Source organism: Porites lutea, chromosome 4, assembly GCF_958299795.1.
Source record: "Porites lutea chromosome 4, jaPorLute2.1, whole genome shotgun sequence".
Lineage (NCBI taxonomy): Eukaryota > Metazoa > Cnidaria > Anthozoa > Scleractinia > Poritidae > Porites > Porites lutea.
Genome location: NC_133204.1, coordinates 23,107,526 through 23,251,307, shown reverse-complemented (window position 1 = coordinate 23,251,307; position 143,782 = coordinate 23,107,526). Strand labels below are relative to the sequence as shown.

Below are 143,782 nucleotides of genomic sequence, written 5' to 3'. Positions count from 1 at the left end.
ATACTTCAGTGCTCGACTTTCAGAAAAAAATCTTGGGGCCAACTGGCCCCCAAGTTTTCATTTTTGGTCGCCAGAACAAGTATTCTAGTCGCCAAAAATTATATTTAAGAACTAATGGGATAAAATAAACTTAACATCTTTAACTTAGCCTTAACAGAAAATGAATGGTTTAGACTTCCTTTGAACTTTCTTTCGAATGGTTTTTGCTGACGCTCGATTACCAGCCGGTGTTCTGTAAAATGAATCCGCACTCAAGCGTAAATCTCCTCAAACAGGTATTCAAGCTTAAGGTTCAGGAAATGGAATACACATTAAAAAAACAAAATTCAGGAATCACAAAAAAACTTATTTGGGTTATGAAAGAACAAAATCTGCAAAATTTGTTTTGCGTCCCATGTATTTGCATGTTCAGAACTGAACATCGGTGAAACTTCATCTATTGCGCGGTTGCCTAACACGTGATCGAAAGTCTCCAGAAAGACCAGAAAGAGGAAACGTTGCTAATGTTTTCGGGCAAAGAAGTTGATTTCGCAAGAAGTCTGTTAGACAAACAGCATGACTTCAACTTTACTTAATTAGAAGTCAATAAAATACGGCAGAGCTTTTATTTGCGTCGTCACGCTCAACAGAAATTTGCGTAAAGTTGTTTACAAGAATTGCGAAGCTCGAGAAGTAAGCGCTGTTCGTTCTCGATTAGCTTCGATTAGCTTGACCTTTTATCAGATTAATCTGTTATCGAGTCCGCAATCGAGATACATGTTCGACTTAAAGAAATTGTTTTAAATATCGCTGCGCTTAAAGTCATTCCCGGAGAAACACGGGACGATCTGTTGAGAATTGCGATCGATTTGTCCGAAAGTCGATTAAAGTCTTCCGTCGAATTCATTCATTTCACAATCCTCTTTCAAGTAAACGTAGATTAGAGTGTTGGAAGAAATCGTTAAAGCCTTTAGACAAATCGTTAAAACGTTTAGACAAACCATTAGAGCGTTTGGGCAAAACGTTAGAGCGTTAGAAAAACCGTTAGCTATCCGTTAGTTGTGTAAAGGATAACAAATTATCATTAGTGTACGTTTACCCAAAGAAGAAAGTCACCTATCTTGGGGGCCAGGTTGGCGACCAGGCGTGAAAATTTAGTCGCCACTGAGTAAAAGCTGGTCGCATTGGCGACCCCACGGGTCGCAACGTCGGGCCCTGATTAAATAACTTCTTGTCCTCTTTAGAGCGACGGTCCCTTAAAAGTAACGAAAGCCAAAATATTGAGAAAATACCGTCCACTGCGCTTTTCCTGCCGCTCCTAGTCACTGTTGCTCTGAGTAAATTCGCACACCGCAAAGCGCTTCTGGACGCCATCTTGAATCTTTTGACTTTTCATGGTTGACACCGCTGGTCAACTCCCTATCCCAGTCCTTTGCTCGGTTCAAACTAGTTCGCGGGGCCTTGCGTGGAGCCTCGGTGGGGATGGCGCAAATAGCGCACAACAAATAGCGAAGACGTTCCCTCCTCTTTCTCTCTCCTTCACTTTCTCCTTATTTGTTTCCGCTTTCTGGCCTGCGAGCAGGGCTCACTTATGCGAGTTCCGGGAAAGTTTTGGCGGCGGAGCCTCCAACGCGAAAAAAATTCTCGCAGGCTACCCGCTCTCTGACATCGCGCCTCACTACAACCTCGTCCCCAGGGGCTTTTCCCTGGCTCCAAAGCCAAGGAAAAGTATGGTGGCCGATATAGACATAAGACGAATAATAGATGGCAAAACGTATACAAACTTAACAAAAAACACCCCAACTTAATTAACATCATGTCAACTTAATGATACCCAGGCAAACTTAATAAAACGCATGCAAACTTAGTAAAGAGCAAGCAAACTTAATGATACGCGTGCAAACTTAGTAAAGAGCATTCAAAGTTAATAATACGCATGCAAACTTAATAAAACGCACGCAAACTTAGTAAAGAGCATTCAAAGTTAATAATACGCATGCAAACTTAATAAAACGCATGCAAACTTAGTAAAGAGCATTCAAAGTTAATAATACGCATGCAAACTTAGTAAAGAGCATGCAAACTTAATAATACGCATGTAAACTTAGTAAAGAGCAACCAAACTTAATGATACGCAAGCAAACGTAATAATATGCATGCAAACTTAGTAAAGAGCATTCAAACTTAATAATACGCATGCAAACTTAATAAAGCGCGTGTAAACTTAATAATACGCTTTCATACTTAACGGAACATGCGCCACCTTAACAAAGAGCATACAAACTTAATTTTGTGCAAACGTACTAAAACGTGCGCTAATTTAACAAATCACATGCGAACTTAATAATGTGAGTGCAAATTTAGTATGTTGTTCACTTACAAACTTAATAAAATGCTTGCAAACTTGAGAACTTACTAATATACTTGAGCTTACGTAATGAAACGCGCGCAAACTTAGCTATATGGCTACAAACTTTAAACATCACAAACCGTACAAGCTTATTACAAACCGCATGCAAATTTCACCAAATAAACGGATACCGAGGCAGCTTGTCCGCAAAAGGTAAGGTTTTTTGTCATTTTCTATTTTATTTCTTGGTCAAAATGAAGGACAGTTTCAGGTTGTAAGGCTTATGTTCCATTTCTTTTGGATAATTATATGAAGAAAATCGCGAGTTATAGCTGTCGGTCGAGGGAGGGCGTTTCAAAAGGGAGTAAACTATAATGATGCATGGCTTTACAGCTGTAAATGTTTGATTCTTTTTTCACAAGATCAGACGATTGGCCGTCGTGATGTAGACCAGCAAAAGATACATGCCGTGTGAAACTCTATTTCTTTTTTTCCCCACAGGATATCTGCCCAAGTTTTGGTAAAAGACCTAAGTGACTATGGTTACTATCAGTCGGTTAACCTTGTGTATCATGTTTGGAATACTGGCAAATAAGGCGATGTCGTTGCCAAGAAGCCCAATGTTAACCAATTTTCACTCACTACAAGAATGTATTCTGGGATACTTCAATGCTGGATATACTTACAAAAAAATAGTATTTTTCTTGGGATCAGCTTACGGGGTGTTTATGACAGTCAGGTCACTACGTTATTTGCTAAACAAAGTGTATGGTGTGCGCAGACGGGGAAATGGTTCTCCCGAGTGGCTAGTTCGCCATGCAATTATACGTGAAATCAATGGGCCAGGAAAGTTAGCAGGATATCGTTTTATGACGCAAGTACTACGACAAGATAAGATTACAACATTATATTACTTTATAGTGCTACGCTGACAGACTAGAAGAGAGAGTGTATTAGAACAAAAGATCCAAAAGAATAGCAAGGCTTTAATATTGCTATGAGCATCAATTGAACCACAGCACTATGGGAGGAAAAGACATTGGCATTATCTGAAATGATATCAGACGTGCAAATTTAACCTGTACTTGTTGATCACGTGTTTTCACATTTTTCCCAGTCAGTTTCCTCTCTTCTTTTTTCTTTTTGTCTGCCTTGAGCAGAGCAGATTTGAAAATGCCTTGACATGCCTCTCTCTGAGTCATAAACTCTTCAAAACTTAAACTGCTGGAAGCAGAACTAGGACATGGGCTGGATGCTGGATTTGCAGCATTGTATCGTACACCACATGACCCACAGAATAAAGCACTTGTCACAATATTTCTTGCACCACAAACTGAACAAAACATCCTGAAAAAAAAGATCTAAAATTATAAGAAATCAACATTGGTTACTTTTCACCCTGCTGTCACTGTTTCAATTTAACCTTCATGAGATACTGAATTTTATTATATATATATATGTGTATTATTCTTATTATAATGTGACCATAGTCAGGCTGTGCAGACTCCACAGGACCTCATAAGGAATGTACATTTTTGATTGGGGGGCAGGGGGCTAGGTACGTGCTTTAACAAGTGGACTATTAATGAAAATATACTTCTGCCTTGTTACTCAATGGCAACATATATCTATATCACCATTTAGTACCACCACCCAATTCTACATTACAAACAGACAGAGAACTACTATAAAATTCAAATAGTGGCAGCAGTAAATGTACTGGTAATATTCCTAGACCAGCTGATTCCCTTGGATTCTCCAAATTGGCATCATCACTACTTGGTTGGCTTGCATATTCGATGCCTGAGTCAGGATGGCACTTTGAATTTGTTGAGAAATTGCAGTTTTGTTCTGGCTCACCTAGCAGACAATTCTGAGAGTTCTGACACCCCCTGGAATGAAACAATATCCCACGAATGTGAGCTTTCACTCATGCCCAGCCAGCCCTTGGGCATCCTCCTTTTTGTTAAAAACTGAAAAATTCTTGGAGCTGGGACAAGTCAATGTCAAAAATGGGTTCATCCTGAGAACAACAATGTTGAAGATTTATAGTTAAAATATTCAGTGCGTTCCGCTAACTATTTAGGAATGATTTCCATTAACTTGGAGCGGATTTACATTATTGAAATCAATATTTACGTTTTCAATTTACGATCAGAATCTTCCAACATTAGCCTGTGCGTGAGATTACCGATCATTTGTTTCGGTCTGGAAAGATTAAACACGTCATTTTCAGGAATTTAGGCAGGGAACTTCAATACTAACAAAAGGGACTGTTCTTCACTTCCCAGAAAGGCGACATAAATATCAAAATACCACCGAAAAGAACCTTACCTTTCAAGCTCCTTCACTTTCAGCTGGCGGTGTTCTGATTACTTGGCAGCCTGGCTTTTTTTCCATGTTTTTGGCGCGTTCGGACCGTTCGTATACTCTTTACTAAGTTTGCATGCTCTTTACTAAGTTTGCACGCGTATCATTAAGTTTGCTTGCTCTTTACTAAGTTTGCATGCGTTTTATTACGTTTGCTTGCGTATCATTAAGTTTGCTTGCTCTTTACTAAGTTTGCATGCGTATTATTAAGTTTACATGCTCTTTACTAAGTTTGCATGCTCTTTACTACGTTTGCATGCGTTTTATTAAGTTTGCATACTCTTTACTAAGTTTTCATGCTTATTATTACGTTTGCTTGCGTATCATTATGTTTGCTTGCTCTTTACTAAGTTTGCATGCGTATTATTACGTTTGCTTGCGTATTATTAAGTTTGCATACTCTTTACTAAGTTTGTATGCTCTTTACTAAGTTTGCATGCGTTTTATTAAGTTTGCATACTCTTTACTAAGTTTGCATGCTCTTTACTAAGTTTGCATGCGTTTTATGAAGTTTGCATACTCTTTACTAAGTTTGCATGCTCTTTACTAAGTTTGCATGCGTTTTGTTAAGTTTGCATACTCTTTACTAAGTTTGCATGCTCTTTACTACGTTTGCATGCGTTTTATTAAGTTTGCATACTCTTTATTTAGTTTGCATGCTCTTTACTACGTTTGCATGCGTTTTATTAAGTTTGCATGCTCTTTACTAAGTTTGCATGCGTTTTATTAAGTTTGCATACTCTTTACTAAGTTTGCATGCGTTTTATTAAGTTTGCATGTTTTTTTCTAAGTTTGTGTACGTTTTGCCATCTATTATTTGTGTGTAGTGCCTATATCGGCCACCATAGAAAAGCGCCCTGGCGACGAGGTTCGCAGTCTTACACTCCACTCAAACGGGAGCCGCTCGCGCGGCAGCTTCCCTCGCAAACGTTCATTCGCCATTTCCACATCTCGATCTCCCTTAAGCCTTGTTCGACCCCCAAAATTCATCAGCATTAACGACAATTTCTCTTGAGACGGTAGCTACTACAGGAGTTAAAAAGATAATAATAATAAAAATAATAGGTTTTGCATAATTTTGGGGGACAAACAAGTTGTATTATGGGAGATGTGCAAGTTGCCAATAGGGCCTCGTAGGCTTTTGTAAGTTATGCAAACATTTTTTCGAGCATGTTAGTAAGGCAGAAGCAACAAGCATTATTCGAGCATTTTAGAGCCGTTTTCCCAATGTTTTTTTTTCCAGATATATAAAACTTGTGGAATTATCCAAGGGGAATTATCCGGGGTGGAGAAACAAAACATTAATTTACAAAAGCCTAGCATTCTGCTTCCTCACAGGCTAATAGTACCGTAAATCAGGCGTTCCTTCTATACGAACAGTGACAAAACGCAAAGAACGTCTGCGTGGGAGGCTAATCTACTGGCGGCTGGATTCAGAACTCGCAGGATCACCTGCAGCGTAGCCTTTGGGACCAGGCTCCTCAGTGGGTAAAAAGGACGAATAACGGGACGAGCATTAAGCCGCATCTTACGATAAATGAGTTCGCTATCAATACAAAGCCTGTGATCTGCTATTCAAAAACCCTAGGGGTGACGCTCTTCGGTCTTTCTGTGCTTCCGTGAACGCCCACCAGTTGATAGACAGACCTGCTAGGGTTACTATGACGTCACGTTACCTTTTGGATGTCCTCATGGTATCTAACAAGGACATAGTCAAGACCAGTGGTGTTCTGGACCTCACCATTAGCGACCACTACCTAAGCCTCCACCCACCTACATCAACCCGGAGTTTCAAAAACTATACCGCTGACCAGTTTCCCAGTGACATCGCACACGTGCCATGGGAAACTGTGGAATTAATGGACTCAGTGGATGACAAAGTGAACGCTTGTAACGACCTTTTTCTAACTTACCTCGATAATCATGACCCAATAAAAACTCTGAAGGTAAAGCCCAAGTCAAATCCATCCATCACAGCTGAGATCAAGAAACGGATAAAGAAAAGGAATAAGTTTCATAAGAGGGCGCGTAAGAGCGGAAGCCACGAGGACTGGAAAGTGTTTGCGGACTTGAGCCGGGAGATTAAACAGTCTATCCGACAAGCAAAAGAGAATACTTCACACAACAAGTTATTACAAACAAAGGTAATACTGGCTCCCTGTGGAAAACCATACGTCGGGCTCTCCCTAATAAACCTAGCCAGCGTCCGCAACATACAAGGGATACCGACGTCCTGGCGAATGAGTTCAATCGATTTTTCATCTCTGTCGGACAAGAAGCAGCCAAGAAGTCTATAGCGCTGGCTAACCATTACGGCCTACAGTACCACAACTCCACGCCGCAGGTCACGCCGACTTCGCAACAGGCCCAAAGGGGCGAGGAAGGATGCTTCGTCTTCCAGTCAGTCACGCCCGACGAGGTGCGAAAAGTGATCTTAGACATGCCTGCTAATAAGGCTCCGGGCTTCGATAAAGTTCCCATTTCGGTGGTTAAGGACTGCCTTGAGCACATTCTCCCAACGCTGACTGACCTAATAAATCACTCTTTCTCAAGTTCCGTTTTTCCGCGAGCGTGGAAAAAGGGTGAAGTAGTCCCACACCCAAAAGAGGGCGACCATGAGGTGGCGAATAATAACCGTCCAGTCTCGCTACTACCAGTCCTCTCTAAAGTAGTGGAGAGGATTGCTATGCGTCAGTTCAATGACTACCTGACATTGCATAACCGATTGACGAGACATCAAAGCGGAAACCGATCTCTACACTCCACGGAAACGTTGAGCTTATTAGTAACGGACGACATCTTTAGAACGATGGATAGCAGGCAAATAACGGCAATGGTTCTAATAGACTTGAGTAAAGCTTTTGACAGTGTCTGTCATTCTACCGTACCCAGCAAACTCCAACTGCTTGGCACCTCAGAGAAGGCACTCATCTGGTTCAAGAGCTACCTGTCAGACAGACAGCAGTGTACTCGAATTGGAACATCATTGTCGGATCTGCTGACGATAATTCACGGCGTACCTCAGGGGTCTATCTTAGGCCCGATGCTGTTTACACTCTACATGAATGACCTGCCTACGGTAACTAAGTATAGTAACATCGAATCCTATGTAGACGACTCTAAGATTTACCTTTCGTGTGCGCCTAAAGAAATCCACTCTTGTATGCAACAAGTCTCCGAGGATCTTGAAAGTATTGCTGGTTGGTGTTGCGCAAATCACCCGCTTATAAACCCTGATAAAACTAAACTTGTGCTCTTTGGAACACGGCAACTTGTATCAAAGCTACCTGATGTCACTGTATCCTTCCTTGGACAACAACTATGCCCTGTCTCGTCCGCCAAAGATCTGGGTCTTACCCTGGACTCTGGCTTAACATTCAATAATCACATCTCATCATTATCGTCATCCTTGCTATCTAGTTTGTGTCAAATAAGTAGGGTCCGCCACCTTTTGTTCAAAGAAGTTTTGTATATAATGATCAACTCTATTGTGTTTAGTAAATTATTTTACTGTTACTTATAAACAGAACATCAATAAACTACAACTCATGCAGAACTTTGCTGCCCGTATACTAACTGACACAGGGAAATACGATCATATTACCCCGGCCCTGAAAGCTCTTGGCTGGCTGACTATAGAGGAGCAACTTTGGTTGCGGGACGTGACAATGATGTACAAATGTGTTAACAGTTTAGTGCCAGCATATATTATCGGCTGTAAAATAGGGAAGCGATCCAATGCACACGCTTACAATCTCCGCAACAGTGAAGATCTAAACCTGCCAGGATGCAGGACAGCGGCTGCCCAGAGTGGCTTCTTTTATAGGGCAGCAAAAGCGTGGAATAGTCTCAGTAACAGCACTAGAACTGCCTGATCATTAAGATCATTTAAAAAGCCAGCTGAAAAGCATGCAAAGGCAGAATTAATGAAGAAATAGGATACCGGTATACATACCATAGTATACTATTACATTGTTAGTTATTATTAGAGGTAGTAATTTTAAGCTATTATTTATATATCAAGAACATGTATATCATTAGTCTTAGTTGTATTATTTATACATATTGTAAATTACTTAACAGTAGTAGAATAACTACGGCGCTACACTTGATGAAGTAGTCACAGTGACTGAAACATGCAACAGTCTGATGAGATAATGTCATATTTCCTCGCCATATTGAAATCTGTATTGTCTATAGTAACCTTGTTTAATCTCCAATATTTTGCAAAGCCATTGTTTCCAGTTTCTTCGGGGCATTACAGGTTTTCCAAGGGAAACTGAAAACAAGGGCTTAGGCACAAAATTTGTTCCGTAGACAAGGTTATTATTTGAGCAATGAGAATATGGTGGATTAAAAGAAAAGCAGTAAACGACAAATTCTTAAATGATAATGATGGTATTGGTAAATGTCTCTGAAACCAGATCACAGTTCTAAACAAACCCAACGGTGGTACCTGGCCTTGTTAAATCCCAGCCTGATATTAGGAAAAGAAGGAAAACTAACCACTCAAGAAGTAGTGAGAAACACTCGACTAGGCCTCATGTTTGTTCTCGTATTTGTCAGACACCAAGTAGGTCTGTTGGATCTTGGAAAGCGTGGAAAGATTAAATTTCAGATCAAGGAATAGTTTATCAATATGTATTTTCCGTTATGAATGTTTTCAGTAGCCTCGTTTGTGTTAGACCTGTTTAAAGTAAAAATAACATTACAAAACAGTTGCGGTTGAGTTTAAGGCAAAGAAAGTGGACCCCCTTTTATTTAAACTAGATTTAAACTAGATTGCTGCTAGGATTGTTCGTTTAATATATATATATATATATATATATATATATATATTTAAGGAATTTTCTTTTTTCTCTTGTAGACAAGCTTTGTAAGCTATATTTCATTTGAAATAAACTTGTTGTTGTTGTTGCTGTTGTTTGTTTGTACTACGAAGTGACCAAGGCTCTGAATTTAAGGAGCTGTGAAAGGACTTTTTCATAAATTGCGAGTAAAATCACTTGGTACACAACCGCCCATACCATCCCCAGTCTCAAGGAAAAATGGAAGTCATTGCGCTCTTTGCTCGTGCTCTACATTCCAAGATAGAGTATGATTCATTATGGGGAAGAAAAGTCTTTAACTGTGCGAAAGCTCTGGCTAGATACGTTATACCAGAGGATTTTAAACGAGGAACTGAAAAGAAGTTCTCAAGGTACAAATCTCCATTTGAAGTTTATTTTGCATACACAAGCCTAGTTACCATACTAAGCAAGCTTTTATACACTTTGGACCTTTTATACATTTAGGGTTGAAATTTATTAGGTTAGGACCTTTATTACATTTAGGGCTGAAATTTAATACACTTAGGACCTTTATTACATTTAGGGTCAAAAGTTATTACACTAATGACCTTTATAACATTTAGGGACAATTATTAAATTTGAGGCCTCAACAGTTTGCGCGTGAACCAGCGTCATTTCTGCGGGAAAATGTGATAATCGTCGTCACTCTACTACGAGTGTAAGTGAGAATGTCGTAGTTGCGGAAACGAGTTATCAAATATCAGAAGTTTTATCATTTTGCGATCGGGAGTGGACTTAACCTCCCCATCGGCTCCTGACCTCCCTCAATAAATTAAGACAACATTGCAAACTTTTCTAGTGAAAAATAGTAATACGAAGCTTTCCGGGAAGGCAAGAATCTACTGAGAGACGACTGGAGGAACGAGTCAGACGCTACAGTAATCAAGATGAAGTCGGGCTAAAGATTTGTAAACAATACCAACAACCGTAAAATTCCCGAAAATATTCCCCTACTTGTATAAGCCCCTCCAAATATAAGCCCCCCGAACTCGCAACGCAAAAAACCCTCTGTTACATCGTCCCTCCAAATATAAGCCCACTAGGGGGCTTGTACTGGGAAATTGCCCTTAAATACAAAGTAAAACAAAGCAAAAACGGTAAATTTCCTATCAGCTATAAGCTAGCCCAATCGATTTTGAAACGCAAAATAAGCTCCTCAAAAAGGGCCTTTGAAAAGTATAAGCCCCGGTGCCAGTACCTTACGCATACAGACAACCATATCACCCCGGCCGGTAGTGGCAAACATAGCTAAACATGGGCAACAGCGGGGTCGATTATCGCAAGTGAGACCTCTCGCTAGGGGCCATGCCATGCTGATGAGTTCCGGTATTTTGTTATACGTGTACATGCGTTGGAACAAAGAGAAAATAACATAACGGCAAACTTACATTGCATAGTACTGGACAAAAATGATTTGATAGTTTTTCTACACTGCAGGAAGGAGATGCACAAAAAAAGACAGTACCGTAAAGGTTAACACATTTCAAGAGGTCGTCTTCATTCAAGCATTTAAATCAACTCCATTTTCCTTATCGATACTAACATCTGTATATCTATAAGCATGCTGAATGACTGACCCATCCCCTAAATCAACATTTTGCCCTAAGTAAGAAGTAAGTGTTAATGTTGGTTTAGGGAAGGGGTAGGTGGTCAGTTACCCAGATACGTATAATGATCCAATATTTCAACATGTTCAAGCGAAGAGTAGCCTCCCACGCAACGAGCTCCCCTAAAAACGCCTGCGTGCCGGGCTAAGCGAAGAGTTGATCCTACTACACCTTCAGCTTGTCTTCTTTTAAGTGTGGTTTTGTTTCAACTCCTGACTGTGATTTAGGTAAAACATTTTTACCTGACCAGCGGGGATCCAAATTCCGGTCCTGAACCGGGCTAATATCTAATACCTGCTCGATAAAGTGCCTTATGGTACTTTTTCACTGAAAGTGTCTTTACCCCGCTTAGCACTATTAGAACCTGCTAGATGTGGATTTTTGTTCAAAGTTTTGATAGTCGCAATATGCATTAGTATTTTTGGACTTTTAGAAATGATTTAATGATAGCACATAAAGTGGGTCTAAACTGTTTGGGCGTGCTATGTGTATGCTTCAAGAGTCCGGTACAAGGGTCATAAGTGATTTTCGCTGTTAAAAGAGGCTACTGAATTGGCACGTGGAATGGAAACCCAAAACGCCATGACTCTACTTACGAGGTAAAAAATAATAATAAGCAAAAATATAAAAAAAGTAGATTGCAATCAGAGAAAGAAGTGTAACGACCGAGAGCGACTTGCATAATAAAGGCCCTCTTTGCACTATAAGGCGCACTCGCAGAAATATTGAGTACCCGTGCATCCAACAAGACATAACAAATTATCAACAGCTTCGGCTCCTGATAGCTTACATTATTCTTACATTTTTCGTTTCTTATGTTATACAACCAAAAGATCCCAGGAGAGGGTGTTATAATTTTCCCGTTACAATCTTATACTCCACGAAATTACACTTCCGCGAAAGCTGATGACACCTGCAAGAGAGAATTGGGTCGACCCTTTTGTTTTCCCATTTCAGACCACGTGATGGTACCCCAGAGAATTGATTGTTTCCTATGCACGTGCATCCACGTGCATATGTATGCGTAATTTATGAAACGGCCAAAGGCAAATTCGCTGGAGAACATAGGACAATTGCATGATGACGTCATTCTACTACATACACCTACCAGAATCCTTTAGGTCTTTCAGTTGTTGTTTTCTTGTGCAAATTAGGGCTATTGTGTTTTAAAATTTAGCGGGATTCAATAAGAAAGCAAAAAAGAAATGAATTCTGGTACTTGTAGTCAAATTTTGTTTACTCACCGTCAAAAATGACCTATTGGGAAAACAAAACATAAAAAGGTGTATCCCCCGGGATCACATGAGTTCACACAACACAATAAACAAAAAATAGACAAGTGCGTAATTGTAACACGACTCCTGACAAACAAGAAAGCGGGTTTCCGCTTGCACTTTAGATCGATAGGTCCTGCCTTGTCTAGTATAAATCTTTGTTGGAAGGGTTGTGATTTTGTCCACAGAATTCACCAAAATCTGTGAACCATTTCCATTTTGTTGAATCGAAGATGAAGTGGGCTTTTCTCCTTGTTCTTATTGTAGTCAATTCTTCCAACGGTGGATTCATCCCCTTCAAACGAATCCGGCCCAGCGAAAGCCCTGATGTCGGAAGGAATGTGGTAAGTGATCTCTCACTCTGTTGGTTTTTACATTGCATTGGACTAGAGTTTCGTTTGCGGAATTAATGGTGTATGTGGGACAATTCCTTCGAGATTAAACTGTACATGTTGCTAACACTGGGTGCATTGAAATGTACTCTTTACGTCGATGGACCAACAATTTTTTTCACGCCGTTCCTGGAAGACACACGCAATCTTTCCTTATAAATCTTTCAGCTTTTCTCTAATAAAATGAACGCAGCGGCGTTCCATTGTATCTTTCGGCAAAACACTGATAGACACTGAATGAGTATATAATGAAATATCTGCTAGAATTCAACATACTAGTGTGTAAGAATCACATGATTTGTTGACACCGATGCATACTGTGATGAGTGTGTGTGGCGCAACATATCATACCGAAGATGACGCAGCATTAAACATTACGTATTGCAATTCTTTTAATACTCCATAGGCCGCACAGAATCAGTTAAAAGAAGTCGATTTACAAGACAAGGATTTTTGTTGTTTTTATTCCCACCTTTTCGGTTACGTAACTATATTAAAGAGGGAGTTGAAGTGGTTATCCTGCTGAATGGCTGCGTGACTAAGAGAACTGAGGCGCGCGTACCTGAACCTCCCTCATCCCCGCCCCCTTCAATCCTTTTGATCTTGAATACGTCCGTACTCCGTACCCGCCACATAGATCCGAAAACAAAAGACTTGTCAGGCAGTAGCTCAAGGCGAGAATGCTGATAAGACATTTTATTCTGATTTTTATATCGCTGAGCTTCTTTGGTGAAGGGCTTCTCTCTTGCTCTTCAAATTGCCATGGCTAAAAACTGTATTATAATGCGTGCATGAACTAAATAGCTTGTGAATTAGTTCAAGCTCTTGTTTTTACAATTCCTTCATACCCGCGGCAAAGTAAACAAATAGAAGGTAAGGTCGGATTTGCAACTTGAACTGAGGTCGGAAATAACATCCAAGATTAGTCACATCCGTGGCGTCTACTCATAGAATTGGCTACTTGCCCTTGTGTCTGTGTTGTTTTTTTTTTTTTGTCAGAGAATTATTCCTTGATCATCTCCATTCTCTTCACCCTGCGAACAGAGCCTCCTTCCGTCTTCCTTTTGATCGCGGACCAGAAAAGGTCTTTTGTTGAAAAGATGCCATTTCAGCCCCATTTATTCAAAACTCAGATCATATTTTCCTTTTCTTAGCTGCGTGAAAAATATCTCTCACTTTGATGATGTCTTAGGTAACAACAAAACCCTACTGAGTCACCGTGTCACTTATATTCTTGTTTACAGTTGGACTACGCGCAATCGAACGACTGGTCAAGAAATTTTTCATTCTTTTTCAATAGAGTTGTATCTTTTTTAAGACTGCAAGAAGTCTTTTATTTCTCTTTTCAGAGTCACTGGACTAAAACTTGGCGTACTAAACTCTCGAAAATTTTGAATGCAACCAAAGGTTAATAGCAAGGTCACTTTTACATTCTAATTTAGGACTACGTTTTGAGAGTCCATCATTCACGCTGGTACAAAGCAAACGGAATCAGATCTCTACCTTTCCCTAGGCCTTATTAGATTCCAACCTTGACGTAAATGGTATTGTAAAAAAAATAGTAAGCACCTCAAAAACTAGCCTGAGAAGACAGACGACATTTCGAGATGCCACCACTGGTTTCGCCGCAAAATGACGTCGGTGAAACGAGTACAGAAATTCCATACTGATGACGTGTGGGTACTGATAATGTTTCTGATTGGTTGAAAATACGTATCATCTAGTCAAAAGCACATCTTGGCTCCAGAGGTCCGTTCTAAACCGTGCTTTCAGTACGGTTGATGAAGCTCCCGAGGCGAACGTCTTGTCACACAAGCAAGCAACCTCATTTCCATGCGAGAAATCAGTTCAGATTTCTGAACTGGGTCGCCGATTGGTTGCTCCCACGTCCGAAGGGAGTGTACGATATAACAGTGAACTTGATTACCGTTATCGAAGAACTTCACCGCATGAGATTGAAAAGCGGTTTCGATGTTTATAACAAACGGAGAACGGTCAGGAATAAGATTACAAAAAAACGCCTCTTGAACCCTGTCCAGTTATTATCCCAGCCAGCGAGATTGCAAATAACGACGCATGGAGCGATTTCGCTGAGAAAAACAAGAGGCTCGCGGTCTACCGGCAGATCTGGGTAGCTGGGTAGCCACATGAGATCAGTATGGAATTTCTGCTCTCGTTCCTCAGACATTTCGAATTCTTTGCCTCATCTGAAGCACAACACCTTTTTCCCGACGCGTCAGATTCCGGCTCTCATATTGAGTTTGTCTTTTTCACTAGACTCAGATAATCGCTAGCAGAGGATATGATTGTGAAGAACACCAGGTAACAACATCAGACGGCTTCATTCTTGCCATGCAGCGGATTCCACGCGGACGAGGAGAAAAGAAGAGTTCTGTGGCAAAAGAAGTCGTCTTTCTACAGCATGGAATTCTTGCAGACTCTACAAACTGGGTGATGGACTCGCCAACAGAGAGCCTTGCATACATACTTGCAGATAAAGGTTTTGATGTATGGCTTGGAAACATCCGGGGAAATGACTATTCAAGACGTCACGTGAAATATAAACCCAGCCAATCAGTTTTCTGGAATTGGAGGTGAGCTTGTTTTGTTCAGCTAGGTTAGAGCGCCTATCCAGGGACAAATTAGGCTCGAACCACACGTCGAGAACTCAGACACAGTTAGAAAAGATCCTCACGGATAACTAAGAGAAAGCGCGATTAATTTCAAAGTGCTTATGAGTACATGTATTATTCATTAGTAAAATTATGGTCTATTATCAATGCTGCGTTCTGATTGGTTGAACTACTACTGGGCTATATGTTATAGCCCACTAGTAGCGAAAAGCGCCGGCTTGGAAAACCAAAATCGCGTTTTGCTAGCTAAGGTTGTTTTGTCTCGATATTTTTGACCAACTAGTTGGATTTTACTAAAACAATTATTCCTCGAGCCCTCATGGCCTCTGAGTCAATAGCCCATTCGGGCTCGAGGAATAATTGTTAATTATTTGAGTGACGCAATAGGTTTGAACCCCGCAGCGAGAACTCAGACACAGTTATAAAAGACCCCCAAATGCAAAGATAAAGAGAGAGCGAGATTCATTTCAAAGTACGTATGACCGGCTATAGCAACGGTAGAAATTGTGGTGGTACTTGTATTCAAGTCCAGCTGAAAAGTGACCCTTTAAGGTAATTCCCTAGCTTTACACTGTGTATCACCTAGTGTGTATACCATTGCAACTTCAGAGGGAGCGGTGATTTCACCGGTCGCCTAAAAAGAGGCAATTATGGCCCCTTTCGTAGTCCAAATGCTTTTAATAGCGATTTTGATAATTCTACCCAGCTAAAAAGATGTTTTTCTTGAAACTCTTCCCAGTTCCCTCTCACAAAATGATCATTTGAAGTTTGCAATGAAACGAGTACGGTGAACCCCCCCTTCTTTATTTGTGTTTTGTATTCGTTATGGCTACACAAAAAATATATGTTAAGGAGAAAAAATCTGGATAGTAGGAGTTGTATTTTTTTAGACATTCATATCTAAAAAAATATAACTTCTACTATCCAGATTAAGAGCCAGTATTAAGAGCCATAGAGAAGAGGGAGATAATGTCAAAACAGTACATATCTCTACATTTTTTCAAGATCAGGTAATTTGAGGTTACTTAACTGGAAAAAATAAAGCCCAGACAAACAAGCCTGCTTAAGGTTTTAGTTTTTTTCCATAAAATAACAAATTTTGACGATTGTTTCAGTTTCATTTCGCTCTTAACTAGGAAAAAGCACTCAGAATTACGGGCACACAGGGCGAAAACAAACACGGTGACCCCATCTTTTTATTGCAGTTTTTGAATGTACTATATATGGCTGGCATTTGTGCCAAGTTACAAACATCTGGTAGATCATCATTTTCAAGGGAATTCCCCTAAACAATGTCAAAAACTGAATCGTTTGAACTTTTTAAAATCGGAAGTTTTAACTTGACAAGTGATGCATTTTTTGACATAACGTTTGCCTAGCGGTACCGTTTCTTCCCTTAGTTCACGTTTGGTAATATCAAATTTCTACAATAGCTATGCTATGCAAATGTCTAAAATGGCTATGCTAACTTTTTACCTTTTTAGATTGCTTCTCTACTTGCACTTATAATGTTTACATATTTTTATGCCCTTTTTTATCTTCAGCTGGCAAGAAATGGCTGATTACGATCTACCAGCCATGATAAACTACGTCCTGAACGTCACTGGACAAGAGCAGTTGTTTTACGTGGGCCATTCACAAGGAACACTGATCGCGTTTACTGGATTTTCTGACAACCCCGCTCTAGGAAACAAAATCAAGGCCTTCATCGCTTTAGCTCCTGTGTACACTTTAAATAATGCTACAGAGATCGCAAAGGAAGGAGCTGACATTTTGTATCCACTTGTCAAGGTAAACTATGGCTAAATAGCACAAACTCGTTTTCAGCCCGGCCGAGTGTTCAACACTGAAGGCTCTCATTCAGGAATTTCTTTGTTAGGACCAGTAGCTGAATTTTTTTTATCGGTAGTCCCGAGTACAGCTTCCCGTTCGACGGACATCAGCTAGAAATTGTGTTCTATTTTTAAACAATTTCCAGTCTAATCTAACCTCTACAACGTTTCTTCATTAATAAGTAGTATCTTTATAGCTGGCAAGTCTATCGGCGGCTCAGTCTTTCTGAATGTCTGTATCCGTCCTGCAAAAAGTCTGTCTTGGTATAAATGCAAAGCATTAGCCGTACGTACCACCACAGCCATCATCCCTGTAATGTGCTCTTTATTAAATGTTGAACCACTACACAACGACAACGGCCACTTAACTGCCCGCTTACTCCCAAAATAACCTCCACAGCGGGTTTTTAGAAGCGAGCGACAAAAAAAAAACTGATGAACTACTCACTGTATGTTACTCGCTTTTGTCCCCAGGGTGGCTTTTGTGGAGAGATGTTGTTGGGGACATACGATAAAACGTTCTTTTTTCACTTCTGTTTTTCAGAAACTTTTCCCTGGTCTTACCTTTGACTTACTCCCTGGTGATTTTTTGAGATCACTTATCAAGCTAGGCTTCTGTGCAAACCCCATCTCAGAGAGAGTTTGTTACGACTTCATGGAGTTAGTGATCGGCATGGACAGCAAGAATATTGATGAGGTTTGTTGCGAGACGATAGTTCCACCTCCCTACAAAAAGAAGCTATAAAATATGGATGTATTGGGGATAAGTCATTCCCTTAGTGCGAATTTCATGTGACTTCCTTTTTGTGTGTATAAAAATGCATGATGATCTGAGTGAGCTTGAATAATAGCTGAACTGCAACGGATACACTGTTAAAACGATTGTCCCGCTTCGTCAAAATCTCATTAGAAAAAAAACAGAAATGGATATTCCAGTGGTTCATTGTCCCCTGTTTCCTTCTCGGATACGATCTTTTCAGGTGCATTTTCTCCAGTCAACTCTTATTTCGATTTACTTGTTATTATTTTTTTAAAACATGGTCTTATTATCGGCTCCTGTGATAGCTGATTATTATTTGAACTTAATTCTAGTCAAGAGTGCCTGTCTACTTAGCGCATTTTGCGGAAGGAACATCTTTTAAAGATGTGGTGCATTTTGGTCAGGTATGTTTATTATTAACCAAGGAGGACAACTGACAGTTGAACTCGTAATGTGAGTTTACTGTGTTAATTGCTGGAACCCCTTATGCATAATATGAAAAGTTTGAATTCACGATGCTATAAATGGAAAATACTGCTGAGCATCTTTTAGTTTGTTTAATTATGTCCATAAGTAGAAATCAATTGTCAGTTTTGCAAGTTACCAGCACGCTTTCGTTAGCTCACTGGCAAATGTCTTGATAACCTGTGCTCAGCCGCCCCCTCCACCCATAGGCTACTGTCGTGATTACTTGTTATTGTTTTTGTTGTTGTTGTTTTGACATTTTCGTTTCTATAAACAGGTAATAGTCAACAAGAAGTGTCAAAAATTTGATTATGGGACAGCAGGAAATAAACAGCATTACCATCAGGTCAGTAAATATGTGTTGCTCGAATCACTCTCCAGTGTCACTGTTTCTTTTTTCAACCAGTACAAGTTAACTATCAACTCAAACAGACCAGACCGTCCATTCCATCTACAGCGCGTTGACGGAAAAAATTTTACGTTAGGATAGGTAGTTACGCATGGTTCGACTGTATTTTGACTTCTCCACGAAATTGTAAACACTTCATTAAAGACATACAGACATAATTTATTCAAGATGCATTAAAATATATACAAGGTTTAAAGGTTAAGAAAGGACATCTTGAAAGGACGTTATGATGTTATCCCTATGTTAAAAGTCCCCAAAATAATAAGTAAATAAGTAAAAAGATAATATCATAAAAACAACGACAATAAGACAATTCTTAGTTAAACATTCACGTAGGGGCCAAACCACGCCCTCCCCCCCCCCCCCGCCCTCGCCCCCTAAATGTTTCTTCTGAAACTGGTTTTTTTGTGAGATTTTTAATAACTTTGTTGATCTTGATCGTCTGCTTGCGAAGCTTAGTAGATTAATATAAGACAACATGCCAATCATTTTGAAAGACTTGTTTGTAGAACTTGCACTATATGACGTCATAACTGATGACGTCACTTTTTTCTTAAAATTAAAGTTTGGAATCGTTTTAATTTAAAATAGAGCGCGTCAAGAGAAGCTGAAAACCGAAAACAGTATTTACATACGAAAAATACTGGATGGGATGTGACATTTTGAAGATGAAAAAATTTAGAGTCAATAAATGGGACCCCCCTTCAGTAATAAACCTAAATTAGATTGTCTTTTTGTCTTAATAGTAATGCAATTGACATTGCACATTGGTTGTCTTGAATGCAGAAAGTAGAAGGAAAAGGAAATTATAAAAAAAACAAAAAATTTTCTCTTATTCCTGGAACCATAAAAGAAGATTTGTGACGAAATAAAAGGTCACGTGACCAATAATTCCTTTGCCTTATTATCGTCCTGGAGGTGTCCTGGGGCCTGTTTCTCAAAAGTCCCGATAATTAACGGGCCCCTAAAGCTGTTGTTGTTTACATGAAAGATAGACATTTCAATAGTTTTGCATCTTACATGATAAAACTATCAGTTAATGAAAGGAAATGGACTATTTTGCTAGCCAGGACCCGCGCTCTTATTCTTTTTATTTCGATTTGAATATTTGATTTCGGACCCGAAAAGTTATCGGGACTTTGGAGAAACGGGCCCCTGGAAGCAAAAATGGAAAAATTTAAAACCATACGATTTTTACGGAAAGTAAGAAGCCCGTTTTTACCAAAATACCAGCTCAGCTGGAAAAAACTGGAAAAAAATACCAAGGACATTACTTTTGCTTTACATTATCTTGTAACATTCGACTGAGGATAAATAAGTTCTGTACACATTCAAGTAAATGGATGTCCTTCGCCAGACAAGGGCTCCAGACTGGTGCTGCGTATTCTAAGATTGGCAGTACGGACGATTTGTACAGCATAGAAATATATTTCATCCGAAGCCGTAGCTGCCTCAATTAAGACAATCTTGATGAAATTCTTTGCTCTTGTTGTCGATTTAAAGTCAAAAAGTCTTAAAGGTCAGTACATAGCGCCTAACACAAATAAGCCTACATAAACCGTGATCAACTCTCTTCACTCCCACAGGCCACCGCTCCATTGTGTCACGTGAAAGACATGCCCACTCCCACCCTTTTGTTCGTGGGAGCCCGCGATGGTCTTGGTGACTCGGGTGACAATGAGGCTTTGAAGCCGCAAATCAAGAATCTGGTGCATTACGAAGTCATTCCAGAGTGGAACCATTTGGATTTCTTGTATGGAGTAGACGCGCACAAATTGCTTTACCCCAGGCTTGTAAACATCATGAAGCAGTTTAGTAAGCGATGATTAATACCACCCGATGAGACGCTGTTCTTCTATACTTTCCTCTTGTATTCTTATGCAGTTGAAAACCAAACCAGTTATTAACCCTTTCAAAATCATTGCACGCGCTGCTTATACTATTGCTTGAGAAATTCTAAACATTCTTTTGCACATTTGTCCTGAGAAACACTTCGAAAAAATATAAATGTAGCATAATTCGCTTTTTAGAGTCCACTGGGTAAGCTGGTGCTGCGTTGTTTTGTCCCTGAGAGTCCCAGCTGGTATCTGCGTTCTCTGCGATTGACTTCTATTCGCCCGGAACTACACTCATTTTTTACAAGAATGCTGTTTTTCCGGCCCAGGCTGAATAATTTTTCTGCCGATTTTAGGTTGAAAATATGCTTACATTATTCTTAAATAATGTTTAAGAAGGAATGAATACATCATGATCCTTTTTGCGGTTTAGTTCATTTCTTTTGTGCTGTATACTGTACATATATATTACATGTACTGTTCATCGAACCGTCCTTAGCATTGAACATTTAGCATTGGCTAGTGCAGGTTGTCTCGTTTGTTGGCTTGTTTTTTGCCGTTAAGAGAAAGGAATGATTTTTTACGGTTAAAAACATATATAATTGTATTGTACTTATATAGATTTTTAACGCACAAAATTATATCCTATTCAAAATTCCAGCCTCGAGTTTATTCTTAAAATAGTCTAAAAATTTCGCAAATTTCAGCCTCGATATTCTTATAAAATGTATTCTTATAAAAAAGAGGAGTGTAGTCAAGTTATTGATAGATACTACAGATGTCTGTTCTAGTGGAGTCAGGCCTGTAACCAAGAACGCTTAGTTTATTCATCTGACATAAAAGTACGGTATCTATGGTGTTTGTGTATAGCTAGTTCAAGGTATAGACCAAAACAGTACTGTTTCGCAGTCTTATTAAGACTAGAGTGATCATGAACACCTCATTAAAATAAACTATTTAAGGAGGATTGTATAATGCGGCGTATAGCTTAACCTTGAAGGATAACTTGTCATTGGCATTAAACAGTAATTAAAGCTTTGCTTTCTCAGTGTTTTTTGTGTGGTTTCCTGCTGTTGGTGGAGCAAGTCGGGTTTGTGCTGCTATAACCAAGGCCGGGCCGGTGTAAGAGTTTTGATTGAAGGGCGCTTAGCAGACAACCGACTGGTTGTTTTCTCTGATAACAACGGAATAATAAATCTAAAAATGGTTTCCAAAACTATTGTTAAAGACGGTATAGATCATGGACTTCAGTGGCTTAGCTGCCTTTAAGCCATTAAGCCCGGACTTAACAGGAGTTTGAGTAAAATTATGTGTACGGCTATCACGTGCTGTTAAAATAGTTTCCTCAATAGAATATCATCCTTAGCCCTCTTAAACGCATATTAACAACTGCGTTGGTAAGTGGAGGTTGGGTGCCTGTGATACCCAGGAGCTTCCACTATTGGCAGCCAGCTCCTAAGATGGAGACCGCTGTCATGGCTCGGAAATCCTGGCAACCCAGTCATGAGCCCCATGCCAAGCCAGAGGACCTCCGGGCCTAACTTAAAATGCCCGGATAACAAGGGGCTCATAGCGGGGGGAAAGCCTGAGCCCCAACCCGACGGCACCCAAACGAGTTACACAAAGGGCTAGATAAGCGCCATACCTGCTACGCGAGTCGTCTGGCTACTGAGAGAATCGTGTCTACTGGAGTCTGCACATACAGCAAATAAGCTTCGCTTGACCAGCGACCTATAGTTTTAATAAAATGGTCAGGAATTCCTCGGCTGGTAGCAATAGTAGCGGCTCCAATTCTAAAGCTATGACCGGAGAAATTTCCAGGAACACCTGCTGACTGTAGATAGGGGGTAGAGGGTAGTTTTTAAGAACGCAGAGAGCTCGGATCTAGAAAGAGGAGTACCATCCTGGTAAAGAAATAGAGGTCCAGGGCCCGGTCTACGAAGGTGAAGGTAATTACCAAGGAAACCCCAGGACTTAGAGGAGCGGAGCCGCAACCAAGAAAGACGAAGCAGCCCTTTCGGAAAGGGTCTGTCTCTCAGTACTTGATAAACACGCGAACACTTTGAGGGTTCAAAGGGGCGTCAACCTGTATGTCAGCATGAGTCAAATGCAGAGAAGCATCAAAAGGGCTGTTGACTGTAAATTCGCCACCTCTGAGGAGGCCAAAGAAGCCAACACAGCTATAACACCCATATAGTCTGAACGAAACTCAACACGTTTTGATCATTCGTGGCAGAAAAGTCCGACCTGGGGGAATTACTTTACATGCATGTTAGAGATGGCCAAGATTCTAGTTCCTTCCTCGTGCCGTGCTGGTTGGAAGACCAGGTGTCCAAAAGAGCAGCAATACGATCAAACTTCTCCCGTGGGAGGCGAGTCCGAAGGGCCAGCGAGTCCCACTCGATGCCTAGATATCCAAATAGCAGAAATAGCTAGTGGTCCGCTCGTTGCACTGCCAGCACCACACGAAGATGGTGCCCCCACAATAGAAGGGTTGTATAAAGACGAATTACCTAAAGTAAAACATGTAGAAATAAAAGAGGGTACACTGAGGATGTTACCTGATGAATGGCTTGCAGTAGACGACGATCGAGACGAGCGTCGAAACGGTATTAGAAGACGTTGACAACTGTGCAACATTTCCCGCTAACGGAGATGTCGCCGATGCTGATGCGGTCGTTGTAGAACGGTTCTGCATCGCCACGAGAATTCAAGGTAAAGACTCCCTAACGCTTGAGAAAAGGCAGCGGCCAGATCCTGCTGGGACATGATAAAGGAAGGCGAGGACGTCGCTGTAGTAGAAAGAGGCGAAGAACTTGTGTTGGAAGGCGATGAAACCGAAGAATCCCCATGTGATTCCAACAAGGCGACTTAGAACTTAGCACTTAGAATAAATACTCCCAAAAAAGATAGAGATTCCTCTAATGCTGGGAGGGTACCGGTCAGCGGTTACAGCCTGTGCAGATGTGAAGGCACCTTGAGTGATCTAATGGCAGGCAAAGCAGACTGCCTAAAACAGCTTAATGTAGAAGATGACGTAACCCCATAAGGGAGCAGATTCCAGACTCTAATAACCCTTGGGAAAAATGAATAATTGAAAACTGAGACATTTGCCTATAGTTTGCAAAAGGTAAGTTGGTGAGATCTACGCTGTTGTTCGTGGAGCGGGTCGTTCGCCATTTGCTCCATGGAACTCAAACCGCTTATAAACTGAGTCCTCACGTTTGGGATACACCCATTCTGAAAAAAGCGCACTGAAGTTGCCAAACACACCAAAATCGCTGAACGGTAAATGCACTAGACTATGCTAAGATGCACACAGGTTCCAGAGCATGATGGATCTTGGTACACGCGCCTCTTGCACACACCGCTGACCAGTGAGGAGAAACAAGCGCTCCTTGTTATTAACCCCGTTAAATTGCATTTAACTGCATTAAAGAGATGCCCATTGACTGATGGAAAAGAGTCATTAGAGATTTTTGTACAAAAAAGCCAAGTAGACTTGCATTTTATTGGCGGGTAGTAGATAATTAACACTGACGCTCAAGCATTTTTTGCAAGTACTGATTATGGCATTTTTTTCCTTCTTTGTGCCAATGTTCTAAAAAGATTGCACTTTTACAGGGTCCACGACAGATTTTACAAGTTACTAGCTACGTTGGACATTAGCAAAAAAATTGATATCTGGAAAAAAAGTCTTGAATACAGTTTTAACATTAAACCTTGGAATTGCGAATCTATTTCGAGCTTTCTTTCTCGCTCTGTTTTTTACCTTTGCCTTTCCTCTTGTTGCCCACTTTATCGTCTTTCTTTGCATGGAATTGTGGCTCGCTAACTTTTTAGGAAAGGAACAAATTTAATATTTAAAGAGCAGTAGGAAAACAGCAAAATAAGCAGTGGATTTTTCCTCAAAATGTTACTGTTTTTGTGATATTTGTAACTCTGTTAGGATTGGTCAGAATCTCCAAAACGAGGTATTGGATGTAAAGATCTATCTTTGCTGACGTTGTTGCTTACCAACTTATTAGCTCTATAACTGAAAGCTAAATGGGTCCCGAGAAGGAAAATATGCATCGTTCCATATGGAACGAAAACGACCAATGTAGTCGTCAAAGGGTTGCAAGCACTAAAAACAAACCTATTTAAAGAAGCCTTTTATCGGGGCTTCTAATATTTTTTCTATTCTTAATTATTATTTAAAATTCTTTATAAGTGCGCATGCTGTGCTGTTAGTTTTAATGTGTTAAATTTGTGCCATATAATAGGCCTTTTGCATTAGTTGATCACGTAATCAACTTTTGGTAAACACAAAAACAGTTCGCTTTTGAAACATTTTGTTAACACGAGCTGAAAGAGCATATTAAAATTAGGTAACCTGTCAATTTTCAGCCATACATCTTAAAAGTAGCGATTGCAATGGCCCCCGAAAATTAGAAGACTTAAAAGGATTTGTGTATATATACAAAAACTGCTATATATAATATACATATATACTACTACTTTTATCATTTACACACTGTACACTTGATTGAAGGCAATAAATGAGCGCACATGTTCCTTTCGTTACATGCCTTGGTATTACTGGTCGTCTTTGTCCTGAGATTGTAGTCATGAGTGTGACCTCTGCTACTAGGTAGTAAAACTGAGTGATTTGGTAATATTGTGAAACGTTTGTATGTATTTCATGCATAACTGACTCCTCGTCATTGCGAGGCTTGTAGTTTGGGCCGAACTAAGGGCGTCCGCATAGCTGAGGGATGGATATATAATAGACAGGGCTCTTCTCTAAACTGATTCAAGCTTATCGGAAAGGCAGGCAGGAATGTCCTTCCACACCTGAGCACCATATTCTGAAATAGGTCTACTTATGGTGGTTAAGTAGACTTTAAGGTGGCTTGTCTGGATTTTTTGGGGGGATACCTCCCAAGTTTGAGCATTAACTACGTCGCCATGAATAAAGATATGGGAAAAAGATTACCACAACTGTATTATATAAAGATGAAAATTTCTTATGATCTGGGTTTTATTGCAATCGAAGTCGCCATGGAAACGTAACAACGCCATTACGTTTTTTAGTTATCTTTGTGTCCCTCTGTACCGAGAGTTTTTTTAAGAAATCGCTTAAGGGAGTTTGTACCTGCCATAATTGCCTCAATTATGGCAAAGTTTGAACAAATTCTATGAGAGCGTTTTCGAGATATTTTGAAACGAGCTTTTAAGCATCATAAAAACGGTGAAAAAGCATGCTATCCACACAACTAGCTTAATTTTTAAGAAAATGATAAGCTTTGGAAACGCGGCTTCATTTCATAGTGGTTTGATTCCATTGAAAACTGCGTACAAGAAAAGAGGAGAATTGCTCCCGGCGATCTCGAGTAAGAAGAATTTTAGTAACTTGCATTCAGCTGCTTTTGTTACAGTTTTTGCACATAATTTGGTCCATTCTTACAAATTTCGCGTTTTTCAAAAAACCGCTCGATAAATTGTTTTATAAATTTTGCAATCCCGAGATCAATCGTCTATAAATATACCCTGCAAGGTTTAAGAACATTGAAAACAGAGAAGGCTTTTAAATAGGGCCTCATAGATCCTCATAGATCCTCTTCATGGCCGCATTAAGGTGAAAAAAAAGGTTTTTGAATTTCTAGTTTTTGTTGTCATTTTCTTTGTAAAAAATTTCAATTTTCATTTTCTCGGAAAAAAACACAATACACGAATAATGTTCGATGCTAATGCGTCACTCACATGCTCGAACAATACTAGCATAGTATGCAAAAAACCCTATTGCACTGATACACAGGACACCACCACAAAATGTACAGAGTACCATGAACCGATCCCCCACCTCAACCCGCCCTCCAGTTCCAGAGTGCATTTTATAACAAAAGTCACTATTTGGTGCATTCTTTATTTTCTTGGTTTTCGTTTATTCTCAAGTGCCCAAATGTCTCCATGCAGCTTTGTTTGCCAACGCGTGGAAAGTTGATGTTAGCAAATTTCAGATTAAAAATTAGGCTATTTTGAGACTCTGACCTCAAAAACCGATATTCCAATTTTTCTGGCAGATAAAAGGCCTTTGGCGGAAACAATTTACATCACGTTTCTTACCTACTTAAAAGTTATCTATGGACAAAAAATGAAAGAAAGCGATTTTCAACTCTTGCCAGAAAGATCAATGCTCGATATTTGCTGACCGTAACTAATAACCCCGCTATCCTCGTTAAGCTCTGCCAGCCGTATTAATTGTGAATTTATCGATTACTTTACCTAAGTCAATTGGAATGCCTTTATGTTTGAGAGGGAAATCTTTCCCTGATTCAATTGAAAATAAATGCTTCGTGATTTTTGTACCGTTTTGTTTTCCTGCCAAACAAAATCGAACAAATCACGAGTTCGATTAATCGAACTCACCGAAAAGTTCCAGTTTGATTATGTTTGATTACCGAACCAATCGAGCAACAATTGACCGATTGGGTTCGATTAGGTTTTGATTTGGTTTCGTTCGATTGGCTTCGCCGGAATAGTGGCTAGAACTCTGACACATCTGCGGAAAGTTTCGATCTTGTTGATCACCACATATTTCTAGAGGAGCTTGTCTTATATGGCCTCGAGTCAACAGCGGTAGCCTGGTTTCACCCCTATCCCAATGACAAGTATTTTAGTGATCATCATCAAATATTTTACACATCATCATCATGTTCGATCTGGAGTGCCACGGGGATCTATATTAGGTCCCCTTCCTTTCTATTTACAAATGAACGATCATGCGCTTCACCAAAGTTAGACAGAAACGCTGAAAACGACAGCTTGAAGTTTAATTCAAATGTGAATGCGCAAGAGTAACGTGTTGGGATTCTGAGCCGTAATCAAAGGCATAGAGCGTTATGATCTAGTAAAAACAGTGTTCAGATTCCGCTTTCGACTCCGTCGCTTACAATTTAGTGAAAACCATGTTTTCGGAGTCGAAATCAGAAAAGTGAACCAAAAGTGGTAGAAACACTTAATATGACAAAATGAAAATCTAAGTTATAAGCGGCCATAAGCTGGACGAAATTCGAAGCAGAAACGGAAACAGAAACTAATCACATTGATCGTTTCCATGCACGCTTTGTGTTTTGTTTAGTTTTCTAGTTTCCTTTCTCCCGTCTTTCCCCCAATCCCCGTCGCCAGGCCCGCGTCCATTTCTCCCTTTGACGCCCGCCACGAAGCAGCAACGACTAATCACAGCACGCGTAGCATTCATTACATTGTTTAAATTGTGTTAAATTTCCATGTGATGTCCTCTTAGAACCATCTACTTACTCCGCTATTACATGAACGAGTTTTGAAAGTTAAAATATGGTGAATGGTGTACAAGCGTTACTGAATTAAGTTACTACAGGCGTCTAAACTGGGTATTACTTGCTGTATAATGCAGAAGTTGTTGGTTAATTCAAACGAATCTTGTCTGTCTTGAATCGACCTCTTGACTTCTATCAAAATTGGAATTTTAATTCTATTTGATTCTCTAATTTAACATATTAATCAATTCACAAAAAACTTCTATTGGCCATTTGCAGATTGTTATCGGCGCAAAATAGACCTCAAAGCCACCAAACTATTCAGTCAACGAAATCGTTTTTCAACACTTAGCTAGGGTTGGATGCCATTTCCTGCGAACAATCAAAGCAGTGCCCGAAGACTCTTCAGCAAAGCTGATTTCTGCTCATTTGCAGACATTGCAACCAGGACCCGGTGACTGCAAGTCACGGCTCAGTGTATCATGCCAAAATCTTCCACCTTTTTGTCGTTTGCTGCAGGTTCTTTTCTTGTCCTCCTTGTTGTCTGTGCAGTAACTTTTTGGACGAAAGGTAAAATATGTGTTTTAGTCGAACATTATGATTAGGTCAATAAATCGGGGTGCAAAACTAAATGCCTTAAGATGTAAGGTCTCTTGGGTAGGGAGCACAGTAGAGCTAAACTGATCGAATTTTCTTCATATCTTGTTTTAAAAACAGTTATAAGAAGTGGTTTTGATTTATCGTTTTGTAACTAAGAGAAACCGTTAAGGAAATCGGACCTTTTTAACAAATGAATTTGAGAGTAATATGTTTCCATTTAATGGTCACACTGGACTATGGTGCATCGAGAAAGCCGCCGAAAAATACGTTGAAGAAATTCGTTTGCAGTGGTTTCTTTACATGACTTTATGTCATTCTTAACTTTGAAATATCTCCTTATTTTTTTTATTTTAATGATGATGTTTTTATGAAATTCTGATATCTTACAACTATTAGGGAAACTGGGACAATTCCGTTATTGATTGGATGGAGTGTGATCGAGTATGATCCACCATGCGAACAACTCGCTTGGCGCGCGCGACTACACATGAAAAGTCAAATCTCAGTCAGTATTAAGCGAACCTCTATAAAATGGTCACTTAACAAAGTCCCGAAAATCATTTCCCTTAATGTCCTTAATTACAGCAAAACTGACCTTAATAAGCGGCGGTCGCGGTCACCTTTTGCGAGGTCCCAACGAATTATTTTCTATTGTCTTCACCTCCATTAAACGGTCACTTTGACAAGATGTACCAAACAAGTGCAGCAGATACACTGTAAATAGCGTTTAGAGTACAGCGATCTTTATTTTCCGTTCTTTTTGGCACAATAAGAGGTAGAGACACTTTGAGGTAAAAGTGTCTTGGGATAAATATTTCGCTCTTTCACCATGTTCATTTTCTTGATTTATAACTCTTCGTTTTTTTTCAAACCTGTAAGTGATCAGCAATCCATTTCCCAAGCGAGGGTGACCTCTAAATACAGGTTTGATCGTATCTTTTGTTTCAATCGATCCTTTTCCCTTATGTGGAAGAATTGTATTATAATTTATTTCTTCTGTTTTTGATGCATGTTACAGACTCTCACCAAAGGTAAATTATATTACAGCCAAGGACTGTTGACAAAACGTCAGCATAATCTAAATACACGCTCAGGACATTTAAACAACCCTTTACTGAAGCCAAGACTTTCAAGACTCTGCCTATCTTATCGGCGGCACTGTGTCTCAGCAGACAACATAAGATATCGCTCAATTCCCAGACACAAACTTTGCTTTTTTCACTAAAAATGGGCCAACATTTTTAACATTTTTTTTTTTACCTACTGAAAACGCATAAGTAGTTCTAATTTTTGATAAATGCCGGGGTCACATAATGCTTTTAAAACTACGTCTATGTTGACCATTCAACTATATATTAATGAATGAGGTGTTTCAACTTCTTAGGCTAATCCTGAGCTAACAGGTGAGAATTCCCATCTTATAATGAGTGTTGAACTATCAGCATGCCGCACAGTCAGTTTGCAAAAAGACCTATGTATATGCTCTAGTTGGTCCTTCAAGACGGGACAACACAGTAAATCGCATGTTCAGCGAACAGTTTCGGCAATTTTTTTTTTTTAGTTGCAAAATTGAAAACCGCTCTTTGCTACGACCTGTTTTCACCCATTTTTATAATATACTAAACTCCTGTAACACATACTAAATGTATCGACAGTTTGTTTTGCTAGCCATTCCCATCTGATAGGGACTGGATAATGTTCACAAAAATCACCGACGATGTTCCGGCATATTTGAAACTAGTGATTGGTGAAACAGATTTACAAAATCAATACATCGAAGCTGGAAAATGACATAAGAAAGTCAACATAATAATTCCAGTTATTTTATTAAGATGAGCAAATAATTTGTCCTGTTCTTCACTGCTTTTAAAAAACATGTGATCGTAGATTTTCGCCCGTCGCATTTCCAATTAACGGGTGCTAATATATTTAACAATTATTCCACGAGTGCGCGTTGGATATGAGATGGCTATAATCATCTCATATCCAGCAAGCGCGGGTGGAATAATTGTTTTATTAAAAACGCCCACAAAATATCCAGAATTCTTTCCGACTTTTTTTGTGAAAACAACCGATTTTCAGCTTGTTTTTAATTTTGAGCAGACGAGTACAGTTACCATATTTGGAGTTCTAGCATGGTATAATGCTCGTATACCATGATGGCTAAGCCAGTCAGAGCTCTAGAATTGCATTATCAAATGATTCAGTTTTTAACAATTTAATTTATCATAGAGTTTACTTCAGAAGATAACAGGTCAGGACATTGCAGTCAACTAAGCGAACCTCAATAAAGCGGTTACTTACAAAAGTTCCGGCAGGGAATAATTTTCTTACGGATTACGGACCATTACGGTAAAACCGACCGGTATGAAGAAGACCTGCTCTTTCAATGTACATATCTTCAAGTGGTGCTCAACCCCCGCAAAAGTTGTTCCTCTTAATTATGTCCTGCCGCGAAGCTGTGCGCGACCTGCGGCCTGCAGGAACCTCCAATTTTTTAAAAGTCAATTCATGGAATTTACCACCTAAAAGAGACTGAAAAGCTAAAGTTTCGAGCGCCAGCCCTTCGTCGGAACGAATTCTAAACCCAGACACCGACGAGATTCACTCTGACGAAGGGCTACGGCGCTCTAGCTCTCGATTTTACAGGGGCACCCAACGAGAATATAGTCAGGAGCCCATCAAATTTGATGGGCTCCTGATATAGTTCAAAACTACTTAACATAGCATTCTTGAACGTATTTTAGTATTTAAACGGTAGATATAGGCATATTTTTATCCCCTAAAAACTTTTCATCTGTTCGGATTTCCTAGCTGAAAATCTAGTGATCCGAAAATCATAGGGATAAAAACTTACCTTCTCGAAAATTTCAGCCAGGAAAAGGCTCCCGAAAATTCTAGGTGGCCTTTTTTAGGGTCAAAATCCGTTAAAAATGGGTAAATATACCATTTTGTAGATGTTCGAAAATCCTAGGAGAGGCAAGCAAGCAAGAAATTTTACAACAAATGTTCCGAAAATTTTAGATCTCAAATCGTCTTCCGAACAGATATTTTCCGAAAATTGCCGTTGGGTGCCCCTGATTTTAGTTTCACCATTTCACTTTCACAAGCGGCTACTTGGATTCGACCGCCAAGGCATGACCTTTCTCGCCTCAAACGAGCCTCAAACATATTTTTAAAAGAAATTGAGCAGGACATCATTGAAGCCATTGACGGAAGGCGTGCTCGATAATTGTTCTAGAAGTTAGTAACCTCTGTTTACCTACATACACTCTCCTATCGATGACATCGATGGCTTAAGAGTTTGGTCTGCTGTCACAGCGAGCTCTGATGTGTGCCGGGGTTAATAATATATCATCAAACAATTAACAGTGTTTCATTAAATGTGAAAAGCGCACACTGGGAGATTGGAAAACGAAGAGATACATCTATGATGCCATGTAAGGTAATCGGAGATGGGTTTGAGCAGCTTGATAAAAAGGACGAGTCAGTTCAACTATAGCTTGCTGCCTTTTAGTACAGTCTAGTAGCTATGATAGCTATACACGGCGAATCCCACTCGCTCAGGATATAAGAGACCGTATTTACAAAGCGCGTGTAATGTCGCCGTATGTTTTTCATGTCTATTGCGGTAAGCCTGGTCCCGTTTCATTGATAACCATTTTTTCCAAGACTGGTCAGAACGATTACAGAAACTTATGCCTTCGATCAGAGCGAAACGTCATACAAATCCCAGCACGTCTGATAACAATGATTGCATTTATCGTAGTAAATAAAGCAATTGACGATACACTGCATCTGCCAAGCTGCTCGTTATCTAAGCAAGCTCAGTGGTATAGGAAGGTGCAATCATTGAACAGTCCTTAGATGAAAAAGATGAACTTTTGGTCTTATTTTCAATACATGTCCTCTTCAGTAGAAAGTTATCTTATCAATTTTTTCGTTCATGCAGTAATTTAGGGTCATTCAACATCCTCAAAATTACAGATTTGTCTTCTAAAGTTATCACTGTCTTTGCCTTTACCCCGGATGTTCTTAAATGAAGCAATACAAACGCGTGTCAAGCTGTGTCAAATAGAAGTACCGGTTGATATTTTTCGTTTCGTTTTTATTGTTTATGATGACGAGTTTCCCCAAGAACAATTTAAAATAACCACTCCATCACTGAACGATCAGAGTCCTTGTGAAACTTTTTACCTGAAGCAGGTAAAACTAAACCTACTTTTGAAATGACTCCTGGGTTCAAACCTTTCACAAACTTTTAGCCTGTTTTGAAATCGGAATCATTGATGGCCATGGTTAGCAACTGGTACCAGGCTCCATATCTTTCTTTTGAGTAAGAAATGAAAACATTCTCAAGAGACTTCTAACCACTACCAACCGCACATACTCTTGTATTCAGATGATCAGAATATGACAAAGACGTGGCGTACACTTACGCGGTGCGGCATTCTCGATTACAGCTCACGTGGTTTGGTAGTATACTATCACGGGTAGCATGGGGTGGATTCATTTACAACGTACGCTTATTAACTTCGAGTTTGCCGGTTGGAATTTTTCATTGTTTTCTAGCTAGCATGTATAAGCAATAATAAATACCTCAGCCCAAGTTTGGTGGCTACATGTGCTATAAGCAAATGAATCCACCCTTGGTAAAGCCGAGTCCGACGAACCTCCCCGAATGACATACGTGACCGCCGGTATTCTGATAATTCGAGAGGCAAAGGTGCCTACTTCTCGGAGGTTCCGGGTCGTGCACCTCTACAAATTTTGTAAATTTAGAAAAATACTTTTTCCTTTAATAATTAAAACTTTGGTCGATTATATCCGTTAAACAAGAGGCGTCCTCTTTGCTGACGGTCCTTCAGGGGTCTACCACGGGAGAGGGCCATTTCCTCTATCCAACGGACAAATTTGCTACGAGGGCGCCCTTTCTCTTTTTTGTGGTCCTAAATTATTTGTGTTGATCTTCACAAGATCAGTTGACCGTTTATGATTTTTATTGCTTTTGTCTCTTCCTGAAGCAGGAAACAGCAAGATACAGTGGTCTTAACCACCAACGTAAACAACATGATTTTTCCAGAGTTGGTCATCTTCTCCAATCACGTATTCTTTCCTTGCAGGAAGCTAACTATATATGCTCCTCTAGTAACCATGGCTGACACAACAACAGACTCTCAAACGCCTTTGGGGACAATAATGAATTAATGAAAATATCTTTTGAAAAAGACCTATGTTTGAAATAAATTACAAATGCTATTATAAGAAAAATTTTTCACTTTTGCCAAAACTGAGGGAAACAAGGAGGCCGTGTTCATCACCCTTCCAAACACAATCTATCGAGGGCGTACTCACTTTTTCAAGAAGCCTCGTCGTAAGCTTATTTTTAGAATCTATTGAAACAAAGCAATTAGACCTGCAATAATATTTATGAATTTACTAATTACATGTAGTCTCATGTCAAAAGTATCATTTGGCTGATCAATCAAGAAAAACTAAACATAAACTTCGAGTCACATTTTAGAGCCCTAGGATGAGTAAAAAAAGTTGTCGTTATTACAACTAAAATTCGCAAGCAGCATGCAAATACTGACCTCTCCAGACAAGACTTGATACTGGGTGGTTTAAAACAGGTTAACACCCACTCAAAAAAAAGAGATCATTCCTGGATCACTCAATTATTTTGAGGGAAGTTCTAGGCCGGAATAAAGAAGTTATCATTCTTTTTTCCTTGGAATAGTGTAGAATGAAAAAGTGAGAATCTTAACAAATTCCGTGATTTCGGGTCAACTTATTTAATAGCTCTTAAATATCTGTAGGTTATCGAGCCATGACATCACGCCATAGACAACAGATAATAAATAAGATGATTCATTAGAAGTGAACTTTAAAACAAACTTGTCCTTGAAACGTGAACGATCGATGACGTTCGGCTGAGTATTTAAGCTGGTGAAGAGGACTGAGCGTGCTTGTCATCGCGTGCTAGTTTTGTTAGCAAGTTTGTTTTGGTCTGTTATCATGAAGAGAAGTTTGTTTCCGCTGATTTCTATGGGTGCTATATTTTTGGTTCTGGTAGGGGCCTGTCTTGTGATTTTACTCCAAAAAGGCAAGTGTTTAACATTTTTTTCTAGTCGGTAAACAAGTATCGGAAAACAAAGGCGAGTGAATTGGCACGCTATTCTGCCATGCACTTCTACTAACTTCCTGTCGGAGTTTATAACAGTTTTACTAGGTTAGAGGTTATTTTTTCAGGTTACTTTTGCAAAAGGAAGTTGTCAGTTTAAGTAAGATTTGTCTCCATCCCATTTGTATAGGAAAAGGCTCATTTCCATCCGTTAAGATCTTTAAGTGACGTGTATGAGACTATAGGGACCTTTAATATGTGAATATCAATGTGAAGGGCAACCCTACTCGGTCTTCAGTAAATCAGCATGGTCCGCGGTGCCACACATTAAATGACTGAGCCACTGTTACTGGCAAGGAAAATAGATTTCTGTCCATCGGTAAATAGATCCTTTTTCTAGGGAAAGTCAGTCGGATTTATCAGTATACAAATGTGGTCTCTGACTCTCGGAGCTCTATATAGTCCATCATACTCAATGGCCTGTGAGATTTGTGTCCATTATCACTTACCCTGTTCTCAGGCGATCGATTGTGAAAAAGAAACATTTAAAATTTATAGACCTAAGTCACTTGTAGAGTCTTTACATTCTTTGTAACATTTTTACAGAAGTATATAAAAAAATGGTCATGGTTTTGGAAAGGTTCTAAGGTTTTCGTTATATGCTGAAATTATCATCTTTGATGAAGTTATTTCGGTTTACGTCACCCAGAGTCATTCGCCACCCTGCCTATCGCTCGAAATATTAGCGTTGATTCCTAGTTTTTCGCTGGCACCATGATATACCTTATCGCCATTTCTGATAAAAACAATTTTTCTTTCACCTCCAACTATTGTTGGTAAAAGTCTGACCCGTTCAGAGATCTAACAAAACTGATGCCGAACCTCTGAACAAGCATTTCAGTGGGGACCGTCTGCTACCGATGAAACAGTCCTGAAACAAACTGAGAGGGAAAGACGAACTTTTTTATCAACTCATGACTTTTCCATTCTGTAACAAAAAGACTTATGTGCATCTCAGTGATGCACTTTACATTTACATACCAAGATGATTATACTATTCATTTATCAGAAACTATTTTATCTCCAAAAAAAATCATGATTAAGTTTAATAGCATTGTAACAAGTGTTTACTTACTTACTTACTTAACTCAAAGCCAACAAACGTAACGATTAGCGAGATCAAGTGGGATTATAAACAAGAAACTTTATTTTTAGATTGCTTTTGTGCCCGCCGGGTACCGCTATACACCTTCAGGCGTTACTGACGGCTCAACTGCTATATACCTCCCACATCACTTAGCCGAGCACGCAACAGACGGATGTTAATGGACCAGGGCTCCGGCGCTCAAATACATACGTTCCTATGATAAAAAGGATTACTTCTGCAGACATTCGTTTAATTATACTCCGTCAGGTAATTGACTTAAGACGGACCTCAATTCAAAATTTTCACCCGCAGCATTGTCTGAACATGTAGAGTTACCAACAGTTTTCCAGTTTGCTTTAATTTCACGGTTTCAAGAGGAAAGGCATCTTGTGTTTTAGGCGGAAATTCATTGGGAAAGAAGTGTTTTGTTGATCACTGATGATTTCCCAGTTGTCGGCTAAGCTCAGACTTACTTGAAATGGAGGTTCAATGTGCCTCATCTTTTAAAATATCCTTGATATTCTTTTCGGCTCGATAGAGTATAATCTATTTCAGCTCCTTTCGAAACTATTTTTCTCTTCAATGCCCCCGGAATCCTATTATACATTTTGCCTTTTATTGCGGCTGTTTTAGTAGATATAAATTATTCTATTCAGTTAAAAAAATATATGGAAAGGTTCAATAGGATCAGGAACGCGAGAGCTATGTTTAAACAAGCACATAATTTACCTGTTAACCCGACCTCATCTGGTACGATATCATTTCATTACTAACAAATCTGAACAGTTATTTTGATATCGATTTTTTGACGACGACTAGTCCGTTTGACATCAGTCACAGTTATTAAGGCGGCCGACTCAGTCAGTTTAAGATAATTTCTGTTATTGTTTGGAAGTGTGCCGCTTGTTTTGAGAAGTGGATAATTGGTCATTCTTGATAATTACAAACCACTTTTCATAACAATCGATCAGTGATTCAGTGGTTCGATGTGATTCACTAATTTTAATAATTTATACCAGAGTTTTTGATGCATGAAATAAGGTTCGAAAGTAGAAACACCACGACACGCATTAATGAAATGTTACAGATTTGCAATGAAAATCGCCATGACCAATTAAAATGAAGACATCACTGCTTAGTAACCCCGGATGCAAAATTAACGCATATGTTATTTCCTTCCCAGGTATGTCTCTTTGCCTGGGTAGAATTTTGGGAATTATGGTTGGGATAAGGGCTAGATGGTTTAACCCTGTCGACTTTGTGTCGTATAGTGTTTTTTCCACCTTGTAGATATATTTGTTTTGCATACTAAATCTGCAAATAAAAAATAAATATGTAATAAGACGCTGGATTCACCGCACAAAAAGCTTGGTATGCTAGGATTGACGGATTGACTCGTGAGTTCGACTTGTGGCAAGTCTTTGTGTTGGGTGGAGGGCTAAAGTTGGGCTGCATATCAGTCTTTTACCGCTTCCACAGGTTTTTCTTTATCTTCACCCTTAAACAAACATGAGCCACAAGGAAAGTTTATTTGCTATAATAATGGAATGATAAAACACAAAAAAGCATCAACAAACAAGGCTCAGAGAACAGGTTGTCTCAAATAAGCAGATTAAAGATTAACGGAGAGGATTAAGAATCTCAGATCGTTAATCATTGCGTCGTTATCATCTCAGTGATAATGGCGTTATCAGATGGAAAGAAATTTTAGGATTTTTTTTTATTAAAGTTGGCACTACGACTTTTTTAATACAGATAGATCCAGCAAAGACACAACTTCTGAAAACACGGTCATACACTATAGACGACCAGTCAAATATGAACAACATGAAGAACAAGATTTTCCTGTCGACGTGAGCTCATTGAACAGACCTGAAGCTACTAGGAACTCCACACATAAAGAACATTATCGACGTTTTTGTCGCACTTGCTGTCAGACCCCACCGTAAGTTATGTTGGGTTAACACTGGATTAGACTTTAAGAGGCTTTTTCACACAATGTGCTACCTTCTTAAAAAGCGTGTCTCCGCTTCACTTGAATTCCAAAAGTAATGGATCAGACTACATGAAGGCATTGAAACTGTTTCCTGTCTTCTGTTACTATGGATGACTAGGGTCGATATTGCTATGCCCAGGCGCGGATCTAGGATAAATACTGACCGGCTCCTTGCCAGGGTGCGAACGAGGTTGATCTGGATATGGAAATAACTGTGGGAATGTTGATTATAAAAGGGTTTTCCATGTATATACTGAACACGACTAATACAACCTCATTCCCAGGTTCTTTCTCCTGCCCGCCTCTCTCGGCCTTCTCGCTTCGTAGGGACGGGTAGGAGAGAACCCTGGGAATGAGGTTGCGACCATTAAATGTTGCTGGTTTGTTAACAGGTGTTGGTACAAAAACCACAAGGAGTGTGGCAAATGCGCTGATCAGTCAAAAACAAGACAAGGAGTATCATCACGGCTTCTCCGGAAATCATTCAAAAAGGCGGCACGCCATCACAGAAGAGAACAGATAAGAATGCAGGAAAACAATTTGATGCACTGACAAATATAAAGAAAACAGCGGGGCAAAAATTATCTGCGTGAAAAGAAAACTGCTATATCGCTCAGAATAAGAGTTTGCTGAGTGCGAGGCAAAGACTATTATTAAATACTGAAGTCGAAAGTTTCTTAAGAGAGTTTAAATTTCTTACTTCATTCTATTGCATGAAGCTGTATCGATAAATGTAGATAATACTGAAAGAGAAGAATACTGTATTATCAAAAAGCTTCCACGTCAAGGTATTTTTTACGAGCAAGGTTGATAAATTGATCATAGGCATGAACTGGGGTGACCACTTTATACCCGCTACGAATGTCGGACAACGTAGGTTTTAGCAACTTGAGCGAGCGCATTTCCAAGACGACTTTCCTGAGATGCACGTGTATTTTTTCCTCTGTGAAGTAATGATACTTTACCCAACATTGTATTTTCAGCCCTCAGTTGTTCAGAAGTTGGACAGCGATATACACTGGTCCAAGATAGATACGTGTATTAAAATTGAAAAAACTGCACTATTACGGAATAGAGATTTATCAACGGGATAGCGTAATGCACCTTTTGAACAACTGAAGCCTGGGCACCAAGCTAACACCGGCCGGGTATGTTAGAGCATGCTTTGGTTCTAATTTCTGTTGTGAAGGCGGTGTAAGTAGTTTCACATGCGAACGGTACATATACACCTCTTGCAAAGTTATACTCAGAAGAGATAAGTAAGTGTTGAGATTCGACTTCCTGAATTAAGAGATTTTCCCCGTTCCTGTTAGAACGGATTCTGCTCATAATTCACATCAGTTTCATTACATGTGAAAAGTGAGGTTTGACCTGTGGCTTATATAACTTAAGCTCCAACACTTTAAAACAATAGGCACCATTTGGCCGTAACAATTTTATTTCCTAACACTACACAACACTCAACTTCTTTTTAAGCTTCCAGATTGACAGACGGTTAATTATCGGCATTGGTGCGTCTAGGCTAACTCTAACCCTGAAGAATAATCATATGCAGGCAATAAATAGCAAAGATCAGCCTCTTATGTTCAGCTTTTCCGCGCGCTGGAGTGTTTGCTTCATCTCTCATAAAAAGAGGCTATCTGTGTCAAAAGTGTAAATCACACTGATAAATGAGGTGGGAAATCCAGGCTGCTTTTACGAAACAGCAGTGTGAAAAAAGAAACAGAACTTTTTGTGACTCTCGCTTGCATTTGATTCACTGGACATGTGATCAGCATGTTTCCGAGACGACATAATTTAATGAATGCAGCAGCCATCTTTCAAACTAAGACATCTATGGGTGGCAACGATCATCTCGCCTTGGCCTGCGAACAGAAGAGGACAATATCGTTTCGTTAAATGCCGCGGATTATGACTGTTAGTCATCTTTGGCTTCCTATTTGTATAAGTTAAGAGAGAAAAGAACAGTGTCTTCTTGGTGTAATGACACAGATAAGACAAACATAATGCAAACTAGAGCGCGGCATTACCACGAAACGAATTGGAAAAGCCAAAACTGATACTTCAGTTGACAGCACCGTCGATGTTTCCAGGGCTACCATACACCGCGGGATAGGATGATTTGTACACTTCATTTTGGGGTTCAAACGAGTAATGCAAAGGAAGGGTTTTGATTAAGCAATACCATAAATGAGCCATTTTTAAGTGTTTCCGTGGACTTGAGCCGCGTAATGACGGCTTTGTGAAGGGTAGAGAAGTTTAATTTGACGATGCTTATGTCCTCTTTATTTCTTTGGTATTTTGTTCTAGTAAACGGGATTTTTTTACTTTAATAACATGACCCGCTTATTACGGACACCCCGTTAATATGGATACTTTATGCGGTCTCTTCAGTGTCTGTATTTACGGAGTTTGACTGTATTTGTCTGCATCGGATTCGCCAATACAAAAAGTACGACTGTAACTGGCAATGGAATTCAGGCTTCGAAGTAAAACGGTAAATGGTAGAATAACCCGTGCGGAATTTGTAACAGAATGTTTGTTATATTACCTCGGCCTCTTTTGGTAAAAATTACAACCTCTTTTTTAAAAAAGTGGTAATTATAGATTACTGGAGCGCGTTCAACCGATCTCGATGCTAGGATTTCTTTCCTTTGGCAAATGAGTTGATGATGTCATTCACCCCTGCAAAATTTGCGGGGCTCCCACGATCCGTTCAATTAATCAAATCAATCAATCAATCAATCAATCAATCAATCAATCAATCAATCAATCAATCAATCTATCAATCAATTAACCAACCACTCAACTAACGACGGTTGTGTCATACAATCTTACTCCAATCTATGAGTATGTTCTACATTGAACGCAAAAAGGTAGGTGGTTTGCGTGAACTGAGTTACGTTTGAACGATGGAGGCAACCGATCTATACGCAAACATTAACTTTACTAACTGCATTAGTAGAAGACAAAGATAATAGGTTTAGTATCCACCTTGGTTTCGCTAATTTTCTATTACATTGAATAATTTTTTCTATAAATCAGCCAGCCTTTCACCAGCTCCTGCATGAATACAGGATAAAATCACAGACTGGTTAACAACCAGTGGCTGTTGTAACGACAGACATGCCCGGCTTTCCAGCAGTTATCGCATTCTGCCTTCCTGCCGTCTGTAAAACAACAAAATAGGAAATCAAACACGACTGACAATTGAACAAACTTCATGTCCCTTTTAAGTGTACGACATTGCCTCAGACCTCTCGAGCTCCACAGCTCATCAGAAGCACTCTAGTACAGGTGTATGTACAGGTTACTACGCAGAAGTTTCGCCTGGACGCTGATTTTTCAAGTAAGGTTCAGTTTATCGCACAATGAAAACGGTAATTGACTCGTTTAAGGGCGCTCATACCAAAAGTCAGAGCTGGCGGTCAACCGCCGATCATTTTGCATGAAATAGGCTTTCCTTGACAGTTTCGTTAAAAAGGCCACGTAGCATACTATTCAGGAATAGATTGATCTGGCGGAACAGTCCTGATTAATAAGCAGATTCTCTTTACGACTGGACTGTTTTGCACGGCTTTTTCCAGCTTTTTCTCACTAATAGTTGGCGCCCCAAGTTAACGCCGCAAACGCCGGACTAGCGCTTTTCTACTTTTTTTTTTATTATCTGATTTCACTTTGCGCCTTGCTAGAAGCGAAACCCAACCCGCCAGCGGTTTCTTACCTCGGGGCTGCCTTGACAATGTTATCAACTCTGACGATCATCTCAGCCGCCTCTGCTGCTGACGTAAGCACTTGCTTCTTGACTTGGTAAGACTCGGTCACACCCATCTCACACATGTCTCCAATGCGACCGTTGGTCATATCTGAAAATAACAGATCATCATACCTCAAAACAGGCTTCAAGCTTCTCTTTTATTACTACAAGAAACAATCCGGTCAAACACATGTATAAAAGATGAAACGGAATAAGAATGCCTACCTAGTCCATAGGTTTTCTTTCCTTCTGTATGCGCTGCTCGAAGTTTGGCCACTAAATCAGCGCTGTCATAACCTGCGTTATCGGCAATAATGGTTGGAAGCTGAGGACAAATAATACAAATGCTCCTATTACAGACATCATACTTGTAAGTAAACAAATCAATAAATAAAAACATTTCAAAAGTTATTGAATGCAATACAGTTTGTTGAGCGTAAGTACATGTATTAACTAACCTGTCTAAGTGCGGCTGCAAAAGCTTCCATAGCTGCTGCTTCTTTTCCAGGAGTCTTTGCAGCAAGCTGGGAAACTGCATTAGCCATTAACATTTCGGACGCACCTGGTCAATAACAAAAAGAAGATAAGGACACCACACAGACCAACTAACAAAAGACACTGATCTCTTCGGCTTTATCATCAATGTAAGAAATTTTCACAAATGGCTATAAAAACCCCGATGGTATTAAACAGGTATTCACTGAACAGCTTTACAGGCATAAAATGACACGTTAACTTTCTTAAATCCATTTTGGCACGGTCATCAGGAATCATATCATTGCTTAAAGCCAATATTACAGCTTATGGGCTGAAATGGGCTTCTGAAGCCTTTTCGTTACACTGCCACCATTATCATGGGACTTTCTGCTAAATAATGTACGTTTGGAAGAAAACTTAGATAAGTTCAAAACACCATTGAAAAAGTTAGATTTTAACAAACTTGTTAGTTTATGTATTTCATTTTTACGTTTTTCCGCATTTTGTTATACTTATATCATGGATAATAGAAAGACATGCTTATATGTATACAAGATTAATATTCTACATCTTAAATACATTTTAATTTACGTGCTAAGTAGCGATTTTAGATGGACCAGAGTTGATAAAGGTTATTTGATGTGCTGCCAGGTGAAGCGAAGGGTATTAAATATCTGTTCGGAGAAGCAAATATTGCCTGGAATTTTCTATTACCTGAGGACGGCTAAAATTTTCTAGATGACTGTTCCATTCATGTGCAATTTTCGAAGCATATCGTATAAATTCCCTACGATTTTCTGAAGCTTAATTTTCCCATTTTACTTCCCCTGTTGGGCTCAGTCGGGCTATTTTTGGTAGAAAAAAAGGGAACCTAAATTTTTTGGATTCAAAAATGTGATGGCGCTAAGAATCAGAAAATATCTCACTTTCGTTATACGTCAAATTTCACCTAAAAATTTTCGGAAAAATAACTCTCAAACCCTGGTAATTTCGAAAAGACTTAAGTTCCCCTAGGATGACCGAACATTTATAGCTCCGCTTAGAATGCATTTCTAGATAGCTTAAAGTACTCTGGATACTGAGCCTTAAAAGTGTATTCAAATTATTTAGGAGGAAACCATCGTTGGGTGCCCCTGTTTGATAGTCATAATACTGTTTTCCCATTTAGTCAGCGGTAGTTTGCAGTATGAAGTTGATCTTTATCTTGTATCTTTATCTCTATCTTGTATCTTCTCACCTCAGCATACTACGTATAAACATAGGCACGTTAAACGTGCACGAGCTATTTTGAATGCTTCAGTGTAACTATAACACTTCGGTGTAACCTTACCAAGAGTGATGAATCTACCTTTTTCATCCTAAATGTAGATTTGGTTTTTGTGCGAAATTGGGTCTTGCGCTACATAAATGAAAACGCAAAACGTTCAGCTTAGTCGATCCTCAACCTATATATTCACTTTCCTCTGTGTTTCCCTGTTACATCTGGTGTAAGTTAAACAAATTGTTAAAGTAAAATAAATATCTACTCACCAAACGTTGATTAGAAGGAAAACTCTAAGGTTTTCTCGGAGTTTCTTAAGCCAAAATGTGACTCATCGAATACTGAATAGTTACGAAATACCAGGATTTTTATCATTGTGGTAGATGGTTGCATCATCATAATTCACAAGGTTTTCACGTGCGATTCTACTCACTGAAACAGTCTTTCACTCCGACAACTTATTTCTTCATGTTTTAAAAGCTATTGCTTCTTAAAAGACAAGAGCCTTTTTTAAGGCATTGGTTTCAAAACGAAACAGGTCTTCATATGTCCAAGTTACTATTTATCATTGTGAAAAGACAATCTGCATGAGATGTACAGTCACACAGCTGGCACGTGAAAGTGTTGGACTTTGCCCCCTTTCGTGGTTCGTACGTGAGGGAATTCTAGTTATCACACAGTAATCTAGTAAACAGAATTATAAAAATAACTCATGCACACAATTTGCATGTGAAGATGTTGGTCTTTGGCCCTTTTACAATTCGTACGTAAAAAAAAGGCAAATTGTTTTACTACAAAATTTTCTCAAGCGATTTTAAGAAATCACCTCGGCTTTATTACAACATCTGCAATTAAATTATGTTTCATGCAACGTCAAGGTTGATAGCCTAACATTTATTAACTTCCAAGAAAATTATCAAACTGCCGAAATATATTTCTACTTGTATCATGTTACTCCACTCAATACAACAGTATCTAATTATTGTGTCAACTATCTTCTTCCAATTTTATTCCCTAACGCTACTGTTTCTACTTAAGTTACGCATCTTTACTAAATAAAATACGTTTCAGAAACTATAATACTTAGTATGCAGGAAGGATGTATCATGTTGTTCACTTATTATTCCTTTTTTTGTTTTGCCAGAACGAAAAAGGTCCGTTGAACTTTGTAAGCGAGAGAATAATATTTTTACACCTTGTTTACAGGAATAACAATTTTCGGTACAGCTTTTACAAAAATAAGCTGCTTTTTTAAACTTCTAAAACCACATTTTATAGGGCGCATACTTTCGAATTAAAGTCTATATCTAAATATCAATTATTGCTTCATTGGAAGAGCTTTGAAAATATTTGATCTTTTATACTCTACCCAGTTGTAGCAGGTGAAACAGAACTCATACTGCCGTGCGTTGTACCGATAGCCGAATTAGGTCAGAAATGCCTTGAAGCAGCGTCCATACTAAAATATGAACCCTTAAAAAGCTGCATCACTGTACACAGCGTTTGAATCATCTTCCAAACACCTGTAGCCGTAATAAAAGACGAAAAAATTGTGAAGAATCAAGATGGCGGTCTCAAAGTGCCCTTGTTCGACCTTTACCAATGCCATGTTTAAATAGATGCCAAGATCTCATTGGTTCCTAAGCATCAACTCATAGTACCTTCAACCTTATTGGCTCTTGCAACAAACATCCCAACATACAAAGCCACAAAGATTCAAAGCCACAAAGATACATAGCCAAAAAGATACATACGCTCACACCACTGACATATGAGCTATTTTTTCAAAATAGCTCAATAAGCAATGGAATAATTCAAGCCAAAACCTGTTAATATACTGTAAGTTCTTCACATTTTATGGGCAGTCTCTCACGACTTTAGAAAGATGTATTAAATATGTAATGTAAAATCTAAATATGAATACATAAAATTAATGAAAACTCAAAAAGTTTTTTAATACAAATCTTCACGGCAACTTTGTTAATCAAAAGATTTTGTTCTAAAACAATATGTAGCAATACTGCATAGCCAATCAATAATAATCTGGTATGAGGAACATGTTGGTAGTTTTGTTGTTTTGTCTATAATTGGTTTGCAAAATGTCGTTGAACATACTTTGCCCTGCCAGCCGTATGACTTTCAAAGGCATTGCAATGCCCCACCCCCTTCTCTGTTAAAATCCTGGGTCCAGTTGTTCGAACGCCGGTTAGCGCTAACCCGGAATTAAATTTTATCCCGGGTTTCTTTTTCTTTTTATCAAAAGCACTCTCCCGGATAATTTTCTCTATTATTTTTAGAGTATCCAATCATCAAATTGTAGGCAAAGTGAATTAAACTGAATTTGCTTTGTAAGCTCTTGGAGCTGAGTTCAACTTTCGCACTAACCCTGGGTTATCTCACCCTGGGTACCAGAGATTTTTTCTCGCGAGTGACGAAGAGCTTCATCGGCAGAAGACACGACCGGCGAAGCGGGTCACTTTTTAAGACTTTACCGAAACCGGAAACCGGGCATAAAAAGTCTCTGGCACCCAGGGTAGGGTTATCTTAACCCAGCTTCGAACAACTTGGCCCTGGCTGATTTACAGTTCAAAGTGACTCATTGTATCAAATAAATCCTAACTCCTCACCTCCTCCACACACTGTTCTTGTTTCCTTGACTGTCTGTGTTAGGACACACAATGCATCATGCAAAGATCGATCTGCTTCATCAAGAATCTGCTGAGTAGCACCTCTGATCACTATAGTACATGCTTCATTAAGCTTACATCCAGAGAAATGCAGCAACTACAAGGAACAGGACAAAATGTAATTAGGTAATCATTAAAAACCATTCCCTTAAATCAACACCACAAGTGTCTTATAGTTATATGACTCACCACTCTACAAGATGTGCCAGAACAAAAGCGCTGGTTTGAGGCAAATAACTAAAAAAAAAACTCAAAGGGTAAATCTCATGAACTGTGCTTGTGCGAGCCAAAGCGCAACGCTTGAAAAATTCCGCAACATTTTTCAAGATTTATCTGACAAAAAGAAGATGGTGGCCAAAAGTGGTGGGGTCGGCCATACCCGGTGGAAGGGGGGAGGGGGGAGGGGTACTCCCTATAATGGCCTATACAGGCAGGCTCCGCCCGGAAGAGATATCTTTTTCAGGCTTCAGGTGTATGAAAGGGTAGGGATTTTACTTGTTGAAGTATATGAAAGGGTAGGGAAATCTGTCATTTGGGTCTGTGAAAGAGCCCAAAGGGCCAAACAGATGAATTTTAAGGCTTTATAAAGTGGGGAAAACGTTCTATTCTTAGGATTGATTCCTATTTAAATGACAATGCATTTACAACAGTTAAAAGGGATACCATTTGTTGACAGGAAGGTATATGACAGAGGGGCACCTTTTTCGTGACAAATGTTATATAAAAGGGTAAGGGGTTGGACTTCGGGCAGAGCCTCCCCGTATAAAAGTTTGTTGAGTAACCCCCCTCCCCTCGGTGGCCTTAGCGTTAAAAGATAGAATTTGGGCTTCAAAAGGACGATTTCTGATCATAAGTAGTATAAGAAAGATTGGCTTAAGAGACAAAAAACATATTTTTTTAGAAGATACACTGTATTCCAGTTTTGGCTTGGTGTGAAATTGTAGGCAGGATATGAAGGTTTCGAGCGACAGGGATTTCCCGGCACATCTGTATATTTTCATTTTTGTTTATTTTGAATATAGTGAATTTTTTTATAACATCTTGCATAGAACTCTAACGAGTTGGGCCCAGCATGACAAAACATAGAGGAAAGCCATCACATTCACAGACAAAGGAAAATCGATAAGTTATTCAGATCTAGAAGGCAATTTGGAGAAAATTAACAGAAAACCCTTATTTAGCTGCAACAAAGAGATCTATGTTGCAAAAGAGTTTAAAGAAAATGCTCTTGCATCAGGGGGCAAATCCAGCTGACCATAAAAAATAAAACCACAGGAGAAAATCAATATGCGTGTCATGACCTCTCAGTGAGAAACAAGTGGCAAAAATCACATATTAAATTTGCTCAGTCAAAATTCAGAACCCTCCAGAGCATAATCTACCCGCTAGAGAAGGAACACTTACGGAACAAGCAGCATTTTGGTGGGAAGTAAAAGTCGTGTGTTGCCTATTTAGCCCAAGGCTGTTCCAGGCTCGGAGATAGATGGAGCAGCTGAATTAAGACCAACTTTTTGAGTGCCTTTCACTTTCATGTCTTCCCCACTATTTTGCTCTCTCCCACTATCGGAGAGCCTGGAACAGGCTAACTGAGCCCTTTTTCACTAAATACAACTCAAACGAGAGTGGGAAAAGCAAGATTGACATTGACTTCCCAGGCATGCGCAGCTCATGAGACTCCGCCTTTAACAGTGAATAAAGACTGCAGTTGAACCTCTTTACATTGACCACTTTGGGGACAGAGGAAAGTGGCCATTGTAGAAAGGTTGAAACAAGAGTCAATGTATGGACTGTCCGCTAAAAAAAAAGGCCATTGTAGAGAAGTGGCCATTAGTGGAGGTTCACCTGTAATAGAATTGAAAAGGTGCACAGTAACTTCTGATGTCATGTCAAACTTTTCCCTTATTTCACATGGCAATTTATCAGCCGAAGCTAGCAGTCCAAGAGAGGTTACAGAGGTCTTTTGCAGAAAACCTTTGGTTAATAAATAACTAAAAAAAAATTCAAACAAGAGCAGGTGTCAGGTGAGGTAACAACAAGTAACACATACCTTGTCCTCTCCTATCATAACTTCCTCGATTACTTTACACTCCCCAAGTTTCACTAACTCAGGATGGCCAAATGTTGATACAATTTCACCACCTAAATGTACAACGTGAATCAGTGCATAGAGAAACACATTCTTTAATCTCATACATTCATATGGATATATTTTGTCTGTTTTACACAGTCATGCAAAAACCAATGCAAAAAAAGAAAAACACTTTGAGTGTCAATGTGTTGACATATTTAGCAAGAAAATACTAACTGGGGACACTACTGTATTTTTACTTTGTTATTTTATAAAGACCCTGAGTATTTTTAATCGAACCAACGACCTCATGCTCGGCAGTCAAGGGCTCTACTGACTAAGCTACCGATAGTCCTACCATGGTCACTCTATGTGCAAGTCACTCTATTGTGTGTGTAGTGCTGCAACAAATTTCACGTCAATTCAATTGTTGTCAAACATCAACTGGGATGGCAAAACAACAGTTCAAAAGTAACCCTAGCAGCACTATTGATATACATACCGAATAAACTTACCTAACACAAGGGCTAATCTCTCAACACCTTCAAAGTCAGCATGTTCAATAGCCATAACTCCAGCATCAGCAAATAACTGTTCAGGATAATTATAGATAAGTTGCCTTAAAGTGAAGAAAAACATATTCTCATCAGCTGTTAGTAATGTGATCATGTAATGAAATTATTGTGCTGATCTTTGCGGATCATTGTGAATTCACAACTTAAAACATCTCATTTCTGCTAGTCATTATATTTATCGTTTCTTTGTTTACTGTTGTTTATACATGTATGTTATTTGCTAAAGAAGAAGCCGGGGGACAACAACTTCTCTGTCTATTAATTAATTTGTTAAGTGCCCTAATAAACAGACTTCAACATACCTATTGATAAAACAAGTAATATCATGTTTAAGAATCATTTCCACCTTTTCTTTCATCTTTTGCTATAGAAAAACAAACAAAATTTTATTTTTGAGCTATACAATTCATTTACATCAAAATAAATTCCTAATTCAAATGTAATAAAGAAACACTAAATAAAAAATATTTCAAACTAATAATGAAAGAGAATACCAACCTTTTCAGCAAGCTCTAATTCAGCTACCTTTGCAGTTGATTCAACCCGAACTCTGGAACCAAATACCTTTAGAAGAAATAAATTATTTCATAGTCAAAACACTATGGAAATCCACGAAAAATTGCATGCATCTGACTTAATTTCTAAAAGCCTAGTCATACAAAGCTGATTTTTTTATTTGGTTAAATGTAATTTAACTAAGTTAACCACCACAAGGTTAGCGGTCAAGCGGTTCACAAGCATAGCAGTCAAGCGGTGCACAAGCTTAGCGGTTAAGTGGTTCACAAGCATAGCGGTCAAGCAGTTCATGCGCTTAGTGGTTAAGCAGTTCACAAGAATAGCAGTCAAGTGGTTCACGAGCTTAGCGGTCAAGCGGTTCACAAGTATAGCAGTCAAGCAGTTCACAGCTTATAGCGTTTAACTGGTCCACAAGCTTCATGGTCAAATGGTCCACAAGCTTTAATAGCGGTCAAGCGGTCCACGAGCTTAGCGGGCACCCAGCAGTCAATTCCATAAGTGTACGCCCACATGGTACGTGATAGCTTTGTACATTGCTGGGATCTTTGAGTTCTTTGTTGAGCGTTTGTGCAGCGGTCTGTGGAGTGGTTTCATTTAGTGTCTTCCCCCAACTCCTTATTTTTCTTCCTTCCACCATTTCATCAATGTGATGGGTACTTGGAATGGGTGCTCATGGCTGGGTTGAGGGATTTGCCAGCCATGGGCGCAATATTCTACACTTATCTAGGGGCTGACAAGACAGTTGTCTTTAGTCATATTGACAAGACAGCTTCCTTAAATTTTCTGTTTTCAACCTTCTGAACAGTGAAATAAAAATTTAGGCATCCTTTCAATAAAGGTGTACTCAGTGACATAAACATTGTAAACACACTTTAAAATCTATGAGATTAAGATAACAGTGATAGAATAATACTGAAGCAAAAAAGTTAAACAACTTAAGTCGGGGCCACAGCATATTTATTGTAGGATTTAATTTTGCACATTGCACATTTTTCTTAAAGTCTTATATTGGTTAATCAACATTGATTAAAATTATCTTCATCATTTAAAATTGATTTGTCACTTTGTTATTTGTGTTCTTTACTCTTGATACAAAGGAATGAAGCCACACAAGTAACAACAATTAAACACTTATAACCTACCTTGATTTTATCTGCATCCATAGCTGTATTTGCAATAAGAATCTTTGCATTTTCCATCTTTTTTGGTTGGTTTACACCAATTTTCTTGTCCAGTAAAAATCCTGTTTTAATTTGAAGTGAATAAGTTAGAAAATAGGATAAATTAAAGTAGCTGTTAAACTCTGTAAGAGCAAGTTTAATTAAACAGTTAGCTTTCAAGGAAATTGTACTGGCAAGTTCTCACATGCACTTGAAACAGTAAAACTTGGAATTGAGTTTAGGCCTACAATGGTTACCTTCATCCAGGTAAGAGTCAACAAGGTTTCCACCAAGTTTCTTGATGATCTGAATAGCATCTAAGTTGCCACTGCCCTGAACAAGGAAAGTTTGTCAACAAAAATGATCTCACATTGTGTTCTTGCAATATGATTTTCCTAAATTCTACATAAAAAGTCCTTGCTGATTTTACCTTAAGCCTCAAAACTGCTTCAACAGCAAGATTGGCAAAATGATCTCTGTGCTGCATCAAAATCTTAGAGCTGAGGGTAGTTCTTGCGATGTTCAACAAGTCTTCCTTAAACTTCTCTTCGTCGCTGCTATGGTCAACTGCTGCAGCCTCCAGTGCTTGTTGTGCAACTTGCACAGCCTTCCTCCAACCAGACACAATAATCTGTGGGTGGACTTTGCATGACACTAGCTTCTCAGCCTCCTACAAAAACAAAATGAATGGAGGTTGGGCTGGGGATTGTTAATTATAAACCAACAAATTAAATATTTTTCTTTTATTTTACTTTGTAATTTCAAGCAGCTAGATAAAATTATGTAAAAAAATCATATGATTAAGTTATCTCTCTGATGTTGTGTTTTGAATTCCAGCGCTGGAAATAATTATTTTTACCCGGCCTTCCTTTCAGGAAGAGACGGGTTTTAAAATGGCCTGGGTTTTTCCTTCATCGTTGAATCGGCCTCTGCTCTTTAAAGGGCATGGCTGTACTGGCGGAATATGACGTAATTGATTTCCAGCAAATTCATTGTGTTAGAGGCAACATCTCCTTGACATGTTGTCAAGAACAAAAGGCAGCTTTATTGTCAGTCGGTAGCGTTAACGTTGTGGTTTTGTTGCCTCTATGCGAGATCGACAATTATTTTGGTCAAAATGTTTAGTGACATGCGTTGTCTCCAGGATAATGTATCCTGCAACTGTCAGACAAACACGGTGGCTCGATCCGTTTAATCGAGATTGGCGTTGTGATCGCTGGTTGCGAGAAGAGGACATGCTAAAAAGGTGGGTAATTTTCACTTTTCATGTTTAGTGCAAGTCACGAGAATTTATATAGCAGTTGAAGAAACACTATTTTGCTTTGTTTTGGTGAGTAAGCGTGTACCGAGATGCAAGGAAGAAGCAGTTTTGTAAAACGTATGGACTGTTTTTGTGCTAAATGGTACAACTTGACTGTTTGATCTGCAAAAACATGTCCATACATGTCACTGTAAACACCTTAGAAATTTTATGCATTATAGCTTTTATCATAGAATAGTGAGACACATTAGAAAATTTAAAAGCAGAGAAATTGCTTTGATTTAGTAATATAGCATAGTTTGCACCTAGTTGCATGAAAGTGGCAGTAAATTACAGTTTCAGTCCATTAATTTTCATTTATCAAAACAAACAAATCTGACTGTTCATCGCAGAAGTTTGTGCTTGGTCCAAGTCTCGTGCTGCCCGGCTGTCTTGGTATAAAAACGGAAACTTACTATATCAATGGAAAGAAATATTTTTTGACTTTTTTTGGCATATATGGATTAACTTGTATTGAGCTCGCACGGAAGTGGCAGGTTTGTAAAGCATGTAGAGTTGTTTGATGCTAAAATTTGACATGATTTTGATCGATCAAACAACATCTCATTGAAAGATTACATGTAAGCTTATAGCTTTTTAAAAAATGGGCAAATTTCAATCTAGCAAAACTCCATTTTGATTGATCCAACATTATTAGAAATGTCAAAATTATCTATGCTAGAAATTTTTCTCTTCGCTGTGTTCAGCTACTGTACATTCAAACTTGTAATTAATTCTGTCTCTTAAGTTGGTTTCCGGATTATCCTCAACGAGACACACAAGGGTATAGATTTGGGTTGTTTTACTCCTTTGAAGTAATTTTAGCTTGTACAATAAACACTTCAGCAACCAGAATGAATTTAAAATCCTGGCATAATTATTCCAACCATTATGTTCTCTTCCTTTTCAAATAGGGTGTTATTTCAAAGATTTTTCTCTCAAAATATTAGTTTACTACTTAAGATTGTGACTGAAGAAAAAAGAAAAAGAGAAAACTAGCTGCAACACTACTTTGAAGCATTATGCAGTCATGGTCAAGTACACCCCTTTGGAACGTTTGAGTCTAATTTCAAGTCTGATTTGCTAGCCAGTAGTATTTTCTTTCCATTCATTCATTATCAATTCATCATCAAAGTTCATATGGGTTGTAGTGCATTACTGCATAGTGCACATTTTCCCCCGGCGCTCTGTCATTTTATGAACTAAAAGAAGGCCGGGTTCACGCACTTGTGCATCTTGTTCTTACTTGAAAGGACATGTGTCCTTTCAAACCTTTATTTTGAAAGGACATACATGTATTCGAAAATTGGTCGGACATTAATAATTATTAGCATACATGTATAGTGTTTACTCGAATAAGTGCCGCGGCACTCATGGCATTTATTTGAAAGTTGGACATGACAAAGAATTGTTTGTACTATGACATTGTTATTTGCAATATTAATCAAGTATTAAACTAACAGAATTAACATCTTTTGATTTTCATTATAACAGGGCATGACTCTTGGTGGCACTTATTCAAGGGCGACGCTAATTTGGCCTGGTTTGCCTCAAATCTCTTGATGTTACATGACAAGAAAACCCAAGCAATGATTCTGGGTAATCGCTTTCAAGAACCTGTTCTTCACATTGGCGACTTTGTTATTTTTTTAAAAGAAATAATCTTTCCCTCGAAATTCTCATGATTCTAGACACAATTTGCAAAAATCTCACGGTTTAAAAAAGAAACCAGTATTTAATGCAAATGACCGCTTCCTGCCATTTGGCTTGAATGAAATTTTTGTTCAGATGCTGGAAGCTGGCGTAATTCAGGGAAATGAAATGGAGGTTTAACCCAGGTTTTGGGACCCAGAAAAAGTGTCCCTTTCCCCACCTGAATAGAGGTGTCGTTTCAATAGAGGTAATAAAATACAAAGATGGAGGTGTCCCCAAGGAGAGGTTCCACTGTACATCCATTCTTCTTTTACAGGATTCTTCTGTCAAAGTTGGCCATAAATTGTGAAGAGGTTCAATGGGGGTCATCAAAGATCACGGTATATCAGGGTGCAAAGAAAGTCATTTACATGCCCAAATGTCATTTCAACTAGCCCCCAAATTTTTTGATGGGCAGAATTGACTTCACACTTCTTCTGTAAGTTGAATTCCTCAAAATACTTCACTTGCCCGTTGGGCAAGTTAAGAACAGAATTCAGTAGCCCAATAGCAAAATCCACTAGCCCTGGGCTATCGGACACTACTTTCTTTGTACACTGTACATGTATTTTGGGTGCATGGTCACCTAGAGGAGTCTCAACTTACCTTTTTACTGAAATGCCCGAGTTACTCATTCAGAATTCCACATTCCAGATGCAAAGTTTATTTGGTTCTAGCTACAACCTTGGACAAAAAGTGTTAAGAATTTTGTACTTTCTTACCCACAGAACACCTATCCACAGATTTGGTACCGCTATGGCCCCTCCCCTGGCCCCACCCTGGTCAAAGTTGTCGACTCAGGATCAGAAATGATCCAGCTGAAATTCAACATTTTTTTTTGGAGGGGGTAGGGAGCGGGAGTATTTGTAGTCGACAGTGCTTTCAAGAGCTTTCCTTAAAACTGGACATGGTAACGTCCATTTTTCTTAACATTTTTGTCCAAGATTGTAGGGGTATAAAAATAATCAGTTACTGATAATAATACCCTGAGTAATTCACAAGCCAAGACTGTGACACTTGTTGTACCATCACCAACTTCATTATCTTGCACTTTCGACAGCTCTTTGGGCAACAAAACAGAGAGAAAAACATCAATATAAAAAAAAAAATAGCAATAAAAACCACGTTCTGGTGTTAACAATATTTCATTAGTGTGATCTGCTAGATTTGCGCAGTAACTGGAAAAAAGTACAGTTCTGTGTAGCTACATTAACCCTCGGATGTACAAGGGGGGGCATCCAACAACTCTAAGGTTTTTCTGAGTTTTTTCCCTAGAGGATAAAAAATCATCACCTGAGGTTTTCAGTAGCTGTTCTTTCATCCCTTGCGCACATTTTGAGACAAGTTTAGTGATGGTCAGTAGCTATGGTTACGAGATATGATGTCATAAGTAGCAGGAGGTCAAGACATTTTTGTGTGAAAATACACGTTTTTTCAACTTCTTTCAACAATAAAATTAAATCTTGTTGCTAAAATCATGCAAAGTGCTTATTTATGAGTTATTTTTCATGTAAAGCACAAAAAATTACCATTTCTCACGGTTTTAACCTGATTTCAAATTCTTGGTAAAATCTAAGATGGCGGCCAAGATGGCAACCATTTTTGGTGACATCACAGGCCTTCAGCAGCGCCACCACCCATAAAAATACCTCATCTTGTTAACCAGATCAAAGGCTTTCCACCAAAGGTAAAATTGTTTTGAAATACAGTAAACACCCGCATATAAGAACACACGATTTCGGAGGTCAGGCTGATTGAGTTCTTATTTATCGGATGCTTAATGACAAATCAGCCTCAAAATGTTCTTAAAATGTTCTTAAATTTTTATTTAGTAATACTATCCAAAACATGTTGCTAGAGGCATATTTAGCATATTTTAGGAAAATAAAATAAATAATTATTCTGTAATTTGATTATATTAACAAATGAAGTTATATGACAGCAAACATAAACTTACATGTTTTGTAATTATGACACTTTTTCCATTTGATAAGAACATGTTACAATTTTCAGGCTGACCTTGTTCTTATAAAAATGGGGCTTTATTGGCCAAATTTCAGCCTGGTGTTCTTAATCCATTTGTTCTTATATGCAGGTATTTACTGTACTGCAACATATCAAAAACTCCGGTGAGGGCTTCCATCCACCCCTCCTTTGTACCATGGTGGAGGTATCAGTTTGCGTGTATGTCCGAGAGATAATACGAAATAATTGGGTTGAGACTTAAAGTCTGGAAATAAACATCATGCAGTCAAAACATTTTTCTTGAGTAGACAGATCAATACTCAGAACTTTATTATTTTTGAAGATAAGAATCAAAATGTAAACAAAACTTCTAATCTCAATGTATCCAGTAACCTTAAATTCAAGCCCTGATAATTGGAGAACAACACTAAGTCCCTTTGTAATGCCCACATGCATAACCCATACACCCTGCATCACAAAGGTCATGCAGGTTTTGATAAGATTGGAATATACGTCATAATCTTAGTCTGCTAAATACAACTAGTTCCTAACATCATAATGACCACATAAGTAAATAAATTAAAAGAAGATTTTACCAAACTATGTTTTGTATTTAGAGGAAATGCATTTTGGTACTTTCGGTAAGCATATTACTGAGTAATCACTTACCAACAAGAATTTTTGCAGCTGGATTATCCACTCCAATAGATTTTAGAATTGTTGCTCCATCATTCGTGACTTGAATTTCTTCATTCTTGCTAAAAGACTGGAGAATTTTGTCCTACAAAAGCAACATCCACAACAGAAATATACTTCCACTGAAATATAATATACTGTAAACATTTTTTCTGCACATTTTTCATACTGATCAAAGTGAATATATAGATGTACTTGCAATGTACAGTGTGCAGTACAAACAGCAAGAAAACCCTGCATATGCGGCTTACTAACCTGAGAAAGTAGCCAACTTTTCGGGACACCCATCACTGTTTTCCCCATAAAATGACGTCAGAGAAACAAGCACAGAAATTTTATACTGATGATCTGGTTGGTACTTCTGATTGGTTGAAGCACCACCCAGAACTGGGTAGTGGTATGTCATCAGAAAGGAATTTCTGCACTCTTCCTCCACTGCCATTTTGTGAATGAACAAGTGGTGGCATCGCAAAATGTCAGCAGTTTCCTTAGCCTAGTGACTTACATTAAGCACTTGAATGATTATGATATACACTAACATTTAGATTTAGTGAAGGCAAGCTAGTTCCAAACATTGTGCAAGGGTTCCACTATGGCATTTTGGTGTTACTACGAGCATTTTTAGGAAATAGCAACACCATGCCGAAACACATACCAACCGTTCAATGGGCCATTTCCAAGTTGCCTCTAGCCTCTTATTCAAAATGAGGCTGAGAGTGAAGTCTTTGATATAAAATCAGTATCTTAAACTCATGCAAATTACATCCTTTTTCACAGGACAGAAATTTCCCTTAGTCTCATTTTAAGAGTGAGGGCGTTTGGAATGGCATATTAGGGACCTTTAGCATCAGGTTTTTTGTGGGAAACGGCAAACCGCAAACCGCAAAATGTCACGTGACCACGGCCTTGCGGTCACGTTTGCAGTTTGCAGTTCACGTTTGAACCGCAGGAAGGGCTTCCAGCGGTAAGTGATTTACGGCAAGGTTTTTTGCCACAAAAAATTGTACAGCCTCGCGTTTAAAGGTATGAACTAGCTTTTTGTATCCGTTTGCGATGTGTTTGTTGGATTTTTGATCTCGAATCAATGAATTATTGCTTAGTTTTGGGCGATTAAAGTAATGCACTTCGACTTGATGAAAACAACATGGCGGCCCTAAACAATGAACGCGTAGTTCAAATCAATTTTATGTTCCTTTCTGCCGTACTAAGGAAAGTATTCTGTTCCAAACCAGAGTTAAATTTTTTTTCTATATTGTTTCTGAATTCATAACTTAACCCAGTCCCTGTTTGGTTCCTATTTTTAACGTATCACTCCGCGAATATCATTTTATTTTGCTTATCTCTTTTAGAGTGGGGAGCCCAGGCTTCATAAAGCCTTCTGGTTTCCTCTGGGCTCCCTTGCAACCTTACAATTCCTATATGTATTCTTGTATTGTATTGTATTTTGGCTAAATAAAAATGAACTGAACTGAACTGAACGCCTTGCTAAAGTTTGAAATCTCGGCAACGCGAAACTGCAAACACGTAACTGCGGTTTGCAGTCTGTGGTTTACCTGATGCTAAAGGTCTCTATTACACAAGAAGAAACTTAACTGCACAACATTAATGGCCAAATGAACTAAGAAAAAAACTGTTTGCATACAAAAATGTATGCAAAACTCTTGGAATTAAAAGGTAAAATTTTTAATTACCATTCCCTTGGGACCAAGAGTGCTTTTTATAAGATCTCCTATAGCAATAGCACCAACAAATGATGACTGAAAGACAAAATGAAAATGCAACTGGTAAATAAATAAAAGTATACTGACTATAATTATTTATTCATCTTACATGATCCAGACAGAATTCATACTTAGAATCCGTAAGAAGTTTACTTCTGACTATTAAATTTATAAAGAGTTTTTGAAGCGTTTTTATAAAACTTCAGCTAATAAAGACTGATGGGTGTGACAAAGGTGAAATCCGATCGATGTACTTAAATATCGTCACTACAGAAAATTTGCTGCAATCGCTGACCTGAAGAATTAAATTGAGTATAACAAAAATCATAGAAAATAAACTTTTGCAACAACCTATTAACACCAAGAAAAGAATTAAAACAAGACGTTTCTAAATATTTTTGCAACTTACAAGACGAGCAGTTTCAGCTCTCTCCTCTTCTGCACCCTGGTTTAGAATCTGAACTGGGTTCAATGAAACCTGATCGATAGAAAAAAATATATATTACATATCTAATAGATGATAGTAGTTCAATTCTATACCAGTTTTAGGTACTAGAAAAGAGAAAATTACCATTTTTAGAGCAAACTTGTTCACGAGCACATGTGAACGCAATTTGAAGTATGCAGCTTTGTTGAGCCTGCAATAACCAAGGGAAAAGACAAGTGGTCAGTACTTCGTTTATGCGTCGTGATAGTGTTGATGTGGCGGAACTCTTACGAATTTTGTCCGAAGTTCTCCGGGAACACTTCCGTAAGTAGCGACAAGTTGACGTCAATGTCACGAGGATGGAACTGTTGCAAGACTGAAAATGGCGTCCGGATCTAAAGTGAAATCTCCTTAGTATATCCACAAATTCTTCTATTTCGGGTGTTGCAGTGGGAAGGACAGCTTTTAAAAGCAAAGTATTCCTTCATTATGGCAGCAGCGTCGCGGAAAAACCAGTTTAAAGTTGTTCTTTTAGGGGAAGGGTGCGTTGGTAAAACTTCCTTAATGCTTCGCTATGTCCAGGACAAGTTCAACGAAAAACATTTAACCACACTGCAAGTAAGTTTGTTGTCATTTTTTATTAGCTATACGTAGGCTTCGTTACACGGTAAGGACGCTTTATCGGGATCTTGATAATGCATACAATAAAACTTAAAAGCATGGCTGGCTCCTGAGAGCTTCCATGTGTTTTTGTGGATGGACGATTTTCCGTTGTGTAAAGCTGAATCATCAAATTTCAAGTGTACTATTGTCGTGATATCTGTTCACAGTTAGCCAAATTTTGTGTAAAAAAGTAGATCTCTCGTCAACAATCAACTTGAGCTGTACAGATCCATGAAATGGACATGTGCCTAGAAAGTTTTATGTTGAATATTATTGAGTTACACCGTATTCTAGAATATGGGACTGACAGGATTCCAGTGCAGAAATCCAAGCTGATATTACATTGGCAATTTGCTAGTAGAATTATATTACATACACTGTGTACAGGTATTCATTATGATACCTGAAGGAGAATCATGAGGTTATCCCTTTATTAAGATCTCTCCTTACTGATAACCCACCCAGCCCAGGAAAGGTTAGTCACACCACCAGGGTCTATATCTCCTACTCTTTTTGAACAGTGGTGTGGGTTCCTTTATATCTCACAAGAAGCAGATAAGTAAAGTGCTGTGAACCCATGGTTTTTGTCCTTATCAAAGAAGACTAGAAAGTCTAACTGTTTGCAAGGCTGCTGTTTTTCCTCTGGGACTTCCTATTGTCTCGGGTTTAGCACAACATCAAATTCCCATGCAAGCATTTAGCGCATTTGGTTGCCCTCTGAAATCTAGTCACTATTGTTTTCTCCCATTCTACATCATTACCATATTTTGGGAAGATTTCAGGGGGCAACCAAGCACGGTAAATTCTCGCGTGCTGCATGGGAATTTGATGTTGTGCTAAACTTGAGGCAATAGGAAGTCCCAGAGTAAAAACGTAACCAGATATATGACATTGGTTCAATATTTACTCACTTTTGTGCCCACGTTAGACAACTTTAGAAGTTTTCAATCGACACGAAATTCGGGAACTAAATAGTACGCTGATCAATTAATTTACTATCGTCAAATTTTGTTTTAGTCACTGTTTTTGTGAAAGTAGCCATAGAAATTATAAAAAGAGCTCAGCATTGCTTTTTACCCTGATTTATACATTTTCATGTGTTTCAAAATTGTGCAAGTGTACTTGTGTTCAGCAGCTTCTAGAGTGTATAAGGGTCATTTGCAAAACAAATGAGTGATAAAACCTTTCCAGAAACATCCAAAAAGTAGCAAATTTGTCTGCATCATGTCAAGTATTCAGTGCATGCATTTTAAATACCCTTTTTATAGAAATTCGAAGATATCTCGAAATTCCTCTTATAGATTTTTGGGAAACTTTGCACAGCAGAAGACATTTATCCAGAGATTACACAGCATAAAGCATTTCAAAAGAAAATGCCAAACAGGGCTGAATTTCAATTTAGAGCTAAAACCATTGTGACGTCATTGCCACGTGACATTTATTCCGATCACCCAAAAAATAATACCATAATAAAGTTTAGTCTAAGTGTAATCTATGTGTCATAATCGTTTTACAATACAGATTGATTTGTTTAAGTATAAGAGATTCAAAGATGGAGGGTGTGCCTATAAAAATACTGGGTCAAGCCACCTTAAGTTGACAGTCTCAACCAGATCCTCGAAACTTGATTCATGCTTCTCAAAACCTAAGTCTCCCTCGCAGCTGTTTTTGTCTCGCTCGAAAGGATTTGAAGAAATGATTTATTTCTTGAGAAAAATAACAATAACCATTTGCACGTACACTAGCGAACCCACTGACCAACAGCACGTGCTTGTACAACAATTTTATTTAAGCGAGTTAAGTTTAAGTTTTTAGGTGATAAAAAAGGACCAATGAGAGGTTTTTTATCTTGAAGTTTGGAAACTGACTCAGCATTTGTGTTTTGAGTCTATGTTTTGAACTATCACAACTGTGTTTATATTATTTTGTGAAGGTATGTATTTACATGCATAGCGCACGACAACATAAATTATAAAGGTATTGGAATATGATCTTGAATAGCCACCATGAATCATTTTCAAAAAGTGTAATGTTTTTGCGAGCCTTTCAAAAAATACCACAAAACGTACAGCAAAAAGAAAAGGGAGGTGTAAATAATGCTGAGTAAATGATAAAAGAAAACTCCAAATGTACCGTTCATGTTCGTAGCAAGATAGAAAATACTACAAACTTGCAAAAGTAAGATTCCTTAGTGTATGAGATGTGTAATTGGAAACCTCTTGCTTTTTACGCATCACAACTTTTTATTGGTTTTTACTGCACACAATAGTGACCAAACATTCCTAACGCTGGAGAAAAACTCATGATATCAATACCGAAGGTTTTTCTAAGACTATGAAATTCATTCAAGGCCATTTTCAGACAAGAAACTTCAACTGCACTGCAGCGGAAGTCACAGAAGCAAATTTCAAGACAAGGAGCTTGTTTGTTTACCTTTTACCAGCAGAAATTTTTTTTTGTCTGCAGCCAACGACCAAACATTTTCCGTTTTCATTTCAACAGTGCACAATGAGAAGGGAATTTTGTCATTCATTCACCAAAAGCTAGCCTGAGAATCATAAGTTTTAGGTGCCCTTGTCGAGCTCCTTGATTAAAATTTTGGTCACCTGTGGGCCAATCTTAGGCACCTCTGGTGACCTGGCACTCGTTAGGCAGCAGCCTTGGTTTGCAGATGTCATTACAAAGGCAGCATTTTCTTCTCAGTTACAGTTGTATTTAAAGGCCCTGAGTGCTGGTCTGACCAGGGTTTGCACCCGCAACCTCCCGCTCAGCAGAACCAGTGCTCTCCCAACTGAGCTAACCAGGTGGTGGTTAACTTCAAATGGAGGTTATGATTAGTCGTGGAGGAATTGATCACATTGTTATTGTTACTGTACCAGTTGTCTAAAAGTTAATCTAAGACATTGGGTGGCAAGACATAAACAGATGTTGGATTTAGAGTGATGATTTTTTTTGATAGCTTAGGAAGAAAAAAGTTTCCCCCAATGGAGTCAAACCTTTGTCCTTGTGGCCCTGGTTGTTTAAGGATGTTCGTGCGGAAAATCTTCTAACATTGATTTTTTTCTGAAACTTTCACCAGTTTGAGAATATGGGTTACTCATGTCAAAAATGTAACAAAATTTGGGGGTCACCGAATTCGTTTCGGAGATACGATGTTCAAAAGATCACCCAAAATCTGAGAAATCGGGCTTCCTTACTGCATACGGATAAAGTGCCTGTTTGTGCAAAAAGTTTATTAATAAATCCCTGAATTGAAATTTTATCCGCCAATTATTGTTCTTGTGGATCCATAAACAAAATTCGGTGACCTAAAAAGCTTCTTCAGAGTTGATTTTATCATTTAGCGGACACATTTCTACTCTCCTAACAGCCGCACGAATGCCAAAATTCGACGCTGCGTACACAGAAAAATTGGAAATTTTTTACCTTCCCACATTGATTTTTTGTTCATTTTTCACAATCTATCGGAAAGTGGAAGAGAAAGAGGTCTACCACAAAAAAATGGGGTGTCACGGACCATTTAAGAAAGTAAATTGCAAGCGAAGTTAACGCAACGGCTACCAGCCCTATATGTGCTTAGACAGTTTTCTCAGTGCGCGTGCTCGATGCATGACGTGACGTGATATTGCCTATGAATTACGTGCGCAGTAGGGATGCGCAGAAACAATAAGCGCGAACGTCCTTAAACGTTAGATAGCACTATCCAACAGATAAATTCCTGAAAGTCATTATTGCATTGTCCAATGGATAGAGATTTATCCAGTGAATAGCATTATCTGCTGAACAACTGGGGCCATTATTTGTCCACATAGTCTACCACTGAGCTATAGGAGACTACTTGGCCATTGTACAGGCTCAAGTGATAAAGATGTTTTCATGCTTCTTTTGTCTTTCGTGTATGTGTACTTACATTGATTATAAAGTAAATCTTTTGTGTTTTTTCCTTAGGCATCTTTCTTAAATAAAAGATTAAATATTGAAGGACAACGTGTGAACATTGCCATATGGGTAAGTTTATTTCAAGGCTGTGTTTCAAGAAAAATTAGAGGGAGCCCAATTCTCTGAATGAGTTTATAATTTTTATGCATAGGCTGAGAGTTTCAGTAGTCACTCCAGTGCAGACCAAGCTGTCCAGAATACCCAACCAGAATATGAAAAAAATAATAATTATTTTTTTTAAAAGAAAATATTTAGCTGTTAGATAGTTTCAGTTCTTAGGTCATGGTATGTCTGGGCCAATGAGACTGGCTAGTTTGAAAATTTTTTCCTGTAAATAAGAGGAAATTTGGTAATGGTATAATTTTTATGCTAGATATAGCTGATTGATGTTTGATTGCATCATTGAGTATTATTAATCATTGATCATTGTCATTGATCAGTGGATAATCAATGGTTAGACAATTACCAAAAATCCTCTGACCATATCCTATCCTATAACCCATCTGTGACATTCATTACTCATGGAAGTCATTGATACCATTTATTAGTCATCAGTTATGTATATTCATCCACCAATTAATCATTCATTTGTCACATATTACGAAGCAATGCGTTAAACTTTGATTTGATGGATGGCAAAATATCGAAACCAATGTTGAGAAGGTGACACTGCCGGCTATTTGGAGTCTGAAAAAAGTAATTATACACCTAAATTTAGCCCAGTCCCTTCTCTGCCAGAGAAAAACGTTTCTGTCTAATGCAGTTGTTCCAATCTGTAGTAAATGTGTAATAGGTTAATTTGATGTGGGGGTCGAAGTATGTCCCATTTGGTTTCTACATGTTTGATACATATTTAGTTTGTATTGTGACATGTACAGCTGTACTTTAAAGTTTTTTTTGAATTTCTTTATTTTGAATTTGGTATGGTTTGTATAGCCATTAGTTTACACATGTATATCAATGTCTAACTGGTGTCATCAGTGGCTCATTGATGCAATCTATGATTTAAATTTTGCAGCCTGTCAGTTATTCATTGATCGCTCAACATTTATCATCTGCAATAATCAATGACTAATCAACTGATCACCCATTGATCTCCTGTTGATCAGGGCTGAAAATAATGGACAGCAGGTCGCCAGTCATCATGACCGGCCAAATATTTTTTAGCCCGGACAAACCCCGATTCTGGTCGGTCAAATAATGAATACTAATTATTTTATTTTGCCCAAGGAATATCCAATTAAGCTGGCAATAGATTGCTATTACTACATTGACGTTCACGTTTTTGACAGCAAGTTGGTGAAAAATGCATTCGCACGTTGTAGAGTTCCTTTCCCGGTTTTTGTGCGTTTTAATCTAGCCTGCATAGCTGGTGGTATTGTGTGGGTGGGATATTAAAGTTTTGGCGGTGGAGCCGCGTTCCAAAAAAAGGGAGTAGGGACGAGGCATTGAAATACTGGCGATATTTCTCGCAGCTTCGCCGCTCGTGACGGTCCTGCCATCAAATCTCACTCGACTATATTACAACGGCTCCGCCGCCAAATCTCACTCAACTACTACACAATACCGCCAGCTACGCTGTATAGTTTTAATGTTACGTTCTACCTTGAGTATCATTGCACTGCAGTGTCTGAAGTCTCTAGAGGTAAAAAGTGAAGCGTTAATCCTTTTCAAACTCTCAAGGTTCAGGAAACGGAATACACATACAGTTCAGCAAACTTTAGAAAATTACGAAGAAAAACAAAAAAATTGGGTTATTTTACAAAATCTGCACGCTTGTTTTACGTTGATGTTCCGAAATGAACATGGGTGAAACTTGACCTTTTTCCTTGCCTGGTATGTGATCGAAAGTCACCTCCTCAAAGAAGAATCGTGGCTAATATTTTGGGCAAAGAAGTTGATTTGCAATGGCGAGAAGTTTGTTCCACAAACAGGGTGTTTATCATCAGAAGTCAATAAATAAATTTGGGTCATCGCACAACATTTTATCGCGAAGGGCTCAAATGTCAACAGAAATTTGCATAAAGTTGTTTACAAGAACAAGTATCTAGCACCGAGATAGATGACGACCTTCCCTCTTGATTAGCTTAAATTTTTATCAGACCATTCTGGAATCGAGTCGAGTTGGACTTCCGAATTTCATAGGGTATTAAGTTCCATTCTCTTGGTGCATGAACAGCGAATGCTCTATCTATGTAGGTCTTGGTATATGATCTAGGTTGCATTAAAAGTTCATTACTAACAGACCTCAATGATCTAGTATGAGAACGATAATGTAGTTTCTGAGCTAAATAGCTAGGCGATGTCCCATTCAGTGATTTATACATGAGGATCTTGAAAATAATACGATATTGAATCGGTAGCCAGTGAAGCTTGCACAAAACAGGTGTGATATGCTGAAACTTACTCACTTGCAACACAACTCTAGCCGCCGTGTTTTGTACGTACTGCAATCTTTGTAACTGATACTTAGGTAGGCCATATAGTAATGCATTACAGTAATCTAGTTTCGATGTGACGAATGCATGAACAGCAATTTCTGCTGATTCTTTAGTGAAATACTTCCTAATTCTAGATAGGTTCCTGATACGATAAAATGATGATCTACAGATGCTAGACACATGTGCATGAAAAGACATGTGCTCATCAAAGATAACACCAAGACTCCTAGCCGACTGAGAGGCAGCCACGATCTCATCACCAACACATAAGGACTGAAAGGATGGAGAAGGACGATACTTTGAGTGGATGAGCATGACCTCCGTCTTGTCATGGTTTAGCTTCAATTCGTTGAGATCCATCCAGCGACTTATTGCAGAAATGCAGTTCTCGACCCTCGATTTAGCAGCGTCCACATCCACCGATTTGAATGCAGAGTATAACTGAGTATCGTTGGCGTATAGGTGATAATCCAAGCCATACGATCTTATCACTTTAGCAAGTGGCGCAGTATACAGAAGGTAGAGTACAGGTCCCAGACCTGAACCTTGGGGAACACCCACAGGAAGATCTCGTACCATAGAATTCGCCTCATTGATGTTAACAAACTGAGTTCTTTGAGAAAGATAAGAATCGAACCATTGCAGTACAGTTCCTCTGATGTCAAATGATTTCTGCAGTTGTGCCAGCAGCAAGGAATGGTTAACGGTATCAAATGCTGCTGACAGATCCAATAAAACAAGGAAAACATTCTCGCCCTTATCCAATGACAGCATAATGTCATTTGAAACAGTGAGAAGTGCAGTCTCGGTGCTGTGAAAAATCTTGTACTCTGATTGAAGAGGCTCGTGTAGATCATTTTCGCCAAGATAGCTATTCAATTGCACAAACACTGTTTTCTCTATCAATTTAGATAGGAACTTTAAATTTGATACAGGATGAAAATTACTAAACTACTCAAAGTCTACATTTACTTTCTTAAGAATAGCATTCATGTTCAACATAAAAGAAATTCTTATTAATTGATGCGCTAACATTTATACCCAGAGAAACACAGGGCGACCTGTTGAGAACTGCGATCGATTTGCCTGAATTCCTTCGAATTCTCAAAGAAGGTCACATTACTGATTATAGCAAAGCAGAAAGTACAGTATGACTTGCAACGTTGCATTACTTTTCAACTCAGTTTGTTATTCACTTTGTTGCGTTTCATTACGACATGACGACATGAAATTAATTTATTGTGGCATTCTTTTTCTTAGAAGGGTTTAGTGCAAAGCAGCAAAAAACGCCAAAGAAAAAAAAAAAAACTTGGCAGCGTTATAGAGCATTAAGTAACAACTGTGTGGAAAATAAAATGTTTGTATCCAAAAATGACCGGCAAGACCGGAGTTTGACCTGTCAAGTCTGCGATCAGGCCGGACATTGTCTGTTGACCGGCCATTATTTTCAGCCCTGGTTGATTACTCATTGATATTATTGATGTCATTGATTTGTTATCTCTGGTACTATCTACAATTGCGGGCAATCAAAGGAGCCTGCAACCCTAATCTCTCAACTTTCCCTAACCTTTGGTTCTTGTGTTCGAGGTACGAGAACGCAACCCCTAATTTGTGTTGGGTGTTCTCTGCATTATTGGATGTCCTGTGCAATTAATAAGGGAGGTTTTTTCAAGATTGCATTTGCCGTCGACTCACATTTGCCACACTTCGAGGTGATTGCTTACATTTTGCCTCACTTTGACGTGCTAACTCACGTGGTGATTTGTGTGTCCTCGGCATTCATCTTCCAAACGTTTGCTGAGGTCTGCTATTTGTCTTCATAAAGCATACATATTTCATGAGTTTGCTGAATCTGTGTTTGTTGAATCTTCCAAAGCGTTCAACATCCTGAGTAAAATTTTACTTTGGATTAAGCCTTCATATTTTTCGGCGTGGTTTGTCAATGTCTTTGGAAAATGTGTGTGACTCCTGGTGCATGCATCAATGAAACCAGGTTGTTGTTGTGTCACAAAGTAAACCTACCAAGCTGTGTAGCTCGGCAGCCGTTGTGCCACACAAAGTAAATCTACCAAGTTGTGTAGCTTGGCGGCTGTTGTGCCACACAAAGTAAATCTATCGAGTTGTGTAGCTCGGCGGCCATTCAGTGTCACACAAAGTAAATCTACTGAGTTGTGTAGTTGCTCAGCGGCCGTTGTGCCACAAAGTAAATCTACCGAGTTGTGTAGCTTGGCGGCCATTCGGTGTCACACAAAGTAAATCTCTGAGTTGTGTAGTAGCTCGGCGGCCATTGTGCCACAAAAAGTAAATCTACCGAGTTGTGTAGCTTGGCGCCCATTGTACCACAAAGTTAATCTACTGAGTTGTGTAGCTTGGCGCCCGTTGTGCCACAAAGTTAATCTACCGAATTGTGTAGCGTGGTGGCCATTTGGTGTCATACAAAGTAAATCTACTGAGTTGTGCAGTAGCTCAGCGGCCACTGTGCCACAAAGTAAATCTACCAAGTTGTGCAGCTCGGCGGCGCCATTTCATCATGACTTGGGATATTTTCGGCACCGGACAAACAAACATCTTGCACCACTCAAGTCACTGACATCAACATACTTCACCAAATTACTGAAAAAGTTATATTGATGCGAGCACACACATTCCACTGGAGGCTTTGATGATTCCCTTGCAATGTTTGAGAGGTGTAGTGTAAGTGAGACAGTGTTCAAACCAATTCATTGTGCTCCAGCATTCACCTCAAAAAATGTGGTCTTGGGTCCTTAATATCAACACAAGTTAAGAAGACTAGCCAGTGAATGGTTTCATTTTATAGTAAATTTCAGTAATTGTCTATATGTGGAATTCCCAATAGATAAAATTAATGATTACATCTAAAACATTGTCAACCGTTTGCTTTTTAACAATACCTGGCCCGGGTTGTTCAAAGGTGGTTAAGATAACCCAGGGTTGGTGCAAAATTTGAATTCAGATGTGAAAGCTTAAAAAGTAAATTCAGTTTAACTCATTTCGTCAACAACTTGCATTGATGATTGGATGCCCTTAAAAATGATAGAGAAAATTATCCGAAGAAATGGTTTGGAACAAAAGAAAAAGAAACTGCTAATCAGGCCTTTGAACAACTGCGCCCTCTGGCCAGTGTCTCTTCAAATTACAAGCACTTGAGACAAACCATACAATATCACAAGCCTTCAAAACCTTTTCATAATGAGACACAGTTTAAATAGAGGTTTCGCTGTACGCAATCCTTACGTTCAAAATATGCCATAATCTTATTTATCTATCGCAAGAACCATCCACTCTTCTCCCTCAACTGCTACCTGTACACCTAGCAAATATGTCGAATGCACTCTCCTAAGCTCCGATTACTCCTAGTTAATAATATACGAAGAATTCCCTGAGTGGAATTTTTTCTGACTGTTTTGAAAAAAACAAACAAACAAAGTGATCTAACTGAGTTCACAGTATTGAAAGAAAAAAACTTTAAACCTGTTCCCCTTTTGTGTTTCAGCACAACCTTGCAGTGTTTATCAGTAATATTAAAACAGATGATCCAAACAATAGGAACTAATTAGAGTAGTACTTTTCTTGTTCTCAGGTGTAATACAAACTTGCATCAATGAGTGCATTATTACTCTCAGAAAGCAGTTGACATGTGATTATGGATTATTTAGTGGGCCTCAGAACTAAGAGAAAACAGACCAAGCCCTGGTTTCTGTGGTGCATTTGTATCGTACCTGAATAAACAAGAAACTTACCTTTGTAATGTTCCTAGCCACCCTCAATAGGTAAAATATTATTGAAGGGCATTGTTTTGAGGCAGCACCCATATGTTCTTACTGCAAACTGATCCTTTCCCCCTCCCACTGAATGTCACTGTATTACTCTCAGCAAGCAGTAGAGGATTTATATAAAACAGAGTCAAGTATTAATACTTGAATGTTATCACATGTTTAGGATACAGCTGGCCAGGAGAGATTCCATGCATTAGGACCTATTTACTATAGAGATAGGTAAGCAACTAATATTACCTCATCTTTACACATGCATGAAGAATATCAACTGCTACAATGGGATAATTTTCAATTTTTAACCTCCAGGCCAGGGGAAAGGAATTAGTTCAAAAATTGTGAGTAAAATTAAAAGGTTTGACTGGGGTTTTCGTTCAAATTATTGGAAAGTTTTTTTAAACTGGGGGTTTGAGAAATCAGAATTTACATAATAATATTGTACATGTAGCTTACGAATCAGCTTTATCCAGAAGAACCACTTCTTGAAGTGTCGTCAATTTAACAGTCATAGACAAAATAATGCATAACATGTGCAAGACAAGGATAAAAAAGGTCGTGCTAATACACCCTTAGAGTTAAACACCTTTAACTTCAAATGGTTATTCATCATCTGCTTTGCTCCTTGATTGGAATTGATTCCCAGAAAAGCAAAAAGAACTTCAATCACCTCTTGTGTCATCCACATGTACTGCGAGTGAGTTTTGTTCCAGCCTATGAGTTTCATTGTTTTCTCTTAGTGTTAGTGAGTTTGAGAATTTATAATTTTAAGTATTGTATTTTTATTTTGCAGTAATGGTGCAATTCTAGTTTATGATATAACAGATGAAGATTCTTTTTTCAAGGTATTGTTACATTCTGATTCTTTCATGCAAACAATATTATATAGCAATGGCAAACCTGATCAAAGGAAAGTTTAGAACAAAATTAATTCAAAGTGAATAAACATTAAACATGTAAGTAACGTACACTGTTCCCTTGGTCTACTCCTAATCAATCAATCAATCAATCAATAAACTTTATTTACCCTCGAATTTACAGTGTAGCACTCGAGTGCTAATATCTTCGAGCCAAATGTATGGGTCCTGATAGTTCAGTTGGTAGAACACTGCAGCGCTAACACAGAGGCCATGGGTTCAAATCCCATTGAAGTCCCCCAAAAAATTTTTGGGTTAATTTGCAATTGCTTAAATTGCAATCACCACTGCGACAATCATTTCAGTTATTTTAAAGTTGAAAGGTTGCCATTAAAAGAACATCCATTGGACTGTAAGTTGTAATTGGTTTATTTATTTTCTGGTGTTTATATTTTATTACCAATCACAGTGGGTGTTTCCCATTAACTACAAACTTTTGGGAACTTACAATGTAGAGGGAAAGGTCCATTGGTTGTAGAACATGTTCGGTATTACACATTATTTGTCAACCTCTCTGGCCAAAAGTCAAGGTGACAGCACAGATATCTTTGTGAATAGCCTGGAACTGTTTCTGGTGATTCATAGTGAAAACTCATTTATGGAACATGCATTTCCTGGAAATTCTCCAGTGGAATGCCAGAAAAATGTATTTCATTTACATCCCAACTAGAACTTCCAGAATTTCTTGGCAAATGGAAAGTGCCCTTTATAACCATGATTGTTAACTTTTTTAGGTGCAGAACTGGGTCAAGGAACTTAAGAAAATGTTAGGCGAAGATATAGCACTTTGTATAGCAGGTGTGTGGTTGATTTGGATGGCTTTCCTTTGGCCTCTACATTTAAAATTGATGATAATAATAAATTACTATCCTTCAAACAGGAAACAAAATAGATCTTGAAAGGGACAGACATGTTGATGCAGCAGAGGCAGAAGCGTAAGTGCTCCTTTGTAGTAGTGACTTCCTTCCATTGCTCTCCACGAATTATTAAACAGTTTCAACTCACAGTAGGTGTACACTAGAAGCTTTGTAGGGGTTGGAATTCAGAGTTGCATTGATAGGTGGATAATTACTAAAGGGTTAATTAAGTTGTTGATATCTGATAAGTAAACAACTGAGTTGCCATTGGGATTGAAAGTATGCACATGATGTGGAATGTCAAAAATAACCTTTGGGATTATGGGATTGAGCAAAAATTTGGGTGGGGATGACAGGGTTAAAGAACCTTACTGGGGACCCTTTTCCGTGAAAAAATTTCTTAGAATGAAGTCCAGGGACATGTACAGTAAGAAATATGTGGACACAGGTTTGTACATAAATGCTATAGTTCAAAGTGCAATGAAGGTTCAATGGTTTCAACCAAGTAACTGTTTGATTCTCAAATTTCTTTGACTTCTATTTAGTTAGGGTAAGGAGATGAAGGAAACTGATGATCGAACTACGTGTGAGGTCGAAACATAATGTGAATTTGTTGTTCTTTTTTCCAGATATGCCAAAACTGTGGGAGCAAAACACTTTCACACTTCAGCAAAACTTAACAAAGGCATTGAAGAAATGTTCTTTGAACTAACAAAAAGTAAGATGAAATTGAACTTGAATAAATATCATTAATACAAGTAGCTTTCGGCTCAGTCATTCATTTATTTGTTTAAGAAACAGGTGCCACCATACACAGCTTTTCGGCACACATTTGGGACCTTGGTTACATCAAGTAACCCTTCAATCTGTTTTTTTAGAAATGCTAGAAAGGCAAGAAAAAAGTGAAGCTAAAAGTCCAAGAGATAGTACAGCGGACAGAGGAGCAGGTAGACGAAAAAACGTTGTAATAGTTGATGAACAACCCCAGCGACAGAGTGGAGGAGGAGGTTGCTGTGGAGGAGGAGGAGGGGGATCATAAAATTTGTAGGGTACATTTCAACTCTAATGTTATAATCTGCAGTAGGAATTGTGTAGTATACAGCAAGATTAGACTACATTTTTCCAACAGAAATATAAAATGCCTAAGATGGAAGTACACCACTTATAGGTTTCAAGAAAAATGCACTGTAATCTAAGTCTTGTAAATGTAAAAAGAAGTGACAACTGCATGACCCATCACTGATCTGCAGCTGTACATTTATTATGGAAGATTGGAGAACGTTGTAGCTTATCACCCCTATGCCAAACGTACAAGACAATGTAAGGACAAAAAATGCTGGCCTCTCTCAGCAGTTGATGAGTGGTCAAATTTAGCAAAGTAATCTGTTCACAGAGGTTGAAATGATGTTGGAAGATACAAATACTTAAGTAACGCATAAAGAAAGTATTGCTAAACTTGCTTATGCAGGTGATAGCAAAAATGGCTGATTAATGCCAAGCCAGCAAATCGTTTATGTGTGAAAAGGCCCAGATCCTTCTTTGGATGACTGAAAAACATCAAGCATGTTTTTCAGTGGCTTCGATATTTCTGATATTTTTGGAAAACAATGAGGTTTTACAGTAGGCAGAAACTGTTTTAGTATTGGAATGCACAAAAGAAATATATGAGATGAATGTACTGGTATTGTTAAGTTAAGTCCTTATTATATCTGTAATTGTAAGTAGTTGATAGCCACTGATTATGAAATGACAGTTTTAGCTAGTCCGTAACTTCTAGCTGTTTGAAATATGACCTTTACGGGCTATCATGATCTCCGTCTTGTTCGTCATCTTAGTTCTGACAATTTTATTATATACCGTTAAATTTTAGATATGAAATATGAATGATTTATCTCTTTACAGTTACTGTAAACTACCGCTTATAAGCCCCCGACCCCCAGTTATAGATCCATCACCCCCCCCCCCCCACCCTACCCCGGGTATAAGCCCTCCTCTAGCTGTTCTTGTCGTGAATTCGACTTATTATGGCTTTATGAAGCTTAATCAAAAACCAGTAAATGCAAAACGTCTTTTGATAAGCACCGCCGTAGCTTGTTTGGAAGCACCTTTTCTATGCGGGTTGTAAGCCCCTTCAGATATTAGCCCCTCCGTTAGTAAGCACTCCTAAAACCCCTTACAAAGATGTATAAGTCTAGTGCTTAAAAGCGGTAGTTTACGGTATGCGCCAGAGTAGAGTTGAGCATCTACCTGTCTTCACCGACACTAAGGTGAATAATAATTGTTATTGTGGGTTTAATATACTGTAAAAGCTCCATTAAGCCCCGCTCAAATCAGCTCTTTCTTTGCAATAAGCAGTGCCCCCTCTAATCAGTCCTCCTTTCTTCTTCCCTTGGGAAGTCAGATTCTATAATATTAGACTCTCTTTTTGGCGATGCAGCAGCCATCCACTCTATCCTAAGCTGGTGTATTTTTATTACGGCGAGAAAAGAATTCAACGTTTTGAGGATTTCAATTAGCCTCCATTAAAGGTTTTAAATTAAGTACACCCCACCCCCTCCTCCCCCCTCCCAGGGGTTTAATAGAGCTTTTAGCGGGCTATACCAAACAAAGCAGGACCTAGCCAGTCTCACAGTTACCTTTTGAAAAACGAGATAAAATTTAGCGCTTGAAACCATATTGCAAGTAACGGAAACTCTGCATTTTATAAATCCGTCAATCCAAAACTATATGACATAACTGGTGCAGTGTTCGTTACTTTACGGTAAATGTGTTTGGCCTGCACTTGTACTGTTAGGAGCTATAGCTACATCATACCTGCCGATCTAAGTTTTCCCGTAATTGACTATTACTAAATGCTTATTTTATTTGAATGCTGGAATATCATGTGAATTCAGGCACTTGAGCTTCAATTGCAATCTACAGTAGTTAATAAAAGAAAGAACCATATTTTAACTGGCGCAGTAATGATAATCACATAGGTACCTTTGGAGTATTTTCACCTAGCCTGCAGAACAGGCTCTATTTTTTTGCGTTTTTCTGGAGAGCGAAAGCAAGCGAGTGCGTCAGACACGGGCGACGCGGGGTAAGGTGCCGTGTCTCGCGCTTCACGCCGAATGAGGCTTCACTCCCGCTTCGTGCTTCACTCGCCCAAAAACGCCAAAAAATAGCGCCTGTTTTGCAGGCTGTCTTTCACCATGAAATCCAGACGTCAGAAGAATGTGATTTCCCCTTAGGGTAGAGCCCGTCGAAAAGAACTCCCGCAAACTCATTCCGATCCCGCTAAGTTACGAACTAGGATCATTTTTTTTGCTGTGCAAAGCTTTCGCTTTTCAGGAATGGGCACGTACATCGGCGTTCCTTTTCGCTTCACACAGGACTCTATGCTCACGCCTATTCTTTTGCCGTTTGAGAATCTAAGTTTTTTCAGATGTGTCGAGTTTTGGTTATGACGCTTAGGTAAAAACCACTCGGTAGCCTACATGGCGTATTATTACCAGGATACTGAAATAATAATTTTAATAATAATTAAAAAACTTTTTTTAACATTGACTTTATTATTTGAAAGATTTTCTGCGCGTCGTCAAGAACTAAGAAAATATCGTACAATTAAGAGCTCTCAACCAGTTTATACTGCCTACTTAATCATGTGACCATCTGTTCCAAATTGTTATCGTACCGCATCTTTTTAACCAGTCGCTATCTACAAGTCGTACAACAAATGCTGTAGTTCGAAGCGTGCATGTTTACGTTAATTTTGTTGTTTGATACTCGCGTAACTGTACCAGCTGTTCGGATCGCGGAAACAACAACTGTACGCTGATCAAGGCTTTCTCGGATCAAATTGGGCCCAAATAAAGAATAATTCCCTTGTTTCAACAGCACTGGCGATCAATGCTTGCAGGATTGCAGGCAGACTAAGAAGTTTGCCACTGCATGAAGTAAACCGGCGGCGTTCCTTCAGTATCCATGGCGTTGTCAGAAACTTTTCGACACGATCAGACGAGCAGGAATGACATTTCTCGTGTTCTTTCATGTCCTCTGCTATTTTTTCAGTGCACAGAAAAAACAACACTTTCCGTGCCGGGCGCAGTACACTGCCGGACTATACGCTGATTGTCTTGAAGATATTGAAGCCACTCTCAGCAGTGCTTATCATTACTCCGGGTAACTGCCGATGCCAATGAACTTCTTTCACATCCTTTTGACCCTGGAATAAAACCAGAAAGAAATGAGCGACATTTAAAAAAAAGAGGAAAATGCCCAAAAACATGTCCCGAAGAAAAAATAAATGAAAAAACAAAAGAAGAAATATCAATCGGGGTAACTTTCTCTATGTCCATCCACCTCACCACCCCTGAGTTCCCTTCACGCTCCCCCACACTAGTACCCTGAGGATCTTCCGCTCTCGTGGTCGATTCAACTTACACCTGCCAGAGATCCAACTTTTGTGTCTTTGAAGATGTACCGGAAAGCCAAGGTATGGCCATTCCATTGAGGGATTAAGTGTTGTTTGCGTCTCGTTATTTTCGCATTTTTGTTTTTGGGATTTAAAAAGTCGAGTACCTTATTTTAGGCCCAGGCCCCGTTCAGTTCCCACGGAACCACCTTAACCGTACGAAAGGTTGGACGCATTGAACGGTCCCGTGTGGACGAAGCGTCCAGTCAAATTTTGAGCCGGTCGAAGCTCGTAGCCTCAGATCGCTTTCTTTTTAACCAGTAATTCATAAAGTAAGAACTGCGAGCGGCAAGCGAGCGACATACGCTTGAGGAGTGGAGAGACGCGGAGGCGATTTTCACGCGACCTCCCGTATTTCTCTCGCTTCACTATCACTGAGGAAATGAGTGACTGCTCGTAGTCTAGTAAAACCAGCTGATATGGTAAATTATGCCCCATCAATTGTGACTAGCCTAGTGTTCACTTAAAGTTATTTTATTTTTTTTTGTGGTCTGTCACGTTTTGAGTACTAAGGTGTTGAAACCTAGGTTTGGGGCCAAAAAAAAGTGTCCCTTTCCCCAGCTGAATAGAGGTGTCTAATCAATAGAGGTAATAAAATACAAAGATGGAAGTGAACATTTTAAGGGAACCAATTTTTGTGTCCCATGAATGGAGGTATCCCTTGTATTGAATAGAGGAGTCCTGAAGGAGAGGTTCCACGGTAGAGATAAAATCCTAATCTCTGCTGACATCCTTACCATATGGATGAACAACAGCTGTGGAGGAACATCCAGATGTCTTCCTTTGCCTTCGGTATCGTTATCTCGCTCCACTGCCAAGTCCCACAGAGTAACTTGATTATCTGATCCAGAAGCAGCAAATACTGAGCTGTCAGTATGGTGCCACTCAACTGAAGTGATAGGTGCTGTGTGGTGCTTGAATACTGCTACAGATACACCACTGTAAAGAGACAAAGGGGGGAGAAATGTTATATACCCTGCTCGCCCCACCCCCTCCCCACCCATCCCTGTCGTGAAAGTGCTACAAGGCCCTCGATGACAATGCAGCAATTGTTCCAGATTTTTAGATTGACGACGGAATCAATGACACCGTATATTTAAAATATATAACTCAGAATAATATAGCGACCTCTCTATATCCATTTTTGGTATATATACACTCAATGATCCTGGTGATTCAAGCAATCTGACTGGTTCGCTATCTCGGACTACCCCAACTAGTGGTCTATTATCAATGCCGCGTTCTGATTGGTTGAGTTACTACTAGACTATATGTTATAGGCCACTAGTAGCGAAAAGCGCCGGATTTTTGGCGGCAAAAAAAGGATTAAAGTCTTGCTTTCAGTTGTTTTGTCTCGGTATTTTTGACCAACTAGTTGGATTTTACTAAAACTATTCCTCTCGCCCTCATGGCCTCTGAGTCAATAGCCCATGAGGCCGAATAATTGTTAAATATTCACTGCGCTAGGCGGTGAATATAAAGCAAAACAACATCGCTGTTGTGAACTGGGTGTTTTGCCGAGTTTCAGAGTAAGAACTTTTTTACAATACAAGAATAACCCAAAGTTGTTTCGTGAACTCGGGACTTCCACACAAGACCAATTTTGTCTAGCAACAAATAGAAGTTTATGTATGGAAAAAAAGGACAGCAAATATTTTCGAAAACTGTACGTTCCAGCAAGTTAACATGGCAAAGAACACTGCAGATAAACAACGCTCACCTCGATTGTAGCCGCTGCTGCTGACAGCATTTGCAAGAAGCTAGCCTGCGTAGCAAGCGTTTCCGTTTGATTTCGGAGCAAAGAAAGACCGGGGAAGGAGATTTTCGCTTTTGACCGCGCGAGAAATGAAACGAGAGCCAAAAAATGAAAGAGGGGGGAGGAGGAAGGGGAAGGAAGAAAACTTTCTTCCCCACCCCCTCCCCGCTCGTTTAGTTGCGACATTTTCCGCGCGGTCTTTAACTCTCGTTCTTCGTTCTTTGCTCAGAAACGCTTGCTACGCAGGCTAGCAAGAAGCGACAAAAAAAGTTTCTCATTCACGGTGAGTTGACAGAAGCAAATAAAGCTCTGTGTTTTTTCTCAGAAAGGGGAGTTATTTAAAATTGCGACGTTTTCTTTTCAATCATTGATGCAAAGCTCACAAAAAAAATTAAAACTATCAAATAATTTACCATGTTTGAAGATGCTGTAAAGATCTAACCTTTGCGCATCTACTATTTACGGTTTCGTGTTCACGCATGAATTTACCCATCAATCAAACATACATATTTTTAATGGTTTCCTTTCTGATTTTGTTGAGATCACTTTGTGTGAATATACTAAAACAATTATTTACCTCAGGCGAAGTTAATATTGTTGAATAATCCCCTCGACTTCTTCTCGGAGATTATTCAACAATGTTAACTTCGCCTTAGGCGAATAATTGTTAAATAACCGCAGGGTCAGATATTGCACTACCAAGAGCCAGAACTGATTATTAACGAAAACGTTTAGCACTGGGATGCTTTTTCAGCTAATTACGCAAGGCACGCTTATGTTAACAGATGGTCAAACGCAGACAGACAAAACGAAGGACATACATTCTCTGATACTATCCTTACAATCATAGGAATAGCATAGCTGACATGTCTTTCTGTGTTAAACTGACTGATGGTACACCCTGTATGATCAGGTTGGTGTGCCTGTGATGTTGACTGATTAGGTACCCTTGAGATGAATCCTCATACCTTTGAAACTGCCGAAGATCCCAAACTTTTATAACACCATCATCGCCTCCAGAAACTATGAATGGTTCATTTCTGAATAGAAATCCAAAACAGAACTTTAAATGTTTTCATCTGCAGACAGCTAAAGTATAATGGTAAAGTAGCACTTCACTTGCATTACTTTTAAAATCCGACGTCGGCGACGGCAACGAGAGCGTCAACTCTGCGATCAGGTGTTTTTTTTTTCTTCTTCCTCTCCTTCTCCTAAGAAACAACGTTTTCGCCACCGACGGCGTGCTCCGATCTTAAGCTTCCTATTACTTCCTACATAGTGCGTGTCACATACGTTCTCTCACCTCAATTAATAATTTTCTCACGTTTCTGGGAACTCCATTGCAAAGTGTGAAGCCATCATTGTTGAAGGAGGTTACCTTAGCATGAAGCTTTTCATATTCAAATACTAATTGTTGCTCTGAATGCTCTAAAACAACCTATACTTACAAGTTTTAGTATAAAATAAAATTCAGATTGAAAATAAAACATAAGGGGTTTTATTTGTTTAAATAACATTTATAATACTATTGCAACTGAGTCACATCTCACCTGTTCCAAGAAATAACATTAACATCAGCCTCATGTGCTTGTGTAGTCAACATGCAGGCTTTGGAGGGTTTGGCTCTCGCGTCCCAGATTCGTATTGTTTTGTCCACTGAACAGGACGCAAATACCTGTGTTAAGGATAAAATAAGGCACTGACAGTTATTAACATCACTATATCATAAGACCTGTATTCTTCACACCAGCCGCCCAGGAAGACGTTCTTAGGGCTTCGTCAAGAGTTCATTCCCAGCGAACGAACGCGTGACGAACCATTTATGAATCATTTGGTAGTACTTTTAAAGAAGGTTTCATTTCAAAAGCTTATGAACGACTTGTCAAGCCATGTCTCCTCGGCTACTCCCACAATGTACTCAGCTGGTGAGTAAGTATTACAATGAAGAATAGTGGAACTTGAAATACTAAAAGTGAGCAGAACTAGCTCTACTCAAAGGACTTTCATCCCCTAAAGAAATAACAAATCATGTAATGATAATAACGTCCTTCAGCAATGAAAAACGGTACTCAACATCAACAGTTTGAAAGTACTATTAATTCAGGCTTTGACGATTTCGCATAACCATCCGCTAATTTTTTTACTAGATAGTTCTGCTTACATTCTGTTCATTAGGGCTCCACTGTATGTCTTCAACAGAGTCTGTATGAGCATTGTATGGTCTCTGATCAACATGCCAGCTGCCACCTTCAACAGGCGACCAAAGATGAATATTCCTCTTGCAATCACCTGTTGCTAATCTAATCTCAAATAAGACAAATTTCTAGATTACTTACTTTACCTAATTTCCTTTTACTTGTTCCTCTAGATAGAGTCGATTTATTTAACTGAGTATTGGAACCACGTGGTACAAATAGTCCTACTCAGTAATTCATCACTAGGGACCAATTTGAGTTCTTTCAAACTTTATCGCATGTATTTGAAACTGCACATTTCGTCAAATGTACGCGAGTTTTCCTGGAGTTGAATTCTTAACGACTCTGTCCATGTTCAAATAGAGAAAGGACAATTTGTCGTCGTATGTCCACCCCCTCCACAAAACGTCGCTTGGGGAGGTTTCATGTCGTAGTCGTACAGTGGACGTCAGAGAAATGTACTAAAAGGCGTGATGCACGTGCAGAGCAGTTGTTTTTGCTCATAAAATCAATTGTTTTTGACGTTGTCGTCGTCGTCGTAGTTGCTTAAGCTGCCTACTATCGCCTGATAGCCTGCACTGCAGGCTATCGCCTGATGAAGATAGTACGCGGTCGAAACGTCGTGAGACAGACAATAAACGAAACCCTTTATATCACCATCTTGGTTGTCAGTGTATTTTAGAGTTTAATACAAGTGCCTGATCAGTTCTATTAAATGGCTATTATGTCGTTTTTAGTGTCACCCTTTTATTATACCCCTAAGTACTAATTTTTTTAAATACTGAGGAAAAAGTAGTTTATGCCAGCATTTAAAAATTATCTAGTATCAGCTCCATATAAGCTTTGATGTATCGCACTTTAGGTTTTTTGGGAACCCCATTTATAAAGGTTTATTAAAGTCAAGTTTTTTTTTCTAAGCAAAACTTAATTAATTCTTAATATCATATTTATCAAATGTAATATTATCATTTTTTTCAGTCCGTTGAACAAAAAAACAAGAGAAGGAAATAGTAACGCATAATTATGACTGAGAGCATGACTCGCAAAAACTGCCAGGCAGCTGTAACCCTCGCTTCTCACATCTTGCAGCTCTTAAGTCCAAAAAAATATGGGACACTGTGCACGGTCTAAACATTAAAGAAACTCTTTCAGCAAAGTGTTGTGTTTTTCAAGTCGTTAAAGTTAAACTATTAAGCAGTAAATGCATTTTCTACCTTCCACGGACAGTACTTGACCAATCCATAGCAAAACCTTCCGTCTTAAAAAAAAAAAAAGAATGAGTTAAGAATTCAGATTGATAACAACTGACATGAACTGTATTTTGACTTCGTGGTTATTAATTTCTCACTTATTTGGAAATTGACGTCTTGAAGAAACTATAAAGGACACTAAGTTAATGGTAAGGAACATCTAGTACTTTATAAACACTTCATATTGTGATTTTTAATTTTGTTCATTTAGCCTGTTTGCTAGCAGGTGAATAATTGAAATGATTTGCCAAATTCAGTCATTGCCTGTCACAAATCAAAATTCAAGAATTTCTTTTTGTAGAATACATAAATTTGTACTTAAAAATAGTACCATGTGAAAGAACTGCTGAAAAGGTTTGAGTTTAAAGGTCACACCTCATCACAATAAACTCACCGTTAGCACTAACACAAATACGTAAAACCTAGATTTCTCTTCGCCAAATAATATTCATTCTAGGAGTGACTACTAAGCTATTAGGTGTACTTCAGCTGACCTGATGACCATCAAATGAAAACAGTGGTTTGAAGTCTTTTGCATGACTTGGTTCAGCTAAAGTTGCTGGATTATCAACTGATATCACTTGTTGAGATACGTCCCAGATATGAACTTGTCCTCTTTCAGACCATGAAGCTACTATATGCCGCTCAGGGATGGATGAATACTAATAACAAAACACAAAAACATCAAAATGGACAGTCACTAAGGTCACTAAATATTGTGAAATAAATTTAGGCTGACTTTACTGGTACCTACTGACAGGATTTGAGAAGTATATTTTGACCCTGTAAGCTCGAACATTTTACTGTATAATTCTTGATCGTGCAAATAATTTTGGGATTAGCCTTCTTTGCAAAAGCTAAGTTGCATCATCAACAAATAATTGGTTATCATGCACAAGCTTGATAATCATTTTTTCGATAAAATTAATAATAATTTATTAATATTTTTTGCGACTGGTATCTAAAATAAAGAAGATCTACTTTATTTTTATTTTATAAATTTGGTAACTAATTGACAACTCACACTGGATCACTCAAAGCAAGAAGAAAAGCAACAAAGAACTGACAAAAAAGAAACTACCATCATCCAACCTAATTTTTCACTTTGCTAAATAATAATTATAATTAAATAAATAATGATTATTATCATTTTAATTTCACTCATTCCCTCCTTTCCGTTTTCGCTGTGGAGGGGTGGGGTGGGGGAATGGGGGTTAGGGAATGGCTATGTTACTGGTCAAAATTTAATTCAGGTTAAAATTTTTAACATTGTAGGTTGATTCTCAATTTCCTTTGTCTCCCAGCACTGATTGCTCATGAATTAGGGCTAGTAGACAAAGAAAATTAAGAATCAACCTAAGTAAAAAATTTTAATCTGAATATCATTTTGACCTGTAACAGCTACTGATAGGCTCTCTATACTTGGTACTTGTCGTATTAAACAACTAAGGGCGCTTTCCATTTGTAAGAACTGACCAACCAGGCTATTCCCATCTTATGAGAATTTAACTTTTAATCAAAGCTATCCAGCCAGATCAGTCAAATCCTATATAGCATGCACGAAGGAAATTGTTTTTCAGCAAAAACTCTTGGAAAAAGACTATTTCATTTTCAAATGACAGGTCCGGCCATGGTCTGGCCTGCCAGTTTTGACTTTTGGAAAGTGCCCTGAGTCTAAAAGGGGAATTAAGTGGTAATATTAATTATTGAAAAGCCCCTAAAAGACCCTTCTTCTTGAAAATGCTAACTTACCCGTATTCTATTAACACCACCACTATGATTTAACATGGCTGTATCTAAGTCAGGTTCTTCATCTAACAGTTCATCATCAGAATCACCTTTATTTGGAATGAAAAGTAAGGTAACCTATGATGGCTATGAAAAAGTAAAAAAACAAGGTAATAATGATGATTATAATAACGGTAATGGTGCTGATGATACAGGGTACAACAAAATCCTGGGGCTTATTGAGTGAGCTGTTAGGCTAGCATAAATTCAATAACAGTTATCTATGACAGTCAAGAAAGATTTACAGAGTTAAACAAACTATTAGTAAGTGAAAGAAAGGGTTGGTAAGCCTGTACATAACTGTTCCAAGCTAGTAATTATCATAACTTAAGCAACAGCTTGCACAAAGGGCAAGCAGTCTTTCAAATTTTCATCTCACCCTTACAAAAGTGGTGGAGATGGTGGTGGTGATGGAAATGCATGCTCTTTAAGACTTAAAGAACTCACTGATTCAAGCTAAATTAAATCATGAATGCGCTTATAAAGTGTACAACGTCATAAGGTTTGACTTACTATCTTCATCATTTGATATAGTTTTGTCTAACTGAGACATCTTCATGACAATGACATGGTTCTGTTTTCCTGGTGCTGCCTGGGTTCCAGCCACAATGTACGCTGTCATTGGAAACTAAAAAAAAAAAGAAATGAATTCAATAACTATTATTCACCACCACAAAGGTAAGGACCACAAAAGAAAATGCAACCCCGAAAGGCTTTAAGAATAAAATTATATGATCATGCAGTCCCTTAGTCTGTAAGAATCGGGAGAATTTTACTATAATACACAAGTAGTAATAAATATAAGTAAAAGAAGATTTGGGCTCATTTTGCTGTATAATTTATGCGATATGCCTGGGGGAGGGGAGAGGGCACTCAACAAAGTTTTATGCAGGGAGGCTCCACCCTGGAGTCCAACCCCTTACCCTTTTATATACCATTTTTGACAAAAAAAAGTACCCCTTTCATATACCTTCTACAGATGGACCTCTATGTTCTAAGTGTGGCCCGACCTCTTGTAAGCCTGGCACCATCCATCCAAAACACTTAAATATTTTCCCAGTTGAAGCCCTACGGTTAAAACCTCTTGTAAAATAAGAACCTCTCATAAGCCACCATGAGCATATTTGGGGCTAGGACTTTTATAGCTTTCCATTTTTATAACCTCTTGTAAATGACCACTTGACCCATGGTTTGGACTCTTTGTTTGTTGTATGTACAGCAGCTGTACTATGCCTCTCAGAGTTATGAAGAACTTTCAGTAACAACATGGAATTACACATATAAATTATGTAATTTTCAGATTGCATGCAATGAATTCCCTGCCAAAAAGTAGATGCGCTGGGACCCCTGTGCCTACCTAGATTCTTCTTAGTGATCACCTCCCCAAACCAAACGCTGAATCTTTTCATTTTGGGTGGTGACTCAGGGGAGGTTCAACAGTATTGACAAATGGTATCTCTTTCACATGGCTAGTTTAGAACACTGCATCTTAACTGCTGTAAATGCACCATCTCTTTAATATGAAAAAATCACTAAACCAGGAAATTTGTTGTCATTTTCACAGCCTCAAGATGGGTCTGTTAGCCCTTTTAGGTCCTTCTGTCCTTTTACAGACTAAAAAGACTGATTTCCCAACCCTTTCATAAGCCTGAAAAAGGTAGCTGTTTCTGACCTGTAGTTTCCTCATATGGACCATTATAAAGAGTGTCTCCTACCCTAGGGGTGATCTCCATTATGTTCAACAGCTTAAGTGTGCAAAAACCCACTAAATGGCCTGTTGTAGTTGTAATGAATTATTCACTAAGATTAGCAAAGAACATTATTTTGATGAGAGATCAAAGCTCCAGAGACACCTTTTGGAGTGTAGAATTAGACCACTCAAATGAAAGTACAGCACAATCATAGTGATTTTAAGGTGACTATCTAGCCATATTCAATAGCATTGTACTATGGAAACAAGGACATAAACCCTCTCTTTTTCACCTGGTTAAATGCAATTTAACTAAGTTAACCGCCATGAGCTTAATGGTCAAGCAGTTCACAAGCTTAGCAGTCAAGCAGTTCATGAGCTTAGTGGTCAAGCGGTTCACAAGCTTAGCAGTCTAGTGGTTCATGAGCTTAGCAGTTAAGCGGTCCACCAGCTTAGCGGTCAAGCAGTCCACAGGCTTAGCGGTCAGGCAGTCCACGAGCTTAGCGGGCATCCAGTGGTCAATCCCATAAGTGCAGGCTCACATGGCATGTGGAAGCTTTGTATGGTGCTGGGATCTTTGAGTTCTTTGTTGAGCGTTTGTGCAGCGGCCTGTGGAGCATTTCCTTTAGCATCTTCCCCCCCCCCACCCCTCACATCTCTTATTTTTCTTCCTTCCACTGTTTCATCAGTGTAACGGGTGCCTAGAATGGGCCGGGGCTCATGGCTGGGTTGCGGGGATTTGCCAGCCATGGGGGCAGTATTCTATCTAGGGGCTGACTGGTCACAGTGGAAGCTCCTAGGTATCCCATGCACCCACCTTCCCCTTACGCGAGGCAGTTGGTTAAATATAGTTTATCATATTCTTGGCTTGTTACAACACTCTACCATCAAAAATCATCATAAATCTATAACTGGTTCTTTTTCTTAGGAAAATACCTTAAGGAATGAATAAGGGTGAATAAGGGTATGAAAATCCACTGATCCATCATGATTTATTAACCATATCTCCCATTAAAAGTTCGTTCTGAATCTGAAATCCAGGCAAAAATATTTTGCTACAAGCAAAGTTCAAAAACTCAGGGCCCCAAAAATGGATGAACCCGCAATCTGCTGCGATTTCGCTCTGAATCCCAAATCCGGGCAGAAATATTTGCAAAATGCACTTAGGATGGAATATCATGTGAGCAAAAAGGTCACTCTGACCTCTCTTTTAACCCATTCGCTCCCGGAGATTTTGCCAAAAAATGCGTTTTAAAGCTAGTCGAGTGGTTTTCTGGTCACTGTCGTGCTATAAAGAGCTAAAACTTACCACAAACCGGTTTACAGGTCGTACACTTCATGGCCTTCTGATCCAGATGCAAAATATCAGCTTGCGAAGTTGGGGCATGCGCAGAAAGCAAAATTTCGACATAGTTTTTGGGTTTAAGAGTGACACAGCAGTCTTGACTTTTACTTTTCGCTTTCTCTCCTCCCCTCTTTTTTCGCTTTTCTTGCCTCATTTTTTTTTTCTCTTGCTTGGAATTTAGTAGGCTTCATTTTGGTGGGAAAGTTTTTAGGATCTTAGGATTAGGTGAAAGGAAAGGTCGGTGGGCAATGGAACAAGATTTTCATGGAGATTTTCAGGTCAATGTTGCATGGTTTTTTGCCTCCTTCTACGGTGTCCTTGACTGAATTGTGCTCATTCTGGTATGGTTTGAAAGATCTCTTCACTCTGCACAAGTTATGGAAGAAAGTTGTCCTTGACCATTAAAACTGATGACGTCACAAAGGGTAGAAAGGACGTGGATCCCCACGGGCGGTTACGGGCGGTTCAGGGGCGAATGGGTTAATTGAATAATGGTAAAAAATGGCCTAAACCATTCTCACAGTTTGTTCTTGCTGAACAGTAAATTATTTTCTTTTTATGGTCTGTAAGGTTGCAATATTCCTTACCTCTGTTCTTGAGTCTCCAAGGTTGTCTGGAATGACATCAAAACTTAGACATGGAGCATTAGTTTGGGCCTTGGGAAAATTACATGAAAACATAAAAAAAGATGTTTCAGTTACTCATGAACAGCAAATAAGAAATTACAGTGAAGTTGCACATGTATAGTAGGTACGTTGAACAATTTTTTCAACACATCTTAGCTACACAGGGTATTAAGCTATATAGATACAGCTATATTAAGGTATTTGTCACCATGGAGGGAAGGGATTTAAAGCACTTTTCAGATGTGCATAATTATGTAGTTTGGTTCAGAGTATACATTTAGGTTTGGTCTAGAATAGAGCTCGAGGAGACTTTTTGACACTAACTAAAACAATGAATCATCTACAAGCAGTTTAGGTTTGCATTTGGCACATTTATTATTTCATTTTTAATTAATGATTTAAACAAACAATTTGAGTGATTATTTCATCAACTACTTAAGGTGCTCAATGTAAAAATTAACTAACGATTGATAATTTCCTATTAGTTTACATGAGTACTTACAGCATGGTACATTTCATATGCAGATTTGTCATAAGTAAGTTCATCTCCTTCCTCCATCTCATCACCAGGGAGAAATACCTAAAGGTATAGTTAGTGACAAGAAAGATAATAGTTAAATTACTGTGAATGATATGACTACATATAACAGAAATTTCAACAACATAAGATCCAACCATACATCCCTCCACTTTCCAAGATGGTGTCAAGGACTATATATATATATATATATAATGTAGATAAATTCCACATAAAAATGCTGTTGATTAGATTTTTCAATATATATTTTTTTCTGGCTGACAAAATGTGCACACCTCTTTCTTTTCCTCTTTTTTCTTCATTTTACCTTTGGCGTTCTTTTTTTCTGCAAGTAACAAACAGAAGGAATAACTACAGGGAGCATAATAAATATAATCAAACTACTACATTGAGAGTCAAGCCAAGATACAGTGTAAGAATGAACTACCAACACACATTTATGCTTAGCATTACACTATGAAAACGTTCTGTTTTGTCTATACATCTATGCATAAAGATATTCTGGATTATATTTTCAAGAAAACGTTTTCAGCTTACCTGAACTTGATTCTTCTTTGCCTTTTACTGGTAACATGGTTTCTTCATCAATTTCATCATCAACCTCAATGCCACCATCACTATCATCATCACCTTCATCATTGTCATAGATCTCCATTTCTTCACCTCCAGAACCTTAATGCAAAAATCAACATTTATACAACACCATGCAAGATCTTATTAAAAGTTGAGGATAAAAAAGAATTTAAGATTCAAAGTAAACTATAACCAATACTATCCTGAGTGACACTGATCTCAACTAAGTCTTATTCTGCTACGAAGATTCTGTTAAAGTGCCTTTTATAAAATTAATGTGCTGAGTTTTTATGGAATGATCAACTTAATCCTAGTTCAACCTCTGTGAGTGCCATATGCAAAGATTTTAATACTTGCTTAACATTGAGGTCAATTTGATGGAATTTGTAAAAGTAAATCACTGTAAGATCTGTGCATAATGTATAAACTATCCTGCACCCTAGCTTTCATTTCCCACTACTACAGAGTACGAGTAAATTCCTTACTCCAAAAATGTTTGAAACTGCCCCTCTATGTACTTGTCAGTGATAGCAATTAATAAAGATCCAGAAATTAATCTGCAGTTTGGGAACACACCAAGGTCATATATTCGAATTCTCCTGGATTATCTGAAGTCTCCCACATATGGCACAAATCCCCCTGTCTCCTGTATCGGTTGTAAAATCTCCTGGATAAGATCAATTTTTGAGCTCTTAAATTCTTTGCTTTAGTTTGCATTCACTAATTCGCTCAGCCCATTTCCCCCTTAAATGCTAAACGTGCTACAAATGTTAACAGTTTTCAGTCAAGTGACAAATCTGGAGTGTGCAAGGCACTGCTTACAAATCATATGATTTCAGTGGGAAAACCAGCTGTTCATTGATTTGTCAATTTCCTATTGGGCTCCAGAGAGGAAAGCGACTCAAAACTCCACTTTTATTAAGATCCACGCAGTCAAATATAAAGCTGTAAGATCAGCATTCATTCAATAACATTGTTATATTTTGCCTTTTTTGTACTCCTTGTTGGAAACTAAGAAAAAACCAGCAGTGAGGGGTAAAAGAAAGAAAAAATACAGACTTAGTTTGTTGAATAAAATGATGGTCCATGCAAAACTTCCATGAGTTTTGAGCAACTTTCTAGCATCAGCAAAATCAACTCTTACTTCTTTTTTAACCAAGTCAAAATCTAAATTGTCACTGGCTTCAAAAGCCAAAGGCAACTAAGGTTCCCTTTGTAACGACTGTGAAGCTACCCTGTATGTAAACAAAACTGTCTACTGGCCAAGAGATAAGTCATGTCGCATTAAAATGCTAAAAAAGATTACAAAGCTAAAATGGTTTCACATTTGAAATACAGTCAACTCTCTCTGAGACAGACTCCTCTGGCACCGGCACAGAATGTCCATCTTAGGTATATGTCTAGTGGCCAACTCTAGGTGCCCGTTTCACAGAGATGTCCATCTTATAGAGGTGTCCATTAAGAGAGAGTTGACTGTATTAAGCATGATAACAAAATGATTGTCAGTCGATATAAGCTTCACACTCAGCAGCTCAAAATATATACACCATGAAACACAGTTTGCACTGCTGTCCACTACTTAGTAATTCACTAATAAACAATTATTGTTTTGACAAGGAACCTAGATCATTTTATAACGGAGTGAGTAATCATACAAACCTTCAACGCATTCTTCGTCCGCCATTTAATATCAAAGTGCTCCTAAACAGCTGAGCAGTCGTCCTATAATTAAATTAAATAATAAAAATTGGCACGTGTGAACTCAAACCTTGACATATTCCTTACATGAAGCTTTTAGTCGCTAAATGAGAAAAACCCGCTGATTAGAACCCAGATTCCTTCGTTTAATCACACGTTCAACATGGCCGACTCAAAGAAAGAAACGAAGACAAAAACTACTCCAGGTGTAGTGTATTTGAGTCGATTGCCTCCATTTATGAAGCCAGCTAAAATAAGAAACATATTTTCACAATACGGGGAAGTTGGAAGGCTATTTTTGCAACCAGAAGGTAAGCTGTGTACGCGTACTTCTCACTCTCTATAAACTTCTTTAGATCTTGATTTAAGAATTTGTTCATGCTTAGCATGCGTATATCGAGTTATGGATACGCGTGGGAAGTTTGGAGAGCACGAGAGATGCGTAAGAGTTGCACGAGGCGATAGCCGAGTGCAACTCCAGCTTCTTGAGTGCTCTCCAAACTTCCCAAGTGCATCCATAACTCGATATACGCACAGCTAAAAGCATGAGCAAATTCTTTTATAACATAGCTGACAAAAATGCTTGCTTTTTGATTAACTGCAAAATTCTCGTAACGGGCGACACAATAACAAACGGTTCTATTGGCTGATTACGAACGCGCCAGAATCGTCTAGTTTGAATGAAAATATTCTTCCTCTAAAAGTGAGAAAGAAAATTTGCTTCTTTATTCGTTATAACGATCAATGGAAACTAAGCAGAAACAAAGGTAAAAGAGTCTTAAAGTTCACCTAAAGTTAAAATCCTCTGTGACATGTTTGTAAGAAGTGGTGGAGTATGGTTTGGATTTGCTAAAAAGATGTTTACGTTTTGCTCGGCGAAATCCAGAAAACACGTTATTAGCGAAGACGACTATCATCCTTCTTTAAACTTTTATTCATTTACGAACATTGGCTGGTCATTACGGCTTCTTGAGAAGACCTGGCAGCAGTGGTTTTTGTGAGTAATAAATTTATGTCTTCTTGTGTAATTTGTGTTGAAATTTTCCTGCGTCAGTCGGATTGTCCGGAGATAACAAAGTGCATATATAACAAATTTAAAAACAACAATAAAAACAGAAATTTTGCCTTTAAATGTTAATGATGACCAGTTGGTGTCTGTTCTGTTCCCAGTGAATGTCTTTCGGCCAAAATTCAGGGGCACCCAACGAGAATATAGTTCAAAACCACTTAAACATAGCATTGTTAAACGTGTTTTAGTATTTAAACAGTGGATATGGGCATATTTTTATCCCCTATAAATTTTTCATCTGTTCGGATTTCGGTCTAGTGATCCGAAAATTATAGGGATCAAAACTTACCTGTTCGAAAATTTCAGCCAGAAAAAAGGCTCCCGAAAATTTTAGGTGACCTTTTTAGGGTAAAAATCCGTTGAAAATGGGCAATTTTACCATTTTTCAGATGTTCGAAAATCCTAGGAGTAGCAGGCAAGCAAGAAATTTTACAACAAATGTTCCGAAAATTCTAGATCTCAAATCATCTTCCGAACAGATATTTTTCCGAAAATTGTCGTTGGGTGCCCCTGAAAATTTGCTGCAGCTGGTCTTCGACAAATTTGCGAAACGCGCAACTTGCGAGTTTTTTTAATTCGGCTTTACTTTTGCTGCTTGTTGGATCAGGACCTAAAAGGTCAATGCCGATAGAAAAATTGGGCAAATCTTCGCTGGTTTCTTCCATATTTTAAGGAGAAGGAAAAGTGCACTGCAGCTTAAAAGACGAAACCTGTAGCCAGGTTAAGAAAAAAATGCTCACGTCATCTTACTTACGCACGGGTGTGCGTAAATAAAGATTTTGTTCATAGCTGCTCAATAGGACTTATATAGGGCAAGCACGCGCGCTATGTTATAATGTAACTTAAAGAAGGAATCTGTTAGGAAATTAAGCTATTTTAATTTTGAGTGGACAAAAAATAATTGTACCTGAATAATTTAAATAATATAATATTCTTTTTTACAATTTTCAAGGGCTACAGATGTATTTAGTTATCTGTAATAACACCAAAGAAAATTTCTCATGAGAGCCCGAGAAAATAAATGTCAAATTTCACAAAATGATGCCTTACACATGACATTTTCAGAATTTTACCTGTGTTTTCATAATTCTTGTTAAATTTGACTTGTATTTTCTCAGGCTCCCATGAGAAATAGTCTTTGGTGTTATTACAGGTAGCTAATTATATCTATAGCTGTTTAAAAATGTAAAAAAGAATACGATGTTTAACCCATTCGCTCCTAGAGATTTTGCCGAAAAACGCGTTTTGAAGCTAGTCGAGTGGTTTTCTGGTCACTGTCGTGCTATAAAGAGCTAAAACTTACCACAAACTGGTTTACAGGTCAAACACTTCGCGGTCTTCCGATCCAGATGCAAAATATCAGCTTGCGAAGTTCGGGCATGCGCAGAAAGCAAAATTTCGACATAGTTTTTGGGTTTAAAAGTGACACAGCAGTCTTGACTTTTACTTTTCGCTTTCTCTCCTCCCTTCTTTTTTTGCTTTTCTTGCCTCATTTTTTTTTTCTCTTGCTGGGCATTTAGTAGGCTTGATTTTGGTGGGAAGAGTTTTTAGGAAAGCTTTTAGGATCTTAGGATTAGGCGAAAGGAAAGGTAGGTGGGTAATGGGACAAGATTTTCATGGAGATTTTCAGGTCAATGTCACGTGGTTTTTTGCTTGTTTCTCCGGTGTCCTTGACTGAATTGTGCTCATTCTGGTATGGTTTGAAAGATCTCTTCACTCTGCACAAGTTAGTGAAGAAAGTTGTCCTTGACCGTTAAAACTGATGACGTCACAATGGGTAGAAAGGACCTGGATCCGCACGGGCGGTTACGGGCGGTTCAGGGGCGAATGGGTTAAACTACTCTGGTACTTGGTTTTTGTCCACTGAAAATTGAAATTACTCAATTTCCTAAGGGATTCCGTATTAAATTCTTTTGTATTCTGCTATTAGTCCGTGAGCCATTTTGTAAGAAGTCAAGGGGCTAAAAATGCAATTTCGTAGCTCCAAAACAGGAAAACTGGGGGTTTTGTGAGGGGTGGGTAAGAAAAAACCTTCAGATGTACATTTTATGGTGAGAACTAGAATCCTGGTCAACAAGTCTGACCTCAACTTTGTTCTTGGGGGGATGGGTAAGGGAAAAATCTCGTTAAAGCTGTGTCTATGAGTGAGAATTGCTGGTTAGCTGCAAATTCCGTACAAAAAGCACGTGAAAAAGGGAAGGTGTCCCAAAGCTATTTGGCCAGGATTGTAGCCACAGGAAACAGGTGACATTTCCAACACCAATGTTTTTGCTGTGAAATGAAATTTGAGGACTTAGTGCAGAAATTCTATATTGATGAGGTGTCACTACCCTAACTTTTCATAACACTTTTGTCTGTTTGAATTTATACTTTCATAAAGGGTAAAACTAAGATGACCCACAGCTTATCCCTGTAAGTAATGGATTAAGCGCCACTACTCTAATAAGCACCACACTCGAATAAGCGCCGCACTCGATTTAGTGCCGCACCTTTACCGAAAACAATTGAATAAGCGCCGCTTTCAAATAAATGCTGCGGTGCTAATTTGGGTGTTTACAAATAAATGCCCCACCTTTGTTACTGCGCTTGATATAAGAGATATCAAAACCATATCACTTGAGAAACAAGACCACGACCAACTCCCTCTCTATATTCCCCTCAGTGTTTTACCCGTAGTCGAAATAGGGGAATAAGCACCACAGCACTTAATTGATCATTTACGGAATATTAAGAATGTGAATTGAGAAACTTCTTTGAAATATTGTATTACAGGCAGCCCACTCTTGCAGTGAGAGTTAGCACATAAATTGGGGGTGGTTCACATTTCCTAGTATGGTGTTGGTACAATAATGGTGTTGTGTTTGCACCCTGGGTGCCCGACACATAACTGTACTTTGCTCCATTCTGCCCTGTCAAACGTTATTTAAAACATGATGTAGCAGGGAGTACAAAGCAGTGGATTACCTCCAAACTAACGGAAAACAAGTGTATATAGGGACCTGGCAGCCATTTCATGCCTGAGTAAAAGGTGTAAACCTGGTACTTGGACACCAGCACCATGCCCTTTGTGTAATTCTGGCGTGGGTACTTCAAAAAAGAGTGTATACTCAGACAACATACCCTGAAATGCTACCTTAGACTATTGCACTTTCTATAATCAGATTGAAAGGTCACAAGTGCTGTATGGCAGTACAATAGGTGGAAGGTCCACAAGGCTTTACACTAGGGCTCATGCCTGGCTTGACAGACATGATTCCACCTTCTTTTTAAATCTGCAATGTCAATATCAATTTTATTACCTCCAGCCATATCCATATTTTTTTAGTGAGATAAATAATTATTATAAAAAGGTTCACTTTTGAAGAAAGCTGTGGAGACAAACAAGCAAATTATGTTCTCACTCATATGGGAGGTGGCTAGTAAAGAGTCCTTTTATTCTATAGTTTTTCTATTTGTAATTTTCATTCTCAGATGTTGCTGTGAGGAAAAAAAGAAAAAAACATGGTGGAAGTGGGCGAAAACTATTTACAGAAGGATGGATTGAATTTAAGGACAAGCGGGTTGCAAAAGCTGTGGCCTTGAGCTTAAACAACACGACGATTGGTAATGATATTAACTGGTTTGCTACAGACTGTAGGAAATGTCCAGTTACTAGTGTTTCTTCTAGAAAGTTATTTTTCTCCAAGCTGTCTGACCACATATAATTAATAGGAAGTCATATTCATTTTACAAGAGAAGCTGATTGGTTTCACAATAGGTACCCCAAGCTCACAAGTGCATAACAGAAATATTGTAAGGGTTTGTATGGGGATTTTAGCGATCATGATTTAGAGCAGGGTATTGGAAGCGTGTGTGGCCGAGTGTTTAATACCTCAAACTCGGGATCTGGAGACCCGGGATTCAAGCCTCAGTTGTTGTTACTCCACTTTGTGTCTTTTCACCCAAGTGAATAATTGGGTACCAGCAACTTATTGCTGGGGGGGTAACCCTGCGGTGGACTAGCATCTCATCCGGGGGGAGTCGCAATACTCTCAGGCTTGCTTCATGCTAATGAAACTGGGATAAGCTCCGGCTGTTTCGGCCTTCGACTCGTGTGCCTTTACCTTACCTTTTTGTGAAGGCACAAAAATGGCAACAAAATTACTTCGGAACACCTTACCTTGTCTCCTTGTTCTAATCATGGTGTATTCTTAGCATATTTAGTTAAGTTAGACTGTCATTGTTAACTGTCATTATAAATTACATAGACAGAGAAAACTAGAACTCATTGAAATCACACTGAAGTAGCCAAATATGCTACAAACACATTAAAATAAAACATGGAGACAAGGTAAGGTGTTCTAATGCATTTTTATTGTTATTTTTTTGCTCTAAATACTGATTGCTAAAACCTCTGATATGCACCCTTGTAATCTGTTGCACAACAACGAAACAGTCATGTGCTTGGGATGACTGTGGTTATGCACATGAAGACTATCTTCCATGAAGATGTAACTTCTATCAAGTTTTAATGTGTTGCTTGAAGTAGAAACAGATGACTCCCATATGACACAGCAAACTAAACAATTTTTACAGCGAAAGAACTTGTGAAACAACCAGTTTACTGTCTGTTGAATGCACAATGCTTAAGGACTCTGTTACTAAAATTGTTTGTTCCTTCATGTAAGGAGAGATATCCAGGTACAGTTAGTAGTACAGTCCCTTTATTGAGTGGACCTTCATTAAGCGGCCACTTAAGTCCCAAAAACATTTTTTTCTTAATGAAAAATTACTGTAAAACTGACCTTTGTTAAGTGGTCTCCTCTATTAAGTGGCCATGGGCACCTTTTCCGTGGTGCTAAAAGGGGTTATTTTTTATTGTCTTTACCTCTATTAAATGGCCACTTTGTCAAAATGTAACGTAAAAGTACAATACATTCACTAAGTATGGCATTCAGTAGTCTTGCACTCCCTTTATTTCAGCACAGGAATAGGCAGAAACATTTTGAGGTCAACTTGTCATGTTATGGATATTTTGCTTTGTCACTATCTTCATTTTTATTGATTAACTGTTAGGTTCATCAAACCTGTATTATATGGTTCATTGGCCATTTCCCAAGGGTGACTGCTTAATACAGGTTTGACTGTATAATTGTATTATAATCTTGTTTCTACCAGGAGGAAAAAAAGGGGGATACTACCATGATGATATCTGGAATATAAAATATCTGCCAAAATTCCTTTGGGGTCACTTGAGTGAAAAGATTGGTAAGACCATGAGATGGCTATTTTTCACTTAAATAATAATACTCTTTCATTGTAATTCAATGGAAAGTAGATAATTGGTCTCGAAGTCCTGTTGGAAACAAAATACCAATGCCAGTGACAAAATGTTTATGAAGGCTTTGTTTTTAGCATAAATCCATAAAAATGAAGGCAAAATTCTTATTTGTAAAACTATTGGATCTACTATTCAAGAAAAGGCTTTCATTAAAGTCATTATCTATTCAAAACCTCCCCCTCTCCCCACCTAGTGTCAGTAACCCTCAAATGGTCTTTGTGACCCCTGGCATAAAAAAAATCTTAACTCCTTAAGTCCCTACATACATGTAATCAAGAAGAACAGTTATGATAATAAAATGATTACCCAAGGGAACCTCAGGTGGCCATCTTTGATCATTTGACAAATTCCTCTCAACTAATTTTTCAAGAAATACATGCATATGGAGATCAGGTGGGAGAAGGTTTATGTGGATATTGGGGCTAAAGGGTTGACTAAAACATCGAGACAAGTATGGGTGACTACTCGCTGACTGAGGGTACAAATGTGCTTGTATTCAGGTAAAAATGTGGAGTTTCACTATTAAACTTCTCTAATATTCTTCCTTATTTTCATAAGCTTATGAAAAAGCCACAAAAGAACAGAGAATGAGAACTGAAATTTCCCAAGCCAAAAGAGAGGCCAATTTCTATATTCAGAATGTGGAGAAAGGAAAAGCTATAGATGCCATAGAGACAAGAAAGAGGAAGAGGGATGATCAGGTTTGGTGCTTGATTGTTTTATCTCTGTTCAAAAAAATAAAGAATGAGTGAAGGGAAAGTACACACACACATTATGTCATATGCTGGGTAGTGGCTAAAATGGCATGGCATTGTAGCCCAAGGAGACTGGAAAGGAGATGATGATGATGATGTGATGGTGATAGAGCTTTAATTGATCTACTGGTATTTTAACCCATTCGCCCCTGAACCGCCCGTAACCGCCCGTGCGGATCCACGTCCTTTCTACCCTTTGTGACGTTATCAGTTTTAACGGTCAAGGACAACTTTGTCCGCTAAGTTGTGTAGAGTGAAGAGATCTTTCAAACCATACCAGAATGAGCACAATTCAGTCAAGGACACCAGAGAAAGAGGCAAAAAACCATGCAACATTGACCTGAAAATCTCCATGAAAGTCTTGTTCCACTGCTCACCTACCTTTCCTTTCACCTAATTCTAAGATCCTAAAAGCTTTCCTAAAAACTATTCCCACCAAAATGAAGCCTACTAAATGCCCAGCAAGAGAAAAAAAATGAGGCAAGAAAAGCGAAAAAAGAGGGGAGGAGAGAAAGCGAAAAGTAAAAGTCAAGACTGCTGTGTCACTTTTAAACCCCAAAACTCGAAAAATCTCGAAATTTTGCTTTCTGCGCATGCCCGAACTTCGCAAGCTGATATTTTGCACCTGGATCAGAAGGCCATGAAGTGTACGACCTGTAAACCGGTTTGTGGTAAGTTTTAGCTCTTTATAGCACGACAGTGACCAGAAAACCACTCAACTATCTTCAAAACGCGTTTTTGGGCAAAATCTCCAGGAGCGAATGGGTTAAGCTTATCAGTTTCACAAGTACTTTCAGTTTGTGTATGTTTTGGGTGAAAACTGTTGACAGGTTGAACCAGTATTCAGATCAACCTAGTTTGATTCAGAATTTCTTTTTTTCCTAGCCACACAACTATGAGGGAGCTTATATTAACGAAGACATCACTTTAAAAGTGTGTTTGTTCTCCTTCAAACTTTATTGTACTTATTTCATCTCTTTAATTTCGTCAAGCGTTGACGAATTTTTAGGGGATTTTAATTCTAAGGGACTGTATCAAAGTTCAAGAAAAGAAAAAAAAAGGGTCACAGTGTTGTGTTCACGTCCTCCACAAAATGTGAAAGTAATTAGGCAGTTTCACATTGTAGTTGGACAACGATGGCAAAGAAATGTAAAAAAGAGCGTGATGCCCGTGCAGAGTTGTTGTTTTGCGAATCTAAACCTATTGCACTTTTGACATTCTCGTCAGTCCTTGTCGCCATCGTCGTCACTTCCTATTCATAGAGGACAAAGGAAATACTGGTTTAACCTGGGGCCAGTTTAGTATATCATCAGTACCCATGCTTAAGTTCTATCGCGTCGGAATGTTTCTCGGTCAACAGCATTAAAAGAATGGTGAAAATTAAGCTTACCTGGTCGTTCAAGTCAGTACGTGGTACGAGAGTACAAACTGCAAACTGTTTTAATCCTTGCTGACGATAGTCCTTTCAGCAACGTCATCCGCTCCATCCGAAGATCACCCGAGCTCGCACGAAAATCGGCCGAATTTCCGCAGAAGTGTTTTCGGATTAATCGTCATAACTATTGTACTGAGTTTTACCAACCCCCACATGGGTTTCTGGTTTTACGAATAGTCTTTCACGCACTAGCCTTTATTTTTTTGGGATTACGATGAATAGCTATGAATCTAGTTTGTTGTAGCGTGGCAGTTGTGGCGTCACGATGTCGTCACAGACTCGTACCCAGTCGCTATTTAATTGTTTTTTGGGACGAGAGAATATTCCCCAATCTTCTCTCATCCAAAAAACAATTAAATAACGACTGGGTACGAGCCTGATGTCGTCATGTCTCTTCGCACTTGTTTGTCTTTTTTTTTTTCTGCGGTGTATATCGCATGGTTGAGATGTTGGTGAATGCTGGACAAGAAATGGATTCTGCGAGAGACTGTAAGTACAAATTTAGTATCAATTTGGTAAAGAAAAAGCCTGAATATCGAACAAATCCCGTGAATTATCCTTTTGGCATTCAGTTTATCTTGCTGTTGAGCATGCCTAAGAACTCTCAGGCATAAGTGGTTGTCAAGTTGTTCACTCCGAATTGTTTCTGTTTGTACGTCTTGTAATCTTCTTCTGCTGTTAAGAAGACGAGAGAAAACTTCAAAAATATAGAAACCAAAGCTAAAAAGAGTCAGATCTAATTTTATAGCTCGAGCATAATTAATTTTGGCACCTACGGTCATATTTTTTTCAGTACTGGTAAGGTTACTTATTTTTGCTGCATAGTTTGACTGTTGTTTGAAAGACAATCAAACGGATATTACAACCACTTTTGGAGACAAAATAAAATATCCGTAAAACAAATGCCAAAATCAGATTTGGATTTCGCTTTGAAAAAATGAACATGCTGCAGGTGTCAATGCAAAGTTGTAAACAACTCAAGAAGCAGTCTGTGAATGTGCGTTTAGGTCCACAAAACTAATTTTTCTTTTGAATGTCTTATCCAAGCAACGATTTATGCCTTACATTGCTTGTCTACGAGTGTACTACAAAATACTTTACCACAGTAAGCCTTTGAGAGGCGATTCTGGTAAATCAGTTATAGGACGCTAAAATGCAAAAAATTCTAAGCTTAAATAACCTGGCTGGGTCCGATTTCTGAATTACAAAATGTTCATGTTTCCCGGCTCTTCTTTAAATGAACATAGTTTTTGAAATGATTTTGTACTATTTTAACCCGAAAATTATGATTGGGTTATAAAGCTTTTGAAACGGACGAAAACCAAGCTAATAAACATGTTCAACGTAAAAAACTAAGATTTAGTCGCTTTTTCAACTTGGCTACCTTTACGCAAAAACAAAAGCAAACAATGAGGCTTTTATTCTACGTATTTTCTGATAATTTTATCTGTTCAATTTAATGTCGCTAGCATTGTTTTCGTATAGGAATTTTCCTAATTATTTGAGCTTTTAATTTAATAATTTTGATACTTTATAAACTTCTCATTTGATAGCTTTACTTTTTTATACACCGATTGAGAAACAAATTCGCTCTCGTGAAATCCTATTTTATTACCTAGTTATTAGAACTCTAGGTAACATGTGAAATGATGTAACCGGACAGGCTTTAAACTTTGGTCCTAATATATTTTTTCTTCACAACCCCTAATCAGTTGACGGACCGTGAGAGAATATCGCCACAAAGATGCGAAAAAGTTTTCGCTGAGATTCCTTTACATATTCCTGCTTTATATGGGTCTACACCTTACCTGCTTAAAAACGAAACTGTTGTTCGAGTTTCAGTCAAACTCGGGATAGTCTAATCTTGACCTGCAAACCCAAATGCAAAGGTTTATTTCGCAGTAGAAAAGCGTGTAAACATGATCGAACAACGCAATGTAAATTGGCTAATGTGAAACCACGTTTCTTTCACTTTATTTACCATGCCTTTATCTCAATTGCATACCCTTGTGAAATTAGCCTCAGACAATTAGTTGCGACCTTTAACAGACTCAACAAGCCAGTATGAAAATATGTTAAGAGAAGCTGAGCTCTACATGTTCTATTTCTTTTTTTCATATTGCCCTTGCATGTGTTAACATTCCATTTCTTTTTTGTTACAGGTAACTTCCAGACATGACGAGGAGATAATTACTTTTGTAGAGAGCAATTTTTTGATACTGTCAGTTATTACTGACTTACTTTGAGTTAAAAAAAAGAACACAGACTCTGGTAATGACACATAAACAATAATCCCTGGCAAGCCTGCAAAACAAGAAAGAGGAACTCAGACCCCTTATCAAAATATGAAAAAAGACAAAAACAGCTTTTCTAACGTAGGGGAAATTGCGTTAGAGAGATTTGTAATTGCAACGTTATATTCAAGCACATTGCATTGTCAAACATCATAATTTACTGAATAATCCACAGTGATTTTGGAGCTTAGCTCAGTTTGTAATGTAATGAACTTTGAAAGATATTCTATATATAACCTTGTATTTTTAAAAGCTTTCATGGAACATAGATGCATTTTATTACACAATGAAAATAGTCTCTGTCTTTATTTTTACTGATTTCAGTCAATTCCATTTTATTCGCAATGTGAAATGGGAATCCTATTAAAGACTCATTAAAAGGGGTGAGGAGTTTTTACAATCCTCCAACAGGTCATCTCCACGATGACGCTGTTTTATTACTACGGCTGAATCCCTCAGGGTTTTATTTTCTTGTGAAAATTAGAGCTTTTGTTATTTAAACTTCGCTGGGACAACCAAATCTATAAAAATGAGAGGAATAGCAATGACGTCATCGTGTAAATGACCTATAAACCGTACATCAAAAGATAAGCACGGTGATCTGTTTAGTTTTTTTTTTTAGCCAGGCTTAAAATATCTGTAGATTCAAGGAATTATAACCTGTGCGTTGAGAGCATGCCAGAGACCGATTTTTGCATGCCCGGCATTACCCAGTTTATGGCACGCCCGGCATGCCAGAGAATTTGGCATGCCCGGCATGCCAGAAAATTTGGCGCTGGGTATGAATTACTTATTACTAGAACCTAGGCTTCTCGCGGCGTAAGTGTGAGAAGGTCACGGAACCTCAAATTATGCTTACAGAGCATGCGAAATTCTGTTGCATGCCAATTTCAATGCAAAACCACTCTGGGGCCACTCCCTCTATTACCAGTGAGCGAATCATTGACGATAGGCGTGGGAAAAATCCTTGCATGCTAACCAACATTGAAAACGTAGCAGAAATGTCCTCAGTTTCGGAGTCATTCCCTAGGGGAGGCTTTAAAGTACAGAATTTCCTGACATGGATTAGGGAATTTTCCGTAAACAGCATGTGATCATGCCGGCTAGGACGTATTGCCTCCGTATTGGCCCTTTTTACAGCTAGCTAGGCTCATTTTTAGGCTCCATGGCCTTAACTGACGAAAAATTCATGCCCTAAATGTAAAAAGTCCAAAAAAGTCCTCGAAATTTTAGTTTCCAAGCCGTTCAAGGCCATTAAACTAGGTTCATGTGACAAATGTCCTGCATTCTGCTGTGTCTGGAATGTTGATACATGTATGAGGCTTTTGTACATGATAATCAATTTTTAGCCTGGTGAATGTGAATGGTACCTTTTGAGCAGAAGAATTGTATCTATAGATGTGGATGAATGTTTATTTTTCTTTATTGTTCTGAATTCAACAGACACCCGTGGAGAAAAGATTAAGAGCTTTCAAACAGCATCAACCCTTAAAAAATACCAAAACAGAAGAGAGTAACCACGCGGAAACTGAATCTATTGACAATGAAACTGGGAAATCACTTAGTAAAAATCTGCTGAAAAAGGTAAAACCTGCCACTCTGTCAACTCTTTATAAATAATTCTTCTTAAGCCTGTTTCAAACGTCTAGCGTGCTATTACCGTGCCGAACTCAATTGATAGAATTAATTCGACTTTGGCACGGCAGTGGCGCGACGTTTGAAATCATTCAGTTCAGCAACTTGAATTTAGTTCGACACGGCAATTAAATTCGACAGGGTCTGCTGTGCAACACGGTAGTGGCACGACTGGGTTTCAAACGTCGCGCTGTTGACGTGCCGAACTCAGTTCATAACTTATGAAAATGTATATGTTTATGTGTTTTGACTCTACTGCGGCTGACTGCGATGTTTTTCTTTATTTTGAATTTGGCGCGACTGAATTAAATTCGACGTTTGAAACCACTGCCTGCTATTGGCGTGCAACTGCCGGGTCAAATTCATATGAGTTCGACACGGCAGTAGCGCGACGTCTGAAACGGGCTTTAGAAATTTCTCTCATTTCCCCTTCCTTCCCTCCTTTCCCACAAACGTCTTCGTTAATTATTTTCAGCCATGCCTTTAGGCTGTAAACGATGTTGGCAAACGGCTCCTAACAACAGACATTGTGAAAGCAACAATTTACTTCTACAGCAATTTATGAATTAAGATTAAAAATTTACGTTGCAACACATCCCAGTATCTTGGCCAGGTATAATCAAGCTGCCCGGTCATAATGGAAGTAACCACTCTCCCCTATCAAGATTGATGAAATCTTTTCTTTGCTATGTCATGCTTAAGTAGCCTCCCACCCAGATGTTCTGATGACTTTGTTACACGTTTGGTGACAAAGCCTGGCTGGGAACGTTTGTGTAGGAGGCTAACGGAAATTTGGTTTTGTTGTCGCTTGAACGGTCTTGAATATAGACGACTTTGAAAATGGGACTGCAAAAATTATCAACAGTTCTTATTTGCAAAGACTTTTTTTTTCTCTCAGACCGAAATTGTTGCTCGCAAGGCCCTTTGCGCTGAACCAATTCTTCGTATTCGTAACGGACGAATAAAGCTGTTCTGTCGCCTAGAAAGTTTTTTGTACAAGTAAAACTTGATTACTAAAGTACCAATATCCTATATATTATCTTGCAACATTTTCCTCAGGTGAGTCTTGACAGAGGAACTTTTCTTTTTGAAGGTATTTTCTTCGAGAGGTCAAAGATGACAGTGAATAAAGGGATGCATCTCATTCTAGTTCCTCGTCAAAGCAAGCACAGGTCAACCAAGTTGATCACAGTTGATACCGACAAAATTGTCGCTTTCAATTGGCAGAATAACTAGTTAGGGTAAATTCTAGGAAATTATGACATCACCAGCGAAAAGACAGAAAGAAAACAAATCGTACGAACCTTTTTCACGGCGTGGTCACTGGTGGATGGTCGCACAACTCGTCCACATTCTTGTCGAACAAATTTATCTCCCCCAAGTTTAAATCCGTAAGAGAATTTAAATGCCACACAGTCGTTTCCTTGTCTTTTTTCGCAATTTCTGGTCCAATTTTAATAGAAAAATGCATATGAAAGAGGTAACAAGCGTCTCCCTGTGACCATATGGAAGTTTTTAATGTTCTTCACAAAAGGAAACAATCATTTAGACTTTGACAGTTTCAAAAAAAGGCCATTAAATACACCTGGTACCCCCCTCGGCCCACCTTGGTTAACATGAAATTGACTAAAAAGAGAAGGCAGCAAAGGCGGCGTTTTCATGGTAAACAATGTCAGACAATGCTATATGCATTTCTTGCATAACGAATTCGGGCTTATCTCATAGAGTGGTTTTCGTTTGAGTGTCGTAAAACCAAAACCAAAGTAATTGCTCTGGCCAATCACGTAGGACACAGACAATACATTGAACCAATCAAAACTCGAAGTAATTACATGTGGCTGACGCAAAGCGCGGGAAAATGCATGCGAGCGCGTCACAATTGGCTTTGGTTTTACTTCTGATTGGATGAAAAGGTGGCGCGAATCTTTTAAGCCAATCGCATCGTGTAGAAAGTGCAAAACCAATTACTTTTCGACACTCAAATGAAAACCAATGCAATTAGTGTTCATTGATATTTGTTGTTTTCTCACAGTTGATTTTTACACTTAGTTCAGTACGACAACATTTTAACATTGACTTGGTAAAACAGTTTTGCAATAAGCTTGCCAGCTTTTACTCTCTTTTTTTAATTCTGCTATATGTCCCCAGTTGGCTGAATTTAAAAGACCGTGTAACAGAGTTTGAACTTAATTTTTGAGGAAGAATTGTAAAAAAGCAAATTCTATCATTAATCAGTAGAGGAGACTGTAGGAGCAACAATGCTACATGTGTCGTCGGACTCGATAATCAAGCCATTAAAAACTACGGAATATAACTAACAGCTGGATTCCCTTTAGTTATAAACAACTATAGTTTAATTGTTTTTAGATACAATCAAAATCGTAAAGAATTGTGATTAATGCTGATTTCAACGTGACGATAAAGCCAGTTATGTGCCTAAGGGCGTCTCCGCCTCTGATTTTGGAATTGCATATAAACAATAGCCTGTCTTGCGGTATAAGTCTTACTGTTTTACCTTAGTAGCAGTTATAAAACAGAACTATGTCGTAAATCAGAATTGAATGATCATGACTGTGGGAAAAATCACGCTACAAAAAAAAGAACATTGAAATGTTGAGATGAGATATTATAACAGAGAGCACAAACTTATTTAATTTAACTGCTTAAATTGGTTCCGCTAAAAGAGGGTTGTCTGACTATTGTTTAGACCGAATACCTTGTTTTCTAAATTGTCAGAAATTATTAGAAGGCTATGGGGAGCGTTCTTTGTTTGCAAACAATGGATTTAACAATGGTATGTATTTTCTTGCGTATCTAACAACTACCCGCAAGCAGAAAGAAAGCATAAATTCAATCAATCTGTTGCAACTATCTGTTGAATAATATGTCCATCAATCACTCACATTACTTTCTAAAATTGTTTGTACCATGGATTGCCACAAACCTTATGCTTCAAAACTCATGAGAACTTTCTATAGTTAGACACTATTAATGTACAATATAGGCTCAGTTATGCTTGTTGTTGCAATCAAAACGTATATATGGTAGAAAGTAATGAAATTATTAGGTTAGGAGTGACAAACCACCAAGACTAAAAACTGAAAGGAGCAGAGCTGTTCGAGACGAAGGCAGAGGGAAACAATAGCCAAAATGCAAGGCTATGGGAAGGTTATGAAGTCAAACTGAGCGCCGGCCGTCCACCTGTTTTCAAATAACTAACTGACTTAACAGGGATCCTTTTTAATGTAATATTTGATTATGAATTGTTTGCCATACATACGATATAACGACGTTAACCGTAACTAGTATTAATGAAACGATTTATTTCTAACTTGGAAGATGCTTTTTATTTTTAATTTAAATTGGTATGGTTTATAACGACAATAAATCGGAAATTTCTGTTTTTAAAACTGATTTTCACAAAATCATAAACATCAACAAATACTCGGAAGTTTTTCCAAAAGTAAACAATGTAAAATTTAACCCACAGATACAAAATGCCAAAAATCGTTGCACTAATATCCTTCACTGTCTTCACTGCCTATTCCTCTGTTCTGAGACGTCACTGAACAGACATACCTTCTGTTCAGAACGCCTTGTCATGATGTTGCTTCAGGCATCTTTGGGCGTTCCGCGCGAGCAATATTATCTTTATTCCGGTGAATATTAGTTCTATTTTTATACAGTCTACTATTTGTGTATAATATAATATGAATTTGACTGTTGTTGAAAATCGTTCATCCGGGCACGTCGGGTTCGAAACATCATCAAAGATTGTTCTCGCACGATCATGGATTAAGTAACAAGGATTAAACACGAAAACCTTGCGGTGATATTGAGAAGGCAAAACATCTATAACCTTTCGTCATGACGAAATGAGGTCTAAAGGCAACGGAGGTAATAACGGATCTTCTTCTTCGCTCTGTTCGCTCTTGTTGCAAGTGCAAAGTGGAAATGACATCAAATTTCAGGATTTTCAATCTTGGTGCGCTTTCCTTTCATTTGCAAATGCTTTCTTTGCAGTGCTTGTCATCCTTGGTAACTCTGTGGTTTTCGCAGCCTTTTATCGATTTGAATCATTGAGAACAGCATCCAACTTTCTCTTGCTAGGTTTGTCGTTTTGTGACTTTTTCGTGGGTCTTGTAACTCAACCTCTGTTGGCTACTGAGATAGGTTTGGTTGCCACGAATTCTGAGATAGCTTGTACTTTCAAAGATTTATACGTTATATTCCTGTTCGCCTTCAACTCCTCATCTATGGTACATATTTGTTTGATCACCATTGAACGTTCCGTTGCCATTTTTTACCCCTTCAAACATCAGCAGTGGATAACGAAGATGAAGATTGTTATTTTATTGGTCTTATTTTGGATTTCTTGGGCACTGATAACTGTTTTCACTCGCCGTAATCACGGAGGGGGGATCATTGGTTACTCACGCATGGCATTTGTAATCGTCAGTGCTACATTTGTTGTTACCATAAACCTTCGGCTGTGGATAGAAGCTAGAAAACATTCGATGCGCATTCACAACGCTCTTCCCCTAACAAGCTTTTCCAACGTTACAAACTCCACTGAAGGAAGCAGAGAAAGTCGTAACTCCGTGGCTAAAGCCGCGCGCGACTCAAAGGCAGCGAAAACAATCTTGCTTATCACAGGTATACTAATTTTATGTAATCTTCCAATCATAGCAACATTTGTAACCCGCAAATTTTACAATGTACGTGGTCGCGTTGTGACTTTGCTTTGGTTTGCTTCAAACACTGTAGTACTTCTGCCCTCTTTTGTAAACCCATTGGTGTATTGCTGGCGAAGAAGGGACATCAGAGTTTCAGTGAAGAGGATGTTTGGTTGTCGCAATGTTGTCGGAGTACAACGGTGAAATATTTCAGGTTATTAGAGGACGACAACTTAGTTGGTGCAACAGATCGATACAAGGACCGATTTAAACACTGAGCAAGAAGTCGCGCGCCTTGTTTGTGTTTGTCACTCTGATTTAGATCAATTGCTCCTGTAAAAGTTTCCTTTCATCAGTTTTTCTTAGCCTAGAATCCTTTCATACTTACATTCTTAATTCCAGCAAAGTGGATAGAATCTCGAACACCATAAAGGATCAATAAATTGTTTTCAAAAAACGATTGTTTGCTGGAATTTGATATTCTGATACAAGAGCAATCCAGATGTTTTTCTTCAGTATTGGAGTTAACGTAGTATTCCTGTATCAAATAAAGGACATGCACTTTACAGGTGCTATGTTACGGCTGCTGTCTAAGTGGTTACATTGCCAACGTTAGCGTAAGAATTTCTTGTAAACGACAAAATTACAGTTTCTTGTCCAACAATTATTCTTCACGAGCATTATATCAAACGTTACAAACGACAAAACTCAACTTTGAAAAACGCTTAGGCTAACCCACAATTTCAATCCGTTTCAATCTTCAAGTTTGTCCATCTGTACCTACTTCTGTATTTGCTGTGTTATTAATACTTCTTCAATGTTTTGAACGATTATTTTTATGTTTAGCTCAGTTCGGTGGCCGTTCATCAGTGCCGTAGCAAGGTTAGATTTATTGGTGGGGGAGGGGGGAGCCAATTAGGAGTGCCGAAGGCACGAGCAGCTAGGGGGTTCCAGGGGCATGCTCCCTCGAAAGATTTTGAAATATAGGGTATTTGAAATAGCATTTTCAGCCTTCTGAGAGCAATAATTTCCAGGTCTCACCCATTTAAGAAGTGCACTTTGTTTAATACCAGCTTGATTTTTCTTTGTTGAAGCCATAAATGAATAATTTTCACGCTTTATTGAGCCGAAATGAACACATTGAACCGAAGAGCAGCGTGAAGAGCGTGGCTGCTGATTCTAATTTTTGCGATTTTTGCGGTTTTTCCAGCGATCCGCAAAAATAACCGCAAATAAAAATTACCCCAAACATTTTTCCCGCAAAAATTTACTCCAGAGTAAATATTCTCTAACTTAAATTCGCTACACAAAAATAAAGTACTAAGAAATCGTGTCTCTTCAATCAAAACGTGTCTCTTTCATTCAGAAACAACGAAATACAGTGAAACCTCCATTAAGCGGACCCCCAATAAGGCGGACACCCTCTATTAAGCGGACACTAAGCCAGGTCCCGAAATTGGGGTCTTATATTCCCTTTATAATGTATCCCTATTTAGCGGACACCTCTATTGAGCGGACGCGGACACTAAAATAAGGTGTATTTGGCAAATTCTATCGTTAAAAACCTCTATTAAGCGGACACCGGACTGAATTGACAATAGTAGTATTGGATTACGTCCTTGAAATACGGACTGAAGTCAGTTACAAGCAAATTAAAGTTGGTAATGAAAGGTAATGAACTTGAACTCTGGATAGCTTGGGTACTGGGTACTTTCTAAAAATCGCAAAAATTAATTCCCAGCAAGAAAAACCAATCTGACCTAATCGCAAAGATTAGTTCCCGAAAAACACAAAAAATCGCCAATCCGCAAAAAATAAACTCCCGCAAAAATTTCGTGCCACACGGTATATATAGCCCGCGAGCACATGTCTCCTATTTCCTTTGTTGCCCGCGGGCTACCTTACGTACAAATTTCTTCTTAAATAGCCGTATGTTGCTTAATGTAAAGTTTAATTCAAAACAATTTTTTTGTTTTTTTTGGATAGCAAAGTGAAACTTCTGCTTCCTCCTCAGGGACAAATATTGTCTGTATTCAGTAGCTGATCCAGGGGGTGAAGGGTAGGAGGGGTGCAAGACCCCCTATTAAAATATATCCGTCAGAAACGAGGGATTTTAGCTACCTGCATTGAAATTGTAATATCCCCGTAAATAAACGCTGAAGCGTTCCTTAAAACTTTCATATCGTAGCTAAAAAATGAACTTGTGTTTCACGTTTCCTTTCTATGAGATTTCATCAATTAGATCAAATGTGTTCACAGTTATTTGATCATGCAGAGGACGATTGTTTTGAAAATCAGTGCTTTAAAAGTGAAATGGGTGTGTATCATGACGGTTTTATGGGTCTACCAAGCTGAAAGCGTGAATGTGTTACGTTGAAGAAGGATGGAAATTATTGGCTTCAACTGTGTGCACATGTTCAGTGGATCCCCCTGAACAAAAATACCTCGATCTACCTCTCTTATTTGTGAATATAACGTATCAAACATATTTTAAAATTTGTGACATTGTTTTCTAGTTATGTGAGTTTTTCTAGTTCAGTCACCTGATTTGCACAAAACTTAGAGGGTTGAAGCAAAATTTGACCGAGGGAAGTTTCTTTAAAATGTTACCTTATGAATAATAAGCTGTGAGTTATCAACGAAAGCCTTTGAATTCTTAATAAAGATTTCTTCTCGCACACTCATGTATATCTCTCAAGTTCAGTAGAGAAAGAAGTATCTTTTTGCGTGATTGGCTTGTATGCACTAGAGCTGGGAATCAGCTGTTTTCTCAGTCGATGGTAGATCGTACGTATGGCTTTTCACCCTTCTCATAGTGCAAAATCATGGTTTACCATTTACATGCGCAAAACAGCAGTCGGTTCATGATTTGGGTAAATGGTGAGAACAATTCAGGACTGGCAAATTTCATCCTGGAATCGCGTTTACCATATTGTACGAATCAGTTCCATTTAACTTTTTCGGCGTTACAATTGATAAAGATGTTACGTTTAAGCAACATGTGTCCTCTATATGTAAAAAGGTAAATAATCACGCGTTATGAAAAGGTTTGGCAAACTGATGTCTACTGAAACCATGCTCCGTCTTTATAAGGCATTTATACTTCCTCACTTTTATTATTGTTCTATGGTGTGGCATTTTAAACAAGATTCTGATAAACTGTACCTTTTAAACAAACGTATTCTTCGATTTATTTTCAAGGATTTTAACTCTGAGTACAATAATTTACTTACAAAGGTAGGAACTGCAAACCTTAAGGACAAGCGTTTACAAAACATGATTCTTACTATTTTTAAATGTCCTCATTTTTCTGATTATCCAAGATATTTAAAAGATATGTTTCGTTTACGCTCTAGCACCTATTTTTTAAGAGGACATAATATGGTCTGTTTGCCCAAACCATTGACCACTTCTTATGGTATCAATTCCTTTAGTTACTTGGCAGCAACATCTTGGAATTCTCTTCCTGACCATTACCGCACTTTTTCTGATTTTACTTCTTTTCGACGACTGAGATCTACTGGGGACAATAATTTACCTAAAAGGGCAGGAACTGCAAACCTTTCTACATCATGATAATTTGCAAGTTAGTTGTCTAGGTAGTTATCTTATTTGTTATATAGAATTAACTTTTTATTATAATTATTTATTAATGTAGTTGGCTCGAAGATATTAGCACTTGAGTGCTACACTGTAAATTCGAGGGTAAATAAAGTTTATTGATTGATTGATTGATTGATTGATTGATTGATTGACCAAAAAACTGCTTCGAAAACCTGAAACTGGTATCAAAGATGGCTTTGGTAAAGAAATAGAGCACGAATTCAGTTCCCTTTGAAACATGCCGTCTGGAAAAATATGAGAGCCCTAAGTACCTTTTCAGCGTTGCTCCCGGAAATTTTCCAATAAAACGATCTCAAAAGTTGTGTTCCATTTACCCTCCAACCGGATTATCCATAAACTTTTTGTAAATTGTAAACAACCCATTACTCTGAAGTCGCAGCCGGTGGACACTGATCGCGAGGAGAAAAATGGGCATTGTGGCGACGCCGACTTTCTCAGTTGTAAGGTCTTCAACTGTTTCGCTTAGAGATTGTCTTAGTTGTCAAACTTGACATGTTCAAATGTAAGGCAACCGTTTCAGTGCAGAATAAACATAGTTAACCAGGATATGAAAGTACCGTATTTTTCTCGAATAATAGCCGGGGGCGATTATTTCTTTTTCCGCACAAAAAGGGGGCGATCATTCGAGGGAAGGCGATTATTTCAAATAGTGGTCACTGGAAGTCGTGCCCTAAATATATATTTTTTTAATTATGCCATTAAATCAAAAATTAATCACATCAAATTAACTGAACGTGGGATGGAACATAATTTAAAGTCTAATAACCATCTCCCACAGAGTCTGGTAGCCTGTGATAAATCAATCAGTTTTATGGCGCCAGAGCCCACTGCATTATCCACATGAATGTCAAAATTCCCCGATATCAGGAGCTATTCCTTGCACAATACTGTAGACTCTAAATAATCAGCGAGCTCCGAGAACTGGAATATGCTGGTGGGCTCCATGTGCATATCGGAATAAGGTGGTCGATAGAGTCGGGCAGCACTAAAACATGGAATCCGGAACCCGGAAACGGAATCACGGAAACGGAAACGGAAACGGAAACAGAAACGGAATACGGAATCAAATATCAATGATAGAAAATTAAAGAATTTCACATTACACAATTTAGTACAATCCAAAGAGAATTTGTCTTAGTTTTCTTGGCAGTTCCCTTAAATACCGTAAAATTCCGAAAATAAGCCCCTCCATGTATAAGCCCCTCCAAAAATAAGCCCCCCAAAAAGGGCCTTTGAAAAATATAAGCCCCTGGGCTTATTTTCAGAAATTTACGGTATATTCTTGTTATTGTGTCTTGATAAGGTTTGCCGTAGTGTGGGTTACTGCACTGCAAGGCCGATCAAAGTAATTTTACGAGTAATTTTTATTCACAAGTTCATGGGTTGAATAATACAGTGAAATATTACTTTTGTGGCTAATTGTCAAGAATAGTAGTAGTTAGCCTCAAACCACACCACGTGATTGTCCCCAAACTGAATACGCCAAACATGACCGACCGGTGACGTGACCACAGTTCAGGTGTTTTAGCAATAAGTTCAACTTTTTCGCCAAGCTGAATACTGATGGAATACTGGTGTACCGGTAATTGAGTTTACGTGGACGTCCGTATTTTTGTTGAAGAGGCTTATTAAACATGGCGCATTATTTTGATGTAATCGGTTGCGGAATCAAGCAAATGCATGCACAATTCTCTCTTCTCTTTGGACTCCACAATGCCATGGTTCTCTTGAGTAAGTTGTCTTGATAAATAAAACTGAACACTGTTGAAGACAACCCAGAAAAGACACTAAGAAAAACTTGACGGCGACGCCTTTCAGTTATATAAACGACGCCTCTGACGATTCAAACGAAGTCTGTCTCCATATAACTTACCTTTTTCTAAAATGGCACTAGTTTTTGTCAGTAACGTTTTTCTCCTCGCTTTGCTGTCCCATGAGAATTTGCATTTATTGCCAATAGTGGTATCAAGCGTCTTTTCACCGGAATCGACTCCTCTAGTGATACAGCAGTCTCCTCTTCTGTTCTCAGCTAATTTATTCATTTGTGTCTTTTTTTTTTGATCTGTTTATTTATTTTATTGTCATTGCTAATATATATTTTTTCAAATCGATCGCTTGGAACCTTCTTTCACAGATTCCGTATCCGTTTCCGTTTCCGTTTCCGTGATTCCGTTTCCGTTTCCGGATTCCGGATTCCATGTTTTAGTGCTGCCGATAGAGTCCGGGTAGAACGCGGAGGTTATGAGAGGATGGCTGCTACACAATCCACTCAGAAAACTCAAAAGATTTTTTCTCGCCGGCACCGATCTCTTTCACATGAAGTGAGTCGCGATAAAGAAGAGCTGTTCCGCCCGCCACCAGTGCGGTCTGTGCGGTCAGTGCGTGGTTGGTCGTCAAGCTTGTAATTTATTAGGCACAACTCATTTCTTACTGTATCATCATTTGCATTTAGCCAAGTCTCTGTGATTGCAAGCAGATTTAATTTACACTCACAAACGAAGTCGAAAATGTCGGCTAATTTATTTATCAAAGATCGAGCGTTCATTAAGCAGAAAGACAACGAGCGTTTGAAATCCCTAACCAGAGGCAAGCGATTCACGAGAATTGGCTAGGTTGCATGAATTTCTTGATTGCATAGACGGAGGTGCTTCTTGAGTACCATGCGAACATAGCCTGTTGACAGACGTCCCCCTCGGGAAGGGGACGTCTAGGACTGTACGCAGACTACAACAGGCTATGCGAACAAAGAGTACGTAAACATCAGGGGCACCCAACGACCGTTTTCGGGGAAATATCTGTTCGGAGCCCTCTAGAATGGCTAAAACATACGTACGGACGATTTTCTCAGAACCAAAATTTCTTGGATGCCAGGAGCCAATCGGCTCCCTGGCTCCTATGGTGCTCCGCTGCGCGCGCGAGAGCTCCGCTATACCCTGCTATATGAAAAAGACGCGTAAACCATATGAAAATCAATATCTCGGTACACTATACGAATCATATATTAAGTACCTACATTGAACTGTCCAACGCCCGCTGGTAGAAAAATATTAGGGTCTCATTTTTGTAAACATGGCAGACGAACAAGAATCAAATTTGCGCGTTTTGACCCTCAATTGCTGGTAATGTGGATTGATTGTCGTAACTTTCTTTTAATCAGTGCTTCTTTAATCAAAAAATCCAGTGCTATTTATTTAATTTTTCACTGTTTTTCGTACGTTTGGAGTTGAGTCAATTCAGGTCTATGAAAGTTGCCTGTGGAAATGCTTTTTATAGGGTCGTTTCATTTTCCCGCACCCCACCTCAGAAATACGACGCCTCAGTTTTTTATCGTCTCCCGTTGAAGAATGATATTCGAAGGGTTGATTGTTTGACCAGAATTGTTGCTACTCTATTTGAGACGCTTTTAAATGCATGTGAGGTATGACCCGCGGGTGTATATCAAAATTACTTTAACTCTGACTTTTAAACAGGGTGGCGGGGGGCTAATAAAATTATGTTATTACGTCCCATGCATGCGTACCAAAAGAATTTCATCCTAAGTGGTCATGATTGTTTAAGCCTAATAAAAGAATAATTTTGTAAACACAAGCATCAAAGTCTATTTTACACTTTAAGAAACTCCATAAAATTTCAGTTTGGTACTAAAACCTTTGAAATTGCATGGTTTAATTGCTTTTAGTTGCAGTCTATTTATACCTGTAATTGTTGATTTTCCATACATCCCATCTTTTTACTTTTTGATTGATTTCTGGAAAAGGAAATATTATGGTCACTTTAATTCCATTTGTTTACTTGTGAGAGCTATCTGTTATTAATTGGTGTGCTGCATTACTAGGGGTATTCCTTATGTGTCAAAGATGTGGGCAGAGCGTAAACTTCTCATTTCTGAGGAACTAGCAAAAGGTCATTTTGACATTGTTTCACTTCAAGAGGTATAATTCAATTTAATTTCATTTGCTGGTAATACCTGTTTGCAAGGAATGAAATGTTTTTTACATTTAAGGCAGTTTGTGTTTTTTTTTTCAGAAGATAAATTAATTATGATCTGACCAACCTCTCTCCCTCCTAGAAATTTAAGGGGAGGTTGATACCAACCATTAAAAACTTTGGTCTCAAGTACCCCTGCTTCCTCCCTCAAAATTTCTAGTGACCGTCAGTGGGGTGTGTATGGATAAATTCTGAAACAACAGTTTTCCAATTTTGATGTTGCAGATTTGGAGTAGAAGTGATTTTGAATTGATAAGTGACAAGGTTGAAGATGTTCTTCCGTACTCACATTACTTCTACAGGTGCTGTCAAAGTTTAAGTATCTCTTTTTCCTGAGTTTTACCCTAAAGGATGTTTGCATCCATCATAGTTCTTGTGGCAATTTTAGGCCATGACAGTTTAAGTCATTATTGAGTTATTTGTGCTTGTTTTTACAATGGTGTTACTTTATTCATTGTAAAAGTGAGCCGTTATATATTTTGGTTACAGTTGAACCTCCATTGAGCAGTCATCCTCAGGATACTGGCACGTTCCTGCTTAATAGAGGTTGGCTGCTCAATAGAGGTTTCTCATAAATTAGCATAATCTTTTGTAGAAACATTACTTTATTTTGCAACAGACGCAGCACGGGATTGCTACTACTGGACCAGAATCAGTCATCCTCTTCTTTCTCAACTGTGTTTTCCTTTTTCATTATTTTTTAAAATAAATTAGAGTCAAACTAAGTATATCAAGTGTATAATGTCGTGTATAATGGGACTTTGATTATTGGCTGCACAACAGAGAGTGGAAGCTTATTAGGGAGCTGTTAAATGGAAGTCCATCTGTATTATCCCCCCCGTATCAAGATCTATAATTAACAGCAACAACTGCTTGAAACACAATTTTCTTTAAAGTTTCTGCACCATTTATTTATTGGTCTTATTGGCAGGTGTGCAGCCGGTGTGAGTGAAGGTTTGGTCATGTGAACCCTAATACTAATTCTAACTCCTTTAGCCTCTGATTTCTGCACCTGTAAATTTAACCCAGCATTCAGTATGATTACATTTTTCTTGGTTTCTTTTGGTTGGTTCTTAGTTTAATACTAGTAGTAGGTAGATGACCAGTTTTTGCTTCATTGTCCCTGCTTTATAATGTTTTGAAATTTTAACTTTATAGCCTTTATACAGGCTCTCCTTCTCACCAGTGCAGTAGCTGACTTGTTTTGGGGCTAATATCTTCAACATTATTTTGTTGCTATATATGACAAATAAATAGACCTTTTTACTGATACAGTGGCCATATTGAATTCATTAGATTTAAGGAGTATTATGGGATGCCCAGGGGGCACTCGTTCAGTATTTATGCAAGCTTTTTGGGCAAAAAAAACTTCACTGTTTTTTCTTGGGAAAAAGGCGATCATTATTACACCCAAACACGGCGCAACGATCTTTTTTTCTCATTACAATCTTTTTCTGGGAAAACTCAAAGAAAAATTGGCCCAACAGGCGCATATGAATACTGAGCAAGTATATCGGATCACGGTCATGCCCCCTGGGCATCCTATAATACTCCTTAATTCTAATTAATTCAGTATGGCCACCATATTGGTAAAAAGGTCTGTTAAATCTATTTCTTAGTAAATCACTCTCTCTAAACTTTTTTATTTCAGTGGGGTGATTGGCAGTGGAGTTTGTGTGTTCTCACGGTATCCTATCATCGATGCATTCATTTATCGTTATTCATTAAATGGCTACATGTATAATATCACTCATGGAGATTGGTTTGGAGGCAAAGCTGTTGGCTACTGTCTGATTGATCATCCTAAGCAGCCAATTCATTTCTTTGCTTCGCATGTAAGTTTGTGCACTTATCAGCTGTGTCTGAGGTTTAACCAAAGTAAATTAAACAATATCTCGTAAATAAAAACATCCCTTTCTTTTTAAACGATAATATGTATTTAACAAAAAAAAATCTACACCAAAGTCATCTGTTTTCCCTTCTATACACTAAATGTAGTTTGTTAAGCTGTCTTAGCAAAGTAAGACTGCTGAATGAATCAATGAACAGGCAGTGAAAAGAAAAGATAGAATGAAAATAAACTACATGTAAAATGAGAAGGAGGCTGAGGAGGAAACTGAAAAAACAGTTGACCACTACAGAAAATACCATAACATACCTTAATGCTCTTTGTTTGTCACCCCAAAATTTTGCATAAGCATTGTTTTCTGTTTCTCTTGGGGCCATTTTAATTTCTAATTTCTTTTCTGTAGTGGTGAATTATGTTACTTATAGTGAAAACACTCACTAACATGTCTTACCATTCACCATCTACCATAAATCCTCTATCAACCCCCCCCCGCCCCTCAAATAAGCCCTCCCTCTCTAATAAACCCCCCGTTTTGAGGGGAAGAAAGTTATTATGCCCCGCCCCTCCCCTTCCTCCTTATTCTTCACTATTAAATTATTATTTAAGATGGACTGATCCGCTATGGTTTATTCATATGCTGGAAGTTCGGATTTGTTTTGATATTTGGTTGCACGACCTCTAACGTCATGTGCTTGAGCATTTCAACTTTGTGTCCTAGTTCTTTATGGAGAATTGATAGCATCTTCTGGATGTTTGAAAAAACACAAAAATGCCCCATTTTGGTAAATTCATTAAGCCCCCTCTCAAATAAGCCCCCCCCCCCCCCTCAAACACGCTTGAAATAAATAAGCCCCAATGGCCAGGGGGCTTAATAGAGGATTTATGCTATGAAGACTGAATAACAGGCATATAATGTTAACAAAAGTAGATGATTTCAATTGTGCTGCAGTAATATTACAGTCCTATGTATTATCTGTTTTATTTGGATTCTTGCTCAACTTAACTTAAATGCACTATCAACTTCATTTAATTATTATAATAGTTACATGCATCATATGGTCAAAGAAACCAGTATGTGCCACACCGAACTCTACAATCATACCAGCTTTCACAGTTTATTCAACTTTTGACGAAGCCAACTGACTCTGTCATAGTTTGTGGAGACATGAACTGTGAGCCATCAGATTTGGGATACAGGATTATTAGGGATGTCACTGGATTGGTTGATGCTTGGGACAAACATGGCAAAGTTAAGGTAATTAGTATCTTTTAGCTTTGGGTTTTGTGAAAAAAAATTGTAATACACAATATTTTAGGGTTCGCTCTTTCCATAGTTTCTGTTTGTGCTAATCAATTGGCTGATTTAGGCACATAGTACCATTTAACTATAACCATCAGTATATCATTTTCATCATAATCATCATTATTATTCATGACATGATCTATTTGTTCAATGATTCTTGCAATGTAAAGTAAAATAATATTGTCCCAACTAGATTGTTTTGTACTATAAACTTAATTATTGAACCTGCCTTGCAAAATGATATACATACATACATTATTCAGCATGTCCCCATCTGGGACTTTTCAGTGGTCATTATAGTATTTGCATTTAGTAAAAATTAAAAACTATAGATAAAACCTACCAGTATTCACAGAAATCGAATAAACTACATTAAAATAACTATGTTAAAATTCCGAAAATAAGCCCCTCCATGTATAAGCTCCTCCAAATATAAGCCCCTCAAAACGGTAATGCGAAAAACCCTCCGTTAAATCACCCCTGCGAATATAAGCCCCCTTGTAGGCTTGGAGGCTTGTACTTGGAATTTGCCCTCGAATACAGAGTGAAACAAAGCAAAAATAGTAAATTTCCTTCCCACTACAAGCTAGCCCAGTCGAGTTTGAAATGCAAATTTCCATCCGTACGTAAGCCCCTCCAAATAGTCCCTCCAAAAATAAGCCCCTCCAAAAGGGCCTTTGAAAAATGTAAGCCCCGGGGCTTATTTTCGGAATTTTATGGTAACTGCATATGATATAGCTCGTCATATACAATACAAATTATTGAACTTTAAAAATTGAATTATTATTGATATAAAAATTTGTTCAGAAGATGGTTTTTTAAAGTTCTCTTAAAGAAAGCAGGATTCTTGCATAATTTAAAGCTTGAATCTAGCTTTTTCCAGTTAGATTCACTTCCATACATTGCCTCTTGTAACAAATTTAGATGTTAACACAGGGGGCCCACACAATCTGTTTGTGTAGTCGATTGTTATTTTATAGTAAATGTACTGGATTTACCGTTTGCTTCACCTATAGCGATGTATCGCTAACTATGTATATAAATCAATGATAAATAAACGTTGAATTACCTTACCTGTGGTGTATAGTCGTCCTTTTGCCTCAAAAGTGGTTTTTTGAGCGATTTTGAATGAATTTGAGTTTGCCGCTGACTGTTCCATATAATAGAAGGACAAGGGAGGAATCCTTGTTTTGAAAGGGTTCCAGCGCCAGAGCAATTCCCCCCCCCCCCCCACCCCAAATCGCATCGCTCCGCTTTCAAACTTCGCAGCATAAAGGTCAAAAGATTCACGATTCTTCTCGTACCTTCCAATCGAAAATCCATCCAAACGGCCCGGAGCTAGCCCTCGAAGAAAATCAAAATCCCACAGTATTCGAGCGACTGGAATGCGTAGCAAGATTCATACGTGCCAGCTAGAAACCGTCCCGCTGATTGCCTTTTTTTTATTGGATGTCGTTAAACAAATGGTTAAATAATAACTGATGAAGAAGACTTGGTAAGCGTTTGATATTTAACGACATCCAATCAAAAAGAAGAAGAATCGTGAATCTTTTGACCTTTATGCTGGGAAGTTTGAAAGCGGAGCGATGCGATTTTGGAGGGGAAAATCGCTCCGGCACTGGAACCCTTTCAAAACCAGGATTCCTCCCTTGTCCTTCTATTATATGGAACAGTCAATGGCGAACTCAAATTCATTCAAAATCGCTCAAAAAACCGCTTTTGAGGCAAAAGGACGACTATACACCACAGGCAAGGTAATTCAACGTTTATTTATCATTGATTTATATACATAGTTAGCGATATATCGCTATAGGTGAAGCAAACGGTAAATCCAGTACATTTACTATAAAATAACAATTGGCTACACAAACAGATTGTGTGGGACCCCTGTGATGTTAAGTATTCAGGCACGTGACCTGCCATACATTTAAATGTTAAGATAGCATCGCGATAATACAAATTTGTTTTTACTGAAAGCCAACGTAGATTCCTAATATTGGAGAGGTATGGTTATACTTCTTTACATTGCAAATGATTCACGGGGCAAAGTTTTGAATGTATCGTAACTTATTACGAACATTACAATCTGAGATGGCTGACCATACTGATATGACGAACAGTAATAGAATTTCCTGAGAACAAGAGTATTTTCAGCCTATATATAGCCAAAGTTGAAGGAAGTTACTAGTATGCATATACTTTGCTGTACAAGTATATTTGCATAATAAAAAGAACTAGTAACATTGCCTTTATTTCACTAATCAATGTCATTTTTCTTTTAGCCTGGTTGTTATGGTAATACATCAGATGTCAGCCATAACACCTTCTGTGGAAATCCGCAACGCCCTCAAAAGGGTGGACCAGATGATGGCCACCGTATTGACTACATTTTCTACCGCTGTGCTGAGGATAAATTAGAGTGTATAGATTGTGAAGTAACCATGGGGCTTGTTCCAGGAAAGAACTTCTCCTTTTCTGACCATGACGGTGTTGCAGCTTCATTTGTTGTAAAGGATTCTGAGGTTGAAAGGACAGGTACTTTGAAAATTAAAATAATTTGATATGTTCAGCTTTTCTTTATGTGGTTGCTTTATGGAGTCATTTAAAGAGACATCTCAGACGTTCAGACAGATCTCAAAGCACCAGATGATTTCCTGCATGATAACTTCTTGACATTTTCCTTTCCAATTTTGTTTCCTGATTCAACTGTTTTTAAACCTTCCAAAACTTGCTCCAACTTACTCTTTGTTTTAGATACTTTACAAGGGACAATCCCAGACATAAAGAAGAATCAAGAAGCATTATCAGAGACCCAGACTGTCATCTCTGCAGCTCTTGATAGATTATTAAGTTATAACTACTTACAGACATTCTTTGCTTGTGCCATGTGTTTCTTTGTCATATCACCCATTTTTTTTCCTGTTACTCAGCACTCACCGTTGTCCCTGCATCACGCTGCTGGCAAAATATTGTATCTTTTTCGTCTTGTTACAACTGTCATACTCAGTGGCTATTTCTTTTACTTGATATTTGATACAAGATTGGAGTACAGTGCATACAAAAGTGTGCAGCAAATGATTGATATACAGCTCAAACAGATCAGCCCTAGAAAAAGGATGAAAGGGAACTCTTGTTTGTAGTAAACACAAACAACAAATTTAAAAATGTTAATTTGATTCAACTGTGAAACTCATAATAATGTGAACGCTGAGGAAACTGTTTTGGCCAGAATGTTATTGTGTTGCGCGCAAGAACCAATCAGGCATGGAAAAACTAAACTGCAAGCAGTAACGGTCATAAGTTTGTGGTTTTGGGGGCTTGCTTGCATTAATTTCTCCTGATCTTCACTGTGAGTGGTCACAAACACAGTAAACATATTTCCCCAAATAATTCAGGTGTTCACAGGTTTACTAGACTGACAGTAACGGACTATCCAAACCATGTGCACCTCTACTGTCGGTAATAGGGAGATTAATCTACAACGCGGGATGGTGACAGCTACAAAAATGTACTTAAAAAGGGAAGTCCCGCTGGCTTTGTTGCGCTTATTCCATCTTGTTCAGTGCATCAAATTTGCAGTTTTTTTCTGGAGTTGAATTCTAAGTGACGTCAGGCCTGAAGTGACGTACTGCGTTGAAGAAAAAGAAAAGGAAAGTTGTTGTCTTGTGTTCACATCCCCCACAAAATGTGAAATTAGGCACTTTTCAGGTTGTAGTCGTGCAGTGACAGCAAAGCAATGTACAAAAAAAGCATGATGCACCTGCAGAGTTGTTGTTCTGCCAATATAAACCTATTTCTTTTGTCGTTCTTGCTGACCTCGCTGTTGTTGTTGCTTAAACTCCCTACTATCTAAGTCAGTCGCCCATCAATGTCCAATAATGCTTGTACCGTAAAAGAAATTCAAGAAGACTTTTTATCGAATTCCATTTTGGCACTAATCCCTTACATCCCTGTAAGTTCAGAAGTTATATTTACCATTAGACAACATGTCCTTATAATTTTATCTCAATTTACCTACCTCCTTATACAGAGTAAGGTACATATAAAACAGTAAAGATAGTGTTATTGTTGCTGATATATAACTATCTCAGATTTTGGCAGATTTTTAAATTAAATATTCTGTGGACCTGCAACTTACTGCTTGGAAAGTATCATCTTTAATAATAATTTACCAAAAAAATTCTGAAATTAGTACAGTGACAAAATTTATCCTCTTGTTATAAATGACTTATTTTTCTTAATAAACTAAATAATATCACAACATTGATGTGTATGTTGTGTTATAAAGTTATCTTTAGTTTAAATTATATCTGTGCATCGTTCTAATGGATTTATCAATAAACTAACTATGTAGAAATAAACGCTATTCAAGTAGCAGTGAAAAACTAAACTTCAATAGAGGGAGGGATTGAGAGAATCTAGTCTGTCCTTAAAAGTTCCAATGGATCTTTCGCATTTAATTGGTCTGGTAATGCGTTCCAGACTTTTGCCCCAGTGTAAGGAAAGCTTTTCTTGTGATAATCTGTTTTAACTGCTGGCAAGGCTAGATCCTAAGATTATATACCAATCGCTGGAGTCATACCATTTATAATTTAAACATCATAAGAACTTTTTGTTTGTTTCTTCTCTATTTTAGATTAGACCAACTCAGCTTACATAATAATTCAGTTGTCGGTGTCATGTAATGAGCACCAGTGACCACACGTGCAGCGGGATTTTACAACCTTTGAACTTTCACTATGAGACAGACACTGACGTCATCCCATACAATACTGCAATAATCAAAGTATTGTTCATTAATTTACTAATAAACGCTTGTCAAATTTGAAACTGGAACAAAAGCCCTAATCTTTTTTAAGACTCTTATACCAGATGTTACTTTTTTGAGACACTAGTAATTTGGGAGTTCCATGCCAAAAACTCATCAATTTCTTTACCTTAACATTTGCGGCTACTGCCTACTTGTTTTTAGCGAAATTCCATTTATAGGGACATTGAGCCCTTGAGTAAGAGTTGTTTTTCTTTGCCTTGAATCAACTAACATATATTCCGTTTTTAAACGTTTAAAGCAAGTCTGTTTGCTATCAGCCAATTTTGAGGGTATCGTAAATCTACATTGACTTTTGTAGTTCAGAGATACTGCAAACAGAGTAAGTCAAATTAGTATCATCTGCATACATTCGTGTGGTAGCAGTGGGACTGGCATAATGCGTTATATTACAAAGATCATTTATATATATATATACTAGCGTATCTAAAAGATAGTAATGCTGCGGCACATTCTGTTAATACTGGCATTAGTTAGGCAGTGAGACTTAAAAGAATTGAAAATGACATTGAATGTCCTATTTACATGTTGGAAAGTACTAGAATAATTACTATCAGTCTATAGAAAGAACTCGTGGGAACGTTGTTTAGAAAATGATCAAGTGGTTATCAACTCTGGTTTTCCCACAGTAAATTGTAGGAAATAATAGAAATTTAGATTGTTTATCCATATATTTAATATGCGGTGCACGATATTTTCTCTGGAAACACAATACTTTCCTTGCTGTTTGTTGCACTTCATTAAGTAACAGTTATTTAGCTATATATTTATAGAAAACAACAACACAAAAACGGAAAAAAAAAAGAAAGAATGAATAAATAATTCGGAAGGACTCGAACCCTGCACCTTCGGCTCCACGCGACTACACCTAACCACTACACCACAGAAGCTGACTCCGTAATTGTTAGGAAAAGTCCTTCACTTTATTCCTTTTCCATGAAACTTCAGCCGGCAAGATGATCGCCAGCCGCATTAACCGAGCTATTAACAGTGAAAAACCAATGTAAACGCATATTCCATGACAATGAATGAATGACAGAACGTAATTATGCTTTTCAAAACGCCGTTACACGTCCTCGTCTGCAAAGTAGGACACAAAACATATGTTTTGTTATCTCGATTTCCGCTGTTATTTTGAAGCGAATGGTCAAAATCACATCCATTTCCGGCTCATACAGTTTCTTAAGAATAGCATTGCAAGACATTTTCTCACTTTCACATCACCTTCTAGCAAGCTGGAATTTGTATATCCCCCGTGTTGCGGAGTCGAAGAGCAAATGCTCATCTTCTCGTCAGGTTTAACACCTGGACGAGTCAAAGGCTCTTGAATTGAAATTAACCATCGTACTCATCTGAAAGACTCCTGCGTGTCTTAAAATTTGGTAAGACCTCTAACCGTGCTGTAGAAAATTTGCCACAAAGAAAACTCTAAGTCTGAGCAGCGAACAATGCACTCTCTCACCCACCGAACTTCCCGTGTTTTTATTTGAGTTGTTCGTGGCGCAATGCACTCTGGTTAAATGCAATGCATTGTGGTAAAAAGTGTGATTAAATGCAATGCATTGTGGTAAAAAATGATGAATTCGAGAATTCGTCGCCCCTTATATATTTCCTTTAAATCCTGATTATGTTGCTGCTCGCTCCCTTCGGTCGCTCCGCAGCAATTAGAAACAAAGGTGACCCAAGTATTGAACCCTGGGGAATACCACATTTTAGAATGGATTTCTCGGAGAGTATTACGTAACTTGAAATCTGTTAAACAGATAGGATTTTTAAAGACCATTTTAACGGGCAGCCACGAACTCCGATATATATTAAAAACTCTAATTTTGTCAGTAGAAGCTCGTGATCTATTGTGTCAAAGGCTTTCTTAACTTCTAGAAATAAAACTCCACTTTAATTATCATTCCCTTGTCTATATTAAAAGACCATTGATTAGTAAGATAAAGAAAGGCGGTTAATGTTGAGAGAAGGAATCTAGAGCCAGATTGACATGGTTCTAACATGTTATTTGTAACCACTGCAAATAGTGATGGAGGAGCTCTCGCGCGCGCAGCGGAGCACCCTGGGTAAGAAAATTTGGTAATCTATTGCATCCACGGAATCCGTACGTACTTACCGTCCACCCTTTCATGTAAGCCGGGATGAGATGTTGCATTTCAAGTAATCGCATAGCTTCCCGGCCTTTTAGAGATAAAAACAACAACAACAAATCCGATTCTTTCTTTCGACTTAATTTCAATGTCTACATTAACGTGGACAACAGAGAAAGAGCTAGAGCGAGAGATAAACACCAAAGGATACCAATTTCGTTGGCAGAAAAACATAAAAAATTTATCGCGGTGGTGAGAAAAAGGGGAAATGCTAGCTGCCACTAAGGTGAAAATGAGCGGCAGCGAAAAAAAACGCGTACAACATTTCCTCCATAAAACGCGTAACTAGGAAGTTTCTGGAAGTTTCACGTTGTAGTCGTGCTAAACAATGACAAAGAAATGTACAAAAAAAGCTTGCAAAGTTGTTGTTTGCTAATTAGAAAAAAAGTGTGCTGCACGTACAAAGTTTTTTTTTTGGCTAATTAGACCTACCTATTTTTTGGCTGTTTTCGTTGCCTTCGCCGCTTGGCGTTACATAATTTTATATTTTGTTTAGTAAACTATAGATTTTAACGAGAGCTTCGCTTTTAGCCCTGGCTAAATCTATATGTTAGACTTGTTCGTAGACTACAATCATGACTAGCTTCTCAAAGACCCTGGATGTGGTTGATAAGACTGATAACGTTCCGTGACCTGCTTTGAGTACTGGAAAAGCCACAACAAGCTCTAAATGTAGACCTTTCACTCCATGGTGGAAACAGCATGTTTTTCAAATAAAAAGTCATTGAAACAAACAACAAGAAAGAAAACACGCTTTATTTGAGTATTTGAGCAAAGAAAAACAAATTATCGAGGACAATACTTTACGTTACCGTAAAATTCCGAAAATAAGCCCCTCCAAATATAAGACCCCAAACAGGTCACGTTAAAAACCCTCCGTTAAATCCCCCCTCCAAATATAAGCCCCTAGGGGCTTGTAATAATTGGAAAATTGCCCTCAAATACAAAGTAAAACAAAGCAAAAACGGTAAATTTACTTCCAACTATAAGGCTAGCCCAATCGATTTTGAGAAACCCTCCGTAGATAAGCCCCTCCGAATATAAGCCCCTTCAAAAATAAGCCCCTCAAAAAGGGCCTTTGAAAAATATAAGGCCCGGGGCTGGGGATGGGACTGCCATTTTTCGTGGTGATCTGAACCACACAAAGGTCTAGCCGTTTGCAGGGCAAAGGTAGTACCTTATTCATTTTTTAGCTATTTAAGGACAGGGAAGTGCAAATGCAGATTGCGGACCATTGTTTTTAGGGTTAGAAAACAATGGGACTATTGTTGTCAGGTACTCATTTGCATGGTGAAAACAATAGTCCGCAGTCTGCGTTTTACTCTGACCGTTCAAGGACTCTCAGTATTTTCCCAGTCCCAGGAATCGAACGAACAACAACCAACAACCTCCCATTCCGCAGTCAAGCACTCTACCAACTGAGCTAGTCCTGCCACAGTAAAGATATCAGTTTAAGACCTTAAAATCAACTAGTTCAAAATGTGCTTATATAAAGTAGGCATACCCTCAAACTAGTGGATTATATAATGAAGCCTAGGGTAAAATAAACATCATTCTTCACCCAGGTCACGGAAAAAAAGATCCTCAGTATAATGAAATCTCCTCATAGGGAACACATATCGCTTCATCCTTTTATTGAGGTTTTACTGCATACCTAATTTTGCAGCTCTTCATCCACAGATTCAAGTAACATTTCTCTTACACCTTAAAAAAGCCATCAAGTTGTAGAATTGGTCAAATAAATAATCCATGATGGGGATAACAATATAATTTATATGACTTCAATAGCAGATTTTTACAAGACAACTGCATAGAAGTTTATCAAATACTCACAAACTTGAGGCAGAATGTAAGCTGTTCTGTTCTATTTTTGTCTAAATACTTTAAGAAATTATGCACCTGTGGAGCCAGTTAAGTGAAATTCATCCACCTAGGTCTGTCTATCAGGCTAGGGGCAGGCTAAAGGAGGAAGGATTTAAGAACCTACAGGCTGAAATTTGGCATTTAAATACTCAAAAATATGAGAACCTGTTCAGCCTGGTAAAGATCGGCAAAGAAACATAGGTTTTTATACAAAAAAATCACTCCAATTTAGATGGTCAAAATTCTGGATTTTTACTGTGTGAGATACTTCTGACAAAAAGGTACAGTGTATGTTTTCTTTGATTTACATTTGTTTGGATTTTCACCAGAAATAGGTTTTTTGTAAACCATTATGTAGTAGTAGTACAATATTTCTGCCATTATGCATGGTTACACTACGACAACCTCTGAAAAATAAGAACCTAATCAGCCTGAATTGTGCAAAACTATGCTAAAATATAAGAACCTGTTCAGCCTGACTTCAAAAAATTCTAGGTTCTTATAATGCAGGTTTTTACTTGGTGAATCCAAAGAGGTGAAAAGGTGGCCATATTCACACAGTTTACAATGAGTCACAGGCAAAAACATCCCAACTTCAGTAACTGATGGAAAAGGATGGGAAAAGTGAAAACTGTATGACAAGCAACATGATGATTGCACTGCAACAAAGAAATAGCCGTACACTCGAAGCTTGAAAGAGGCTGTTTTATTTGTTAGTACAAAGAACTGTCAGTTATTAAAAATGAACTATTTGCTGTAGTTAAATTTTATCCATGGTAACAATGACAAGCTATTACAAATTTAAGCTGACGAAACACACACCTGACTGAAATCCAGTAAACCACAATATCAAACTAGTTGCATGGTTTTTTTTGGTATTAATCATATTAGTCATCACTTGAACTTGGTTTTGAAGGATATAAATTCAAGCTTCCAACCAACCAGCTTTCTATCTAGGAAATACTGGTAATACGAAAAATTTATGCAATATATGTTTATTAAATTTTTTATGATTTAGAATTAGCAATAAAATTGCAATATCTATTTATTCAAAAATATTTGCTTCTAAACAATTTCTTCAACTAATAGAAATGCATTAAAATGAAAGCATTGTCAGAACATTATTCTATCTTATGCCACTATAACAACAAAACAAAACCAATGTTGCCAGAGTGATCATGTAGCACTAAAGGCTGGTCTGATTTTTGCAGTCTTACTGCAATTAATGAAAAAAGACCCTTGCTAAAAAGCTCTTCAAAATCATTCTCTGTAATATCAAACCCTTGTACTGTAATTTTTTGCTACAGTTTAAGACTCGTTTTGTCCGTCACTCACCCTTTTAGCCCTAGGCACAGTAATACTAGAATATATTCTTGACAATTTGTACAGATTTCATGCTACATAAAAGTGAATGTATCTAAAACTAAGACTACTAATCAATTTGAATAAAAAATTACACCACACTGCTTTCTTATTCATATTATACAGTAAAATTCCAAAAATAAGCCCCTAAATGTATAAGCCCCTCCAAATATCAGACCCCAAACTCATAATGCATAAAACCCTTCATTAAATCACCCCTCCAAAGCCCTCCAGGGGGCTTGTACTTGGAAATTGCCCTCAAATACAAAGTAAAACAAAGAAAATCGGTAAATTTCCTTCCAGGAAGAAGGCTAGCCCAATTAATTTTTAAGTGCAAATTTCCCTCCATACATAAGCCCCTCCAAATATGAGCCCCTCCAAACATAAGCCCCTTGAAAGTGGCCTTTGAAAAATATAAGCACAGGGGCTTATTTTCGGAATTTTACGTTAATTGTCTTGCCTTAAATAAATCTAAGGACATCGATATCAGTTGAAACTTCAACCTTTGCTAGCTTACAGAGTAAAAATTTGCAGACAAGAGCATAAGCTACACATTTTCTTGAAAATCAACATCGGGTCATCAGAATGCAGCACTAAGCATCACTGTCTTTGTTTCTTACATGATATTTGTCCATTCAGCAGGTCCTGAGCCAAAGTCCTTACTATAGTATTACCACTGTACTTTTTTTATCATAGCAACAAGCATGTCATTCCCTTATCTCTGTAAGGATTGTTTGCATTTGGAATCTTTCCTAGCAAAGGATCATCACATCGCTTCTCTTGGCAGAATCGAGTGAGGCTACAACAAGAAAAAACACAACAAAACAAAGGTTAAAAAGATTGATTCCTATGTAATGAATAACAGATAATTACTTAGTTATATTAATTTGTTGTGTTGTTGTTCATTCCATAAACAGCCAGCTACTCTAGTTTTATTCAACTGTTCTAATGACTCAACTTGTGTGTGGCGCAAATAACTGCAAATTGAGGAGAGGGGGCGGGGGAGGGGAGGTGGAAGGCCTCTCAATAAACCTAGGATTGGTCAAACACTTAATTCAACTGAGACTGACTTTTTTAAGAAGACAGAGCTTCTAATAATAATACCTGATGACTTAGACATTTGATAATTATTAAAAGATACATACACAAAATATTTTTAAGGCAGCTTTTTCTTCTAAAGCTAACAAAAATGACCATGGAGTATTTTCACTCATGTGGGCAGCATCTACGCAAATTTATTAGAACAAAAGAGAGCATTTATATACGCAGAGATGCCAACCTCTATTTTGCACAACACTTCCAAGAGCCCCCCCACCCAATATAAAAATTCGCTTTCATCATTGTAATGATGAAACAAATTATCTTTGTCAGTGACTCAACTTAATACATGCAAAAATGTCCCAGACCACACAATGAATACAAAAAGTTCAAATTTTGAGGGGAAAAAACGGGCTGAGTTTCAAACAAAAAGCATAGAAAAGCTTAAAAGTCCATTTTATCCGGGAGATTTGGTGACCCGTATGGGAGAGTGGGAGAGCGGCAGATCAGCGCCGAATCCGGGAGAGTTGGGATGTATATGCATAAGAAATATATTGTTCAATTCCAACAGGATTGGTATGGCTGCCGTGGTGTCATGTGAAAATACTCTTTAGGGGGCATGTCCTGACCGCATGACCAGCGGCTAAAGAATTCCATCATCGAAGAGGATAATCCTATGGAAACTGGTATTTACAATGATGCCAAAAAAAATGACAGAGCAATAAAACTTCTGATAAGCGTAAACATTTCACTCCCCTCGAAAAGCCCTTTTCAAGGCCATAGCATCAACTTAATGATGACCTTGAATTCCTCATAGAATCAGCTTCTCTTGGAATGAAGTTGCTTAATAATGCTGATTATTATAATTTCCCTAACTCTCTAACTCTCATGTCATTATCATTTTCAGTAAAGATATCAATATATAAATGAGAAATTCTGAATTGTAAGCCATATAAGCCGCAGGAAATAAGCAAAAACAAAAGCTTCGCGAACTAAGGTTTTAGGATTCTTAAGGTCACTGCTGCTTGCTATAAACGTCACGAACGCAATTCGTAAACAACTAAGTAACGTCATTAAAATATTCAGGGTTAAAACGTTGACAAACTACTGTGGATTTATACTCTAACGGACATTATAAGAAATACAAAGTCTTACTACGAAAAGAGATGAATTTCATCTCGTGACTTATGTTCTAAAATCGTCCTGTCACAACTTGGGAGAGTACGTGCTATAACGCCGAGCGCCCATTATGGATGATAGAATCCATACAAATTTAATCACACAAAAGGTTCACATCAAAATGGAAACAATACCTGTAAATTTGCATTAATAATGTGCTTAGAAAAGAGGACAAAGGCAAACAAAACAGCGCTTTCAAAAGCTTAAATCAACGATATCGTGACAATTCTGACTTACTCATCAGAACAAACTGAAATTTTTTTCCTGGATATAGCAGCTTCTCTCCTCAGCTGTTCGACTTGTATTCTCAGGTTATGATATTCGTTTTCCCGCTGTGAAAGGGCCGTTTGTCCATACATTTTTAGACCTTGAAAATGATAACGCCTCTCTCCGTAAATACAAGATCAAACTAAAGTCAACAGGGCGGTCACTGTTTCAGAGCGGATGTTGATTAACCGTATTAGGCACAAGCACCTGATTGGTTGTTTCTCTCAAGTGCAATATATCATTCTCACCAGGGAGGCCTGGAGGGTCACGTAAATGAAAAAGGTAAGGTTTTGCTTGTATTGTTCGCCTGTGAGCCTTTCTGCGCAAAGACAAGACAAGTAAATTGAAGCAGAGTTAGGGGTAGGGAAGTGACGGGGGTGGGGACGCAGAGGCGGGAGGGGGCGCGTTTTTTAAAATAACAGTGAACGTTTCCTCGACTTCTCCAGAGCGGCTCGTGTTTTCCCTAGCCTGCGTAGCAAGCGTTTCCGCGCGAGTTCGTCGAGAACGTTGGGACGAGAGCTCCAACTTTCACGCTTTTACTCGACTGGAAACGCTTGCTACGCAGCTAGACACGCACTCTGCGTTCCAGACGATACCATTCAGTCAAAATGAATAATCAATAACATCAATCATAGTAAATAAAAATCACTAGCAATTAATTGATTTATACTGAAAATCAATGAAAATCAAAGCCGCAGTCGTGAGTGAATTTCAATTTTCATTGATTTTATTGATTTTTATTGAAAACTGAAATGTACTTTAATAGATGCATACGTGCATGACGTTATACATATTCTCGAGCCTGCCTTTAATTTTGTTTGGGACGTTTATCGAACTCCTAGCTGAATATATCAGAAAAATTTTTTAAAAAGTCACACATCAACAACATACACAAACATGCCCACTGTGAAAGGTAACATTGTAGGGTCCACGAGATGGCTATGATCTGTGATATCTGCTAGTCGAAATACTCTGCCCAGACCTCGTCTCTGGGTTTTTCCCTTGCAAAAGGCCTGGGTATGAGAAGACAAACTGAAAGCAAAGGGCACATTTTCACCAACACAACCCACTGCCTGGTCAGTACTGGGATCGGAGTAGGTTGAGACGGTGCCTATTTTCTCACACGAAACCTTACATTTATGAGCCCTTGTTCCATAGACCTATTCGGCTAACTCAATGTTGTACCCAATTCAAATCTCCCGGGGATAAGATTCTTTGTGTATTGTATTATTTTGTATTATAATGAGGCATTCACATTTAAATGATATGGAAATTCCTGAAACAAAACGTTTTATTCCCAAAAGGGTTTGAATTGGGTACAACACTGATTTAGCCGAATAGGTCTATGAGCCTTCTACACCGGCTAAGATTTAATTCCATCTCGCCATGCACCGAGGTAAGCACCAAGGGCTCGTTCGTCTCGCGCATTAATTTTTTAAAAGTTGGGTTTTTTCCCGGGGGGTCTCAACAAAGTTTTATAAGGGGAGGGTCTGCCCCAAGGTCCAATCTCTTATCCTTTGTTATGCCATTTCTGACAGAAAAGGCACCCCTTTTCTATATTTATTTGACAGATGGTATATACTCCTCCTTTCACATACCAAGTTTAGAACCTTCATCCCTTTTAACTGCTGCAAACGCACTGTCTATAAAATATGAATAAATCACAAAACCAGAACGTTCTCTGGGCTTTTTCACAGCCATAAAATGCAGCTCTTAGCCCTTTTGGGCCTCTTACAGACCGAAATGACATATTTCCCTACCCTTTCATATACTTCAAAAAGTAAAATGCTGCTTGAAAAAGGTAACCCTCACGTGCGGGGCCTCCCCGTACAGGCCAATATAGGGAGTACCCCGCAAGGGATTTTTTCTCCCAAGTGAGTTTGATCTTAAAAGTGTCCGCACTCCACTTTCACACTCAAGCGAAACACTCCCTGAAATAAACTTATCTCGCAACGTTTTGAATGTTGTAGAAAACGCTGCACGAAGTATAGAGCGGTGTAAATGTTGCGAGAAATGTTTCAGTTCGGGGGATGTTACGCTAGACCAGAAAATGGCTCTCTTGACTAAACAGCATGACCTTTCTTGCAACTTATCTCGCAGAACCGCAGAAAAATTTGCGAGACAAGCTGCAAAAGAAAATGCGCAGTATAACAGGTCTTTTAATAGCGCCTGAAAGAGCGCGTCTCCTTAAATGAAGGTCTCGTCCTTGCCTTGAAAAGAAAAGAAATTAGTCTGGGAAGACAAGACATTGGACTGAGGATAAACTAATAGGCTACGTTCAGAACGCAGCGGTCGAATTTACGACCGGTTGAAAATTCCTGCGTTTAGGTATTGCGTTCACACGAAACCACCTCAACCATACGCTACCCGTTCAAATTTCCGTGTGAACAGAACAAAATTATTAAAAGGTCCCTTGTGAACGATTTATCCTGTCAAAATTTTCAGCCGGTTGAAAATTCGTCCAGTGCCGTTTGAATGCAGCCTCAGAGAATAAAATGAAATCAAATCACTTTTCAAACAGCTGTAGTGTTGCCAAGCTTGATTTAATAACTTAGAAGATCGGACATATAAATTATTCCAATTATTTTCTTACCCTACAAGCATTCGATGGATTTAAGAATTGGGCAGTCTTGCGGTAATCTCAATATAGACCGGAAGACTGAAAGAGAAATCGCCACATTTTTGGACGGTAAGTGCTCCTTGAGCAATTATGAATGCTGAACTGGTTCGACCAAGTGCTATTCTAACGAGGGTATGGATCAGCTGGATCAGCCAAATTTCAGAAACGACCTGTTCTTTTTCGCCGGTGGAATATCCTCGGAGATAAGAATTTCTCTATTTAAAAATAGCCAATAAACAAGCCCTGCTATAAAAACAAACAAAAAGTAAGGAGAAGTTGGTGTCTCAAGTCCTTCATTACACTCAATGGTTTAGGACTTTGAGATGGTTGGAAACAAGCCTCGTTATCGAAAACGAACATAGGGTTTTAAGTTTAAGCCCGAGTCAAGGACTCAAGGCTTTTGCTGAAATTGGCTGATGCGGCATGACCATATACTAGTACCAAATCCTAGGATTACACGCAAAACAATGTCTACATTTCTGAAATATTGTCTCGTCCTCACTACTGCTACTGAAAAATCTTACATTACAAACAAGAGGCATGTTGAAGTTGTGGCATTTGCTACTTCTATGACTATAACTGAACTAAAGGTATTTTTACAGTGAGCAGCCCCCGTGTTTTACCACGAATTGTGGAGCGAGAAATAGCGTGCAAAGAAAACAGGGTGACAAGACTTTGTCTTTTGCAAATGGACGTATGCAAGAACACACGATGCTCCGTTACAGGAGCACGAGGCGAGGAGGCCTAAGTACTACTGACTCTATCATTTAAAGGGACAGTGTCCCGATTATGCGCACGCGCGAGCGTCATCTGTTTTTTCTTCAAAAGACAATAGAACTGTCAAATTAACTCGACAAGATTTCCTTCCGGACCGCACCGCCGACAGAGATTTGTTGTTTATATTCTCAAGTAATATTTTAGACTTTCGAAGAAGTCTTTCGTCTTATATAAAAATTTGGCTCGCGGTTCGAAGACTCATCGCGATTTTATCACTAGCTGGGCCGCCGCGCGACCCGAAAATCTCGTTCTGCTCGCTTTAAAAACATATTTTCTAATTTGAAACTCATGTCAGAGGTCAATCTCTCCAAGTCCAGTAATATCTGCCTGATTTGCTCGCGTTCTAGCCTCAAACGTTTGAAAGACATAAATAAAAATGCAATCTCAACGCTATGAATCACCACAAAGGTTAGTCAAGAATGATATTATGATTCATGTCACTAGTTTTTCAAAACGTGTAGCGCCTGTTTGTTCGATTTTGTCGGCCGTAGGGAGATTCATTTAAAAGTTTACTAACGCGTCGTTGCAAAACATTCTGCTTCACGAAGCTCCCCTCCACAAGATCTCCTCAGTCACATCAATGTCTCAACGGTTTCTTTCTTACAGTCTTTATTGTTGCTGTTTCATTTCTGCGTATTCCTTTCACAATTATCTGAGCTTGTATGGAAGCTAGCAGAAGAAATAAGCCTTCAATCGGCATAAAAGTGCTTCCAATCTTTTGGTCCTCCAGCCAACGGCAATAAAAGTAACGCCAAAAAATCCAGATTTTGCCCAAATAAAAACTTAACAGGAACAATATATCATTGATCTATAATCCTGAGAAGTTTTAGCGTCGTATTGAACCCGGCCAAGCGCGATGCAAACGGATTTTTCAAGATTCTCTTACTCTCCTCGCATCTTTTGATTTCGCGACATCCTGTCCAAAAATCAAAGTTTGGTGCATGCGCAGTAACGGAATACTGTTCCTTTAAGGGTTACATGGTTTGTCTCAAGTCAAGTCCTGGGGCAGGAGCCACATCGTCTTTAACAATATTTCTGTACATTATGGAATTTATGGGACTCGAATTTCAGTCCGTATAAACGAAACATTTCCGCAGCAAAGAAATTCAATTTCATAGCAAAGAAAGGGACTGCTCACTGTCTTCTCATTAAAAGCGGAGTAAATATTCATGACTACGGTGGAAGTATGCAACAGAAAAAAAAATTGAAAAAAATGTGAAAATTAACAATAAAATAAACAAACTACAGAAAGCTAGGACAATTTTTTTTTCTTGCAAAGCCATCTCAGTTCATTCCAACTGCAGTTAGCAGGAGTTTCTTGTAATCACCACTGCAGTCTCCCTGAATCATCTTGTACAGTGTCTTGTGATATTTCTGAAGGAAGGCCGCTTTGATTTCAACTAGATCAATCTGAAACAGAACGAGGTTGGACCAAACAATGCACACACTTTGAAAAATACACTCTGGTTGGGAGATAGAGAGAGAAACAAACAGTCCTGCCAAAAGTAGGCTCGATCATTACCAGCCGCTGTTCTTGAACTGAGCCTGCGCTCCTTCCCTGAACAGACTCTTCTCGGGGAGGACCGAGAGAGCGGCGAGGGTACTTGGATCAACGACAACTTGAGCGCGATGGATTCTCACGATTCAAAGAAAATTTTCCGAGCAGAATTTCCAAATTTTCAGACAAATAGATTTGGCGCTTGAAAGGAATGTCTCTTGAAAAGACTAGGAGTGAGGCCTACAAACAAAATGAAGAGGCAAAAAACCACAAGAAGACAATTTGCGCCTTAAGTGTAAAAGTGTCCGTCCACTTCGGATAAAACATTCCTGAAATTAAAAACCTGTGACCAATGGTTTGACTTTCTTGGTATTTTCCTACATCTCAAAAAGCAATCTCGTTCCAAGATCACTTTCGTTAGCACCAAAAATCACTAACCTCTGGGCAAATCGGAAAAAAAAACTCTGCTTCGCTTACAAAAACGTGTTCATTATATGCTAATTACTTGCAAATAAAGAAAAAAACCGAACACGTAGCCTGTGAACAGACTCCCAATTGGAGAGGGGCGAAAGCGAGCCAGGCGCCATGTGGCGTTGCGTCCCCCAAGCCACGCTCGGATCACCTCGCTCGCCGATTTTTTTTCCGCCCCGCTTCAATTGGGATCCCGTTCGAAGGATATGAGCACGTCGATCTGCTTTTGACAGGTCATTTGTGTACACTCCAATCTATGCGACTTGAAATCGTTAAAAGAGTTTACCCCGTTTACAACGTTTCTTGGGTAAACAACTTCACGCAGGATAACGAAACCGTGACCAGAATTTTTTTGTTTCCCTTTAGGACTCTTCTTCCGTTGCTCGTTCCGCTGGAAAAGAGCAGCAAAGGCACAGGGGACAAGATTGCTCATAAAACGAATAATCCAGCTGATTGAGAGAAGAAAGAAAAAGCGACAAAGGAAAAAGAGGCCTACCTCTGAACGCGAAACAACAATTCGAATTAAGGTTGCATCATCAGTTCCGGCTCCTTTCATGGATTTCCACAGTCGATCAGCAAAGTATTCAGCAGGATTCCTTGAACATTGCACTGTCAAAACCAACACAATTTACATAAATATAGGCTACTTTTTCTCAATCGGCAAGCTATCGGTGAAAATACATTTGATAATGGTTTATTATTTATTTTTCCTTTTCTTGAGCCGCAAGTGCAGGCGAGTAATAAGCTGAACAATAACTGGAAAACAAAACATTGGGTTTTACGTTTACTCCCATTTTTGGCGAGCGAGGCAAGACGCGAGAGAACACGCGAGTGAGCGGAGAAGCCGCGAGGTGCTCGCAGGCTACTTCCATAAAAGCGATATTATACACGGGGTGATTCGCGACGACGATTTTTTAGCAGAACAAAGCATTGCTACATACACACTTACAACTTAAGCATGAAAGCGAGGTCTAAGGGCTGCATCTCAATTAAATTGTATAAAGTGGCAGAAGCACGCACCGTACAACTACGACAAAAAATAGTTCTCACAAATGCTGCGCTGTTGCAATTTGTAATACTCGTTCCGATATTAGAAAAGACTTGACGTTTCCTGTATTTCCGAAGGATCCTTGCCGAAGGCTAGTTTCTCCACTGTCCACTCTTCAACGCAGGTTCATTTACTATAACTGAACCAGGAATATCTTTTGGGGTTGATTTCTAATCGCTAAATCAACAATCGTTCTTGCTTTCACCGCCCTGTTTACTTTTTTTGAAGTTTGCGGGAAGTGGCCCTTAAGCGTCGCTTTCATACCTACGTCGTAGGTGTGTATTTTGTTTTGTTTCAAATTCAAGTTTCACAATGTTGCACTAAAAATCGTCTTGGCAAATTGTCTCGTGTAACATCGCCTATAGACCCTTAAGAATGAAGGGGGACAGGGGCTCCAAACCTTTCACCTCCTGCATTTTGCATCTCCCGGCCTCTCCCCTTTTTTCTTGAATTCCTCCCTTGCCGTTTTCCACCTCTCGCCCTTTCCTCTCCCGCTCCCTATTTTCCCTGGCTCCCTTCGCCCTGTTCTCCCCACACTGTCAAGCCGGGATGGTTATGTTTGAAACACTGCTCACACTAACACTCCCACCCATATAAACCATGAACTGCTGACAGACTAGGCCGCCTAAAAATATATTAACTTACCAATACATTTAAATCCAGCCTTGAGATCTCCAGACATCTCACGGTCAATACTGTTCAAAATATCACGCTGTGAAATCTGCAAAATAATGATAGAGAAAATATCTCTTGAATGTCGTCAGTCTGAGGGAGAGGGACAGGGCAGCAATACGAAAATCCACCCTTCCTTGCTGTTGCCTACGTCTCTTCTCTTTCTTGATACAAGATACCCGGGAAAGGGGACTCCCATATGAAAGTGACAGGGATGCTCGTCTTTCTCGCTGAAGTATAGTCTCCCTTACGGTCAAATAAAGCCTAAAACACAACACCCAGACTGTTCTCCAGCAGGAGCTTAATAATAACTTCCCCACGAGCATCCCGCTACTTTCATTTGGGAGTCCGGGGGGGGGGGACAAATAGTGCGCAAGATAGACTCCTTTTTCAGATTTCTTCTACTTCCAGCAACGGTTTTCCATACCATGTACATGATACGCGCGGCACATTGGCTCTCGCCTCCCGGGCTTTACTCCATCATACTCCACATAGACACATCCCACACAAACAGTAAATTAACTCACCCTCTTACTGTAATTCTAGAGTCAATATTATGGAAAAGCCCAGTGTTGTCATGTCTAACTTCTGAGTCTGTATTTATTCGGATTAACATCGGGTGAGGGGAGGTGAAGGTTGGCAGAACCTTAAACTGATCCGAGGAAATCGGAAAGGGGTGATCAAGGCCGGGTTGTTCAAAGCAGGGATAAGACTAACCAGACTTAGTCTTATCCAAATTTCAGATATAAAAGCTTGAAAAGCAAATTCAGTTTAATTCTTTTCGCCTGCAATGTAATGATTTGATGCTCTATAAAGAAACGAGAAAATTATCCGCGAAAATGCTGTTGAACAGAAGAAAAAAAGAAAACCTCCGAACAACTGGGCCTCGGAAATAATTCATTTTCTCGGCACCTTGGCCATGCGAGTCCAATTGTAGGAAAAATTAAGTAGAACTGACCGTCTCAAGCTAAACGCTATCGCAAGAAATTAGTATGCTGCAAAAAATTGCCGGCTTACCTTGATATATTCATCAAAAGTAGCTCTAAGCTGTGGAAAGCTCCTAGAAGCCAAAACAACATTAAAGCGAGATTCATCTGTACCCCATTTCCTCTCTCCAGCCTAGAAACCAGACAAGTCAAATGACATCATTAGGTTGCAGAGCTAAGGTCTGTGGTGGTTGGCACTTCCATTTCCATATAGCCAAATACAGAGGGAATTAAAATTTTAACAGAAAAAACAATGAAACACAACACATATTACCTACACTCGTTCCGACTCACACGGCTATTTTGGCTATTTTGGCTATTTAGCAATTGCAATGTAAGCTCATTGGATGAGTATGATCTATCGAGGAGAGTGTTATAACATCATCCGAGATCTGCATAGTTCTTGAGATCATACGAAAGCCGAATCCAATATTGTTTTATTATCTATTCCAAATAGGTCAAAATATGCCTTCTTCGTGTCGTTAAGTTTCTGTCTTCATTTCCTTGATTCTCGGCCAATTCAGGATATGTAGTGATGTTTATATTAAGTCTGGCAGATATTCTTCGAATAGCAGTTGTCATCCGTCGAGTTGTATTTTAGCTGTTCTTACTTCGTTTTAAGGCAGTAGTTTGCTCGGCTATTCTTCTTAGCTTAACGGGTGAAATTTTCGGACATTTTCTCCGGCCTTACTAAAACAGCTGAGCGATCACAACCTCGGCCCTAGGGCGTCAGGTTGCAGAGCTTTTTTCCAGCGATATCCTGCAATATTGACGTCATTTTACCGGATATCGCAAACGTCTTCCAAGTTCGGTGAACGCTAGCTGGTTATGAAGAATTCAGCCAGAATAAGCTGGAGAATTTGCACCAATAAGAAACGGAGCAATGTTTTGATTGAATAATAATGCTATTTACACTAAATACGGATTAACGCACTTGACGGTTGTCAAAGCCAGAAAAACGGAAGAGAACTCAATTCCGTCAAACAAGCAACTAGAGGCTATTTATCGATAGACGATCTCAGCCACTCAACTTTAATACAATTTTTTTTAGTACCTGAAACAAGTCTTGTGCCTCCTTTTGAGCCTTCGCTAAGTCAACTGTGGTGGACTCATCTCGATTGCCCTTCAGAATGCAGTAAATAAAAAACAATTTACATTATAACTTACAAAGAGGTATTGTGAAGCTGCATACAGTAAATCTTTCACACGAAACATGATTACACCATACCCACTTGGTATGATAATACACTTCATTGTAGTTCATCACAGTGTTTAAGTGTATAAGCCGTTCCAGTTGCGTCCTTTAGCAAATTCAAACTCTTCAAGGCTACCCATCGGCAGATAGAGAGAAATGCCTTCCTTCCTGCCAATGACTTCTGTTCCCATTAAGTGAAGTAGTGATAACCTCAAAATACAGAATCCAGCATCCGGCCAGATAAGCAGAAGACTCGGTACGCTTCCTTCCCAACATACACTACAGTGCCCTGCTTTCCCACCCAACCTACCTCATTATTTTCCATAGAATCCTTGGGGAAAAAAGTAGAGGATCTGCTGTGTTCACCCTCATGTAGTGTTGCAGGGGAAAAGTGCGTGTACAAACACAACATGACTGTCTCTATCTATCCAACCTCCAACAGTGGAAGATTTGGTGCAACACTCACAAACTTGTAGTGTTTTAAGTGAGACACGTTTCCACGTAACAACCCCTACCTTGTCTTGTTCAAGACACGTGAGAAATATTGATATCGTGGTAATAGGAAGCTAAAGCAAAGGGGTTTTTAGCATTTTTGGGCAGTGGGTTTGCCAAAATGTTTGGGCAGATCGTCTCTATAAAGGGATAGACTTTAAGCCATACAACTTTGTTCAGTAGCGTCATGGCATATTCAAAGGGAAAAAGCCTCTCTTCTGGTTAAAGTGCATCGCTCACCGCTGTTATCTAGCAATGTATCACCCTGTCTCCATCCAAACATCCCCTCCAAGGTTTATTCTCATGTAACTGTAACAGTTTTACGAACGTCACATTTAGGAGCTGGGAAAATATTTTCATTACCTGACACATAGAGACCAAAAGCCTCTTAAAATGACCACTGGTTTCGCTCACACAGTCTTTTTCAAGGTCACGCTTGTAATCTAAGTAAAAGATTTAAAATATTTGCTTCTGAAAAACCACACTTGATATTTAGATGACTGTTGCTTTCTTACTGTTGGACTTCACTGAAACATAAAAATTCCCTGACTCTTCCCTAAACAAAAAACAGTTTTTCTGGCCTTCCATTTTGCATTTTCTTCCACTTCCTTAGCAGGCCATGGATATTGTACTTAACTCGTAATTATGGAAAACTTAAAAGTTTGTAATGAAATATAGATTTTTTTGCACGACTACAGTATTGAGCAACCAGCTGCATAGCCTGCGTAGCAAGCGTTTCTGTGCCGTTTAGGAGCAAAGAACGAGGAACAAGAGTCAAATTTTAATTTCTCGCGCGATCAAAACCGAAAATCTCCTTCCACGGTCTTTTTTTGCTCCGAAACCAAACGGAAACGCTTGCTAGGCATGCCATCAGCTACAGAATATTTTGTTCTTCCTTCATTTTCCCCAGTTGAGACAGAGCAGTAGTACTTTACAGAAAAAATAAAGTGGTGAAGTATGTCATAATAATGGCCAACTATTGAAGATGTTTGAATTGGCATTCAACAGAAACTAGAGTGGACTTGTACCATGTATTTACATTGCAATTCAGTTGCATCCAATTACAAAGCATATACAAAATGAGCAGCTTACTGCAGAAGAAACGTGTCAAGTTATTCACATTATTTTTCTTCATAGTGTCATGGGTAATGAATGCCATAATTTCTAAGAATTTGATGACAAAAAGAACAGTAAAACTAAGAAGGCCTAGATTAAACATCAAGATTGCTTGTACATAGGATCACAACAAAGGGTAGACGTAAGTCTTTAAAAGAACATAAATAAAATTTGGTACTCACATTCAGTATAATTCCTTTTGATGTTAGCTATTTCCTGTCATGAAAGAAAACATAACCGGTTAATTTATGGAAACAATGTCTTCATAATAATTAGATGCTAAAAATCAGGAGATAGAGACACCCATATAAAACAAACGCAACACCTAAGCATAATAACAACTGATCCCAGCTGAATAACAGTTAACTGTCTGTCTCTCAAAATTAATATAGACAGCTGATGCTTTTAAAGCATTCATTCTTGGATTATCATTACCTACTGATGCAAATCTGCTTACTTCATTGCATCATATTGTCCCACTTCCTTTCTACATCGAACAAACAGTGTACATCTTTAATGAGGAATTTACAGTCTACAGAGTTTGTAATTTTGGTTTAAAAAGACTCAGGTCAGTCCATTGTTCAAAGCGATAACAACGCATATCTACCATGACAGTGGATAATATTTCATTTTGCAGATTCCTATCATTTCACAACAAAGCCTTTGAACCAATCACATGACATGTCACAGGACAACTGAAAACTCTCATTTCCACACACAATCATAACTATTATATAGAAACCTCAACATATAAATTTCAAAATTGCTTTTGTAATATTATGGTGCCTGGATGCTTGGTTGAACTGGAAATAACCAAGGGAGAACTTCAAATGACTGAACTGTGTTGAATCTGAATGTAAAGCTAGGAAACATAAGAAAATGCCATGACTGAGACCATCGATATCACAGTGCTCCAAGCTGCAACCATTTTGGTCACAATGGAAAGAAGACAATAATTATTCTGGTAACAAAAATTGCGGTGAAAGTGAGTTGCCAGTTTGGTAAAGTGCCTCTGGCTGTATAAAATGTGCAAAGCTCTAGTGTTTTATTAGATGGTGTTTATGGTCTTTTGAAAGTTACAGCAAAACATTTGCATGACATATTATTTTTGCTCCACATTCAGACTTTAATGGTAGCTACTTTCCTTAAGAGACCATCTTCTTTAAGCTTTAATGATAGCCCAGTACACTTTATTATACATGTAACAACAAACCTGGTTAGTACGGGTACAAAGAATGTCAATCAATGTCTCCTCATCTGTTCCAGCACCCTGAAAAATAATAAGGAGAATAAAGGTCAATAAAACATTAACACTGATTGTATTGTGCATACAAAGGGATAAAAGATCAAGACATGTATAACATACTGTTTAGTGTTGCCTTACCCTCATAGCACGTCTCAAACACTTGGCATCATACAGAGAGGATGGCTCGAGTAAAGCCAACAAACAATCTTCCAGGTTACCACTAAGCTCTGACTTCAGGTCATTCATTAGATCCTAACAATGTCAAATAACATATAGATTAATAAAAAGGTTACTATTAATTGATTGACACAATGGATACTATCAAAAAAGGGTTAATTAAATGCAATTTTCAAGACACTAACTGACACAGGTCTTCACTAATATTATTCCTCTATCCGGATCAGAATAACCTTGAACTGTATGCCACATTGGAAAAAAAAAACAAAAAAAAACGCTTCATGTGTGATAGTCCTCTGATAAATCGTAAGCAAGAACCACCCACAAATGAAGCATAGTATTCCGACCATCAAAGGCGACACAAAAATGTGGTACAATACTTTGTAACGTCAAAAAAATGTGAGAAAAGCAAGTTGGTCACTTAGTATGTAAATTGGAAAGATGTAGTGGCCATCATTTCATGAGAACTTGACAAAGAAGAGTCCCAAACATCTAAACATTAGGCTGCCAACACTGAATATTATGCACACTTAGTGCTTACCTTGCCAAACATTGTTTTGTATCTTTTTCTGATTTCTACTCTCTGGGCATTGCTTCGTTTCACAATAATGTCAATAAGAGCCTGCTCATCAGTCCCTGAAATATCAAAAGGAAAAGAAATGAAATTTTAGCATTCTTTGAAAAATAATAAAGACTCCACCACTGGGCAGGACTTAAGATCTAAAGATTTTAGAGGTCACAAACACTGTGAAGTAAGTGTTTCCAAACGGGGCACTGACTAGCATGCATGTAAATTTATATCAGTTGTCAGAGACTGACTAGCTGAGGAAAGTCTACAGATTGGGCCTGATTCAAACTGTATTGAGCGGTAGGGTATATAATAGGGTACTAGGGTATATTACCAGACCATTGCCCAGGCATACAGCTTGGTATTTCACAATTTGCATTTCTTTAATTTATTTGAGTCAATCTTACCTACTCCTCTCATTGCTTTCCTTAGCAACTCACAATCTGCTTCTGCATCAAATGGAGAGGCTGGAAATACAGTAGGATGACCATACTTCTACAAAGAAAACAAATTAACAGTAGTCTAAGGACATTCTGTCAATACTTACATATATTCTAATGACTGGTTCCTAATAGTAGCCTGAGTTAATTTTTTACAACAGACATCATTATTTTAACAGGCAGCAGTAGTCCATAATGAATTGTCAACTTTCAAGACCTAATTGCTAATAATTCCCCCCCCCCCCCACCCCCCAGCTAAAGGAATCATTGCTTGCATTAAATTTTCTTTATGTTTGTACATGTCATGTGAACAATAAAATTTACTTACTGTAGTCAAAGACATAGAAGCCATCTGAGCAGTGGGAACACCTCCCTGGAAAAGCAAAGAAGGATAAACTCAGCAAACAGTTATTGCTAACTTGCCAAGACCATAACCTATTCCAGCTGTTCAGTTATGAGTATAAAGGGTCACTGAGAACTGCAAATGCAGAAGAAAATAAAAGAAAGGGCTACAAATTATTCCTGAAGCTTAAGCACTGACAGGAATTCCAGTGCATTTCCACTCAATATACATACATGTATTATAATTATAATTTTTCCCTTTTTCCACTGTCTAAATGCCTACATGTAAAGCAAGCTTCACAATGCTATGAATTCCAGAGTTTCTTGTTTTATAGAGAAAATAAGACCTCCAGGAAAAAACTGGACAAGCTACAGTTACATGCATACATACATACACACATTGCTGAGAGAGGACGTCTTATGTACAATTCAGTCCTTAGCTTTTAAGGGCACAATATGCAATCAAATTGTTCCATCCACTTACGTGACTGCCAGAAGGTGGTGGAGGTCTTGCTGGGGCTGCTTGAGGTTTTGGTGGAGGAGCAGATGCAGGTGCCGTGGGTGGGGGAGCACTGTGAGTCACTGGAGCTGAAAAATATTAAACATCATCAAAATGCTGGGTCTTATTAGTAGGTGGGTAATTGAACAGCCACAAAATTCATTTGGTTCTATTTTCTTCTTGTTTCCTGACAGAAGTCGGGGGTCATGCTCATAGTTGTCAGGGTAAATCCCTGCAATGGGCCCTGGCTCTTAGTGAAAGCCCTGATCA

At 38.6% G+C, this 143,782-nt stretch overlaps 9 protein-coding genes and 1 long non-coding RNA gene across 14 annotated transcripts in view; 6 read left to right on the top strand and 4 right to left on the bottom strand.

Annotated features, from left to right (window-relative positions):
• LOC140932979 (large ribosomal subunit protein bL21m-like) overlaps positions 1-1,391 on the bottom strand; it is a 9,411-nt gene extending 8,020 nt beyond the window's left edge. For both annotated transcript variants that reach the window (XM_073382486.1, XM_073382485.1), the window contains exon 1: positions 1,272-1,391. In XM_073382486.1, coding sequence (XP_073238587.1) covers positions 1,272-1,353 — 82 coding nt within the window. In that variant the 5' untranslated portion in view covers positions 1,354-1,391. The remainder of the gene's footprint in view (positions 1-1,271) is intronic.
• An 11,138-nt stretch (positions 1,392-12,529) lies between these two features.
• On the top strand, positions 12,530-21,804 carry LOC140932978 (lysosomal acid lipase/cholesteryl ester hydrolase-like). The gene is made up of 7 exons (XM_073382484.1): positions 12,530-12,774; positions 15,100-15,416; positions 17,000-17,246; positions 17,832-17,984; positions 18,380-18,451; positions 18,790-18,858; positions 20,508-21,804. Exons 1-7 carry the CDS (start codon positions 12,664-12,666, stop codon positions 20,745-20,747), a joined length of 1,209 nt encoding a protein of 402 aa, XP_073238585.1. The 5' UTR covers positions 12,530-12,663; the 3' UTR covers positions 20,748-21,804.
• Positions 21,805-34,563: 12,759 nt separating this feature from the next.
• On the top strand, positions 34,564-38,503 carry LOC140935157 (uncharacterized). The gene is made up of 3 exons (XR_012165171.1): positions 34,564-34,742; positions 37,663-37,852; positions 38,296-38,503. It is a non-coding gene; the product is annotated as an uncharacterized lncRNA (long non-coding RNA).
• Positions 38,504-39,323: 820 nt separating this feature from the next.
• On the bottom strand, positions 39,324-58,424 carry LOC140932976 (T-complex protein 1 subunit beta-like). Of its 2 annotated transcripts, none has more exons than XM_073382481.1 (17): positions 58,350-58,424; positions 58,188-58,256; positions 57,749-57,814; positions 56,031-56,142; positions 54,382-54,458; positions 50,835-51,074; positions 50,662-50,737; positions 50,387-50,487; positions 49,227-49,292; positions 49,031-49,092; positions 48,669-48,772; positions 48,133-48,224; positions 46,026-46,182; positions 42,119-42,222; positions 41,886-41,985; positions 41,628-41,769; positions 39,324-41,073 (listed from the first exon to the last, which is right to left on the bottom strand). In XM_073382481.1, exons 1-17 carry the CDS (start codon positions 58,350-58,352, stop codon positions 41,049-41,051), a joined length of 1,596 nt encoding a protein of 531 aa, XP_073238582.1. In that variant the 5' UTR covers positions 58,353-58,424; the 3' UTR covers positions 39,324-41,048. The 2 variants fall into 2 exon arrangements, with proteins under 2 accessions (XP_073238582.1, XP_073238581.1); XM_073382480.1 differs by having other exon boundaries at positions 39,324-39,768.
• Positions 58,425-58,544: 120 nt separating this feature from the next.
• On the top strand, positions 58,545-73,759 carry LOC140932973 (ras-related protein Rab-21-like). Its single transcript, XM_073382478.1, has 8 exons — positions 58,545-58,823; positions 62,817-62,876; positions 69,209-69,264; positions 69,833-69,884; positions 70,691-70,754; positions 70,837-70,891; positions 71,443-71,531; positions 71,692-73,759. The coding sequence occupies exons 1-8, from the start codon at positions 58,695-58,697 to the stop codon at positions 71,850-71,852; spliced, it is 666 nt and encodes a 221-aa protein (XP_073238579.1). The 5' UTR covers positions 58,545-58,694; the 3' UTR covers positions 71,853-73,759.
• Positions 73,760-74,296: 537 nt separating this feature from the next.
• On the bottom strand, positions 74,297-88,837 carry LOC140932971 (glutamate-rich WD repeat-containing protein 1-like). Its single transcript, XM_073382476.1, has 14 exons — positions 88,690-88,837; positions 86,995-87,129; positions 86,733-86,782; positions 86,422-86,499; positions 85,881-85,949; positions 82,772-82,886; positions 82,223-82,308; positions 80,965-81,132; positions 80,435-80,478; positions 79,187-79,325; positions 78,576-78,700; positions 77,994-78,065; positions 76,007-76,208; positions 74,297-75,020 (listed from the first exon to the last, which is right to left on the bottom strand). Exons 1-14 carry the CDS (start codon positions 88,712-88,714, stop codon positions 74,916-74,918), a joined length of 1,413 nt encoding a protein of 470 aa, XP_073238577.1. The 5' UTR covers positions 88,715-88,837; the 3' UTR covers positions 74,297-74,915.
• Positions 88,838-88,865: 28 nt separating this feature from the next.
• On the top strand, positions 88,866-102,958 carry LOC140932972 (uncharacterized). The gene is made up of 6 exons (XM_073382477.1): positions 88,866-89,039; positions 93,269-93,400; positions 94,955-95,044; positions 95,676-95,818; positions 101,045-101,185; positions 102,330-102,958. Exons 1-6 carry the CDS (start codon positions 88,892-88,894, stop codon positions 102,354-102,356), a joined length of 681 nt encoding a protein of 226 aa, XP_073238578.1. The 5' UTR covers positions 88,866-88,891; the 3' UTR covers positions 102,357-102,958.
• Positions 102,959-104,946: 1,988 nt separating this feature from the next.
• LOC140932969 (beta-2 adrenergic receptor-like) lies at positions 104,947-106,715 on the top strand. The gene has a single exon (XM_073382475.1). The coding sequence runs from the start codon at positions 105,112-105,114 to the stop codon at positions 106,114-106,116; it is 1,005 nt and encodes a 334-aa protein (XP_073238576.1). The 5' UTR covers positions 104,947-105,111; the 3' UTR covers positions 106,117-106,715.
• Positions 106,716-112,576: 5,861 nt separating this feature from the next.
• Positions 112,577-120,936, top strand: LOC140932967 (putative neutral sphingomyelinase). Of its 2 annotated transcripts, none has more exons than XM_073382472.1 (7): positions 112,577-112,655; positions 113,372-113,468; positions 113,749-113,825; positions 115,175-115,358; positions 116,415-116,627; positions 118,958-119,210; positions 119,442-120,936. In XM_073382472.1, exons 1-7 carry the CDS (start codon positions 112,606-112,608, stop codon positions 119,813-119,815), a joined length of 1,248 nt encoding a protein of 415 aa, XP_073238573.1. In that variant the 5' UTR covers positions 112,577-112,605; the 3' UTR covers positions 119,816-120,936. The 2 variants fall into 2 exon arrangements, with proteins under 2 accessions (XP_073238573.1, XP_073238572.1); XM_073382471.1 differs by having other exon boundaries at positions 119,430-120,936.
• A 12,853-nt stretch (positions 120,937-133,789) lies between these two features.
• Positions 133,790-143,782, bottom strand: part of LOC140932964 (annexin A4-like) — a 20,661-nt gene continuing 10,668 nt past the window's right edge. The window contains exons 5-17 of one of the 2 annotated variants that reach the window (XM_073382468.1): positions 143,498-143,601; positions 143,000-143,044; positions 142,639-142,726; positions 142,205-142,299; positions 141,625-141,738; positions 141,454-141,510; positions 140,423-140,456; positions 139,488-139,567; positions 138,492-138,560; positions 137,469-137,570; positions 136,425-136,500; positions 135,228-135,340; positions 133,790-134,172 (exon numbers count right to left, since the gene is read on the bottom strand). In XM_073382468.1, coding sequence (XP_073238569.1) covers positions 134,047-134,172; positions 135,228-135,340; positions 136,425-136,500; positions 137,469-137,570; positions 138,492-138,560; positions 139,488-139,567; positions 140,423-140,456; positions 141,454-141,510; positions 141,625-141,738; positions 142,205-142,299; positions 142,639-142,726; positions 143,000-143,044; positions 143,498-143,601 — 1,103 coding nt within the window. In that variant the 3' untranslated portion in view covers positions 133,790-134,046. The remainder of the gene's footprint in view (positions 134,173-135,227; positions 135,341-136,424; positions 136,501-137,468; positions 137,571-138,491; positions 138,561-139,487; positions 139,568-140,422; positions 140,457-141,453; positions 141,511-141,624; positions 141,739-142,204; positions 142,300-142,638; positions 142,727-142,999; positions 143,045-143,497; positions 143,602-143,782) is intronic. The other variant, XM_073382469.1, reaches the window with a different exon arrangement.

Bases quoted from the DNA above. Each gene is read 5' to 3' on its own strand.
- LOC140932976 (XM_073382480.1), bottom strand. The intron at 41,986-42,118 runs GTTAGTTAATAC...ATTTGTCCTCAG, and splicing joins TTGCAGCCGCACTTAGACAG to CTTCCAACCATTATTGCCGA. The intron at 41,770-41,885 runs GTAGGCATTCTT...TGTTATTTTCAG, and splicing joins AAAGAAAACCTATGGACTAG to ATATGACCAACGGTCGCATT.
- LOC140932967 (XM_073382471.1), top strand. From the start codon at position 112,606: ATGGCAGACGAACAAGAATCAAATTTGCGCGTTTTGACCCTCAATTGC. The intron at 116,628-118,957 runs GTAATTAGTATC...TTTTTCTTTTAG, and splicing joins ACAAACATGGCAAAGTTAAG to CCTGGTTGTTATGGTAATAC. The intron at 119,211-119,429 runs GTACTTTGAAAA...TCTTTGTTTTAG, and splicing joins TTCTGAGGTTGAAAGGACAG to ATACTTTACAAGGGACAATC.
- LOC140932978 (XM_073382484.1), top strand. From the start codon at position 12,664: ATGAAGTGGGCTTTTCTCCTTGTTCTTATTGTAGTCAATTCTTCCAAC. The intron at 15,417-16,999 runs GTGAGCTTGTTT...TTTTATCTTCAG, and splicing joins TCAGTTTTCTGGAATTGGAG to CTGGCAAGAAATGGCTGATT. The intron at 18,452-18,789 runs GTATGTTTATTA...TTCTATAAACAG, and splicing joins ATGTGGTGCATTTTGGTCAG to GTAATAGTCAACAAGAAGTG.
- LOC140932971 (XM_073382476.1), bottom strand. From the start codon at position 88,714: ATGGCGGACGAAGAATGCGTTGAAG. The intron at 86,783-86,994 runs GTAAGCTGAAAA...TGTTACTTGCAG, and splicing joins CAAAGAAGAATCAAGTTCAG to AAAAAAAGAACGCCAAAGGT. The intron at 82,309-82,771 runs GTAAGTCAAACC...TTCCAAATAAAG, and splicing joins TATATCAAATGATGAAGATA to GTGATTCTGATGATGAACTG.
- LOC140932972 (XM_073382477.1), top strand. From the start codon at position 88,892: ATGGCCGACTCAAAGAAAGAAACGAAGACAAAAACTACTCCAGGTGTA. The intron at 95,045-95,675 runs GTAAGACCATGA...TATTTTCATAAG, and splicing joins TCACTTGAGTGAAAAGATTG to CTTATGAAAAAGCCACAAAA. The intron at 101,186-102,329 runs GTAAAACCTGCC...TTCTTTTTGAAG, and splicing joins GTAAAAATCTGCTGAAAAAG to GTATTTTCTTCGAGAGGTCA.
- LOC140932969 (XM_073382475.1), top strand. From the start codon at position 105,112: ATGAGGTCTAAAGGCAACGGAGGTAATAACGGATCTTCTTCTTCGCTC.
- LOC140932973 (XM_073382478.1), top strand. From the start codon at position 58,695: ATGGCAGCAGCGTCGCGGAAAAACCAGTTTAAAGTTGTTCTTTTAGGG. The intron at 69,885-70,690 runs GTATTGTTACAT...TAACTTTTTTAG, and splicing joins ATGAAGATTCTTTTTTCAAG to GTGCAGAACTGGGTCAAGGA. The intron at 70,755-70,836 runs GTGTGTGGTTGA...TCCTTCAAACAG, and splicing joins TATAGCACTTTGTATAGCAG to GAAACAAAATAGATCTTGAA.